Below are 105763 nucleotides of genomic sequence, written 5' to 3' on the forward strand. Positions count from 1 at the left end.
TTCTGCCTCTAGGACATGAACACTTGTTCCATTCCCCAGACTGAGGAAATTTTCATCCAGGATTTGTTCAATTATATCTTCTAGACTTCTCTCTTTCTCCACGCCCTCATGAATTCTAATAATTCTGTCACTGGAACATTTCATGGTGTCATTTATTTCCCTAATTCTGTTTTCATGGCTTCTAAGTTGTTCATCCCAGGACTCTTCCTGATCTTTTTTTTTTTTAATCAATTTGTACTCTAGATCACTAATTGTATCTTCTGCCTTGGTTACTGGCTGTTAGAGTATTTAGATTAGATTGTATCTCGGGGTGCCTGGGTGGCTCAGTGGGTTAAGCCGCTGCCTTCGGCTCGGGTCATGATCTCACGGTCCTGGGATCGAGTCCCGCATCGGGCTCTCTGCTCAGCGGGGAGCCTGCTTCCCTCTCTCTCTCTCTGCCTGCCTCTCCATCTACTTGTGATTTCTCTCTGTCAAATAAATAAATAAAATCTTTAAAAAAAAAAAAGATTAGATTGTATCTCATTGATAGCATTTTTAACTTCTGCCAGGTCCACTCTCACTTCTGCCCTTAAAGATTCTGTGTTGTCAATAATGGTCTTCTCCAACCTAGCCATTGCCTGGATAATTGTTTCCCTAAATTCCGTTTCTGACATACTGTTTATGTCCATATCCAATAGTTCTGATGGAGAGGGCACAGTCTCTGAATTTTTCCTCTATTGCATGTTCCTCTTCCTAGTCATTTTGGTGGGAGGTGGTTGGGGGGATGTTTAGATGAATATATCAACCACAATCCAGGTAAGGTGCACCCTGGAACTATTGGAGCAATCAGAAGTCACCACCAAAGAGAAAGAAAAAAGAAAAAAAGTGAGAGAGAAAAAGAGAGAGAATAAAAAGAGAAAACCTGCCAAAACAGCCTCAAAAGTAAGATTCATGAGGTATATAAATGAAAATGGTCAAAAAGACTGACAAAAGTAAGTGATAGTAAAAAAAGAACACAGCCAAAATGAACTCCAAGAATAAGATTTATATAATATCAGAAGAAAAACATATACACAGAAACATTGACAGAAGAAAAAGATGGGAGGGTGGTTATAAATCATTGATGTGGGATTGGTTCTTCCTGGGTGTATCTTGATATCTTTTTAAAAGTACTCAACTTTCCAGAGACAAAGGGAGATTAAAACTGGTTTATAGGGATGCCTGGGTAGCTCAGTTGGTTAAGCAGCTACCTTTGGCTCAGGTCATGATCCCAGCAGCCTGGGATCGAGTCCCACACTGGGCTCCTTGTTTGGCAGGGAGCCTGCTTCTCCCTCTGCCTCTGCCTGCTGCTCCATCTGCCTGTGCTCGCTTGCTCTCTCTCCCTCTCTCTCTCTGACAAATAAATAAATAAAATCTTGAAAAAAAAACTGGTTTATATATAGGGATAGTATTGAATAGGGAAAAATTATCACCTTGAAGCTTATATCTATATGCATATCAAAAAAAGAGAAAAAAGAAAAGAAAAAGAAAAACACAGGTATATATAGGACAAAAGTTCAAGTTAAAAGAGTACTATGGAATATGTTGTATAAAACCTCTAGTTGTAATGGTAAGTAGGTAAGTAGGTTGCAGGTAAGTAGGTTAAAAAAATTAAAAGAACATAATCGTGACAACAAATTTAAAAAAAAGTTTGTATCTATGAAATATACAGGTTTTAGGGCAATACTGGAAGCTTAATATATTGTTTTACCCTGATGTTGGGGTTTTACAGTTTTATGGGGACCCTGTGGTGGTTGTCTTCTTGTTCTTTTGGCTTTCCTTTTGTGGGCAGGGCTTGCTATATTGTTTTTCAGTCAGTCTTGCTTGGGTTTTGTTGTCCTGCCCCCTATGAAGGGGCTGGGCTCTGTGGAAACCGGTTTTTCAGGCTTTTGTTCTCTGGAGGTTTTTGTTCTTTGGGGGCTTTTTGCAGCTTTTCAGAGGTTTAGTAGAAAGCAAACTGCACCCAGACCTCCGCCTAAGAGAGAAGCCTCAGACTGCTCCCCTCTGGGTCATCCAGAACACACAGACTCCCTCTCTGCAAACTCCACTGAAGAGCACAACCTTCCACTATTGCTTGTGTGCTCTTCCAGCCACTGTCCCAGTGGTTGACCAAGGCGCTGGCTTGTCTCTGCACCCCTGTGCCACTAAAACCCCAAGTGATATTGGTCCAGGGAGTCTGCTTCCAGTGGCTGTCTTTGCCAGGACTGCTGTCTGGGGTGCAGGTCCACACAGGGTGTGCTCAGGGTATGCTGAGACCCCATGGTTGTGTGGGTCATGGAAGGTTGCCCCCTGAGGGATCCCACCAGAGATTGAGTGGGGTTCTCTCAGGTGTGGGCTGACCCTCAGCTGGTGGCAGAAGGCCTCAGTCCTAGAGAACGCTGGCTGACGCCCACACCAAGTTCTCTCAGGCAGAGGCAAGAGTGCGTTCAGACCCAAGGTCCACCCAGGGCTTGCAGAGTGAAGAACGCTGTGGACCTAGAGAGCTCTGATTGGTGTCTACACCTGACTCTCTTACATGCAGGTGGGAGTGCTCCCAGCCAAGCAGTGGTGCACGCAACGGAGAGCCAGAGCCTCTTGGACCATGGACTGGAGACTCCACTGCACTGTCTCTGGCATAGGTGATCTCTGGTGGTGGCCATCCCGGGTTCTTATGCTTAGGCCCATGCCCGTGACCACCCAATTCCACCAATTGCCCCTTAAGATCTTTTGATCTTTTTTGAGTGCTTTTAACCAGACTTCCAGTTAATGCTGGTCCCCAATGATAGGGAACTTTCGTATTGGTGTATTACTTTCCAAGGGTTACTTCTGGTGTCTCCCTCCCCCTTCTGTTTATCCTCCAATATCCGTCCGAGTATTCACACTCCACTTTTCCTCTTCACTGATGTCTTCTGTTCCCATAGAGATCCAGAAGTGTACAATCTTGCATCTCAGGCTGATTTCCTGGGTGTTCAGAGTATTCTGGTAGATATTTAGCTCACTTTAGGGGACCAGGTGAAACAGGGTCTCTTACTTTTCTGCCATCCTGTCCCAGAGAACTTTTTTTTAAAGATTTTATTTATTTGACAGAGAAAGGGGGAACACAAGCAGGGGGAGTGGGAGAGGAAGAAGCAGGCCTCCCCCTGCAAGGACACCCCACCCCCCTCCAATGCAGGGCTCGATCCTAGGACACTGGGATCATGACCGAGATGAAGGCAGCAGCTTAAAGACTGAGCTACCCAGGTGGCCCAAGTTTATGTTTTTGTTAAGAAACTGCCAAATTACTTCTTGAAAGTGGCTGTACCATTTTACACTCCCATCAGCAACATATAAGAGTTCCAGGTTGTCGACATCCCCTCCAACACTTATCTGTATTTTTAATAACATTTTTTAAATTGTGGTTAAAAAACCCAAAATTGTATAATCTTAATTTCTTTTAAAAATATTTTATTTAAATTCAATTTAGTTAATATATACTGTATTCGTTTCAGGGGTAGAATTTAGTGATTCAACAGTTGCATGTAACGCCCAGTGCTCATTACATCAAGTGCCCTCCTTAATGCCCCCCACCCAATTACACCACCCCTCAAATATCCTCCCCTCCAGCAACCCTCAGTTTGCTACCTAGAGATTAGAGTCTCTTATGGTTTGCCTCCCTCTCTCTTTCCACCTTATTTTATTTTTCCTTCCCTTCCCCTATGTTCATTTGTTTTGTTTCTTAAGTTCCACATAGGAGTGAGATCACATGGGATTTGTCTTCCTCTGACTGACTTATTTTGCTTAGCATAATACCCTCTAGTTCCATCCACATCATTGCAAATGGGAAAATTTCATTTCTTCTGATGACTGAGTAGTATTCCATCATATATATGCCACATCTTCTTTATCCTTTCATCTGTCGATGGATATCTGGGCTCCTTCCATAGTTTGGCTATCGTAGACATTGCTGCTATAGACATTGAGGTGCATGTGCCCCTTCAAATCACCATGTTTGTACTCTTTGGATAAATACCTACTAGTGCAACTGCTGAGTCCTAAGGTTGATCTATTTTCAACTTTTTGAGGAACCTGCACAGTTTTCCAGAGTGACTGCACCAGTTTGCATTCCCATCAACAGTGCAAGAGGGTTCCCCTTCTTCTGCATCCTCGCCAACATCTGTTGCTTCCTGAGGTATTAATTTCAGCCATTCTGACAGGTATGAGGTGGTATCTCATTGTGGTTTTGATTTGGTGGTGGTGAGCATTTTTCATGTGTCTGTTGGCCATTTGTATGTCTTCTTTGAAGAAATGTCTTTTCATGTCTTCTGCCCATTTCTTGACTGGATTATTTGTCATTTGGGTGTTGAGTTTGATAAGTTCTTTATGGAATGTGGATACTAGCTCTTTATCTGATAAGACATTTGCAGATATCTTCTCCCATTCTGTAGGTTGCCTTTTAGTTCTGTTGACTGTTTCCTTTGCTCTGCAGAAGCTTTTTATCTTGATGAAGTCCTGATAGTTCATTTTTGCTTTGTTTCTCTTGCCTCATATGTGTCTTGGAAGAAGTTGCTGTGGCCAAGGACAGAGTTTATAATTAAAAAAAAAACAACAAAATCTTCTCTTAAATAAAAGTTGTAATTGTAGTACAAAATACTTTTCTTGAACAACATCAGAGTAAGTTCTCAACATGATACTCTATCACTCATGAGTAGATTAGTTTGTAATTTCAATTATAAAGGGTATTTTCCTTCATAATCACAATACTAGAGCCAGGATCAACAAATTAATATTGACATATACTCCCAACTAATTCTTAGACCCCAGTCAAATTTTGCCAATTGTTTTAAGAATGCCCTTTATAGAAAAAGGATCCATATCAGAATCTTGTGTTGCCTTTAATTGTCTTTCAGCCTTCTAAGTTGAAATTGTTCTTTGGTCTTTCCTAACTTTATTGACTTTGATTCTTTTGAAGATTACAGGCCACTTTTTAGGATATCATTTAGTTTGATATCTTGTCATGATTAGATCCAAGTTATGCATGTTTGGCAGGAAGGAAGTGATGCTGTAATATGACTCAGTAAGTTTGAAATACAGTCTGATCCATTAATGATGATGTTCATTTTAATCATTTGATTTAAGGTGGTGTCCAGGGGCTTCTAAAAGAAAAGTTACCTTTTTAAAGTTCTGTTTAATAAGTATTTTATTAGGAAGTACTTTGAGACTAAGTAAACTCTTCCTCCTTAAACTGCTAATTTACTCATTTATGTATTTACATCACTATGGATTCATGACTTCCTTGTTTATTCAATGAGATATAGTCTATTACTATCATTAATTTTGATGCTTCAATTATCTTAGATTTGGTGAGTTGTAGCTCCTTCAAAATGATGTCTTTGTCTTTCTGTCTTTTATGTCTTCTCATTATTTGAAATTTTCTTTAACTTTTGACACAAAAGACTAGCTCCAGGCTCATCTCCTACTTTTTATCTCCCAGTTTAGGAGCCAGCCATTTCCCCCAAGGAATTTTATTTCCTTTTAATAGTAATATTATTTAGAAACCAAAATCTGGGCATTTGGTTTGTCATTGTTATTGGATGTAGTTATTCCCACACCCTCTCACTGGACAAACTTTGTAAATATATGCATGTGTGTATATGCATATATAGAGATATTTACATTTATAGCTAGTTCTTTTACTATCAAGGCAGAGTAAAAAACAGGAATATACATCAACACCTTTAATTCAATTCCAATTCTATAAAGTTCATTCCAATATTTTTCTTTTCATATTTTAAACTCACTTCTCTGACAATAAAAGTGTGTCTCTCACTATTTGTTTATTTAGTCAATTCCTTTGATATAATTAAGCTGTGACCAATGTCCCCCTCTCCCTAACAAATTTTCTCTTTATCTCACTTGGTCCTCCTACTTCCACTTGAATTCCAGCAGCCCAATTTTGGATTCCTTTTATGAGGATGCCCGCCTCACCCCCACTATAACTCGCAACAGACAGCCTTCCTTTGCAGATACCCTCTGTTTTAATTTTCTACCACTGAGTAACAAATTACCACATTTTTAGTCTTAAAACAACACCCATTTTAGTCTTAAAACAACATCTCATTGTTTCTGTAAGTCAGAAATCCAGGTATGGTGTAGATGGATTCTCTGCTCGGGGTCTCACAAGACTGTAAAATTACCAGGGGTAGAATCCTTGAGGGATGGCACAGGTTGAATAGTATTACCTCCCAAAATCATATCTACCCAGAACCTCAGGAGGTGGCCTTATTTGGAAATAGAGTCTTTGTAACTATAATTCACTAAGGATTTCAAGATGGTATCATCCTGGATTTAGGGTGGACCCTAACTTCAATAATTTGTGTCTTTATAAAAGGAAAAAGAGGGAGATTTGGGTACAGAGGAGACAGAAACAGAGAAGATGGCCACATGAAAACAGAGTCAAAGATTGGAGTTATGCTTCCACAAGCCAAGAAAAGTCAAGGACTGCTGGAAACCACCAGAAGCTTCAGAGGGAAGTAGGGAAGGGTTGTTCTCTCAGAGCTGGCAGAGGGAACCAAACCAGTCAATCTTGATTTTGGAATTCTGTGCTCCAGAACTATAAGAAAATTAGCTTCTGTCATTTTAAACCATGCTGCTTGTCATACTTTGCTACAGTTGTACTAGGAAAATAACACCAAGGCATATTAGAATTCTGCTGACCACACCCTCCTTATGTCATTCCCATATGGACATCCTCCTCAACCTAGCTGGGCTCTGATATAACCCTGGGCCACTATATTTCTCCCAGTTTTGGCATAGACACTTACCATGGTTGGCGCTACCTGCTGGCTTTAGTTCTGATTATTTAGGAAGGGAAAGAAAAAGATATGGAAGGGAGAAAGGAAGAAAATGAGAAAAATCTTCTATTAGAATTTTAGCTAGTCCTTTTTATGTTTCTCTCTATTTTTTACTCTAGGGATTAAAGTATGCATCCTAAATTTATCAGAGCCTATCCAGAGTTAGCATTGTATCACTTCATGTAAAATATAAGAGCTTAAAATGGCACACCTGCCTGCTCTTTGTGCTATTGCTGTCTTAATTTTATATCTACAAACACTATAAATCTAACAATACATGTTGTGATTTTGAATTAAATATACAGAAGAAGGACAGTTTTTATAAATGTCCACATATTTACAATTTACTTGTTCTTTATTCCTTCATGCAGATCTGAATTTTTTTAAAAAAGATTTTATTTATTTATTTGACAGAAAGAAACACAGCAAGAGCGAGAACACAGGCAGGAGGAGTGGGAAAGGGAGAAGCAGGTTCCCTGCTGAGCAGGGAGCCCAATGTGGGACTTGACCCCAGGACCATGGGATCATGACCTGAGCTGAAGTCAGATGCTTAACAACTGAGCCACCCAGGTGCCCCCACAAGGGGTATTATTAAGGACTGGAGAGGAGAGAAATCTTTGTAGAAATAACAAAACTTGAATGGAGTGAGGCATTTAGATTAGAGGAGGACTAATTGAAGAACTTTCTAACAAGGTGCCTGGGTGGCTCAATGGGTTAAGCCTCTGCCTTCAGCTCAGGTCATGATTCCAGGGTACAGGGATCGAGCTCCATATCAGACTCTCTGCTCAGCGGGGGGCCTGCTTCCCCCTCTCTCTCTGCCTGCCTCTCTGCCTACTGATGATCTCTCTCTCTATCAAACAAATAAATAAAATCTTTAAAAAAAAAAAAACCTTTCTAACAAAAGGAAATGCACATGGAAGTGAGCATGAAATGTCCTACATGGAGACTAGGATTCCTGTTGGGGACTAGCAAGGAAATACAGCTAGCTGTATCTGTGATAGGATCAGAGAGTGAAGGATGCTGACTGCTAGGTCTAGAAACATAAAGTTGAGCCTAACTATAACAAGGGGAGGTTTTTGATCATGGGATTGACAGTGTTACAGTGATATATTAATAATAAAATCAGTCAGTAGAAGGACAAAGGATGGAGTAGATGATGAGAAAATAAGGGAAAGAAAACAAGTTCAGTTGCTACTGCAGTATTTAGGGCCAAGATAATAAGAGACTATACAAAGATGACAGCACTAGAGACACAAAGGAAAAAACTTGAGACAAAAGAAGCCATAGAATTTAACTACTACTGGATAAAGAAATTGAAAAAAAAAAAAAGAAGAAGAAATTTGAACTCTGGTCATTCAGTGAGTGACTGAAATAAAAGGTGCTAACATTGATAATCATTTGGAAAGGGGATGGTAAATTGAATTTAGGACATAAACAATTTGAGGTTATCAAATGTATGAGGTATCCAAGGTGAATTGCCTCAGTGGTAAATTGAGGTATGGACTGAAAATACAGATCTGAGAGAAATCATGTGAGAAGATGGACTTGAAACTAGAAAATATAAATTGCTCCCTAAAAGAGTAGAGAGAACAGAAAAGAGTATCACACTAGAAATTGAACTCTGGGAAATAGCTATAGTAAAGGAGTAAGGGAGAAAAGAAGGAATGGTGGTAGAAAAGTAGATAGAAAATCAAGAAACTTCTGTGTAGTGGGAGCCAAGAGAAGCGAACAAAAGCCAGCTGACTATTCCAGAAATGTTCAGATAATGAAACTCCAGTTCTTGGAAGGAAAAGGTAAAGGTAAATAATTGTGAAAAGGGGACTGAAAGTTTGTATAGGGTCTGTGTAAGTAACAGTTAGAACCTTACTTTACATCATATACAAAAATGAACTCAAAATGATATAAAGATTAAATGTAAGACATGAAAGTATAACATTTCTGGAAGAAAAGAGGGGAAAACCTTCATGACACTGGATTTGGTGATGATTTCTTGAAAGGTGCAGGCAACAAAGGCAAACATAGACAAATGTATCTAATCAAACTTAAAAACTTCTGTGCAGGGGCACCTGGGTGGCTCAGTTGTTAAGCATTTGCCTTCAGCTGAGGTCATGACCCCACGTCAGGGTCCCTGCTCTGTGTGAAGCTGCTTCTCCCTCTCCCACTTCTCCTGCTTGTGTTCTCTTTCTCTGTCAAATAAATAAAGTCAACAAACAAACAAACAAACAAAAAACCCCCACAAAACTGTGCATAAAAGAAAACAATCAACAGAGTGAAAAGGCAACCTACAGAATTGCAGAAAATATTGCAACACATATATATGATCAGGGATTAATATCCAGAGTAAAGAATTATAAAGAATTCCTTTTTGCAAAAATTCCTATTTGCATCCACATATATAACTAAGGTTAATATTCAGAATATATAAAGAATTTCTATTTCAACCACAAAAACCTAATAACCCAATTATAAAATAGGCAAAGGACTTCTCCAAACAAGATATACAGATTCTCAACAAGCATATGAAAAGATGCTTAATATCACTAATCATCATTGAAATGCAAATCAAAACCAAGTGAGATATCATCTCATACCTATGAAGGCAGCCACTATGAAAAAAAAAATTGAAAATAACAAGTATTGGCAAGAATGTGGAGAAAAGTGAATCCTTGTGCACTGTTCATGGGAGTGTATATTGATGCAGCCACTTTGGAAAACAATACAGAGGTTCCTCAAAAAATTAAAAATATAACTACCATATGATCCAGCAATACAACTTCTGAATCTATATCCAAGGAAATGAAAATAAGATAACAAATAGATATCTGCAACTCCTATATTTATTGCAGCATTAGTCACAATAGTCAAGATATGGGAACAACTTAAGTGTCCATCAATGGATGAATGAATAAACAAGAATTGGGGCATACAATGGAATATTATGGAGCCACCAGAAACAAAGAAACTTTGCCTTTTGTGACAGGATGGACATTGAGGGCATTATGCTTAGTGAGATAAGCCAAACAGAGAAAGACAAATACTTCATGGTATCACTTATAAGTGACATCTAAAGGATATAATTTAGTGTTATCTAAGTGATATCTAAAGGATATCATTTAGTGTTATCTACAGTCAAACTAATACAGACAAATAGTAGGAAGGTGGTTGCCAGAGGCTAGGGAATAAGTGACATAAAGAGGTTAGTAATAAGATAGAAAATTTCTGCTGAGTTAAATAAGTTCTGAGGATCTAATGTACAACAGGGTGACTATAGTTGATAACACTGTATGTATAATTAAGTTTTGTTAAGAGAGTGGAAAATGTTCTTACCAAAAAAAGAAAAGAAAAAGATAAATATGTGAGCTGTTGGGTGTGTTAATTAACTAGACAGGAGAATCCTTTTACAGTGTGCATGTATATCAAATCACAACAATGTACACATTAAATATTTTAGAATTTTGTCAATTATATCTCAATACAGTTGGGTGGAAAATGAATGAATTTAATGGAGTTAACTGATTCTTACCACACTTTGAAGAAGTTTGCTGGTGAGTGAGAAAGGAGTATGAAATAAGAGCTAAAAAGGGGCCTGGTGTTTGTTTCCAAATAAGATCTTTTTATGCTTGAAGGTAGACATAAAAGAGTTAGTAGGTCTATTATTTATTGCTCCCAAACAAATTAACCTAACACAAAGCTGCTTAACTGAACAATCAACATATATTATTTCACAGTTTCTTTGGTCATGAATTTGGGAGCCTCTTAGCTGGATGGTTCTAGATTGAGAACATTCATAAGATTACAATTTAAAATATCAGCTGGAGTTGCAGTCACCTAATAGAAAATGGTTCATCCAAGGTGGATCATTCACATGGGTAGCACCAGTCTTTGTTTTCACCATCTGGACTTTTTCATAGAGCTGCTCAAGTGTCCTCATAACATGGCAGCCAGCTTCACTTTATTCCTTCTTCCAAGGAAAGAGCAAGGTAGAAGTCACAATGGCTTTTATAAACAAACCTCAGAAGTCACATGGTCAACCTTATTCAATGTAGAAAGGAACTACACAAAAGTATGGACACAAGAAGTGACAATCATTTGGAAGCATCTTGGAGGATGGCCACCTCAGGGGAAAAGAAAAAGTAAATAGAAAATGCATTAAGAGAGGGGTCTAAGCCATTTCTATTTGGGGCATGGTTCATAGAGTGTCATCATTTGAGAGACTGTCAGAAATATAGAATCTCAGGCCCTGTTGCAGGCCTACCAAATCAGAATTTGTTTTTTATAAGATCCTCAGGTGACTCATTTGTGTATTAAAATTTGGGAAACATTGATCCAAAATACAGAGATAGGGATTGACTTTAAAGAAGCAGATTTCATCCTCCACAGGAGAAAAGAAGTGTGGATGTAAGTTTTATGACAGAGGTGAAGGGGAGGGTTATTGAGAGTGCATATAATAAAGATAACCACCACATTGAGTTAGTTCACTGAAGGCCTACTGGCAACTAAATTAGGAGACTTAATGTAAATTAAGTCTGCTTTCTTCAGGAAGTAATATAATGCAGTGGAATGAACATAACCTTAGAATAAAAAACTTGAATTTATATCCTGATTCTAGTACTTATTAGTTGTTTATCTTTGGGTAAGTTTCTTAGCCTCTCCAGTTCTTTCTTTTTTTAAAGATTTTATTTACTTACTTGAGAGAGAGAACACAAGTGGGGAAGAGGGGCAGAAGGAAATGGAGAAGCAGACCCTCTGCTGAGCAAGGAGTCTGCTGAGGGGCTCCAGGCCACATCAGACACTTAACTGACTGAACCATTCAGGAGCCTTTAAGCTCTCCAGTTCTTAATTTTTTTTTTCAGATGTAATATCATGATAATGCTAATTTCATAGAATGAATGAAATTTTAGAAACTTATATAAAGGACCCAATTCAGAGTAAGTATCTGAAAAGATCATTTTCACTCCTTATTTCCCTCTCTTATTTCAACTCTTTAAAATCTCTCTTTAGTCCTATCTTTTGGCCTTTCAATTATAGTTGTTACTTGGGGGAAATTTCTCTTTGATTCTCCAGATTCTCCAAGTTCAATCTTTATAATTTTATCCGAGTGCATTGATTAAAGAGAACACATTACATTTATGAACACCTTATCCAGAAAAGCATATATATTCTGGAAAGGCCTTGATTTCTCTCTCATTTCATCAGAGTTGATGTAATAATAGGTGTTATATTGAGCATAAAATTTTGGCCAAACTGTACAGCCCAGTTGTACAGGTGAGAATTGTGACTGGTGTTATCACATGGGATTCTGCTCCCTGGACATCACTTTCTGGGATAATCCCTATCCCCACCTTATTGCCTAGCATTGGACATTCATCCTCCTTGTAGTTCCCGTGGGCCCTCTTGAAAGCCTAAAACAGGTTTCCTATTTCTTCCTCTTTTTCCCCCCTTATTTTTCCTTTCTATTTTTTCCCAAATACCTTACATTTGGGACTTTTCAGAAGACATTTTATTACTACTAACAATAAGCAAACTGATGAATCTAATAAATATATGAACAACCATGACATGACAGTTATAAGAATTCTTCAAAACAAATACAAGACAAAACTATTAAAGGTAGTTATTATCAACAGATTGAAAAGACAACTCACAAACTTGATGAAAATTTTTGCAAATTCTATATCTGATAAAAGACCTGTATCTAGAATATGTAAGGAAACTTTATAATGCTATCATATAGACAACTCAATTTAAAAGATAGGCAAAAGATTGGAATAGACTTTTTTCTTTAAAAAAAATACAAAAATGAATGATATCCCACATTGATAAACAAAAGGAAGGACAGTAATCATATAATCCTCCCAGCAGATGCAGAAAAAGCACTTGACAAAATACAGCATCTTTTCTGGATAAAAACTCTCTGTAGTGTAGGGATAGAAGGAACATACTTCAATATTGTAAAAGCTATATATGAAAAACCCACAGCAAATGTCATCCTCAAGGGGGGAAAGTGGAGAGCTTTTCCCTTAAGGTCAGGAACACAACAGGAATGTGCATTCTCACCACTCTTGTTCAGCAGAGCACTGAAAATCCTAACCTCAGAAATCAGACAACAAAAAGAAATTAAAAGATCGAAATCAGCAAAGAAGTCAACCTTTCACTCTTTGCATGATACTCTATGTAGAAAACCCAAAAGACTTAACAAAAAATTGCTAGAACTGAAACAGGAATTCAAATATAAACATAAATACATGCAGAATATAAAATTAATGCACAGAAGTCAGTTACATTTCTATGCATTAAAGATGAGGTAGAAGAAAGAGAAATAAAGGAATTGATCCTATTTACAATTGCACCGAAATCCATAAGAAATCAAAGAATAAACCTAGACAAAGAGGTAAAGGATCTGTGCTCTGAAAACTATAAAACACTTATGAAAGAAATTGAGGAAGACACACAAAAAAATGGAAAAATATTCTTTGCTCATGGTTTGGAAGAACAAATATTGTTGAAAAGTCTATGTTACCCAAAGCAATCTAGACATTCATTGCAATTCCTATCAAAATACCACCAGCAGTTTTAACAGAGCTGGAAAAAACAATCCTAAAATTTGTATGGAACAAGAAAAGACCCTGAATTGCCAAGGGAATGTTGAAAAATAAAACCAATCCCAGACTTCAAGCTATACTACAAAGCTGTAATCATCAAGACAATATGGTACTGACACACAAAAAAGGACACATAGATCAATGAAAAAGAATAGAGAACCCGGAAATGGACCCTCAACTCTATGGTCAACTAATCTTCAACAAAGTGGGGAAGAAACTCCAGTGGAAAAAGGACAATCTCTTCAATAAACGGTGCTGGAAAAATTGAATAGCCACATGCATAAGAATGAAACTGGACCATTTTCTTACACCATTCACAAAAATAAACTGAAAATGAATGAAAGACCTAAATGTAAGATAGGAATCCAGCAAAATCCTAGAGGAGAACACAAGCAGCAACCCCCTCAACCTTGGCCACAGCAACTTCTTCCAAGACACATATGAGGCAAGAGAAACAAAGCAAAAATGAACTATCAGGACTTCATCAAGATAAAAAGCTTCTGCAGAGCAAAGGAAACAGTCAACAGAACTAAAAGGCAACCTACAGAATGGGAGAAGATATCTGCAAATGTCTTATCAGATAAAGAGCTAGTATCCACATTCCATAAAGAACTTATCAAACTCAACACCCAAATGACAAATAATCCAGTCAAGAAATGGGCAGAAGACATGAAAAGACATTTCTTCAAAGAAGACATACAAATGGCCAACAGACACATGAAAAATGCTCACCACCACCAAATCAAAACCACAATGAGATACCACCTCATACCTGTCAGAATGGCTGAAATTAATACCTCAGGAAGCAACAGATGTTGGCGAGGATGCAGAAGAAGGGGAACCCTCTTGCACTGTTGATGGGAATGCAAACTGGTGCAGTCACTCTGGAAAACTGTGCAGGTTCCTCAAAAAGTTGAAAATAGATCAACCTTAGGACTCAGCAGTTGCACTAGTAGGTATTTATCCAAAGAGTACAAACATGGTGATTTGAAGGGGCACATGCACCTCAATGTCTATAGCAGCAATGTCTACGATAGCCAAACTATGGAAGGAGCCCAGATATCCATCGACAGATGAAAGGATAAAGAAGATGTGGCATATATATGATGGAATACTACTCAGTCATCAGAAGAAATGAAATTTTCCCATTTGCAATGATGTGGATGGAACTAGAGGGTATTATGCTAAGCAAAATAAGTCAGTCAGAGGAAGACAAATCCCATGTGATCTCACTCCTATGTGGAACTTAAGAAACAAAACAAATGAACATAGGGGAAGGGAAGGAAAATTAAAATAAGGTGGAAAGAGAGAGGGAGGCAAACCATAAGAGACTCTAATCTCTAGGTAACAAACTGAGGGTTGCTGGAGGGGAGGCCAATTGAGGGGTGGTGTAATTGGGTGGGGGGCATTAAGGAGGGCACTTGATGTAATGAGCACTGGGCATTACATGCAACTGTTGAATCACTAAATTCTCCCCTGAAACAAATACATTATATGTTAACTAACTTGAATATAAATAAAATCTAAAAATAGTAAAAAAAAATTAGAAACACTGTAGACTAGCTAGTCTGCCCATATTCTGATACCAGTTCAACAATTTATGAGCCATTAGACCTTGGGCAAATTACTCCTATGTATCTTATTTTCCTTATATGTGAGAGAGTGAAATGTGTACCTACCTCATAGGATTGTTAGAGGATTAAATGAGATAATACAAGTAAAACAGTGTGGAAAAAGAAAAGGAACTATTCAAGGAATTATAATAGGATACTGACAAATATTCAACTAATAAAAAGAAATTAGAGAAGAAAGAAAATAGAAACAAAAGAAAAGATAGCATAAATGGAACAGAAAGAGCAAAATGGTAGACCTAAATGAGGTGATATCAAATATAAATGAGTTAATATTCCAGTTAAAAAGCAGAGATTGTCAGACTGATTGGAAATAGAGTCCAACTGTATTCATCTAAAAGAAACTAACTTTATTTTTTTTAAGAGTTATTTACTTATTTGAGAGAAAGAGAGAGAGAGAGCACACAGGGGGAGGTACAGAGCAATGGAAGACAAGCAGATTCCATACTGAGTAGAGAGCCCACATGGGGCTCTGTCCCAGGACGCTGAAATAATGATCATTAGCTAAAATCACAAGTCAGTGGCTTAACCAACTGAGCCACCCAGGCATTCCCACCAAAAAAATTAACGTTAAATATAAAAACACAAATGAATTGAAAGTTAATGGACAGGAAAAAAATACCAAATAAATAAACATCACAGAGATGGTGTGACTGTCCTTTTTTCTCTCTATTATATATATAAAAAAAATATATATATATATATACACACACACATAATAATATGTAAAATATACAAAAATATATATATATATACTTAGTGAAATAAAGTAAAATATAAATATATATTTTTATATAAGAGCTTTGCTTTCCTTGTGATTTTGGGATGTAGTGTCCTCTAACACACAGACCAAAATTCAGTCAGAAACAAGATCACCCTGCTTTGTCCACCCTGTGAGATTATAGTCTCTCTCTCCCCCTTCCCTTTTTTTATTGTTTTGTTTTATTCTAGCTTTGTTTGCTTTTCTGTGGTGCCTTCCAACCACTTAAGATTTTTTTTTCCTATGGTGCATTTTGCTTGGGTCACAGTTGATAATTTCATTCAGTCAATCATCCTTCCTTGGGCAGAATGATAAGGAGGAACTAACAACAAAGGAAAGAACCAGAGGCAATGTTCTCTGCCACAGAGCTAATCGATTTGGATAAAAGCAAGATGGCAGAGATAGAATTCAGGATAACAATTATAAAGTTACTAGATAGGGTTAAGCAAGCATAAATGACAATGCAGAATCTCGAAGGGCGGAAATGAGATCTACTCAGGCTGAACTTAAAAACGCAATGAAATGAGATGCAGTCTAAATTGGATCCTCTAACACCTACGGTCAATGAGACAGAAGACAGAAAAGGTGATCTGTAAGACATGCTGATGAAAAAGAAGGAAACTGAAAAGAGAGAGAAAAACAACTAAAAGCCCATGGAGAAAGGATTCAAGAATGTAATGATGCATTGAAAAGAATCAATGTCAGAATCATTGGGGTCCAAGAGTGGGGTGGAAAGAGAGAAAGAGAGATAGAAGGTATATTTGAGCAAATCATGGATGAACTTCCCTAATCTGTAGAAGGAAACAAGCGTTCATGTCCAAAAGGCAAAGAGGACCTCTTTCAAAATCAACAAAAACACTCCAACATATAATAGTGAAGCTTGCAAATCTTAGAGCCAAAGAAGCTATTATGAGAGCAGCAGGGGAGAGGAGATTCTTTAAATATAGATGGAGGAACATCAGAATAACATCAGACTTATCCACAGAAACCTGACAAACCAGAAAGGACTGGCAAGATATATTCAGGGTACTAAGTGAGAAGAACATATAGCAAAGAATACTTCATTCAGCAAGGCTGTCATTCAAAATGGAAAGAAAAATAAAGAATTTCCAGAACAGACATAAACTGAAAGAACACATGACCACCAAGCCAGCCCTGCAGGAAATATTAAGGGGGATATTTTAAGTGAAGAGAGACTCCAAGAGCAACATGGACTAGAAAGTAACAGAGACAATCTGTAGAAACAGGGACTTTGCACACAATACAATGGCACTAAATTCATGTCTTTCAATAGCTACTCTGAGTGTAAAGGTATCAAAAGACACAGGTTATCAGACTGGATAAAAAAACAAGACCCATCCATATGCTGTCTAAAGAAACTCAACTTAAACCTAAAGTTACCACCAGATTGAAGATGAGGGGATGGAGAACCATTTATCATGCTAGTGGGCCTGAAAAGAAAGGTGGGGTAGCAATCCTCATATCAAACAAATTAGATTTTAACCCAAAGACTGTAGTAAGAGATGTAGAGGGACGCTATATCATACTTAAGGGGCCTATCTAATGAGAAAAATCTGACATTATAAATACCTGTGCCCCCAATGTGCAAACAGGCAATTATATAAACCAATTAATAACCAAAAAAAAAGGAAATATATGGAAAACAATACATTAATAGGGGACTTCAACACCCCACTCACAGCAATGGACATATCATCTAAGCAAAAGATCAACAAGAAACAAGGGCTTTGAATGATGCACTGGACCAGATGGACTTCACAGATATATACAGTATAACATTCCATCCTAAAACAACAGAATACTCATTCTTCTTGAGTGCACATGCAACTTTCTCCAGAATAGATCGCATACAGGGTCACAAATCAGGTCTCAACCGATACCAAAGGATTTAGATTATTCTCTGCATATTTTCAGACCATTATGATTTGAAACTGGAACTCATCACAAGAAGAAATTTGGAAGGAACCCAAACACTTGGAGATGAAAGAACATACTGCTAAAGAACAAATGGGTCAACCAGGGCATTAAAGAACTAAACAATTCATACAAGCCTATGACAATGAAAACACATCGATTTAAACTTATGGGATACTGCAAAAACGGTCCTAAGAGAGAAGTATATAGCAGTCCAAGCTGCTCTCAGAAAATTAGAACAATCCCAAATGCACAAGCTAACCTTACACCTAAGGGACCTGGAGAAAGAATGGCAAATAAAGCCTAAACCAAGCAGCAGAAGAGAAATAATAAGAGATTAGAGCAGAATTCAATGAAATAGAAACCGGAAGAACAGTACAATGGATCAATGTCATTAGAAGCTTGTTCTTTGAAAGAATTAATACAATTGATAAACCTTTGCCAGACTTATCTAAAAGAAAAGAGAAGGGATTCAAATTAATAAAATCATGATGAAAGGGGAGAAATCAGGACTAAAGCCAAGGAAATAGAGCAATTATTAGAACTTGTTTTTTTTTCCCCAATTTATTTATTTTCAGAAAAACAGTATTCATTATTTTTTCACCACACCCAGTCTCCATGCAAGCCGTGCCCTCTATAATACCCACCACCTGGTACCCCAACCTCCCACCCCCCCACCACTTCAAACCCCTCAGATTGTTTTTCAGAGTCCATAGTCTCTCATGGTTCACCACCCCTTCCAATTTATCCAAAAGCACATACTCTCCCCAGTGAATTATTAAAACTTGTTACCAGCAGCTATATGTCAACAAGCTAGACAATCTGGAAGAAATGGATGCATTCCTGGTTACTCATAAACTACCAAGACTGAAACAGGAAGAAATAGACAATCTGAACAGACCAATAACCAGCAAGGAAATTGAAACAGTCGTCAAAACCTGCCAAAGATCAAGAGTCCAGGGCCAGGAGGTTTCCCAGGGGAATTCTGCCAAACATTCAAAGAAGAAATCATACTTATTCTACTGAAGGTGATCCAATAAAGAAAATGGAAGGAAAACTTCCAAACTCATTCTATGAGGCCAGCATTACCCTGATCCCCAAGCCAGACAAAGACCCCATCAAAAAGGAAAATTACTGACCAATATCCCTAATGAACATGGACACCAAGATACTCAACAAGATCCTGGCCAATAGGACCCAACAGTACCTTAAAGGGATTATTCACCACGACCAGGTGGGATTTATTCCTGGGATCCAAGGTGGTTCAACATTCACAAATCAATCAACATGATAGAGCACATTAGCCAAAGAAGAGACAAGAACCCTCTGATCCTCTCAATTGATGCAAAAAAGCATTTGACAAAATACAGCATCTTTTCCTGATTAAAACTCTTTCAGAATACAGAGATAGAGAGACCATAACTCAAAACCATAAAAGGCATCTATGAACAGCCCACAACAAATGTTCTCAGTGGGAAAAAATGGAAAGCTTTTCCCTTCAGGTCAGGAACACAGCAGGGATTCCCACTCTTATCACTTTTGTTCAATGTAATACTAGAAATCCTAGCCTCAGCAATCAGACAACAAAAAGAAATAAAAGAAATTCAACTCCACAAAGAAGTCAAGTTCTCTCTCTTCACCAAGATGACACGATACTTTATGTGGAAACCCAAAAGACTTCAACCCAAAATTGCTAGAACTCATACAGCAATTCAGCAACATGACAAGGTACAAAACCAATGCACAGGAATCAGTTGCTTTTCTGTACACTAACAATGTGACTGAAGAGAAAGAAATGAAGGAATCAATCCCTTTTACAATATCACCCAAACCCATAAGACACCAAGGAATAAACCTAAACAAAAAGGTAAAAAAGATCTACACTTTAAATAAGTCAAGCGGAGAAAGACAACTATCATATGATCTCCCTGATATGAGGAAGTCGTGATGCAACATGGGGGCTTAAGGGGGTAGAAGAATAATAAATGAAACAAGATGGGATCGGGAGGGAAACAAACCATAAATGACTCTTAATCTCACAAAACAAAACTGAGGGTTTCTGGGGGGAGGGGGGTTGGGAGAAGGGGGGTGGGGTTATGGACATTGGGGAGGGTATGTGCTTTGGTGAGTGCTGTGAAGTGTGTAAACCTGGCGATTCACAGACCTGTACCCCTGGGGATAAAAATATATGTTTATAAAAAATTAAAAAATTAAAAAAAAGTATAAATAAATAAATAAATAAAATCTTAAAAAAAAAAAAGATCTACACTTTAGAAACCACAGAACACTTTTTATGAAAGAAATTGATGAAGACACAAAGAGATGGAAAAGCATCCCATGCTTATGGATTGGAAGAATAAACATTGTTATAATGTTTATGCTGTCCAGAGCAATCTACACATTCAGTACAATCCCTATCAAAATTCCATCGACATTTTCACAGAGCCAGAACAAACAATCCTAAAATTTATATGGGACCAAAAAAGATCCCGAATCCCCAGGGGAATATTGAGAAAGAAAACAAAAACTGAGGGCATCACAACAAAAGAAATGAAATCTTGCCATTTGCGATGACATGGATGGAACTAGAGGGTATTATGCTTAGTGTAATAAGTCAATCAGAGAAAGACAACTATCATATGTTCTCCCTGATATGAGGAAGTGGAGATGCAATGTGGGGGCTTGGGGGGTAGGAACAAAATAAATGAAACAAGATGGGATCGGGAGGCAGACAAACCATAAGACACTCTTACTGTCATGAAACAAACTGAAGGTGGCTGATGGGAGGGGGCAGGGAGAAGGTCGTGGGGTTATGGACATAGGGAAAGGTATGTACTATGGTGAGTGCTGTGAAGTGTGTAAATCTGGCAATTCACAGACCTGTACTCCTGGGACTAATAATACATTATATGTTTATAAAAAAAATTAAAAATTAAAAAAAAACTGAGGGTATCAGAATGCATGGCTTCAAGATATATTACAAAGCCATGATCATCAAGATAGCATTGTATTGGCACAAAAACAGACACAGAGATAGTGGGACAGAATAGGGAACCCAGAAATGGACCCTCAGCTCCATGGTCAACTCATCTTTGACAAAGCAGGAAAGAATATCCAGTGGAAGAAAGACAGTCTCTTCAATAAATGGTGCTGGAAAAATTGGACAGCCACATGCAGAAGAATAAAGCATGCACAAAGATAAGCCCAGAATGGATGAAAGACCTAAATGTGAGACAGGAATCCATCAAAATCCTGTAGGAGAACACAAGCAGTAACCTCTTTGACCTTGACAACAGCAACTTCTTCCCAGACACATCCCTAAGACAAGAGAAACATAAGCAAAAATGCTCTACTGGGACTTCATAAGAGAACAAGCTTCTGCACAGGAAGGGAAACAGTCAACAAAACTAAAAGACAAATTATGAAATGGGAGAAGATATTTGCAAATCATATAACAGATAAAGGGCTGGCACCCAAGATGTCTAAAGAACTTCTCTAACTCAACCCTCCACAAAAAAATAATCAGGTCAAGAAATGGCAGCTGACATGAATAGACTCTTCTCCAAAGAAGACATGCAAATGGTTAACAAACACATGAAAAAATGATCCATATCGCCATCAGGAGATGCAAATCAAAACCACAATGAAATACCACCTTAAAAAAGTTAGAATGGCCAAAATTAACAAGACGAGAATCAACAAATGTTGGCAAGGATGTGGAGAAAATGGAACCCTCTTACACTATTGATGGGAATGTAAGCTGCTACAGCCACTCTGGAAAATAGTATGGAGGTTCCTCAAGATGTTACAAATAGGGCTACCGTATGACCCAGCAGTTGCACTACTAGGTATTTACCCCAAAGATACAGATGTGGTGAAGAGAAGGGGCATGTGCACCCCAGTGTTCATATCAGCAATGTCCACAATAGCCAAACTGTGGAAGGAGCTGAAATGCCCTTCAACAGATGAATGGATAAAGACGATGAGGTACATATATCCAATGGCATATTACTCAGCTATGAGAAAGGATAAACACCCATCATTTGCATTGACATGGATGGAATCAGAGGGTATTATGTTCAGTGAAATAAGTCAATCAGAGAAAGACTGTTATCATATGGTTTCACTCCTATGTGGAATATAAGGAATAGTGCAGAGGTCCATGGGGGAAGGGAGGGAAAACTGAATGGAAAGAAATCAGAAAGGGAGACAAACCATGAGAGACTCTGGACTCCAAGAAGCAAATTGAGAGTTGCAGAAGGGAGGGGGCTGTGGTGATGGTGTAATTGGGTAATGGGCATTAAGGAGGGAATGTGATCCTGGTTTTTGATAGGGATTGAATTAAATGTATAGATTGCTTTGGGTAGTATAGGCATTTAAACAATATTTGTTTTTCCAAACGGAAGTAATTTTTATAGAGAACTTCTGACATGTTAGGTACTGTTTTTGGCGCTATGTATTTTCATACCAATTAATTTTGATATATCCAGGAATTATTATCTCTATTGACAGGTGAAGGAAGTGAGGCTTAAAGTGTCTTAGCCGTGGTCAAACAGTAGGAAGTGGTCAGACAGATCCAGTCTACAAGCCCATGCTCCTCCAATCACCCTGGGCAGTCTCCCAGTTTTGGGAAGCCAAGGGGTTTATCTTCTGGGAAGAAATCGATGATGAGATCAAGGCTTGGAATTCTGGGGTAGTCTATCTCTTGAGGAGAGGAGCTAGTGACAGAAAAAGAAAAGTCAGAGAAGTTTAAGACCGAGCTACCAGGAAAGTTACATGGAAGATAGTGTCCGTGAGTGCTTTGAAAAGCAAAAGGATGGCCAGTCATCAGATTATTCAAAAACATCAGGAGGAATGAGGAGTGAATTGGATTTGGTAATTAGAAGCTCAAGCCTGACCTTGGTGAAAACCGATTTTGTTTGTTATGAAAGTAGAAGCCAAATTTTAACGAGCACACAAGTTCATAAGAATTAAGGGGAGTAGATTTTAAGTTCATGAGAATTGTGGGGAGTAGATTGTAGGTACTGTGAAAGGAAGAGAAGAGCCAATAATGATGGCGAATCTCAGAATTTGGAGTTCCAAGGAGAAGGAGATATGGGAGATTAGCCGTGGATAGAGGTGCTTTTTGAAATAGGAATTAAGGTGGTAAGTAAGGAGTCATTACGGGCATGTTTGTGCATGTGTGAGAAATTTGGGCAATTTATATATATGTTTGAGAAGAGAGATCACTCTACAAAAGTAAAAATAACAGGATCTCTGTATTGGAAATTCCTGTAAGTGCTTTACGAGCTAATTTGCTATTCCTATTTTACAGACTGGGAACTTTAGGTTCATAAATTGATCAAAATCAAACTGCAGAGACCAACACAAGACTGCGCAGTTCTAAGTCCAGGCTTGGGTTGAAGTCAGCAGTGAGTAACCCGACGTTGCCCAGGGAAGACCGCGGAGGACAGGGCTGGAACTACACTTCCCAGTGTGCCAGGCGGGGCGGGGCGCGGGCGGGGAGGGCGCAGGCTCCTTCCCAGAAGCAAAAGCGGAAACAAAAGAGTCTTGCCGGCGTCCCCGCCCGCACACTCGCGCACACTCGCGCTCGGGCGCACACTGAGCAGGCACTGGCGCCCGGAGCGAGCCAGCGAGCAGCGAGCAGCGAGCCGGGGACCCCGGGCTGAACCAGCAGAGCAGCCAGCGAGTCGAGCCCGCGAGACCCTACGCCCCCGCGCCCCGTAGCTGCCGCCAGCCGGCCGGTGTCCCCGCCGCCCTCCCTGACCCATGGCGCTGAAGAGGATTCAGAAAGTGAGTGCCCGGGCCAGGCCTGGGGCGACGGGGCGCGCTTCGGCTCCCTGCCCACACTGACCCCGGCGATGGTCCCGAAAGACGCGCCGGGAGGGCACGGGATGGGAGGGTGCGCGGGGATCAGGGGGCCAGAGATGCCGGTGGGGCCAGCGGGCACTGGACAGGTGAGGTGGGAGCAGGGACAAGTCCCGGATAGCTTGGAAGCCGGGGCCCCGCTGCGCGATAGCGCCGGAGCTGCGCCGGGAGTCCCTGGGTGGAGATCCTTCTGTGGCTTCAGACCTTCCCAAAATCTGTGCTTTAAGGTCACCGCTGGATTTTGCCCTACACTGGTCTAGTTTTGGCCCCTGTCATGCTGTTTTCTCCACACCCGTTCTTTTCTGTTCTTGCTTCCCCGGGCTCCCTGCGAGGGCAAGGAAGGTGTGGTGGGCCTGCAGGCTGTCTCCTAGATGCTGTGGGTTTGTTCCGTTTCTCCTCTGCGGTTGGCTCCTGCTCAGATCCCTGAACGGGCTGGAAAAGCCCATTTGGGGCCCAGAAGCCAGGAGAAGCCTCTTGCCTCTTCTATTTTGGTACCTCTTCTGCTGCCACTTCAGGTCACATAGCTGTAGTGAAAACATAGTTGCTGATACACAACAAGATGACCTCCTGGCTGTGATTCATCGTGAGTCAAGCCAAACAGGTTCCCCCCCTCCCCCTATGATAAACTTACATGTAAAGTTCGAGACACAACAAAAACTGACACAATATAAGTTGTTTGATGCTTTGACACATGAGTATAGAATGAAGAAGAAATGTATATATTCATTCAACAAATATTTATCCATCCCAACTCTATAAGGAATTGCCTTCTCTTGCATAATACTGTATTTATTGCTACTGTTTCAGATGTGAATATCTTACAAAATTGGGGTTGGGCCTTTTTTTTTTTTTCTGTTCACTTTTATTTCTTATTGGGTTATGGGTCTGTTCACTGACAGGTTTTATAGTATATGGAGAACGTGGAGAATTATTTTTAAATGGGGAGTGTTTCAGTAAGTTAAGCCAACAGCATGCCATGTAAATAATTTTAGAAGAAATCAATGCTACAAAAAATTTTTGTTAACTTTTTAAGACATGAAGTGATGGAGATATATACATTGTATTCCAGTCACAACTGGTGGCATCTTCTGGTACAGAGGACAGCAACTTTCAGGTCCAGCCTTTTTTTTTTGTTCAGATGCTGAATGTGTAGGATACTGTTTTTGTGTGTGTGCCATTTGAGGGTCTTCTCTCTATAAAACATAAAGGTAACTGCATTTATAGATTCATGTTTTCTGACTTGAAGGTAATGCAGTTACACATTCAAAATTACCCTAATTTTGAAGCCCTAACCAGCATCTTTGTCATGACTGGTATGCTTATTAATAATATGTAATATTGGCTTACATTTTAATTAAACAATACACCTGTTCCAAGGAAGTTTTAAATTGCATTTCCTTCTTTCTTACTTGTGAGAATTCTTCACAAGACTTTGTATATACAATAGATTTTAAATAATGTAGAATTTGTCCACAGTAATTAGACAGTCAAAGAAAATGGACATTATTTGTAAATACTTTACTGGGCAATTGTCAGTCACCATGCTGAATATTTATAATACAGAATACACCCAAATCATATTTTTTTTTAGCTATTAGTTACTGTTGGTTTATAACTGAGTTGTTTGGTTTAAAAAAATCACATAAAATTGATGATAGGCCTGTAACAAATTGATATTTTGAGAATAAATTGGGGGGGGTCATATAACATCCCATCTCTGTGTGCCAGTCTTTGGCTTTCCTTTCCTGTTATCAGGAAAGTTGGCTTGCACAAATCTCCTTTCCAGTAATCACATGTTCATATCATTCCCTCATACTTTAAGGGGTGTTATTTTGTTTGATTCTACACTTTTCTTACTGTTTACACCTCCTTGATTAGAAGCCAGTTCCAAGTAAGGTGTGTGTGCTATTTACCTTATGAACAGTTACAGAGCCATCTTTGATATCATCCTTATGTAAATCCTTACTTGAATCTTGCATGTTCTAACAAAAGAAGATACATATTAACTCTAGGCCTTTCTTTTTAGCTGTATTCAGGTAGCAGGGTCAGATACCTTCCAGGTCATTGGGTTGTACTTTTTGTGTACCCAAATTGGCAGACCTTAAAGCTGTGTAAAATCTCAGAAAACTTCAGTTTGGAGTTGAGTGGAGGGCAGAGGCTAGAGCCAGCATCGAGGGTAGTGTATCAGAAATTTTTGTGGGACATTTTCAGACTGTCCCCACTGCTGTAAATGGAAAGATATGGAATCCCTGAGATGGGCTGGGGTGGAAAGAAGGTTGAGAACCACTGATATTCTTGTCTGTTATTATTCAAAGAAGGAACCTGAGACCAGGAGTGAAGGAGTGCTTTGTCCAAGTTAATCTCTGAAGAAGTGACTTGGCATATTTGAGAATGTTAAAAAAAGTTCATGACTTCACATTTTTTCACTTCATATGAAAAGATTAAAGATGGTTGAATTAAAATTGTATGTATATGCAAAGCGTGTAGATATCAATGCTTAAAATATATTTTTATATTAGAGTATGCTGAATGATTTCATACTCTTATTTAGACATCCAGTGCCAGTTTTGCATTTCAGCTCATAAATTTACACACCCATGCCCTATTTTTAGATATAGTGGAAGATGTTATCAGTCACCTAAATCACTAAAGGGAAAAATTTAGAACAAAATCTGAGGAAAGACACCTAAAATATGTTTGAAAAAAGAGGATAGTTTTTCAGCTGGGCATCTATTATTTTCTAGAATTATTTCTAAGTGTTTCTTCTGTCAATGCTACTTTTAATCCTTGATAAATCTTTTTTGGAAATCACTTTTAAGATTATGAATGTTATATCATAATACTGAATGTTTTAAAAACCAAGAGGGGAAAAAGGAGATCCTAATATAGTCATTATTATCATCTTAGTTTGTTTCCTTCTAGACTTTTTAAATGTGATAAATTGAAGTTATGATCACCAAAGTAACATAGGCTTTATTGCCTTTTTGGTCTTTGGAAAAGTGAAGCAAAAGAGTTTTGATTTACAAATATAGCAACACAGGTAACTACTCCTTAGTGTACAGTTCTGTCCTCAAAATGGAATATTTTCCTTTTTAAAAAGCCCTTTAACTTAAAATGTATATATAAATGGATTATAGTACAACTTTATAAATGTTTTGAACTGCTGAGTTTTTTGATTTGTACAATTCCACATTAAACACTTTATATCAGTCTAGAAAACCTTTAGGATACTTAAAAAAAACATCCCAGCCCTCTGTGAATAGAGCATCAAATAGAGGAAGATCTGGTTTTTATTTCTGGCCCTGTTACTTAATTAGCTTATTTCCCTATCCATACAATGATACAGTATTAAGTACAACCAGCATACATAATATATAAAGGTTACTCTGTGATAGATTCAGTTCTGAGGGTTTGACATATATTGATTGATTTAGTCTTTAGTGGGCCCAAGAAGTAGATATGATTGTTATCCCTATCTTACAGATGATGAAACTGAGTCACAGAAGTGTTGAGTAATGTACCTGAATCTCGTATCTAGTAAGTGGTAGTGCTAGAATTTGAAACTAGACAGAGGTCTTCAGATTCATGCTCTTAACCATTTTAGTATATGGATTTTCTTAACCAAATGGACTCATATCTATTATATTTAAATTGATAGACACATAGAATTAAATGAGTGTATGGATGTAAGTTCTTTGCAAACTGGACTGTTCTATACACATGTAAAGTGGTATTATCATTAAGACTTTGGCATATTTAATCATGCATCATTCTGTGTGTTGATTGTGCATTATAAATCTCCGCTCTGAAGTAATGTACACTGGATCATTAAACATGGTAAATGAATAATATAACTTTATTTTTGTTCCATCACTTAAAATTTTTCTTCTCCAAAAGACTTTAGAAAAATTGTAATTTATAAATGTTCGAAAAATTGTAATTTATAAATATTCTGTCGAAAGTATCATTTCACTTGAGAAAGCTATTTATGCACTGATACAGCAATTTAGTTCCTCAAGTGGCTGTGAATAGCAGTCGACTGTTCAGATTGCACAAATACGTTAGGAAGACTTGGAGATTACAAGATTTAATCTAAGATTCCAGATTCTTTCAGTAAAAAAGGATGTAAGTTCAACAAAAATTTTTAAAAGAAGAAGACAGTATTTATGCTCCATGATAAAGTGGTTTGCCTTGAGATTAAAGGAAGACAGTGTTCTTTTTCTAAAAAGCCACCATGTGAATTTTTCTTTTAAATCTTTGTAATTAAGCTCAATCTTCTTTTGCCCCCGGTATCATGTATTTTTCCTTCATCATCACAACAGAGGTATAAAAAAAGAAGATAACCTATTAAAAAGTTCTGAGGTTCCTTCTCTGTGGAAGTAAATAGCATAGATCTAAATAAAGGCTGTTTATGCCTATTTTGGAAGCCAAACACATATTATAAAAACCAGCTTAGCAGGATGTGGGATTGCCCCTAGTAAAGCGGAGTAGCATCCTCACTTGCTTTAGTTCCCTGAAATACATATCGAAAACATATTTAATGAGTGACACTAATCAAAATAATAAGCCTCATACTCTCCACTAAGCTGAATTAATGGTTGTCTGTAATGTGTTGGCTCTCTTCCCTTCTTCACTTCTTTTTAACAGTAGAGGAACTGATACTATGTTAATTAAAAACAGATACTGAGATATTTGTCCTCTCTCCTCTTAACCCTAAAATGCTAGACTAAATGATGATCTAGTATATAATCCAGATTTTTAGGCATTTGGAAGGATCCTCAGATCACCTCAGAACATCTCTCTGAAGGCAAAACTTGTTCTGTTTCTAGCTTGTTGTGTTGGTCAGATGGCCTGAGGTTTTTCTGCTTTTAATTGGTTCTGGGATGAATCTGTGAAGGTTTAATTACCACATTGGGCAGTATGTTCCAGGAGTTGTCCTTAGTATGGGGAGGAAACTACCATCCTGAAGTTTACAGTTTAGCGCTACCCATCCTCTTTCTGGATGTTGCCTCCACTTCTCTCTATTCATATTATTCTGGTTTTTTTGGTGGCTCTTCTCCTTCAGTGATACCACATTGAAAATCCTTTCAGATTTATGAAAACCTTTCGAGACCTGATGGCCTGGGCTCAATGTTCTTCTGTAAACCAGTAAAACTCTGGCCTGTGTTTTTGCTTCCCCCAAATTTTGATGTGTTGTATTTTCAGTGAGTTAAAAATATTTCCTAATTTCCCTTTTGATTCTTCAACCCTTGAATTATTTAGCAAGTTTTATTTATTCTCCCAATATTTGGGATTTACAGATAGCTTTTTATTATTGATTTCTAAGTTAATTCCATTGTGAACAAAGAACTTGTTATTTGACTCCTTTTAAATTTTTGGGACTTGTTTTATGGCCCCAAATATGGTCTGTATTTTTTACTTACATAATAATGCCATTCTAGTGCTCAACATAGCTTTTGAATGAAGATGTTTAATAATCTCTAGCCTTAAGTTTTGCCAGTTTCTGGTTGATGTTCATAAAGCCTAGGTTATTTCTAAGGAATGAATGCCAGACTAAGTCTTACACCTTCCCAGTGTCTTCTTGCACTTTTATGAATTTCCAGAACAGGGGTGATGAAACCAGTTTAGTGGGTCACAAACAGCATTTAAAAAAAAATGTAATACAAAATATTAATGCTTTAGGTGAAGCAGGGTGATAATTGTTTCGTGAAACTTTTAATTATGTATTTGTGTCCCTGTGCTTGTGTATATGTGTACTAGGTTGTGATGTATGTATTATGTTTGTCTTGTTATGGATTGCTGTAAGGAAAGTTTGGAAATCATAGTATGAAATCCTTAGATAAAATCAATATTATTGAAAATACATGCCACACATTTATATGTATACACATATGTATATGTATGTATAGAGAAAGCAGATGAGTATATTTACACAAAAATACAGACACATACACACACATACACAATGTCAAATGTTGTAGTCTTAGAAACAATTCTCTTTGATATAAACTTCAGTGCTTGTTGTTTTTTACTAAAAGTTGTAGCATTTTATAGTCACTGATGTACAACCACAATTTTGAAGAATAGTGCTGGGCAATACAAAGATTAATTGATTTATTATGCAGATACTTATTAAGTACCTGCTATATAGCTGTCATTTGGGATAGAAGTATAAGAAGTGATGTTTAATAACAAATATTTGGTAAATATTGAAAGGTATTTAAGTAGGTTTTAAGAAATTGGCTGCTAGCTTTTATCATTTCATTTTGTCTTTATTTTTTCCTGAAGCATCATCTTTCTTGATGACTCTGAAGTAAATGTACTTTATGATTACTTGTACCTTACGTATAAGTAATGTACTTTATAATGTACTTGATTACTCTGAAGTAAAAAAAATTATGAAGTAACTTTTCTTAATGTAGCATTGAAAATGCTCTGTGTTGTATGTTCTGGTATGTGTCAAATTCTATTATGTATTTTGAAAAGTCGTATGTAACTTCTTATCATGTTTTTCTTGCTTCTCAGTGTCTTTGAACACAAACACTCCTCCTCAAAGCTTATGGAGTGGTATTTATTTCTAACCTTTTATAAAATAGAAGCCCCTGGGAAAAGATAAAAAGAACCCTTTTCATTCCCTCACTCGTCACACTTTTGTTTCTTTTGAGCATGGCTGAAACTGTGCAAATGGCCTTAATTCAAGTACTGGAGCATTGTTAGCTCCAATGTTGATTGAGAATAATGGGCTGTAGTTACTACAGTCTTGAGGTGAACATTGTTTTGAGTGGGAAGAGTGCTGGAGTGGAAGTCAGATGGTCAGAGCCCTTGTTATAGCTTTGGCCAAGAAACCTCATAGTCTTTATTATTTATTTTTATTTTTTAAAAAGATTTTATTTATTTATTTGACAGAGAGAGATCACAAGTAGGCAGAGAGGCAGGCAGAGAGAGAGAGGAGGAAGCAGGCTCCCTGCCGAGCAGAGAGCCCAATGCGGGACTCGATCCCAGGACCCTGAGATCATGACCCAAGCTGAGGGTTGAGCCGAGGCTTCAACCCACTGAGCCACCCCGGCGCCCTAGTCTTTATTTTCTTTATCTAGAAATGTTATGCATTGAACTAGATAATTTCTGTTGTCCTTTCTGATTTAAAACTTTAGGCACATCTAAAGAATGTTTTTTGCTGTTTTGTTCAACCAACAGTAGAAATCACAAAAACAAATAATTAAGCATGGCACGGTACTCTGCTGCTGTATGAAACTTGAATTAAAATTCTATTTACTTTGAGATGTCAGAATTGAAATAAATGTTGACATCTTAATGTATAAGATAAATGAGTTTTAATATGTCTTATTCTTTGATTAAAAAGCGGTTATTTGTGATACAAATAAGATAACATTTCTGTTTTTGTATCAGTATCATTATAAGCTTTTCTAATTCCATTTAGCTTCCATCTGTTTCACAGGCATCTTTATACTTTAATATTTAGAAAATTGCCATACTGCTACCTTATATGTAGTAGATTTTTTGGATTCTAGTGAATGCATTTATGGACAACATAAATGCATTTATGGAGCACCTTCTGTATGTAAGGCATATACAAAGTGAGATCAGGAGAAATATGGAAAAGTGACATATACCCAGCATTATCTAGGAAATTTAAAACTATTAAGGGTAAGAAAAGTGCCATTAAAGATTAGGTAGACTTAGGAAAGTACCATAAGGAAAATATAACATAACTGAAAAGAGAGTTGAAGTAGGAGAGGTGAAATTTATTTAGGGAAGATCAGGAAAAATTCTATGGAGGAGATGGAATTGGATGTAAGTTTGGAAGAATGGGTAGCATTTTCAAAGACAGGGTTCATAAAAGAAGCTACAGAAATGAAAGCACCAGAAAGTACTTATCCTGTTCTGGGAGGAACAGATAATTCTGCTTTTGTGAAGCATTTGGGGGAATAGTAGGCGTTAAAGTTCATACTGTGGAGGGTCTTGAAGACCCATGCTGAGAAACATGTCCTTAATGCAGAAGTTTGGGGAAGCCATTGAAGTTTTTTGAGTAAGGAAGTACATTCTTAATCATATTCTTAGGTATGCATTCTTGCCCTCATAGAATATAAGATTGTTTACCATTTGTAATTACAAATCTGTTGAATGTCCTGAGAAGGGGAGTATAGGGTACTATGAGAATATAGCAGGAACCCTTTGAAGGGTTCAAGGAAAATCTTACGGAAATGTTTAAGATGAGATAAAGCAAATCAGTGTGTGTTGGGGGGAGCTAAAGGGTGGAGGGTAGGGGAGGTGCTTAGGAGTCTTCTATCTAAAAGAAAACTATGGACAAGATAGCATTTGGGGGACTTTAAAGTTATGACTGGTACAGAGAACATTGGTTTAGAGTTTGAATTACTGGAAAAAGTTTATTTTTATCATAACACTTCATAAAGTCAATTGAAATACAATTTTTACTGGGATGTCTTGGATTTGTCTAAGATACATTTTTACTTATGTACTTATACTTACTATGATGGAAATATATATAAAGGAAGTGACTGGGAATCTTCTCTTTAAGAGGAAGCCATGTTTTAAACTAGAGGCAAGATAGTATTTTGGGAAATTGAAAGTCATTATGGCTGCTGTTGAAACCACTGGGGAAAAGTAGTTGCAGATCTGAGGCATTGGGTAGATAATGCACCTAATCTTTACCTTAAATGTTTATTCTTAATTGTGCTATTTATAGCTCTGATGCATTAAAAATGCGCTCTGATGCAGCAAAACCAGTAGTGTTTATTCATCGACCAGTTGCTTTATTCATCTTCTTCCTTTTGTGTAGAATTTGGCATTATTATTATTATTATTATTATTTTAATAGCCTTTACCAGAGATACCAGATCCAAAGAGTGAAGCAGCTAGGGCCAGTTTGTCAAAGTGAGTTTGGTTCCTATAACTTAATTAATTGGATATCATTAGCATTTTGAAGTGTTCCAGGAAGAATCTACATGGTTAAAAATAAAGCTGTTTTTTAATTTAAGGGCTTAAAGAGGTTCTGTATTTGGAGACCTTTCTGACAATTGTTTGATATCTCTCTATTGAAATAGCTCTAGTCAACTGGATAAGGAGATCAGAGTCTGAACTGTAAGTCCATGAAATATTTATTTACAGACAAACCAAATATAGCTCATATATCCCTTTAGAGACAACATCAGAAATGCAATCTGGTAAGAATCACTGTCTTGTTTTTAGGAGTTTTTAGGTAAAGATGGTTGTGTCACATGAGTAAACAGCCTTTTGAGCCAGGAGTTTTGAAATGCTTTCATATGTTCTGGATTCAGTAATTTAGATTTTTGACTGTATATTAGTCCCTGTGCGCAGGCTATTTAATGTTCTTTACACACATCCAGTGGGATATGTATTCTATCTATTACAGAGATTTAGACCTTCTGAATGTTGAAGCTAGAGAACAACAATGCTTTTCAGTCTGGTCGGCATAATTTTTTAGAGAATATTTAGTGCATAGTGTCATATTAGTTTTCATGGTAAAGAAGGCAGCTCTGACTGTTCATTCTTTACTGTTTAGATTGGACTGTTACCCTTCTGGGAGCTGAGAGATTAATTTGGGCTTCTCTTCTACATTCCCTTCTTTGTTTCCTTTTATTTGTTTACTTTCTTTGAATTGGGCTGCCTCATCTACTTTTAGATTTTAAGTTCCCTAGAGGCAGGGACTTGTGTCTAGGTTGGTTTTATGGAGAACAGTCAGCATATTGTGGGGGTGTTATAAATGTACCATCTGTGCCAATTTAAAATTCTGTTTCAGACCTCTTAGTACTTTCCTTTGTGTCTATTTGGTTATAGAAGTCTGAACTAGAATAGAGCTGCTTAGCCATGTAAGGCTATGTAAATCCATTAAGTACACATTTTTGTGGACTTATAATGCTTCTATGGTTTTAGTCATAACATAGGGACAGAATCTTGTAATCTGTCTTTCATTACTATATCTTATACTTTTATTTTAAAATTTAGATATCCTCATCAGTTTTCTTTCTTTGAGTGTTAATTACACTGCAATAGAAAATTGTTTCACTGACACAGAATGCTTTTGTCTGGGGCATACTTTAAACCAGTTTGATGATATTTATTGCCTGATCTGTGTTTAAGTATAGGGTTGGTTTGTTTTAGGCTTACTTTGTCTCAAAGGAGGAAAAGGGTATTGGATCAACTATGTATTTCAATTTTAGCTTTTAAAAGTTACTGGAAATGAAATATACATTTACACATAAACACAGTGTGTTTACTATAATGAGTTATTTTTGTATATGGATTTATAACTAGTCTCATTGTTTGATAGGCATCTGTTACATTATAGGATTTCTACATATTTCTCTTGGGTATATTCCTGGCAGTAAACTTGCTGGGTCATTGAGTATTCCAGTGTTCAGCTTTGGTAGTGAATGTCAAACTTTTCTTCATCCACCGGCAGCATGAGAGTTCTAGTTGCCTCACATCTTTGCCAACCCTTATACTTTTTTCTGGCTTTTTCATTTTAACCATTCTTTTGGGTTTGTAGTGGCATTGCATTTCCTTGATGCCTAATGAAGGCAAGAGCCCCTCTCATATGTATATTGGCCATTTGGATAGTCTTTCTTTCTTACAGCTTCTTTTGCCTTATCCAAGTCTGTCTTTTAAAAATTGATCTGTAGGTAAAGTTTTTACATATTCTGGATGTGGGTCTTTTGCCAGATATATGTACTGTAAGTATTTTCTCCTATTAGTTGCCTTTTAACACTTTTAGTGTATCTTTAATGAACAAATGTTCTTGATTTTAGTCGTCCAAATTTTTTCATTTTTTTTCTCTTACGGGTAGTGCTCTTTGCATCCTGTTTAAGAAATTTCTGCCTCCTCCAAGGTCATTAAGACATTTTTATGTCTTCTTTAAAAACACTGAGACACCTGGCTCAGTAAGTGAAGCATGGACTCTTGGTCTCAGGGTTTGAGTTTGAATTCCATGTTGGGCGTAGAGATTACTTAAAAATAAAATATTTTAAAAATACATAGAAGTGTTATTTTATCTTTCATATTTAAAACTAAGATCTATTTAGAATTGATTTTTGAATAAAGTTTGAGGTAGGAGAGGTCAGGGTTTATTCTTTTTCCCATATAGTACCCAGATGACCATCTACTGAGAAAAATTTTCTTTCCCTCCATTAGAATGCCACTGACTTCACTTTTTTTTTTCAATTTATTTATTTTCAGAAAAACAGTATTCATTATTTTTTTCACCACACCCAGTGCTCCATGCATGCCGTGCCCTCTATAATACCCACCACCTGGTACCCCAACCTCCCACCCCCCGCCACTTCAAACCCCTCAGATTGTTTTTCAGAGTCCATAGTCTCTCATGGTTCACCTCCCCTTCCAATTTACCCAAATTCCCTTCTCCTCTCTAACGCCCCTTGTCCTCCATGCTATTTGTTATGCTCCACAAATAAGTGAAACCATATGATAATTGACTCTCTCTGCTTGACTTATTTCACTCAGCATAATCTCTTCCAGTCCCGTCCATGTTGCTACAAAAGTTGGGTATTCAACCTTTCTGATGGAGGCATAATACTCCATAGTGTATATGGACCACATCTTATCCATTCATCCGTTGAAGGGCATCTTGGTTCTTTCCATAGTTTGGCGACCGTGGCCATTGCTGCTATAAACATTGGGGTACAGATGGCCCTTCTTTTCACGACATCTAACTTCACTTTTAATTTTTGAGTACTAAGTTTGCCATTGTTTTCTTTCCATTTGCAACTCTATTTGATAAAGTTAGTGCTCATGATCCCACTCAGATGTTAAATACCATCACTTTTACTTCTACATCAAAAGGCTATTTGTTTATCAAAAACAGTGATAATATCCTAAGTTGGGTTTGAAGGATATGTTATCCATTTCTTTCAAGTATAACTGTCTGCAGTGAAGCTTTGTAGAGCCCTAGTGAGGCACCATCCCATTGAAGTATGTGAAAGACACCCCTTGGTTTTTGCTCACTTCCTGTGTGGCAAAATGCAGCAGCCCCAACTGCTACTTGTAATAACTAGTACATACAAAAGAAAAAGAAACAACAACAACAACAACAAAAATTAATAACTTTTCTGTGCTCCAGCAATCCACTCTTTTTGCAAATAAGGGTTATATATATTTTAAGTACAGTATTGTTGGGTGACACAGGTTTAAAGGGGTGGAGTAGGAAGTAATTTCTGAAGCAATATATGTGGCTTTTCAGAATTTACCAGATCTTACAACCTTATTTATTAATGTTTCATATCTGTGTTTATTTTTGATTTAGAACATAGTTTGTGTCTGTCAAGGTATTTTATAACAGTTCCTTAGTAGATCACACTTCTGTCTTAGGGGAAACTTTCTAGAACTTCTTAGAGTGTTCTGAACTTGAATAAACACATTCAGAAGGTGACCTTTGTAGTGAAAAGCTATGCTAACATATATTTTTTGGAGATACTATTACTTTTAAGTTTCTAAGAATCCAGGGGCCTGCTTTCCTATACTTTTTAAATTGTATCTTATGAAGTTCTTTTTCTCCACAAACCAGTTCTCCTTGAATTTCATGGGTCAGTATAATCATCAACAAATATGTCCAATGATTTAGGAGGATTATGAGCATCATAATCTGATACCATTAATTCTTTAAAACATTGGGAGGGTAGATTTGGGATGAGAGTATAAAAACTGAGTCATGGGGCACCTGAGGGGCTCAGTTGGTTAAGTGTCTGCCTTCAGCTCAGTTATACTTGAAAGAAATGGATAACATATCCTTCAAACCCAACTTAGGATATTATCACTGTTTTTGATAAACAAATAGCCTTTTGATGTAGAAGTAAAAGTGATGGTATTTAACATCTGAGTGGGATCATGAGCACTAACTTTATCAAATAGAGTTGCAAATGGAAAGAAAACAATGGCAAACTTAGTACTCAAAGATTAAAAGTGAAGTCATCATTCTAATGGAGGGAAAGAAAATTTTTCTCAGTAGATGGTCATCTGGGTACTATATGGGAAAAAGAATAAACCCTAGGAACTCCTGGTCCTAGGATCTAGCACCACATTGGGCTTCCTGCTCAGTGGGGAGTCTGTTTCTCCCTCTGCTTCCCCCACCGCAACTCATGCTCTTTCTCTCTCAAATAAACCAATAAAATCTTTAAAAAAAAAAAAAAAAAAAAAAAAACAGAGTTGTGATCCCTATTAGATAGGATATGGAGACGTTTAATAAACTTCTGCTATGATTAGTCCACTGGTTAAATTGATCATGGGACAAAAAACAAAAATAAAAAATTATCCATGTCCCCCAACTGCAGCCCTGTTTCTGGGCAGCTCTGTCACCAAGGACTGCCAGTGGTTGGAAGACAGCTTTACTTTGAGACTGGTCAACTCAGCACAAACTCCTAACTCCTCTTGGAAAAGCAACCAAAAACTCTATATCCTGACAGTATGTCAGCAGTATCCTAAGTAAGGTATAAGGGTGGAATATTTAGAGTTTTGAGGTCTTCTAAACCAGAAAAACCAAAGCCAAAATTTGTAACGAGAATTTTGTGTGGCTTGGGCTACTTTGTTAGAATATCATAGATTCTGTAAGTTGAAAATAGTTATGGCAGTAGCATGAGTTTTTAATATTTTAATGATTAATATTATCTTGAGATTCATTGTTAGGTAAGATTATATATTACTTAAAAGGCTAGCCCTGTGTTTTTAAGTAAACTGCATTATTCATTCAACAGCTGTTGTTATATTTTATTAAATGCAGTCTACATATATGCATAAGGGAGTAATTGATTTTGATTCTGTTGTCAAATCTAATGATTTGTTTTCCTAAAAAGATTGAAATTTGAGATGTCTATTCCCTGCTGATTATGTTATTCCTTAAATTTTATTGGTTAACTCAGATGATATCACACGCCTTATACAAAAGGTATTGTGCTGAGTATTGTGGAGGAATCCATGAATAAAATGCATAAAGTCCTGGATTTTTAAAAAACATTCTGGTAGAAGAGGAAAGTGAGGGAAGATTAGCACATCCTGAAATTTAACCTTTCTTTCTTTCTTTCTTTCAAGATTTTATTTATTTATTTGACAGAGAGAGACATGATGAGAGAGGGAACACAGCACAGTGAGAGGGGGAGTATCTTTTATACATGTTAGGTATTAAGCTAGGTACTTCTGTGTTTTTTTTTTAAGACTTTATTTATTTTTTAGAGATAATGAACGAGCAAGTGGGGGGAGGGGCAAAGGGAGAGGATCTCAAGCAGACTCTGCACTGAGTGTGGATCCCATGGCAGGGCTCCATCTCAGACCCTGAGATCACCTGAGTCCAGCACTTAACGGACTGAGCCACCCACATACCCCCGTACTTTTGTGTTTTTGTTCAGTGGTCTGCATAGTTCTTCAGGATTACCAGTGATGTCCCCATATGAGGTACCTGAGACTCAAAGAGGTTAAGTTGCCCAAAGTCCCGCAGATAGTAAGGGTTAGTGCAAGGCCAGGTCTGATCCAAGTCTGACTCTAAAACTTATGTTTTTAAAGTGGCTGTCGAGAAGACCACTGTTAAGGAGAATGGGTATAATTTGGGCATAGGGAACTAGAAAAAAAGGTTATTTTAGAAGAAAGAAAGTTATGAAGGCCAGGAGACTTAGCCATGTAACATCCAGGTAATCAGTTGAAACCTGACTATATGGTTCTCAAATTTTGGGTCTTAGGACCTCTTTGTATTAAAAGTATTGAGGCGGGGGTGCCTAGGTGGCTCAACCCATTAGGATTCTGACTCTTGATTTTGGCTTAGATTGTGGTCTTGGGTTTATGGGGTGGAGCCCTGTGTTGGGCATGGAGCCTGCCTGGGATTCTGTCTCTTTCCCTCTGCCCTTCCCTCTGCTTGTGTGTTCTCTTTTTCAAAAAAAAAGAAAAAATTATTGAGGGCTTCAAAGAGCTTTTTTGTTTGTATGGTCATGTCTAATAATATTTGCCATATGATAATCTAAAACAAATTTAGATATAGTAATTTAGAAATAATAAAGCTATTAAACAACAAAAAAGTGGCATTGCTTTTTTAAAAAATTAATTAATTAATTGATTAATTATACAGAAATCACAAGTAGGCAAAGAGACAGGCAGAGAGAGAGAAGGGGAAGCAGGCTCCCCGCCAATCAGAGAGCCCAATGCAGGGCTCAATGCCAGGACCCTGAGATCATGACCTGAGCTGAAGGCAAAGGCTTAACCCACTCAGCCATCCAGGTGCCCTGACATTGCTTTATAAATGTTCAGATCTCATTAGTCAGGCTTATAGATAATAGTTGAATTTTCACATCTGCTGAGGAATTCAGTCTGTTACAATATCACATGTCATATAAGTGGAAAACTCCACTGTAATTAGATACTGAGATTGAAAAAGACAAATAACATCATAGTTTTATTGCAAAATTAATGTTGATGACCATAGACCTCTTGAAGGTGTTCTGGAAATGCAAGGGAGTTCTTTGGAATATTACTGGGTAGGCTTGGACCAGATAATGGAAAGCCTTCATTGGGTGAGTTTGATTTTAATAAGCAGTAGGGAGCCACTGAAATTTTCTAACGGAAGATTGAAATAGAGCTGTGCTTCTAAGAAGATTATACTACAAACAGTGCATAGAGTTTTGGGAAACAATTCAAGTTGTACTATAACTGGTTTTTGAGATAACCGTAGGAAGCAGTATAACAGGTATTGAGAGTATGTTGTATTTTCATCTGACTATAAATGAAGGAAAAGAGAAAGAAAGGAGTCAAAATGATGCTGCGATTTTGAACCTGGTGGCTGGTAGACTAATATTCTATTAATAGATGTAGGAAACACAGGAAAAGAAGCAAGCTTGAAAAAGAAAGTAGATTAGATTTTGGAATATATAAAAAAAGTTTATAGTATTATGTTGAAATACATTTAGTCTTACAGAAATGTTATAAAAAATAATAAAATTCACATGTATTCTTCACATAATTTTCCTTAATATTTACAACTTACATAACCAAAACGAAGAAAGTAGCATAAAGTACAATACTATGAACTAAACTAAAGACCTTATTTGGGTTTTACCAGTTTTTCTACTGTCCTTTTCTTGTTTGAAGATCCAGTCTGGGATCCTACATTGAATTTACTTGGTATGTCTCCTTAGTATATGTATTCTTAATCTGTGACATTTCCTCCATCTTTCCTTGTCTTATAAAAATTATTTAATGAAAAGAGAAGACACTTATTATAGGTGTAGTGGAAAATACCAATGTCCTTTAATTTTTAAAAAATGCCTAAGAACCTGAGTATAAAAAAAAATCACTAATTTTTATATAAAAAGTTACAGAAGTATTATTAAAAAGTTGAAACAAGAGACATCTGGGTGGCTCAGTCAGTTAAGCAGCTACCTTTGGCTCAGATCAAGATCCCAGGGTCCTGGGATTGAGTCCTGCATCAGCCTTCTTGCTCAGTGGGGAGCCTACTTCTCCCTCTCCCTCTGCTGCTCCCTCTGTTGTGCGCTCTCTCTCTCTCTTTCTCTCTCTCCCCCTCTCAAATAAACAAAATCTTAAAAAAAAAAAAAAAGTTGAAACAATATAGAAGACATAAAGGAAAAATGACAACCCATTCCCAGAAATAGTAGCTAATAGTTTGGTGTGTATTCTTTTATTTATTTTTTATGCATGTATGTATATATGTTATGGGATCTAATGGGCTTATCCGTCTGTAACTTGTATTTTTCACTCAAAAACTGTATTATAGGCACACAACATTTTTAAATGTAGTATATACAGATCTAGCTCATTCTTTTTAACTGCTGCACAGTGGTTCATAATGTGGCTGTATCATGAAGCCATTCTCATATTGATAGAATTTTAGGTTATTCTTGGTTTTTCATAGTCACACAAAATGCCTCACTAAACATCCTAATATATGTATCTTTGGGATTTGGACAATTATTACTATGGGGTGGAATTACCAGTTCAGAGGCTATATGAATTTTCCACTTTCACAGTTGTTACCAAATGGCCCTTTAAAAGGATGTGTCTTTTTTTTTTTTTTTTTTAAGATTTTATTTATTTGACAGAGACACAGAGAGGGAACACAGCAGGGGGAGTGGGAGAGGGAGGGCTTCTTGCTGAGCAGGGAGCCTGATGTAGGGCTTGCATGACCTGAGCCAAAGGCAGATACTTAACAACTGAGCCACCCTAGTGCTCCCAAAAGGATGTGTCTTAACTTAAAAGTCCCTCCAGTAGTAAATGACATGTTTATTTTCCACTAAAGCTATGGATGAAGTATTCTAAAGGTCAACAGTGGTTTGGTAATTGTCTTATGGGTGTTTACACGTTGCTCTCTGTTTTTGTTTTTGTTTTTTTTTCTTTACAAAGCATTGCTTTGCTTTGTTTTGCTTTTGTAACACAAACACACACTCATATATACCTCTTAATTAAAAATAAATGGTTTCAAATGCTTTGTCTTTGGATTTTTTTTTTTTTTTTTACACTTTTAATCAGTGTGAGGTAAAAAAGCATGGCCATGAAGAAGCCTATGTGGGGAGCTAATGAAACAGTTATTGGGAAGCTACATAGAGAGTGCATCCTAGATTTCAGGGGAGTTGGTGGAGTAGGACAAAGTGTTCAAGGAGTGAGGGCCAGGGTCATGTCATAAACTGTACTTTAGAGGGGCTTTCATGAGCAGCAAGAATTGTGGAGTTAAGTTTTGGCTCTTATGTGAGTATCTTACAGACTTGAGCAATTTGTATAATTCAGTGTTAATTCTTATAAAGACAGTGGAGAGAAGAGCAAAGGAAGGGATTACTAATCCTTGAAATAACATAGGAATCACTAAATTATTTTTAATACTCCATTTGTGGCTATGGAAATTTCCATTTGGAAATATGGAAATAAGAATGCCAGTTAAAACAGAAACCGTGAATCAGATTATAAGACTGTTTCTGAGAAACTTGGAGTAAACTAAGTTGAATTTAAAGATTTATAAGTAGTTCTTGGTTTCTTGTGTCTCATCTAAAAGTATACTAGCTGGGGTGGAGGTGGGCAAGGTGGTGACAGAGTGGGGGACCTCGTTTCATTTGGTCCCTCGAATTTAGCTGGATATCTCTCAAACCATTCTGAATACACATGAATTTAACCTGAGGTGTAAGAAGATTTATCTGGATCTCTACAAGCAGAAAAACAACTACTTTTTGCAAGGTAGGAGGTACGGAACCTTGAATCTTCAGGGAAAATATCAGAAGATAAATGAAGGGGGTAGGGAGCCTCCATAAGCCAGTCACCAGAAAGTCATATAACACCAGAGCAAAAAATCAGGACCCTTGGAAATCTGCTGTAGTAAGAGACACCCCTTTTAGAAAAGGGCACAGGGGGTGAACAGGGCAGAATTTTAGGTGGATCATTGTGGTATCAGGATTCCAGGAGACTAAGAAAGAATGGGGGAGCCTAAACCAATAGAATGCCCAAGCAGTTGAGTGGGTAGACTGGTTTTGGTCAGTGAGCCCAGAAGGGACTCTCAGCTCTGGTCACATAAACCGTGAGCCAAGCTTGTAGGGAGATCTCTGGACCACCCTGAAAAGGACTAGAAGGTATGGGCTGTTTAATATTCTAAGGGAGATATAAAAACAGCTTGCATCCAGGACACAGCAGTAGATTTCAGGGCAGTGTGGCTCATGAAAGAACACTGGGGTAGCACCCACCATGACCTGGGAGCTGCAGAAGAGGGTGCATACACGGGACCAAGGCTACTGCAATTACAAAATCACATTGTGCAGAGACACTCACGGGTATCCATAACTCCTCTGGGAAAGGGGAAACAGGCAGGAGCTGTGGGATTCGGCAGTTTGGCTCATAAAGAGGCCGCATCCATGATTGGACATCAGCTTTTGGGGTAGTGTGACTGCTGAAGGGACACGGGACACCTCCCAGAATGACCTGGGAGCTGCAGAAGAGGGTACACGTGTGAGTCCATGGCTGCTATTGCAAAGTCACAAAGCACAGAGAGGCTCAGGGGTCCCTGTATCTCCCCCTGGAAAGATGAAACAGACACAAATAGTATGAGTCTGTGGAGCTTGGTAGACAAAGAAGTGGAGATGGTTTGACCTGAGGATTTATTGAAGAAAAGGGACCACAAACCTGTGGCTCTGGACCAGCGATTTCTGCATGGCCATATTTGCTCTGACCCTCTAAAGAGAAGTGGAAAGCCACCATGGAACAAAAGCCACACAACCAACCAGCTCACATTAAGGCCATCCCACTGACAAGGGGTGGGGCAACTCCACCCAAGCAAAGACACCTGAGAAGCTAAGCAGCAGGTGCCTCCTCCAGAAGACAGGAAGAACAGGTGAATCATAGCTCATTTTCCACAGGACTGTAAAACTCCAGCTCTAGGAGAAAATAATAAAGGGAGCTCCAGGTGTTCTCTCATGACTTATTAATACTTCAGGCTAAAATTTTACATTTCTCTGTTTGTTTCTTTTCTTTTTCTTCCTTTTCTTGTCTTTTTCTCCTTTTTTTAAAATCCTGTTCCCATTTCAAATAGATTCTTACTTGCCAACTTGTTTTTAAGTCAATTTTTAACTTTTTCACATCTACATTTTATAGATTTATGCCCCATACAAGCCCATTTTCACTTTATTCATTTTATCTTGATATATGAGTTCTGATTTCTTTGCAGTTTTGGGATATAGTGTCTTCTAACACAGAATCCAAAAATCCATCAGGAACAGGGAGACCACCCTGCTTTGTCCTTCCTGAGAAATTATAATCTTTCACCCTTCCTGCCCCCCCTTTTTATTATTTTGGATCATCTTGGCTTTGGTTGCATATCTGTGGTAGCTTTCCACCACTTAGGATTTTTTGCATAGGTTGTGGTTGATATTGTAGACTCTATTCATTCACTCAACCATCCCTAAATAGAATGACTAGGAGGAGGAACTCTAAGCAAAGAAAAGAACAAGAGACAATGTCCTCTGCCATAGAACTAATAGATATGGATATAAGCAAGATGTAAGAGATAGAATTCAGGATAGCAATCATGAAGTCAATAGCTAGGGTTGAAAAAAGCATTAGTGACCATATAGAATCTCTAAGAGCAGAAATGGGATCTAATCAGGCTGAATTAAAAAAATGCTGTGAATGAGATGCAGTCTAAACTGGATAATCTAATAGCCAAGTGTAAATGAGACAGAAGAGTGAATCAGTTACCTAGAATATAAGGTGATAGAAAGGAGGAAAGCTGAGGAAGATAGGAATAGGCAGTTAGGGCCCATGAAAATAGACTTAGATCAATGATGCCATGAAATGTTCCAATGTCAGAATTATTGGGATACCCAAGGGAGTGGAGAGAGAGAGAGGACTAGAACATATTTGAGCAAATTATAGCTAAGAACTTCCCTAATCTGGGGAAGGAAACAAACATTCCTGACCAAGATGCAGAGAGGACCCCTAAAAATAAAAATAGATAAACACCCTGACATATTAGTGAAGCTTGCAAATCTTAGAGCCAATGAAGCTACTTTAAGAGCAGCAAAGGGGGCGAGATCTCTTTTGTACAGAGGGAGGAACGCCATAATAACATCAGACCTATCCACAGAGACCTGGCAAGCCAGAAAGGGCTGGCAAGACATATTCAGGATACTAAATGAGAAGAACATACAGCCAAGAATACTTTATCCAGCAAGGCTGTCATTCAGAATGGATGGAGAGATAAGGAGCTTCCAGGACAGGCAGGAACTGAAAGAATATGTGATCACCAAGCCAGCCCTGCAGGAAATATTAAGGGGGAATACTGTAAACAAAGGAAGACCCCAAGAGTAAGATAGACCAGAAGTTAACAGAGAAAACCTATAGAAATAGTACTTTATAGGCAATACAATGGCACTAAATTAATATCTTTCAATAGCCTCTCTCAATGTAAACAGGCTGAATGCTCCTATCAAAAGATAAAAGGGTTTCACATTTGATAAGAAGCAGGGCCCACTCATATGCTGTCTACAAGAAATTCAATTTGAATCTAAAGACACCCCCAGATTGAAGGTGAGGGGATGGAGAACCATTTATCATGCTAGTGGACCTGAAAAGAAAGTGGGGGTAGCAATCCTCATATCAAACAAATTAGATTTTAACCCAAAGACTGTAGTAAGAGATGTAGAGGGACACTATATCATACTTAAGGGGCCTATCTAATGAGAAAAATCTGATATTATAAATACCTGTGCCCCCAATGTGCAAACAGGCAATTTATAAACCAATTAATAACCAAAAAAAAAAAGGAAATATATGGAAAACAATACATTAATAGGGGACTTCAACACCCCACTCACAGCAATGGACATATCATCTAAGCAAAAGATCAACAAGAAACAAGGGCTTTGAATGATGCACTGGACCAGATGGACTTCACAGATACATACAGTATAACATTCCATCCTAAAACAACAGAATACTCATTCTTCTTGAGTGCACATGCAACTTTCTCCAGAATAGATTGCACACAGGGTCACAAATCAGGTCGCAACTGATACCAAAGGATTTGGATCATTCTCTGCATATTTTCAGACTATTATGATTTGAAACTGGAACTCGTCACAAGAAGAAATTTGGAAGGAAGCCAAACACTTGGAGATGAAAGAACATCCTGCTAAAGAATGAATGGGTCAACCAGGGCATTAAAGAACTAAACAATTCATACAAGCCTATGACAATGAAAACACATCGATTTAAACTTCTGGGATACTGCAAAGGCGATCCTAAGAGAGAAGTATATATAGCAGTCCAAGCTGCTCTCAGATAATTAGAACAATCCCAAATGCACAAGCTAAACTTACACCTAAAGGACCTGGAGAAAGAACAGCAAATAAAGCCTAAACCAAGCAGCAGAAGAGAAAGAGATTAGAGCAGAAATCAACAAAATAGAAACCAGAAGAACAGTACAATGGATCAATGACACTAGAAGCTCTTCTTTGAAAGAATTAATACGATCAATAAACCTATGCCAGACTTATCGAAAAGAAAAGAGAAGGGATTAAAATTAATAAAATCATGATGAAAGGGGAGAAATCAGGACTAAAGCCAAGGAAATAGAGACAATTATTAGAACTTGTTAGCAGCAGCTGTATGTCAACAAGCTAGACAATCTGGAAGAAATGGATGCATTCCTGGTTACTCATAAACTACCAAGACTGAAACAGGAAGAAATAGACAATCTGAACAGACCAATAACCAGCAAGGAAATTGAAACAGTCGTCAAAACCTGCCAAAGATCAAGAGTCCAGGGCCAGGAGGTTTCCCAGGGGAATTCTGCCAAACATTCAAAGAAGAAATCATACTTATTCTACTGAAGGTGATCCAATAAAGAAAATGGAAGGAAAACTTCCAAACTCGTTCTATGAGGCCAGCATTACCCTGATCCCCAAGCCAGACAAAGACCCCATCAAAAAGGAAAATTACTGACCAATATCCCTAATGAACATGGACACCAAGATACTCAACAAGATCCTGGCCAATAGGACCCAACAGTACCTTAAAGGGATTATTCACCACGACCAGGTGGGATTTATTCCTGGGATCCAAGGTGGTTCAACATTCACAAATCAATCAACATGATAGAGCACATTAGCCAAAGAAGAGACAAGAACCCTCTGATCCTCTCAATTGATGCAAAAAAGCATTTGACAAAATACAGCATCTTTTCCTGATTAAAACTCTTTCAGAATACAGAGATAGAGAGACCATAACTCAAAACCATAAAAGGCATCTATGAACAGCCCACAACAAATGTTCTCAGTGGGAAAAAATGGAAAGCTTTTCCCTTCAGGTCAGGAACACAGCAGGGATTCCCACTCTTACCACTTTTGTACAATGTAACGTAATTCAACAACGTAATCCTAGCCTCAGCAATCAGACAACATAAAAGACATTCAAATCAGCAAAGAAGAAGTCAAGTTGAAAAGAAACTGAGGAAGACACAAAGAGATGGAAAAGCATCCCATGCTTATGGATTGGAAGAATGAACATCGTTATAATGTTTATGCTGTCCAGAGCAATCTACACATTCAGTGCAATCCCTATCAAAATTCCATGGACAGGGGTGCCTGGGTGGCTCAGTGGGTTGAAGCCTCTGCCTTTGGCTCGGGTCATGATTCCAGTGTCCTGGGATTGAGCCCCGCATTGGGCTCTCTGCGTGGTGTGGAGCCTGCTTCCCCTTTTCTCTCTGCCTGCCTCTCTGCCTACTTGTGATCTCTGTCTGTGAAATAAATAAAATCTTAAAAAAAAAAAAAATCCATTCGACATTTTCACAGAGCCAGAGCAAACAGTCCTAAAATTTATATGGAACCAGAAAAGATCCCGAATCCCCAGGGGAATGTTGAAAAAGAAAACAAAAACTGAGAGCACCAGAATGCATGGCTTCAAGGTATATTACAAAGCTGTGGTCATCAGGATAGCACTGTATTGGCACAAAAACAGACACAGAGATCTGAGGGACAGAGTAGGGAACCCAGAAATGGACCCTCAACTGTATGGTCAACTCATCTTTGACAAAGCAGGAAAGAATATCCAGTGAAGAAAGACTGGTGCTGGAAAAATTGGACAGCCAATAAATAGTGCTGGAAAAATTGGACAGCCACATGCAGAAGAATGAAACTGAACCATTCTCTTACACCATACAGAAAGATAAGCCCAGAATGCATGAAAGATCTAAATGTGAGACACGAATTCATTAAAATCCCAGAGGAAAACACAAGCAGTAACCTCTTTGACCTTGGCCACAGTGACTTCTGTCCTTTTTTTTTAGGCCTTTTTAAAATTTATTTTTTAGAGAGAACATTTAAGTAGGGAGGGCATCATGCAGAGCAGGTAGAGGGAGAAGCAGGTCCCAGGCTGAGGAAGGAGCCCTGTGCAAGACTCTATCCCAGGACTTGGGATCATGACCTGAGCTGAAGGCAGACATTTAACCAACTAAGCCACCTATCCCTACAGTGACTTCTTTCAAGACACATCTCTAAAGGCAAGGGAAGCAAAAGCAAAAATGAACATTCGAGACTTCATCAAGATAAAAAGCTTTTTCATAGCAAAGGCAATAGTCAACAAACTAAAGAGGAACTCACAGAATGGTAGAAGATATTTGCAAATGACATTACAGATAAAGGGCTGGTGTCTAAGATCTGTAAAGAACTTCTCAAACTCAAGACCCAGAAAACAAATAATTCAGTCAAGAAATGGGCAGAAGACATGGACAGACACTTATCCAGAGAAGACATCCAAATGGCCAATAGACACATGAAAAATGCTCTACATCACTTGCCATCAGGGAAATACAAATCAAAACCACAATGAGATGCCACCTTTGACCAGTAAGAATGGCCAAAATTAACAAGACGGAGGAACAAATGTTGGCAAGGATGTGGAGAAAAAAAAATCTTCTTACAGTGTTGGTGGGAATGCAAATTGGTGCAGCCACTTTCAAAAACAGTAGGGTGGTTCCTCAGATGTTAAAAATAGAACTGCTCTATAACCCAGCAATTGCACTACTGGGTATTTACTCCAAAGATACAGATGGCGTGAAAAGAAGGGGCATCTGCATCCCAGTGTTTGTAGCCACAGTGTCCACAAGAGCCAAACAGTGGAAGGAGCCATGATGTTCTTCAATGGATGGCATGGATAAATAAGATGTAGTTCATATATACAATGGAGTATTGCTCAACCATCATCAGAAAGGTTGAATACCCATCATTTGCATCAACATGGGTAGAATTGAACAGTATTATTCTATGTGAAATATGTCAAGTAGAGACATATCATTTGGTTTCAGTCTTTTGTGGAACATAAGGAATAGTATGGAGGACCACAGAGAAAGGGAGGGAAAACTGAATGGGAAGAAATCAGGGAGGGAGACAAACTATGAGAAACTCTGGACTCCGGGAGACACACTGAGGGTTGCAGAAGGGAGGGGAGTTGTGGGATGGGGTAACCTGATGATGGGCATTAAGGAGGGCACGTGTGATAATGAGCACTGGATGTTACATGCAACTGATGAATTGTTGAACACTACATCAAAAACCAATGATGTACTATATGTTGGCTAAGTGAACATAATTTTTTTTTATCATGTTATGTTAGTCATCATAAAATACATCATTAGTTTTTGATGCAGTGTTCCAAGATCATTTAAATGGATATAATTTAAATAAAATAAGATAAAATAAAATTAAAAGGTTCAAATAAAAAGAAAACTATATTGGCTATAGGCTAAGAAGAAAAGAGTGGGGATTTGGTTTGTTTGGTTGTACTTTTGTTGTTACATATTTTCACACTCTTAGCACATCTCAGAAGTCCTCATTTTTCTTTTTTTCAGATTTTAGGTCTGTATTTTTGTGGGTGAGGGAGGGTATATTTTGAGCCTTTTGTTTTCTGTTGGTCATTCTGTCTGTACTGAGTACCATAGTTTCAGTCACATATTTCCAAATATAACAGGGTCTGAGAAGGGGAAAGAACAGTAGCCATTTAGACTCCTAAAGAGTCTAGGATGTTTAAGTCTCTTCACCTGAGCATTAGTATCATTATTAGTAAGCAATGACCAGTCTCACTCTGAAGAATGTTTGAGGTACTGTCAGCTGCCACTTTCCTATAATAAGTGAGCTTTAAATAGACAACTTAAGAACCTGACCTTTGCAGTTCGGTTGTGAGGTTTTTGTTTCTCATCCTGAGCTCTAACTGCCCCTAACAGAGGAGGAAGAATCAGGGCACAAAAACATACGAACAAGAAAACCTTGACTTTTCTGTATTATTTTAAGAGATTTGAAAACAGTCTAACATTTGAAATTTGAACATGATTTAAGGCCATTACAAATTACAATTTGGGATTTTTTGTTAGTATACAAAATAAATGTGCATTTATGCATAGGTATGACTTATTCACATATATAGTAGCTCTGTAAAATATATACATGCAAATAAATTCCAGTTTTTTAACTATAGAAATTGATTTTCAAAATAACTAGTTTTCTAGTTAAAATAAGGGCAAAGTAGTCCCATTTACCCATTTATACTAATTTTTGGAAAACTCAACATGATTAATATTTTCAGAAGCAACCTCCTAAAAGTCTAGTTTAGAAAACTATTAAATAAAGCACAGTCACTTCAGATGGGTATGTGACTTGGGAACTCCTCCCCCAGTCATTTAAACTGGTTAAATAATTTCATTCTACTACTAGAGAATTGGATGGTTGTTATCCATTCCATATTAACATTTACTTGAATGCTTATATATGTCAGAGATTGCTGTACATTTCACATGTATCATTTCTCTTGTTATAGAAACTATGGATAAAAGTAGTAATGCCACTTTACATTAAATGAAGGGTTGGAGACTTAAAACAAACAAACAAAGTTTTGCCCAAGATCATGTGGCAGTGAAGTAATGGTACCATTATCACATTAACTATTATCACTAAGTCAAGGACTGAAATATTCCTCTTTATTTTTTAATTATACTTGGACCAAAGAAGCTGCTCTGTTAGTTAATTATTATCAGGAAGAAGAGTACAGCACTAGCTGTAAAGATAATAGCAACGAAAACAAATGAACGGACCAAGATATATACTGGAGAAGACTTAGAAGAAGGAGACCAGAGTTGGTACTTGGCTCCGTTTTTAGCTTATATATCACTTTATTAGGAAAGCTTTCCCTGCCACATCCTATTCCTTATGTCTGTTAGAACACTGAACTCATTGTTGTAATTACCATATTGCAATGATTCTAAGGTGCACATATTTTTCATTTAACATTTCTAAAATCTGGATGCATCTTATAATTGATGTTGTCTTTTTTTTTAAGGTTTTATTTCTTTATTTGACAGGCAGAGATCACAAGTAGGTGGAGAGGCAGGCAGAGAGAGAGGAGGAAGCAGGCTCCCTGCTGAGCAGAGAGCCCGATGTGGGGCTCGATCCCAGGATTCTGGGATCATGACCTGAGCCGAAGGCAGAGGCTTTAAACCACTGAGCCACCCAGTTGCCCCTAATTGATGTTGTCTTAAAATTAGTTGTCAACATTTCTCCTTAATAATTGGTTCAAAAAATAAGGATGTGATTTATGGTCGATGGCATCTTAGATTTGATGATACACAATATTTACGTGTGTTCCCATGAAAAGGTTTATATCATCCCAACAGTTTTAAAGATTTTATTTATTTATTTGACAGAGAGAAATCACAAGTAGATGGAGAGGCAGGCAGAGAGAGAAGGAAGCAGGCTCCCTGCTGAGCAGAGAGCCCGATGCGGGACTTGATCCCAGGACCCTGAGATCATGACCTGAGCTGAAGGCAGCGGCTTAACCCACTGAGCCACCCAGGTCCCCCCCAACAGTTTTAAATACCAGGTATATACGGTGATTTTCCAGTTTCTAGTCTAGTCCTCTTTTAAGCTCCAGACCTGTATGTTGAACTACATTTTCCTTCAAAACCACAGGCATCACCAATTCAATATGTCTACTTTCTGAACAAACTTGTCTTTCAGTATTCCCCCAAGTCAGTAAATGGAATCTCCGTTTGTACATTTGTGAAGCTGAAAAGCTATCAGTTTGACTGCCAGGGTGTGAATCCCACTTCCACCTTATACTAGTTATGTGAGGACACCGAGATATGTGTCTGTCTTCATCTGTAAAATGGGGAGCATAATAACACCTATCTCTGAGAGTTGTTGGGACATTAAAACAAGGGGTAAATGTTAGCTGCCACTGATCTTTATGATACATACATATCTGTGACCTCTCTCCTTAACTCTGGACATGTAACTCATCCTCAAATCCTGTGAGAGGCAGGCCCTTTAAAATACTTCTGTCCACTTTTATCTCATCACTGCTTCTCCACTCCAAGCCCTTATTTTTCTCACCTATAGTAACTAATAGCTTCTACTCTTTCTCATCTCTAGTCTATTCAGTACAAAGATCAGTCAACAATCTTTTAAATCAGATCACACAACTTCCTAAAAACCCACAGTTCTTAGTATGGTATGTATTGTTCTCAGTTGTCTGCCTAGCCTCTGCCCACTTTTTCAGCTTCATCTTATGCTGCTCTACCTTGTAGTGTCACTCATTTCTCCCAAAATGAACTCCCACTCATCCTTTACTTTTCTTCTTAGCTGCCACTGCCTCAAAGACATGTTCTGATCTTCCAAACTAAAGTTGTTACTTCAGTCCTAGTGTATGATCTTTTATATTGAATTTATACCTTTCATATTTGGGGTGAAGATAAGGAAGTCGAGTGATTTCCCCAAGGATTGTAATGCTGATTATGGTAGAACTAGAATGCCAGAGGAGGACCGGCCACTCTAACCTCTCATTTCCATGGTCCTTCCTTTGCTTCCTTGAGAACAGAAGAAAGCATATGAATCAATGTGCGAGGCTTCCAAATATGGCCTGACTTCTCTCCTTTCTTTCCATTTAACCTTCAGGTAGGTTGTTCTCTCAATATCCATTTGTTTGGAAGCCGTCCCTCCCAAATTAGATTGTAAACCTTTGAAGATGTTCGTCTATTCATATGGTACTAATATAACATTCTTCTAGTAGTTCTTATATATACCTAGCAGTTATATAAATCACCTCGTGTACAGTAGATAATGATTAAATATTTTTGTCTTCAGGATGTTAGAGAAAAACAGTATTTTAATCCATTTAATTTATTCAGGGTTTGGTGGTATTTCATGAAAGAATATAGTATTTGCCATACTTTTCTACCAATCAGTTACTACATTTTCTGTTTTCAGATTTTGAATAGAACTGCCTCAAATTTAATTTTAAAGTAAATAGTTGGTGTCTTCATAGATTATTATGCTTGTTTCACTAGAAAAACAATTAACCTTAAGTATTTTTGCTTTGCTTCAGGAATTAAGTGATCTACAACGAGACCCACCTGCTCATTGTTCTGCTGGACCCGTGGGGGATGACTGTAAGCTTTGCTGTCTTGCTAGAATTTTGCTACCATTAATAATATAGGTTTGAATGTTTGTTAATGACTCCAAAACTCCTTTGTTTGTTTCAGTGTTCCACTGGCAAGCAACTATTATGGGACCTGTAAGTATGATTCATATATATGAAATTAATTCCCTCAGCCATACCTTATTCTTACCATTTCACCTTTGATGAGACGTTTGTGGCTAAGGTTGAGTTTTCATGTACTCTGAAAACTCAGGAAGCAAAATACAATGAAAGGATTTTTGATGATTTTCTGGAGCACTGGTGGCAAATCACTTGTTTGGATCACTCTGATGTTTCCCTTTGACAAATCCTTGGTCATTACACATAGTCATGGATCATCCACCATTTGCACCCAGGCTATATGTTACACATTTGCTTTATCTGTTTTTAAGCACAAAAGTCAGTTGTTCAGAACCCAGTATAATGATCCTCACATCAACAATTTTAGTAAAAGAAAAAAATAATATTTTAGTAGGTTAGAAATGACTCTAATTAACTCAGCAATGGAATACCTGCAAGCAACAAGCACCAGTTTGCAATAACTCTTCACTGTTCCTGTGTGTGAGAGGGAACTGGTAAGATAATTGCAACAGATCTGTCTTTGCCAACTCCTGAATTTGTTGTTTTTAGTTTTGTTGTACTAAACTCAGAATTACCTATTTTTAGTTTTGTTGTACTGAATTACCTATTTTATGACTGGCTTTACTTAACACTTACTACCCTTGTTAAGATTATTTCTTTCTGTACCTAGAGGCAGAAATGACCTGTACCTATGTCCTGAAACAGTCTTTTCTTTTTGTGCACAAAAATCTGATTGCATAGGAATGGCCATTGACTACTTTCTGGGTGAGAATATACATACTAGTAACCTGTTTACATGAACATCATTCTCTCCCTCCCCTGAAAGAATTTTATCTAGTAAGGCATAGAGGTTTTAATCATATTACTTGTGTTTCACTTTTAAAAACAAATACTGAATTTTCAGAGCAGGAGTCCTGGGCAAATGTATCAAATTCCTAAACTGTTATGTTAAGTTAGTTTTTTCTAAGGGTAAAATGCAATATATTTAAAGAACAACTTGAAGAATCTAATTATTTGTTTTTCATTGCTTACTAAGAACCTTCAAAATACTATTATTTATTTATTTATTTATTAAAGATTTATTTATTTGACAGAACAAGATCACAAGTAGGCAGAGAGGCAGGCAGAGAGAGAGAGGATGAAGCAGGCTCCCTGCTGAGCAGAGAGCCTGATGCGGGGCTTGATCCCAGGACCCTGGGAACATGACCTGAGCAGAAGGCAGAGGCTTTAACCCACTGAGCCACCCAGGCACCCCCAAATACTATTATTTAAAGGCCCACCCTTACCATTTGAATTATAGCCCTTCACAGATATTCCTCAGATGAATCACATGTAGCAAATGGTTACAATTATGTTACTCATACCCCCTTTATTTTAGTAAAGCAAACATGCCACTCTCTAATATCATTTGAATTCATTTACATTTTCTACATTCCCTTTAACTTTTGAAGAACTAGAATTAAACTATATATAGTTAGAATAATTATACAGTATATTCCTCTAATGTATATGCAGAAACTTGAAGAAGTAATGAGAGTTTTGCTGTTATTACCGAAGTGGTAATATAACATGATAACATGAAAAATTTCATTAAATATTAAGGAGGGGCACCTGGGTGGCTCAGTTGGTTAAGCATTTGACTTTGGCTTAGGTCATGATCTCAGGGTCCTGGGATTTAGCCCTATGTTATACTTGTCCCTCTGCTCCTCCCCCTGCTCATGCCCTCTTTCTCAAATAAATAAATTATATATATGTAAGTAGATATGTGAATATACGTGTGTGTGTGTATACACATATATATATAGAAATATGTGTGTGTGTGTGTGTGTGTATATATATATGAAGGAATATATATAAAGGAATTAAAATAGATTTTACCTTTATTCTTTATCATTTTTTTCTTGCTTGTAACATTGAATGTATTTTCTAACTGCCATAAAGAAACATGGCCAAATTTAAATTCTTTCTATATAGTTGGTTCCTAATTTTTTTTTTTTTAAAGATTTTATTTATTTATTTCACAGACAGAAATAGGCAGAGAGGCAGGCAGAGAGAGAGGAGGAAGCAGGCTCCCTGCTGAGCGGAGAGCCCGATGCGGGACTCGATCCCAGGACCCTGAGATCATGACCTGAGCCGAAGGCAGCGGCTTAACCCACTGAGCCACCCAGGTGCCCCAGTTGGTTCCTAATTTGATTCAATGACTATTGAATTTATCTAGTTTTATTTTGAGCTTTTTTGTGTTTTTCACATTCTATTGTAAACTGTTACTAAGTGAAGATTGGAGGTCTGAATTGTGTGTCTTGTAGCCTTTCCTTTTTATAACTTGGTCTTTTTATTTCATTTCTATTCTTGCCCCTTAAAGGACGACCATTGGTGCCCCTCCGAAGCTCAGTCAGTTAAGTGTGCTGACTATTGATTTCAGTTCAGGTCTGATCTCAGGATCATGGGATCAATTCCCATGTCAGTTTCCCTCCTCAGCGAGGAGTCTGTTCAGGATTGTCTTTCCCCCTCTGCCCCTCCCCCTGCTTGCACTCTCTCTAAAATAAATAAATCTTTAAAAAAAAAAAAAAAAGACCATCAGATCTTAAGTTTTATAAATAAGAAGGTAAATAAATACTAGCCCAAACCCTGTTTCCCATACTGATTACTGCTGCGGAAAATTCTTCTTTTCTTAAAGTAATCTTGTGTATATACTAATCTATAAAACTCTAGACTCATAAAAAGATCTGTTTAGGTAAGTCACATCACTGTGTGTGTCCTGTTTTTGTGTTTAACTTTGATGTCACCATGATTATTGAAGATTCCTCCTTCATACCTGCAAAAGGAAATCTGTTTTCAAGGTAAATGATTTGAACTTAGGACAGAGTGATGGCTTTTTTGTTTTTCCCCAATTCAGTTTTGGGGGAAATCATCTTAGGTTACTAAATAAATATAGTAATCACTAAATAAATTTAGTAATCACTAATGCAAATATTTGTAATTTCAGCCTGATAGCGCCTATCAAGGTGGAGTCTTCTTTCTCACTGTACATTTTCCGACAGACTATCCTTTTAAACCACCAAAGGTATTTTCATTTTTATGATTGATTTGACTCCTTGTCAGAGATTTTACTCTCCACCCCAAGATATGTACATGATGTCAAAGACTGTGGGTAGCTTAGCATGTTCAAACTATTCTGTAAAATCACTGAATTTAAAATATGCTTACTCAAATATTGGACTATATCTGTAAAACAAAAGGCGGTATCTGTTATATGATAAATTAGCTTCCTTACCTTTTTTTCCCCTCCTCATTAGGTATATGTAGTTTGGGAAATTTTTTATGGTCAAGAATCACACTTTTGTATTCAGGGGATTATTTTTGAAAGTTGACCCTATTTCTCAGTTCTTAAGTTGTTATTCAACAAAAATTTATTGAGTACCTCCAGTGTTCTGTTAACATTGGGGAATATAGAAATAAATGTGACACAGTCCCTTTATTAAGTATGGTAAGAAAAATAAAAACATTTCCTTATTACATTAAATTCAGACTGGATCTGAAGAGGAAATAAATGATGGTGACATCAAGGAGGGAGAAGTTTATTAACAAATACTTCCACTCAGAATAATTATTTTAGATTTTTAAAAACAACCTGATTAACATTATATATATGAAACAATGTAACAACAACTCTTGTGGAAAATTAGAATTCTTAGCAGATCCCTTAGGATAGGTAACAGGCTGAGGCTCCTCAACTTTCTTCTGGAACAGGGTCAACACGCTATTTTTAAATTCATTGTCATTTGTAGGTATCAATGATAATCAAATTAAGAAATGGATTACTTTGAGGGATGATGAAACCCATGGTTAATTACTCCAGGTACTACTCAGGCAGTCATACCAACTAATATAGATTTATTTATTATATTCCAAAATACTTCTCAGTTCCAGGGGGCCAAGGGGAAACTGACTATTTGCTTTCACACTCCCATTAGCTAAAACTATGTGCACAAAGTAGATGCTCAATTTGTTGCTGAATTTCTCCTCTAAGGTCATGTAAAGTTGAGGACATTTTACAGATTGGTTCTGTTTTGTTCATAGTTTGTGGGTTGTCACATTTTTGTTTTGTTTTATTTATAGATTGCTTTCACAACAAAAATTTACCATCCAAACATAAACAGTAATGGAAGTATTTGTCTCGATATCCTGAGGTCTCAATGGTCACCAGCTCTGACTGTATCAAAAGGTAATTTTATTTATCAGATTTATAACTATTGACAACAGTGAGACAAGAAAAATATAGCAGAACTATCTAAGGACTAAAGTTTTAAAAAAAATACAATTTACTCTTTTCTCCTGCTTTGATTTTGCTTTGCTTTCATAGCTCTTCTACTACTCTTTTGCTTTTGTCAGTGTGATGTGGTTAATGGTCAAATCTTAATAATAAAATGAGACAAATTTAAATATGTTAGAACTAGAAATTTGGTTGAGCCTACTGACATTTTACCCCTTTACTTTGGGCTTTAAAGAGAGAGACAGAGTGAAAATCAGATTTTAAGATCAGTGGTGCCATTTATTAAATAGTATTGTTAATGTAATGAGTAAAGCTTTACATCTCTTACTTCATCTAAGAAGACATATTTCACACTTTAGAATAATGCAGTATATTTATTAGGATGTTAGTCTAAACTTTTAATAACCAATAGCATTATTTATGACTGATAACATAATCCATGTGGATTTTCAGCTTTAACAGATACATACTTTTTTCTTGCTCAATTTTCAGGTGTGTATGTAGACCTTCTAGTACCTAGCCAATAGTTTCTGCTGTGCTAGCGCTCTTAATTCATGTCTTGTTTCTCCAGCAGAAGAGAACCCAACCATCAGAAAATACTGTTTTGAGTTAGAAGCTTCTGTCCCTGAAGTAATTTGGTAGTTTTCCCTTTTTATAAAATTTAAGAAAATTATTTCTCTTGAAGGATTCAGGGGAGGAATGAATCTGTGCTCTTTTAAAAAAATCTTTTTAATAAATGCTACCTGCATGTTTAACTTGTTTTTAAAAGTGATTAGGTTTATAGTAAGCAGGGTCCACAGCAATAATATTTCAGATATTAGGTAAGTAGTAGCCCTTCACGTCAGCTAGTTATTATGAATGGCAGTTCATAATGGCAGACCTAAAATGTTTGTATAAAATGTTCATGTTGATTCTAGTGTCTCTTTAAAAATCACATAGTATAACTGTTATGTACTAGATGCAAGAAAGTTTTTGTGTCACAGGATTATTCGAATTAATATACTCTTTCCTGGAATGGAAATGGAAATATAATTGATTTGGTGTAAGTGGTGAAGTGCTTACACATACAAAAGAAATGGCCGACTGCCAGATATTGAGCACTAATTTTCTAACATCGGTAGCTTTTTATAAATATTAATTAGTTTTCTTGGCTTCTGGAAACTGCCCTTGAAGAAGAATTTCAAGTAGCCTCACTGTCCTCATATGTCAAATGAGGATTATAAGAGTATTACCATGTAAGGTCACTATGCATCTGGCACATAGAAGACATTCGACTGAATGTTAACTATTATTACCTTTTTCTTTATCTTAAAACATTTGATTTGTGTACATTGTAGTGAAATCAGGGCACATTGCTCTTGGCAGCAGGAGTGGGAAATGAGGAACTTCCCTCTTGCCTTATTTTATAAGGTAGCTTATACTTTGCTTATTTGTACATTTTCTACTTTTTTTTATATTTTAAATGTCTTATTTTGCTTATTTTGCTTTCTATTGTGAGTTTAGTATGGAAACTCTGGAGATGTGAGCCTAGATAATCTACCCTACTAGTTTAATATAAAAGGCTTAAAATTTCAGTAGGCAGATGGAAGATAAAGAAGATGAATAAAATACTAATTTTTTTCATTAGCCCTTAGCAGCTCCCTTTCTGTATTATTTAAGAAATTAACACTGCTTTATAAATTTGCTTGTGGATTTGTAAGAGTAGGAAAAGATAAAGGAACGTAGTAGAACATCTTGAAATGTTCTTCCAAAGATTCCTCGTACACCCTCAGAAGTTCTGGCATGCAATCATAACAGACAAATCAGGAACCAGAGTCCTTGTTCCTTCCTTTTTCAGATACTTACATTGTTTTAAAGAATGTAGCTATTTGAATTAGTATTTTGATGTGGGAAGAAACAACTGCTTTTATAATTTTCACTTTTATTTTAAAACATACAAGTTATGTATTGATAATTGTTCACATTATTTTTAAATGAGTGTGATACAAATAATGTACATGGAATAAAAGATTCATTGAAAAAAACCTGACAAATATTTCTTCTTTGTAGGCAAACTAGCACTAAGCCAAAGTAAAAAAAAGTGCATAAACATGAGTCCAAAATGGTTTGGACTGTTAACTGCAATTTGTTTGCTGTACTTTGAATTGATTAAAACATAGATTTTCTGCATTAAAATAAAATAAAAAATGGATGGTTTCCTTATTAAAGTACAAAAGTATCTTTAAAAAATAGCTAGGGATGCCTGGGTGGCTCAGTTGGTTAAGTATCTGCCTTCGGTTCAGATCATGATCCTAGGCAGGGTCCCAAGTTTGAGTCCCTCATTGGGCTCCTTGCTCAGCAGGGAGCCTGCCTCTCCCTCGGCCTGCTGCTCCCCTGCTTGTGTGCTGTTTTCCTCATATCAATAAATAAGATCTTTAAAAAAAATACCTAAAGTTAGGATGCTGTTCTAAAAATGTTTTGATTAGGTACCATATTTGGTATATGTATGTGTTACCTAAAATTATTTTTATAGAGAACTCTTCAGATTAAATGTTTAGTTACTTTATAAATGCACATTTTTTTAAATAAGTAGAAATTCAAATAAAATTTAAAACTTCAAAAGTTATAGTGATTTTGTATTATATACATTGTATGCTAATTTTATACTTTCTAATTAAAAATTAGAAATATTTGCTTCTAAGCAAAGTTAGTCTAAAAAGTAATTTAACATGCTCATTTGATTTTGTTTTCTTTATAAGTTCATTGTCTATATTCAGTAAAAGCGTTTTCATATGTGTAATTATTATAAAGCAGAAAGATCATTATCTGATGTGATGTTCTTTTTTCAATCTAGTTTTATTGTCCATATGTTCTCTACTTTGTGATCCTAATCCAGATGACCCCTTAGTACCAGATATTGCACAAATCTATAAATCAGACAAAGAAAAGTAAGTGTTTACTTATATTAGTTTCTGCCTGAGTGTATTTCTATGTGGTCTGCCAAAACACAAGTATTATCAATATATTTAAGTACATTTAATTGTGTTAATTGTACTGTTTGCCTATCTTTATTAGTCTTTTTACAAACTTGTACTAAGTTTGCCTATCTTTATTAGTCTTTTTACAAGAGATATTATTCCTTCCCATACAGTGTTTAGTCCTTTACTATTTAATAGTAACATGTTCTGCATTTGTGTAATATGTCTGTTTTTTGACAAGAGAGAACCATATGTATAGTTCTGGGTAGTAAATTTAAAATTAAAGAATTTGATAGTTGGAAGGGCTTGAATATTTTTCTCCCAGGAAGAGAAGTTATCCCTAAACCCCCTCCAAACTGACCCAATTTTCAATCTGTTTCATCTTGCTGGAACCATTGATTCATTTGCATTTTATAGGTGATGCCCATTCAGGGTTGGCTTTTATAGACTTTGTTAGAAATTGATTTCTTATTTTGTTGTTTATAATTTAGGCATGTTTCTGTATTGGTTGTAGAGAAATCCATCAGTTAAAAAATCACTTGTTGTTTTCTATTTTATTTAATATATGAGCCTAAGTCACATTGACTCAATAATTGACGTATGAATTATTACTGCAATTAAGTGTAAAAAGGTAGAGTGTACAGTTTTATATAAATAGTTCTTCTAAAAGATTCATTTTATCTGTTTTTATGATATCCCTTTTGTATACCTACAGATACAACAGACATGCAAGAGAATGGACTCAGAAATATGCAATGTAAAGTCAAAAAAATTTTCATATATACCAGAGTACTGTAAAATCTAGGTTTTTTTCAACATTAGCAGTAAATTGAGCACTGTTTACTGTTTCATTGTATCATGAAATCCTTTGATTTTTACCCATTTTACATGTATTTCTGAAGCAAGACAAAACAAACTTCCAAAAATACCCTTCAGACTGTGATGAGAGCATTTGTCATTTTGTATGCATTGAGAAAGACATTTATTATGGTTTTTAAGATACTTGGACATCTGCATCTTCAGCTTACAAGATCTGCAACGCATCTGAAAAGCAACCAAATTATTTTTTGCTGAAACTAAATGTTTTTACATGAGAAATGCTGTATGTGTTGTCTAAGATGTCATCAGTTTTATAAATCTGTATTCAGATTCATTCTTTGTTAGCTCACTTTATAATTTGTATTTTTTTACTGTATAGACTAAATATATTCTATTTACATGTATGTCAACTCATTACCTTTTTCCTGTGAACAGTATTGAAAAAACCCAACAGCTGGTAATTAAATGAATTAACTGTCTGTCTCCCTTGTCTTAGGGTAATCGGTAGATTGATTACAGATTTCTTAAACCTGAAAGGATCTTTACACTGTAATTCTCAGTATTCTGATTATGGAGAAACACTTGTTTTGATTTTGTTATACTTGACTTAACTTTATTGCAATGTGAATTAATTGCACTGCTAAGTAGGAAGATGTGTAACTTTTATTTGTTGCTACTCACATTTGAGTTTTTCTTCTGTATAGGCAATGTTATATTGACACCTTTTACAGATATTAATGTAGCTTTTTCCATATAAATAAAATGCTTTTTCTACTATTTGTCTTGATTACTTAAAGAAATAAATTATCTATAAGTAAGGATCAAAACTATAAAATTTTGCATGCAAATTAATTCCAAATTGTGCAAATGAGGTCTATTGTATTTGAAATTTTATTGCTTTAGGTTTGTATTTGTTTACCATATTATTAGTCTAGAGGATGGAACACGTTGGACCCTTGTTATAGAAGACAATTTAGAATAAGTTGGGGTTTGTCTTGGATCACATTTTAAGTGAATCATTTACTAAGGTACTGTGATGACTATAAGGCAGTGTCACCCACACTGGAGAAAGTATTGACCTGAAAAATAGTTTAATTATTAAAATGCCCCCTAGGTAGAATGGACATTGTAATTTCTTAACATTTTAAAATCTAGAATTTTTAAAATAGTAGTTTAGTGCCATCACAGTTTGAAAGAAGACATCCATTTTTTACTATAGATGTTATAAAGAAAATTCTAAAATGATGCTTTCTTCTGTTTTTATAAATTTCCAGTTAAAAGTGGCTTAAATAAGCAGGTTATCTTTGCAGACTTTAAAGAAAGCTAGAAAGTTCTAATGTTCTGACTTGGAAAAAAATACATTTCTAATTATTTAGCATGCTTACCAAACTTTGAGTGAGTGTTATTTTTAAGAAGAGTTGTAGCTCTTTGGATTATTGCAGTAGCTGTCTAAGTGTGTAAAAATCTGTGATGGATGTAGTCATTAGTAAAGCATTTAAATCACTTAAGTATTTTACCATGGATCATTATTATTAAAGCACAAAATAATAATCCATTGTTAGAATATGTGTTTTTATAAATGAGTGTAAAAATATTTAAGTGAATTGTGAAATGGATGTTTAAGAAAATATAGGTTTAAAAAGTAACTATATTAAGTAATGTCTTGAAACAAACATATCATGAAAAACACTGCTTTACTAGGTATATGATTATAAGCTACATTCACCCAGAATTTGAACACTCAAGTTCATTAGATTTAAATATTTAGTATATTTTGATAGTAAAGGATTTTGTTTCTTGAATATCTTTCACTTTTTTTAAAACTTTGATTTGTGTGACATTTATTTTTGGAAGTGTCTTTTTTTTCCTTTATTAAAAGTTTTGAAACTCACCTAATTCTTGTTTGCCTTTGCTTACACCTGAATTGTGTGACCAGACTCCAGAGGAGTGAGCACAAGTTCTCATATTAAATAAAAACCTTAAGAATTCTGTGGTGACATAATGATGGGCCAAGTCACCATTTTAGCTCTGTCATTTTTGCTTAATTCTGAGAAGGATATGTCACTTACCTTTTACAACTGCAAGTCCGAAGTCAAGGGCCTTCCTCTATAAAGTAACCATTGATTTAGGGATCCTTAGAATGAGAAAAACAGGTAGTCCTTTGGAGTTTTGGATAGTATCTCTTGAAGTCTTGGGTATTTCAAGACAGTTAAAAACGATATTCAAGTTGAATTCTGGGCACTTGTAAATGTCACATACAGTAAGTCAGAGATACAAGTTGTAAGGGCAGCCTTACCCTCATCTCCCATATTTGTGTATGATTCCTGAAGTACAGACTTTCTACTTGCCTATGTAAAGCATTTATAATTATTCATTTTTGATTTAAGTTGTCCCTCTCATCCCCTTATCCTTAAACTGTTTAGGGAAAATTTAAAATTTACTTTGTGTATCAACTACCTATCAGTTGCAAAGGATCATAAGGTATCACATGAGAAATACAGAGCACAAGGGCAAACTAGGACTTAATATTCAAAAGCGTAACTTTTCAAAAAAATTTTGATAAAAATACCACATGTAGTTTTTCATTTCTTTTATTTATTCCATAATCAGTTTGTACACAATTCAGCCATTGATGTTTTGCAGGATCTTGCTTTCACAGTTCTATATTTTGGGGGAATTAATTTTCCTCTCAGATTAAAAGAGATTCTTGGTTATGAAACTATTAATATCATGTTTGTTTGTTGGTAGTCAATTTGAACTGGACTCAAAGTTTTGAGTTCTGCTGTAGAATCATCAGTCCTGTTACGAGGACCAGCCATGGAAAATGTGATCAAAACTTGAGCCAAGGCCATATAAATAGAGCTTCAGTGTATTCAAATTGTTGGATTTGGTCTGTGAAAATACTACATTACTGTTTATCTTTTTAGTTTAAATCTTTTAAGTGATTGTATTCAATAAAATAATAACAAACCTGAACTTCAGAAGTTCAGTTTTATTACTCTTCAACTGTAAACTAGGACTTTTCAATTTTATTCCCTTTAAACAGGGGCTTAAATGCAATTCATTAGCCCTAAGGTATAATGCACATCATTTGTGGAGGTTCTCATTTTTTAAATATGCTTCTCTTACTGTTCTACAGATAAGAAAAGATTCATCTAATTTCACTTGTAAAAATTGCTATGTGTGGATAGTTAGTCATTCCTACTTTTTTTTTTTTTTTCCTATACTGAATGATGTCGGTAAACTCTTCTTAAACAATTGGCATGCTTTCACCAGTAGTTTTTTCAGTAATAGTGCCAATTAAAAATTTGTAGACAGCTGGTATTTTTTGGTTGTAGAAATAATCTGTAATGTAAAAGTATGTTCATGACAACTTAATAGCATTACATCTCTTATTTGTATTATATTGCATTGTCCTGTTATATACAAGAAGGTGGTTTTAAATTGTTCATAAATTGAATGAATAGAAGGAGTGAATATTCATCTAAAATATTAGCATTTGGAAGGATTTTTGTATAATAAGATATAGTTCTTTAAAAGCTTACTTTAGCACTCTTTTGCTTTCTACTGTAGAAGAAGGGATGCATCTTTCTTACCTCAGGAGGACATAAGTTGCTTTTATTATGTTGACAAATATGTAAGATCTGAGCTATGCTTTCCCCATATAATTTGTTTCTGTGAAGATCTCTTTACTTCCAAAGATCACTCTGAAATAGAGTATTGTAAACTCTTAATGGGGTACGGTTGTGACACCACTTGTGTTGACTCTTAACCTACTAATTTTTTTATTTTTTTTATTTTTTGTTGTGTTATGTTAGTCGCCATTGAGGACATCATTAGTTTTGATGTAGTGTTCCAAGATTCATTGTTTACGTATAACACCCAGTGCTCCATGCAATCCATGCCCTCCTTAATACCCATCACTGGGCTCACCTATCCCCTCCTCCCCGTCCCCTCTAAAACCCTCAGTTTATTTCTCGAATCCACAGTCTCTCATGGTTCATCTTCCTCTCTGATTCTCCTCTTCCCTTTTCCCTTCCTTCTCCTAATGTCCTCCATGCTATTCCTTATGTTCCATAAGTAAGTGAAACCATATGATAATTGACTCTCTGCTTGACTTTTTCACTCAGCGTGATCTTGAGTCTCGTCCACGATGATGCAGAAGTTGGGTATTCATCCTTTCTGATGACTGAGTAATATTCTATTGTATACATGGACCACATCTTTCTCCATTTGTCTGTTAAAGGGCATCTCTTCTCTTTCCACAGTTTGGCTATTGTAGACATTGCTGCTACCAACTTTGGGACTCATATGGCCCTTCTTTTCACTACATCTGTATCTTTGGGTTAAATACCCAGTAGTGCAATTGCCAGGTCATAACATAGCTCTAGTTTTTGAGGAACCTCAACACTCTTCTAAAGTGGCTGCACCAACTTGCATCCTATCAACACTGTAAGAGCATTTCCCTTTCCTCACATACTCTCTGACATTTGTTTCTTGCCTTGTTTTTTGCCATTGTAACTGGTATAAGGTGCTATCTCATTGTGATTTTGATTTGAATTTCCCTCATGGCTAATGATGATAAACATTTTTTCATGTGTCTGTTAGTCATTTGTATGTCTTCATTGGAGAAGTGTCTGTTCATGTCTTCTGCTCATGTTTTGACTTAATTATTTGTTTTTTGGGTGTTGAGTTTGAGAAGTTCTTTATAGATCTTGGCTATCAGCCCTTTTTCTGTAGTGTCATTTGCGAATATCTTCTCCCATTCCGTGGGTTGCCTCTTTGTTTTGTTGACTGTTTCCTTTGCTGTGCAGAAGCTTTTGATCTTGATGAAGTCCCAAAAGTTCGTTTTCGCTTTTGTTTCCATTACCTTTGGAGATGTGTCTTGAAAAAAGTTGCTGTGGCTGAGGTTACTGCCTATGTTCTCCTCAAGGATTTTGATGGATTCATGTCTCACATTGAGGTCTTTCATCCATTTAGAGTTTATCTTTGTGTACTGTATAAGAGAATGGTTGAGTTTCATTCTTCTGTATGTAGCTGTCCAGTTTTCATAGCACAATTTATTGAAGAGAATTTTGTCCCTTGGATAATTTTCCCTGCTTTGTTGAAGATTATTTGACCATAGCATTGAGGGTCCATATATGGGTTCTCTGCTCTGTTCCACTGGTCTATGGTGTCTGTTTCTGTGTCAATAACATGCTGTTGTGGTGATCACAGCTCTGTAATAAACCTTGAAATCAGGCAACCTGATGCCCCCAGTTTTGTTGTTCTTTTTCAACATTTCCTTGGTGATTCAGGGTCTTTTCTGATTCCATGCAAATTTTAGGATTGTTTGTTCCAGCACTTTGAAAAATGCCAATGGCATTTTGATTGGTATGGTGTTGAAAGTATAGATTGCTCTGGGCAGCATAGACATTTTAACAATATTTATTCTTCTGACCCATGAGCATGGAATGTTTTTTCTATTTTTTTGTGTCTTCTTCAATTTCCTTCATAAGTGTTCTGTAGTTCCTAGAGTATAGATCCTTTACCTCTTTGGTTAGGTTTATTTCAAGGTATCTTATAGTTTTTCGTGCTATTGTAAAGGGAATTGATTCTCTAATTTCTCATTCTGCAGTTTCATTGTTAGTGTATAAGAAAGCCGCTAATTTCTGTGCATTGATTTTTGTCTCCTTCCACATTACTGAATTGTCATATGAGTTCTAGTTATTTGGGGCTAGAATCTTTTGGGTTTTCCACATTAAGTATCATGTCATCTGCAAAGAGAGAATTGGAAAAAATTCTTTTTTGCCAATTCGAATACCTTTTATTTTGTTGTTGTTGTTGTTGTCTGATTTGCTGTTGCTAGGACTTCTAGTACTATGTTGAACAATAGTGGTGAGAGTGGGCATCCTTGTCATGTTCCTGATCTTAAAGGAAAGGCTGTCAGCTTTTCCCCATTGAGAATGATATTCATTATGAGTTTTCATGGATGGATATTATGGAATTGAGGATTGTTCCCTCTATCCCTATAATCTGAAGTTTTAATCAAGAAAGGATCTTGTATTTTATCAAAGGCTTTTTCTGCTTCAATTGAGAGGACCATGTGGTTCTCTCTTCTCTTACTAAAAGAACAATCACATTGATTGATTTGCAGATGTTGAACCACCCTGCATCCCAGGGATAAATGCCACCTTGTCAAGGTGGTAATCTTTTTAATGTACTGTTGGATCCTGTTGGCTAGGATCTTGTTGAGAGTCATGGCATTCATATTCATCAGAGATATTGGTCTGAAATTCTCCTTTTTGATGTTGTCTTTGCCTGGTTTGGGGATCAGGGTAATTCTGGTCTCATAGAAAGAGTCTGGAAGTTTTCCTTCTGTTTCTATTTTTTGAAACTGTTTCAGAAGAGTAGATATTATTTCTTTGAATGTTTGGTTGAATTCCCCAGAGAATCCATCAGGTCCTGGACTCTTGTTTTTTGGGAGATTTTTGATCACTGCTTCAATCTCATTAGTTACTGGTCTATTCAGGTTGTCAATTTCTTCCTATTTCAGTCTTGGAAGTTTATAGGTTTCTAGGAATGCATCCATTTCTTCTAAGCTCCTTAAGTTATTGGCATATAACTTGATAATAATTTCTTTTTTTTTAAGATTTTTTATTTATTTATTTGACAGACAGAGATCACAAGTAGGCAGAGAGGCAGGCAGAGAGAGAGGAGGAAGCAGGCTCCCTACTGAGCAGAGAGCCCGATGCGGGACTCGATCCCGGGACCCCGAGATCATGACCTGAGCCGAAGGCAGCGGCTTAACCCACTGAGCCACCCAGGCGCCCAATATAACTTGATAATAATTTCTGATTATTGTTTCTATTTCCTTGGTGTTAGTTGTGACCTCTCCCCTTCATAATTTTATTCATTTGGGTCCTCTCTCTTTTCTTTTGGATTAGTTTGGCCAGTGGTTTATCAATCTTATTGATTCTTTCAGAAAACCACCTTCTAGTTTCATTGATGTGATCTACTGTATCTCTAGTTTCTATCTCATTGATCTCTGCTCTAATCTTGATTATTTCCCTTCTTGTGCATGGAGTTGGCTTAATTTGTTGTTGATTCTCCAGTTCTTTAAGGTAAAAAGAGAGTTTGTGTATTCAGAATTTTCTTTCTTTCTTTTTTTTTTTTTCAGTAAGGTTTGGATGGCTATGTATTTCCCCTTAGGACTGCCTTTGCTGTATCCCATAGATTTTGGACTGATGTGTTTTCATTCTCATTGTTTTCCATGAATTGCTTAAGTTCTTCTTTGATTTCCTGGTTGAGCCATACATTCTTGAGCAGGATGGTCTTTAGCTTCCAAGTGTTTGAATTTCATTTTTTTTAAATTTTATTTTATGTTTTTTCTGTGTTTTGAGACTCATTGTTTATGCACCACAACCACCGCTCCATGCAATACATGCAATCTTTAATACCCATCATCAGGATCACCCATCCTCCCAACCCCCGCCCCTCCAAAACCTTCAGTTTGCTTCTCAGTGTCCACAGTCTCTCATGCTTCATCTCCCCCTCTGATTTACCCCAATTCATGTTTCCTTTCCTTCTCCTAATGTCCTCTGTGTTATTCCTTATGTTCCACAAGTAAGTGTAACCATATGATAATTGACTTTCTCTGCTTGACTTATTTCACTCAGCATAATCTCCTCCAGTCCCATCCATGCTGATACAAAAGTTGGGTATTCATCCTCTCTGTTGGAGGCATAAATATTACATTGTATATATGTATCATATTTTCTTTATCCATTCATCTGTTGAAGGGCATCTTGCCTCTTTCCACAGTTTGGCAATTGTAGACATTGCCACTAAGAACATTGGGGCACAGATGGCCCTTCTTTTCACTACATCTATACCTTTGGGGTAAATACCCAGTAGTGCAATTATAGGGTCATAGGGTAGCTCAAAAATATGTTCTTATTGGCATCATGTTGCCTTGAGGTCTTTGTTTCTATAGATTGTCTCTGTAAATTTCTGTTCTATATCTCTCTTGGGGTCTTTCTTTTTTTTATAGAACCCCCCCTTAGTATTTCTTGCAGGCGTGAGCTTAGTGGTCACATATTCTTTCAGTTTTTGCCTATCTTGGAAGCTCTTTATCTCTACATCTATTCTAAATGACAGCCTTACTGGATAAAGTATTCTTGGCTGCATGTTCTTTTGTCTTGCTAGTTTCCTGTGGACAAGTCTGACGTTTTTTGATGTTCCTCTCTCTGTACATAAGGAATCTCTTCCCCCTAGCTACCCTTAAGATGTTTTCCCTGGTTTTAAGATTTCTGAGTTTCACTATCACATGCCCTGTGGTCGTTCTTCCCTCCTTGATCTTGGGGTTGTACTCTCTGCATCTAGGACATGAGCACTTGTTTCATTCCCCAGATTAGGGAAATTCTCAACTAGGATTTGTTCAACTATATCTTCTAGTCCTATCTCTTGGCACCCCCCCCAACCAAGGATCCCAATAATTCTGACATTGGAATGTTTCATGGTGTCATTTATTTCACTAATTCTGTTTTCATGGATTCTGAGCTGTTGCTCCAGGCCTTCTCCTGATCCTTCTTTTCTATCATTTTGTCTTCTAGATCACTAATTCAATCTTCAGCCTCATTTACCCTAGCTGTTAGAGTATATAGATTAGATTGGATCTCACTGACAGCATTTTTAAGTTCTGCCAGATCAACTCTCACTTCTACCTTTAGAGAATCTATGTTGACATTAATGGTTTTCTCCATCCTAGCTATTGTCTGCATGTGTTACCCTGAAGTCTTTCTGACATCTTGCTTATATCCATATCCATTAGTTCTTTGGCACAGGTCACAGTCTCTGAATTTTTCCTGTGTTGGGAGTTTCTCCTCCTGATCATTCCGCTGAGAGGTGGTTGAAGGAATGCACAAAGTCTAAACTATTGATCACAACCCGAGCAAGATGCACCTGTTTTATAGGGACCTTAGGGTTGTTGGCCTCTTGTTCTTTCAGCCTATCTTCTGGGGGAATGTCCTGCTGTGCTTTTACTCAGGCAACACTGTTTGGACAGAATTGTCCTTCCACCTATCGGGGGGCAGCATGGGCCCAGTGAAAACTGGTTTGGGGGGGGGGCTTTTGTTCTCTGGTGGCTTTCCCTGGTGGCTTTCTATGTCTCTTTCGAGAGTCAGAGCAGAAGTGATGGTATCCAATCCTGTCTTAGAACAGAGAGATTGCAGTCTGTTTTCCAGAAAGCCCTCCATGCCAGACTGACTTTGTTTTTGTCTGTGCTGCTAAGAACCACAGTTGTGCACCCCACAGAAGCACTCCCAACTCTTGCTTCCAGATTCAGGCACATCTCTGCCTTTCGTGCTTCTAAAACTACCAGCTGCTCCCAGTTCACATGCATGCCCCTGCAGCTCCAGGTTTCAGTCCAGGGGCTGCCTTAAAGCCCTTTCCCCATGGCTACAGTTCTGCAAGTCTGTGCCTGGTCCCCAGAGGGGGACACTTTTGCACTCCTGTGTTTATTTCACCTTCCTGGGGCCAGTGCTTATGGTGGCTTCCTCCCCCTTCTGTTTATCTTCTGATATCTGCTCCAGCATAATTGCTCCCCACTTCATACCTTGAAACAAGCCACTGGAGATATTCTGTTGGTATAGATCCTGATATATCTTCTTACATTTCAGACTGATTTCGTGGATGTTCAGAGTGGTCTGGCAGATATCCAGCTCAATTCAGGGGACCAGTTGAAATAGGGTCCTCTACTCCTCTGCCATCTTTGCCCCCCTCCCTTATTTTTTGTAAGATTTTATTTTCTTTTAGAAAGACAGAGTGTGAACGGGGAGGGGGAGAGGGACAAGGAGAGAACCTCAAGAAGACTGTGCTGAGCATGGAGCCCAATGTGGGGCTTGATCCCATGACCCTGAGATCATGACCTGAGCAGAAACCAAGAGTTGAATGTTCAACTCACTGAGATACCCAGGTGCCCCTGACCCACTCGTTTTAACAGCCCACAACCATCCACATATTCAGTGTATGAAGATGATTTATAAGACTATGGTCATACGCATAGGTAAGACTTATTATAGTGACACAGCAAAGATACATAGCTGGATCAGAAAGAGGAAAAAACTACAGGAATTAGGCTAGAGCCTAGAGGAACGCATATGCAAGCTTCCTGTGCTGTCCTTGAAGGGGCTACACAGAGCGTACTCCCTCCAACAGTGAAATACATTTACATGGGCATAGTATTTCTGCCTAGGGAAGCCTGTTTTAAAAACCCAGGGTTTTTATTGGGTGCTAAATCATATAGGCTCACTTTGCCCACCAAAATTCCAATTTCCCAGAAGAAAAGCAAGTGTTCACCATAAATTACATGGTCTTTAAAACAGTCTGGTCAAGCTAGCACAGCCAATACAACCATATCAAATAGAGAAAATTTCAAAAGCCAAGTTTTTAGATGCCAGCTGAGGACCAACCCTGTAAGCAAGCCCTTCTAAAGATTAGGCCACATCACTTGTTGAAAAGACCTTTTTCCCCCTTGGAATGGTCATGGTATCCTTGAAAATCAGCTGAACATAGAGGCTTATTTCTGGACTTTATATCCTATTGATCTACATGTCTTATGTTAATACCATACTATATTGATCACTGTAGCCTTGTAGTAACTTCTGAAATCAGGAAGTATGGGTCTTCCAGATTCATTAGTTGTGATCTTGTTTTGATCTTCATGTCCCTTGTGATTCCAAATGCATCTCAGGACCAGCTTTTCCATTTTTTTTCTGCACTTATTAAAAATCTATATGACTTGAGCTTCTCACAATATGGTAGATCAGTTCTAAGAGAGAGCATCTGGGGACAAGTGTTCAAAGAGAAAATGGAGAAAGCTCCATGACCTTTTATGATCTCACCTTAAGTTACAAAGTGTCACTTCTTGTAGTTTACTGGTTGAAGCAGTCATAAGCCGTTTCAAAGGGAAGGGAACATAGACTCCTACCTTTCCATGAGAAAATTTGGGGTCACCACCAAATTCATCTTATGAATTCATTCATGATTTCCTCCATTTCATAGATAGATGATAGATAGATAGATATAGATAGATAGATCAGTAGATATATACTGTTTCATAACATTCTGTGTAGAGGTCTTGCATATTTTGCATTGGATTTATTCCTAAGTATCTAATTTTTTAAATGTATTAAAACGTTTTTTCTTCCCATTTTCTGTTCTTACTGTATAGAAATCAATTTATAATATTTGCCTTGTATCCTGCAGCTTTGCTGAATTGACTTTTTAATGGCTTGTAGAATTTTAAGGTTTTCTATAATCATAATCATGTAACCTGTGAATAATGATAACTTCCTCATTTCCAGTAAATATATACCTATTATTTCCTTTTCTTTCCTTGTTGCATTAGCTATAACCTCCAGTACCATGCTGAATAAAAATAGTGATAGCAACCGTGCTTTCTTGATTTCTGAGGGAATGCTTTCATTATTTCAATCTTAAGTATGGTGTTTGTTTATTGTCACATTTCCTTCTATTCTTAATTGAGCATTTTTATCACTGTTGCATTACATGTTAAATTTCATTGAATACTTTTTCTACATCAGTCAAGATTATTATTGTCTTTTAATCCTTTTTTTCCCATTAATGGAGTATGAATTACATTAACTGATATTCAAGTCTTAAATTGTCTACATTTCTGAACTAAACCCCCTTTGAGATGCACTATCCTCTTTCACAATCACTAACTTCTCAGGGAGAGCTAAGATTGTGGCATAGGAGAAGGATGCTAGGCTTGACTCATCCTCAAACAACTAGATAAGTATCAAATCATTCTGAATACCCAAGAAATTGACCTGACGACTGACAGAACAAACTGCACAACTAGAGAAAAAGAAGAGGCCACATGGAGGAAGGTAAGAAGTGCACAGACAGGATCTGGAGTAGAAATGGACTGAGGGTTCTGCAGAGGTGAAGGAGCCCTGGTCAAGGAGAAAGGCGAGAGAGAAAGTGGAGTGCACAGGGATGTGCACACAGAGAACACTTCCCCAAAGTTATTGGCTGGGAAAATGGCTGATTTTCATGAGTTTTTGCTACCAGTGGGACTCAAAAGACTGGAGTTTCAGAGGTCAGCAGGCTTAGCTGAGATAGAGCCCTGAGGGTGCGGCCCTGTTTCTGAAGAGAAGGTGTGCACACAACCCCAGGGCAGATGGCATGATCTCAGGATACCCTACGGTGCAGAGGGAATGTTCACTCTTCTTGGAGTGGATCTGTGAAGTGGTAGTCACAGAAATGCTTCTCCTGGGATGCCTGGGTGGCTCAGTAAGTTAAGTGTCTGCCTTCAGCTCAGATCATGATCCCAGCGTCCTGGGATTGAGTCCCACATTGAGCTCCTTCCTCAACAGGGAGCCTGCTTCTCCTTCTGCCTGTCGCTCCCTCTGCTTGTGCTCTCTCTCTGACAAATAAATAAATAAAATCTTTAAGTGAAAAAAGGAAGGAAGGAGAAAGAAAAAAAAAGAAAGAAAGAGAGAAAGAAATGTTTCTCGTGGGACAAAAGAGCCAGCAGGCACCATTTCTCTCCCCTGCCCCCTCAGCATAGGTGTAGAGACAACTGCTGAGGGTTGCTAACCCAGATGCTGGCTGTTCAGCCTGCTTTGCTTCAAATGCCATGATCCTGCACTCTGATGCCACTGCCTTCAATTGGTCAAACCTGCATCAGTCCAAGTGCAGTGAGACCCTCCCCCAAAAGACTAGCACAGGTTCCTCTGCCACACCAGGTCCCTAAAGCCTGGAGTTTTCAAAGAAGTCTTGGCTGAGATAGAGCCCACTGTGCTAATCCAGGCAAACAAACAACCAAGAGACAATGTAAAAATAGTGACTGAAAATACTTAGGACATGCCCAAGGGGAAATTACTTGCTCTTCCCTGAGACAGCAAGCCTGAGGTCCTTCCTCTGGAACAAAGGAGCTAGCTGGTGCCGTTCCCCTCCCCTGACCATCAGTATAAATCAGCTTCAATAAACAGTATAGCATCAACAATGGTTGCCTAACCTGCTTACACCAACTCCTGCCCCCTGTGCTCTCCTGATACTGCTTTTCTCAGGCAAGTGTATCTAAGGACCAGTGCACTGGACCTCTTCTCCAGAAAACCAGCACAAACCCTTCTATGGACTTCATCTACTAACCAAAGACCTCTGCAAAACTTCAGTTCTAGTGGAAATAGCATCAGGTCTTACTTAATAAGCAGCCAGAGCACACCTAGTTAAAACTCACCACACTCTAGCTAAGAACCCAACACTGCCCACTGCAGGCAAGGAGAGTTTCTGCAGATGACTGACCTGATGGGTAGTGCACAACTGAGTGCACAAAGCACACACCAGAGACACTCCCTGATGCACCAGAGTCTGGACACTATATGACCTTTTCTTCATAAAGCCATTACATTCAGAAGCAGGAAACATAACAGGATTTTCTAACAGACAGAAGAAGACAGAGACCTATACAAAATGCCAAAATGGAGGAATTAATTCCAAAAGAAAGAACAAGAAAAGGTCTTGGCCAGAGATCTAATCAAAACAGATATAAGTAATATGTCTGATGGAGAATTTAAAGAAGGATACTTGCTGGGCTTGAGAAAAGCACAGAAGACATCAGGAGACCCTTACCACAAAGATAAAAGAGTTAAAAAACAACAAGGAGAAACAAAAAATGCAAAAACTGAGATTTGAAATAGACTGGATGTAATGACCACAAACATGGAAGAAGCATAGAGGAGCAAATAAGTGACATAGAAGATAGAATTATGGAAAATAACAAAGCTGAACAAGAGAGAAAGGAGAATGATGGATCATGAGAATAGACAAAGGGGACTCTGACTCCATCAAATGTAATAACCTTAGTATCATAGGAGTCCCAGAAGGAGAAAAGAAAGAAAAGGAAGCAGAAGGTTTATTTGAGGAAATAATAGTTGAAAACTTCACTAACCTGGGGAAGAAAACATATTCAAATCCAGGAGGCACAAAGAATCCAACAAAAGCAATAAAAGCAGGCTGACACCAAGACATATTGTAGTTAAATTTGCAAAATATAGTAATAAAGAAAAAATCCTAAAAGTAGCAAGACAAAGGGAGTCCCTTACTTGCAAGGGAAGACCATAAGGCTAATTGCAGTTCTATTCACAGAAACTAGGCAAGCCAGAGGAGAAGGGGTTATATATATATATATATATATATATATATTATATGTATTGAATACATACTGAATATATAAACATATTCAACATGCTGAATGGGCAAAATCTGCAGTCATGAATATCCTATACAGAAAGGCTGTCATGCACAATACAAATAGAGATAAAGAGTTTCCCAGACATGAAGTGTCTGGGTGGCTCAGTTGGTTTAAGCATCTCCCTTCACCTCAGGTCATGATCCCAGGGTCCTCGGATTGAGCCCCGTGTCAGGATCCCTGCTCAGTAGGGTCTGCTTTTTCCTCTCTGCCCACACCCCCATCTCATGCTCTCTCTTTCACTCTCTCTTAAATAAATAAGTAAAATCTTTAAAACAAAACAAAACAAAACTGAAGGCGTTCATGACCAATACCAGTCCTGCAAGAGATAGTAAAGAGGACTCATTGGATGGGAAGGAAAGACCAAAAGTGACAAACACTATTTTTCTGGAGAAAATCTCCAGAAACAATGACAAAACAAGCAATAAAATGGCAATAAATACATCTATCCATCTATCCATAATTACCTTGAATGTAAATGGACCAACTGCTCAAATCAAAACACACAGGATTGGATTAAAAACAAGATGCATCTACATGCTGCCTACAAGAGACTCGTTTTAGACCTAAAGACATCTGCAGATTGAAAATAAGGGTATGGAAAACCATCTATGATGCTAATGGACATCAAAAGAAGGTCAAAGTAGCAGTACTTGTATCAGACAAACTAAATTTTAAACCAAAGACTGTAATGAGAGATGAAGAAAGACACGATATTATCATAAAGAGGACTATGGAACAAGAAGATTTAACAATTGTAAATATTGAGGCTCCTAACTAGGGAACACCCAAACATATAAAAGAATCAACAATCATAAAGGATCTCGTTGATAATAACACAATAATAGTAGGGGACTTTAACACTCCACTTTAAACAATGGACAGATCATCTAAGCAGAAAATCAATAAGGAAGCAATGGTTTTGAATGACATATTGGAACAGATGGATTTAACAGACAAATTAAAAACATTTCATCATAAAGCAACAGAATACACATTCTTTTCAGGTGCATATGGGACATTCTCCAGAATAGATCATGTACCAGATCACAAATAAGGCCTCAACAAGTACCAACAGATTGAGATCATACCAAGCATATTTTCTGACCACAATGATAGAAACTTGAATTAAACCATAAGAAAAAATTTGGAAAGACCACCAATACATGGAGGTTAAATAACATGCTACTAAAGATTGGCTAGCCAGGAAGTCAAAGAAGAAATTAATAAAATACATGTGCACCAAAGAAAAACATGATGGTCCAAAACCTTTGGGATGCAGCAAAAGTGGTCATAAGAAGGAAGTATATAGCAATACAGGCCTAACTCATGAAGCAAGAAAAAAATCTTAAGTAAAAAAACTTAACCTTGTGCCTACAGGAGCTAGAAAAGAACAATAAGTGAAGCCAAAAGCCAGCAGAAGAAGGGAAATAATAGAGTAGAGCAGAAATAAATGATATAGAGACTTAAAAAATTTTTAGAACAGATCAATGAAACCAGGAGATGATTCTTTGAAAAAATTAATAAAATTGATCGACCTTTAGCCACACTTACCAAAAAGAAAAGAGAAAAGACCTAAATAGATAAAATCACAAATTAGAGGGGGAAAATAATAGCCCAAACTGCAAGAAATACAATGATAAGAGAATACTATGAAAAATTGTATGCCAACAAATTGGACAATCTGGGAGAAATGGATAAATTTCTAGAAACATATAAACTACCAAACTGAAACAGGAAGAAATAGAGAACTTTTACAGCAAAGAAATAACCAGCAAAGAAACTGAATCAATAATTAAAAGTGTCCCAAAAGCCCCCGTGTGGCTCAGTTGGTTAAGTGTCTGACTCTTGATTTTGGCTCAGGTCATAATCTTGGGGTCATGGGATTGAGCCCTGTCTTGGGCTCTGTGCTCAGCAGGGAATCTGCTTCTCTCCCTCTTCCTCTCTCTCTCTTACCCTCTACTCTCTTTCTATCTAATAAAGAATAAAAAAAGATAATTTTTTTCTCCCAACAATCAAAAATCCAGGTTCAGAGGACTTCACAGGGGAATTCTATCAAACATATAAAGAAGAATTAATACCTAATCTTCTCAAACTATTTCAAAAAATAGAAATTGAAAGAAAACTTTCAAACTCTTTCTATGAGACCAGCATCCCTCTGATTCCAAAATGAGACAAAGACTCCACTAAAAAAAAAACTATCCCTGAGGAACATGGATACAAAAATTCTCAACAAAACACTAGCAAATCATTAAAAGAATCATTCACCACAACCAACTGGGTTGCATTCCCGGGCTGCAAGGTGATTCAATATTTGCAAATTAATCAGTGTGATATATCACATTAATAAAAGAAAGGATAAGAATCATATGATCCTTTCAATGGATGCTGGAAAAGCATTTGACAAAGTACAACATCCATTTATGATAAAAAAAAAACCCTCAACAAAGAAGATTTAGGGGGAACATACCTCAACACAATAAAAGCCATATGCAAAAAACCCACAGCTAATATCATCCTCAATAGGGAAATACTGAGAGCTTTCTTCTATGGTCAGGAACAGGACAGGGATATCTACTCTCACCACTGTTATTTAACATAGTACTGGAAGTCCTAGTCTCAGCAAGCAGACAACAAAAATAAATAAAAACATCCAAACAGGCAAGGAAGAAAGAAAACTTTCAGTTTTGCAGATGACATGATACTCTATGTAGAAAAATCCAAAAGAGTCCGTGAAAACATTGCTAGAACTAATACACAAATTCAATAATGTTGCAGGATACAAAATCAGTGTCCAGACATCTGTTGCATTTCTATACACCAATAATGAAGCAGTAGAAAGAGAAATCAATCGATCCCATTTTCAACTGCTCCAAAAACTGTAAGATCCCTAGGAATAAGCCTAACCAAAGAAGTCAAAGATCTGTACTCTAAAAACTATAAAACACTGATAAAAGAAATCGAAGAGGACAAAAAAAATGGAAAAACATTCCATGCTCATGGATTAGAAAAACAAATATTGGTAAAATGTCTATACCACCTAAAGCAATCTCCACATTCAGTTCAATCCCTGCCCAAATACCAATAGTGTTTTTCACAGAGGTAGAACAAAAAATCCTAAAATTTGTATGGAGCCACAAAAGTCCCTGGATAGCCAAAGCAATCTTGAAAAACAAAGCCGGAGGCATCACATTTCTGGACTTCAAGTTACATTACAAAGCCAAAGCAATTAAGACAGTCTGATACTGGCACATAAACAAAGATATAGGTCAGTGGAACAGAAGAGAAAACCCAGAAATGAATCCATAACTAAATGTTCAACTAATCTTTGACAAAGCAGGAAAGAATATCTAACTGAGAAAAGACAGTCTCTTCAGCAAATGGTGCTAGGAAAACTGGAGAGAAATATGCAGAACAATGAAACTGGACCACTTTCTCACACCATACACTGAAAATAAATTAAAAATGGATGAAAGACCTAAATGTGAGGCAGGAAACCATCAAAATCCTGGAGGAAAACACAGCCAATAAGCTTTTTGACATTGGCGATAGTAACTTCTTACTAGATGTGTCTCCTGAGGCAAGGGAAACAACAACAACAAAAAAAAATAAATGATTGGGACTTCATCAAGATGAAAAGTTTCTGCACAGTGAAGGAAACAATCAAAACTAAAAGGCAACCTTCAGAATGGGAAAAGATATGTGCAAATGACTTATCTGATTAAAGGTTAGTATCCAAAATCTATAAGGAACTTATCAAACTCAACACTCAAGAAACCTCTAATCCATTTAGGAAATGGGCAGAAGCTATGAATAGACATTTTTCCAAAGAAGACATACAAATTGTCAACTGGTATACGAAAAGATGCTCAACGTCACTCACCATAAGGGAAATACAAATCAAAACCACAATGAGCTATCACCTCATACTAGTCAGAATGACTAAAACTTACAACACTTATAACACAGAAAAAACAGGTGTTGTCAAGGATATGGAGAAGGGGAACCCTTTTACAGTGTTGATGGGAATACAAACTGGTGCAGCCACTTTGGGAAACTGTGGAGATTCCTCAAAAAGTTAAAAACAGAACTACCTACAATCCAGCAATTGTACCACTGGGTATTTATCCAAAGGATTCGATTAGATACATGCACCATGATATTTATAGTAACATTATTTTTTTTTTAAAGATTTTATTTATTTATTTGTCAGGGATAGAGGGAGAGAGCGAGCACAGGCAGACAGAGAGGCAGCAGAGGCAGAGGGAGAAGCAGGCTCCCTGCCGAGCAAGGAGCCCGAAGTGGGACTCGATCCCAGAACTCTGGGATCATGACCTGAGCCGAAGGCAGCCGCTTAACCAACTGAGCCACTCAGGCGTCCCCATATAGTAACATTATTAATAATAGTCAAATTATGGAGAGGCCAAATGTCCATTGACCAATGAATGAATAAAAAAAACAGGTGAGATACACACACACACACACACACACACCCCAGAATGTTAGTCAGCCATTAAAAAGAGGCGATATATATATATATATATATATATATATACACACAACAGAATTTTAGTCAGCCATAAAAAAAAAAAAAAGATGAAATCTTGCCATTTGCAATGACATAGTGGATGTAAAATGTATAATGCTGAGTGAAATAAGTCAGTTAGAGAAAGGCAAAATACCATACAATTTAACTCATACATAATATTTAACAAAAGAAATGAACATATGGAGTTAAAAACAGAGATTGGTAAACCAGGAAACAGACTTTCAACTAGGGAAAGCCTGAGGGTCCTGGAGGAGAGGTGGGCAGTGGGGATGGGTTAAATGGGTAACAGTTTAAAGAGGGCACTTGTAGTGATGAGCACTGATTGTTGTATGTAAGTGATGAATCACTAAATTATATACTTGAAACTAATATTATAGTGTATGTTAACTAACTGGAATTTAAATAAATCTTGAAGAAAAAAAAATCACTGACTTCTATTTACTAATATTTTGTTGAGGATTTTGCATCTATATTTATGGCCATAATTTACTCTTTGAATATATTTGTCAAATTTGCTATTGTAAATTTTGCTAGCCTCCAAAAAAGATTTGGGCAGTATTCCCTCTTTATTCCTCTTGAAGAATTCATGTAAGATTTGTGCTACTTCTTCCTCAAATATTTTGGAGAATATTTAGAAGCCATCTGTGCATAGACTTTCATTTGTGGGAAGATTTTAATAACAAATACATTATCTTTACTATTTAATAGACACATTCTATCTGTTACTCTCAGTTTTATTAAGTTGTGGTTTTCAAGGAATTTCTGCATTTTATCTAAATTTTCAATCTAGTTGGCAGGGAGTTGTTCACGGTATCCTCTATTTTTTAAAGATTTTTATTTATTTAAGAGTGAGAGAGAGAGAGAGAGAGAGAGAGAGGAGTATGAGTGCGGGAGGGGCAAAGGGAGAGGAACAAGCAGACTTCCTGCTGAGCAGGAAGCCTAACTCAGAGCTCAATCCCAGTATCTTGGGATCAAGACCCAAGTCAAAGGTAACGGCTTAACCAACTGAGCCAACTAGTTGCTCCCATGGTATTCTTTTTCATAGTCATATTTCTTACATTTTATAATTTTTCTTTTCCTAATGATTATTGCGAGAGGACTACCAGTTTTTTAATCTTCCAAGGAATTCACATTTGATTTTAAAATGTTTCTCTTATACATTTGTTCTTCGTTTCATTTATGTTTACTATTTTCTTTTTCTTCCTTTAGTTTGATTTTTAAATTATTTTAGGTTCTTGAGAAGGAATCAGGTTTTAACCTTTCTTCTTTTGTAATATATGCATTTAAGACTCTCTCTCTATATATATATAAAATCTCCTTCTAAGTCCCACTTAAGCTGCATCCTACCAATTTTGAAATATTGTATCTTCATTTATCATTAAATTAAAAATATTTTCAAAGTCCTGTTTTGATTTTCCATTTACTCTTGAGTTATAGAAATGTATTATTTAATTTCTCAGCAGTTGGATTTTGTTTTTTTAGTTATGCTTTTGCAATTGATTTCTATTTAATTTCTCCATGGTCAGAAAACATAGTCTGAATGATTTTAATTTTCAGAAGTGTTTGAAGCTTGCTTTATGACCCAGCATACGGTAAATTTTGATAAAGATTCCATTTACATTTGAAAAGAACATGCATTTATTGTTATTAGATACAGTGTTTATGTGGTAATTACATCAAGTTTATTAATTGTATTCAGTGTGTATTTGCTTGTTCTCATAGACATTAAGGGTAATATGTTAAAGTTTCCCCTTTATGATTATGGGATGTCTATTTATTGATTTAAATTATTGGCTATATACACACAACATACACACACATAAAATTGTGATTTCTTACTAGCAGAGTAATGCTTTTGACTTCAAGTCTACTTTATCTAATATTAAGATAGCTTTCCTTTTCATTAATATTTACAGTGTATATCTTTTTCTGTTTTTTCACTTTGGACCTTTCTGTATCTTTTTTCAAATGTATGTCTCCTGTACTTAATATATATTGAGTTTCATTTGATTTGGTTTTTATCCAATATGACAGTTTCAGCTTTTAACTTTACACTTAATGGAATTACTGATGTAGTTGGATTTCTATGTTCCTGAGGCTTTTCTTTTTTTTTTTTTTAAAGATTTTATTTATTTATTTGACAGAGAAAGATCACAAGTAGGCAGAGAGGCAGGCAGAGAGAGAGAGAGAGGAGGAAGCAGGCTCCCTGCTGAGGAGAGAGCCCGATGCGGGACTCGATCCCAGGACCCTGAGATCATGACCTGAGCCGAAGGCAGCGGCTTAACCCACTGAGCCACCCAGGCACACCTCCTGAGCCTTTTCTTAAACATGTTTTCTTTTCTTCATCTTCTCTTGCCTTCTTTGGATTAATCAATTTTTGTAGTAGTCCTGTTTTTCCCTCTGATAACTTTGTAGATTTTTTTTATTCTTTCAAGTTTGAGATTATCCTAAATTAAGAGATCAATCTTTGTCTTACTAGAGTTGAATATATATTATTATTTTTACCATTTTCCTAGTAATGTAAAAACCTTACATTACTTGAACTGTGTTTACCCATTTCCCTTCTTTTGCATTATTATTCTCATGTATTTCAATTCTTTATATAAGTAAAATTCCACAAGACATTAATATTCTTATTTTTATGTCATTGCCAGTATACTTACCTCCATAGTTACTTTTTCCAGTGCTCTTCATTGCTTCTTACATTTTCATGTTTCCATCTAAGATCATTTACCTTCTGACTAAAGAACTCCTTTTGATATTGCTCATTTTAAAAAGATATTTATTTGAGAGAGAGGGAGAGAGAGAGTGCAAACGGGGGGGGGCAGAAGGAGAAGGAGAGAATCTCAAGCAGACTCTTCACTAAGCACAGAACCTCATGAAGGTTTTCATCCCACCACCCAGAAATCATGACCTGAGCCCAAATCAAGATTCAGACACTCAACCAACTGAGCCACCCAGGCATCCCTAGTATTTCTTTAAATGCAAATATGCTTGTGACAAATACAACTTTTTTCCTGAAAGTTTTTATTTTGCTATCATTTTTATAGGATATTTTCACTGGGAACAGAATTCTATCATTATTTTCTTTCAGCTCTTAAAGACATTCCATTGTCTTTTGATTCCACAGTTCTATTGATAAATGAACTGTTAGTTTTACTGTTGCTTTTTGAAAAATAAGATGTCTTTTTTCTATGACAGCTTTTAAGATTCTTTTTTTTTTTTTTTAATTCTTTAACAGGTTTGCTACAACGTTACAAAGAGTAGCTTTGTCTTATCTTGCTTGAGGTTCACAGAACTTCTTGAATTGTAGGTTGATACATTTCTTCAGTTTTGGAAAAATCTCAAATATTCATCAAATATTGCCTCTGCCTCTTTTTATTTCTCCCCTATAAGACTCCAGTATAAAATATATTAGAATTTTTTACTATAACCCCCATGTTCCCCAGCATGTCTTCTGTGTTTTCTTTTCTTTTTTCCTTTGTGCTTTAGTTTGGAAATTTTGTATTCATCTTTTTTTTCCAGTTCACTAATCCTATGTTCTAAGTGTGTAATCTGTTCTTAAACCCACCTACTCAATTTCAAATATTGTAGCTAATTTCAGATTTTATTTTTCAGTTCTAGAACTATCTCTTTTTTTTTACATATTTCAGTTTTCTATTGAGTCCCTAAATTATTTTCTCCATGTTTTCCCCTATTTTTTAAGTCCTTAATCACAGTTATTTTAAAATCTGTCTGCTAATTTCAATTAACTGAATCACCTGTAGCTGTGCTTTTATCAAAAGCCAGAAATTGTGTATAAAAACTGTTAGAGACTCTAGATGATGTTATCTTACCTGAAAAAGGGCTCACCCATTCCTCTGCCAGACAAATAGCATGCGAAGATGCTCATCTTGAGGCAATCAAGGTCTGTACTTAGCTGAGGCTGGTTTGCAGTTTTATCTAATTCAATCTATGTCTAACTTACTTTTGTTTGGAGTGCACAGTGTTCTAGGACAGTCTTTGTTTCCTCAGAGCAGAGACTGCAGGAAATTCCACTCTGCTTTTCAATATTTTTGATTCCCAGTTTCAGCATTTTGCTTCTTAGAGCTGCAGAATTTGGCAGATATTTTGAGAGGGGAAATAATCATATTTTTGAAGACTTCCAGATCTGCTGGAAATCACCAAATGTACAATTGGTTTTTCTGTTGTAAGCAGTTGCCCTTTGCCAGAGATCCAACCTGAATTCTCAGCCTTTCACACACCAAATTAACACGTACTCCACGGAGAAAAAGAACGGCAGATCCACTTTTTTAAAGCTCCCCCTTTCCTCTGTCTCTCCACAGTACAAGACTGCAAAAAATTGCAGTATGGTTTCAAAAGTTTAGTTCTTTAGCTCCCCAACCAGCACAGTTTAAGACCCTGGTATTTATCTTGAGGAGAAAGCTAGCTGCATGTGGATGTCCCTTAAGTCTCCAGTTCTGTCCCTACAGCACTGTTGAACCACAGCAAGTTCTGTTAGTTTCTCTGCCTTTCAGTGCTCACCTACTACCCGTGTGAAACCCAAATTCTCACCCTCTAGTCTGTACTACAGAAGAACGGTTGCAAAAACTCAAGAGCTTATCTTTGAGAGTTTCATGGTTGCTGCAGCAATCTTGTATTTTTCAATTATATTTTTAAAAGACTTTATTTATTTTTTTAAGATTTTATTTATTTATTTGACAGACAGAGATCACAAGTAGGCAGAGAAGCAGGCAGAGAGAGAAGAGGAATCAGGTTCCCTGCCTAGCAGAAAGCCCAATGTGGGGCTTGATCCCAGGACCCTGGGATCATGACCTGAGCGGAAGGCAGAGGCTTTAACCCACTGAGCCGCCCAGGCGCCCCTAAAAGACTTTATTTTTAAGTAATCTCTGCACCCACTGTTATAATTTTTGTATTTCAACCAGTTCTTCTGATTCTCAGTAGATCAGCCTATCTGGAAATAAAAATCCCTATCACTCTTTTTCTTTAATGTTCTACTTCTATAACGCCCTATCTCTCTCTGTCCTCAGACTGCCTTCGAATTCATCATCCACAGAGATGTCAAAGTAGTCTATCGAACCCGAATATGTTCTTGTGGGTTATTAGCTTTAAAATGTTTCAATAGCTCCCATAGCCTCAGTAGTGGTTTTGAAGAGGAGACTGGGAAAAAAAGAAAGAAGAGGTTAATGGGTTAGCCTTTGGATCCTGCACTGCAACTTCAAAGAGTGAAGCTGATTTATATATCAGAGTCCTGTAGGTTCTCACATTTGTTTCTTTTTTTTTTTTTAATTTATTTGACAGACAGAGATCACAAGTAGGCAGAGAAGCAGGCAGAGAGAGAGAGAGGAGGAAGCAGGCTCCCTGCCGAGCAGAGAGCCCGATGTGGGGCTCGATCCCAGGACCCTGGGATCATGACCTGAGCTGAAGGCAGAGGCTTTAACCCACTGAGCCACCCAGGCACCCCTCACATTTGTTCCTTTTGTTTAAATCATCAACCAGCAGAATAAAGTACTATGATCTGACCTGTGCTGCACTTCCAGACTCATCTCCCACTGCCTGCCTCCCACCAAACTTCCTGTGGTACCAATGGCTCCCAGCCTTTCCCAATTCCAGTATAGAGCAGTGCTTTTCATTCTCAAAAGTTGGTCATATTGTTCATTCTGCTGAAAATGCCCTCTTCTCCAATCCTTTAAATCTCCAATTCTTTGTTATTTCTTCTTTCCTTATCTGTTGAGTAAGTGAGTTATCCTCACTGGTGCTTCATGACACTTAGTGTGCATCATTTCCACACACACCCCCGCTTTATTGAGATACAATTAACCTATGACACTGTATAAGTTTAGGGTGTACAACATGTAGATTTGATATACTTATATATCATAAAATGATTACCACAGTAGGGTTAGTCAACACCTCCATAAGCTTACATAATCACCACCATTTTTAGTATTGAGAACATTCAAGATTTGCTCTCTTAGCAACTCACCACTATATAGTACAATATTATTAACTATAATAACCATGCTGTACACTAGATCCCCAGAACTTATTCATTTTATAAATGGAAGTTTATACCCTTTGGCCAACCTTACCCCATTTCCCAACGCCATTGCACCTCCACTACACACACACACACACACACACACACACACACACACACACATATCCCTTCTGGTACCATCATTTTATTCTGCTCTATGAGTCTGGCTTTCTTAGATTCCACATATAAGTGATATACAGTGTTTGTCTCTCTGATTTTTCTCACTTAGCATAATGTCTTCAAGGTTCATCCATTTTGTTGCAAATTGCACGATTTCCTTCTTTCTCATGGCTGAATAATATTCTACTGTGTATATATACACCACATCTTCTTTACCTATTCATCCACTGATAGACCCTTAGGCTGTTTCCATATCTTTGCTATTATGAGCAATGCTGCAATGAATATTGGAGTGCACATATTTCTTGGATATCTTGTTTTCACTTCCTTTTGATGGATACCAAAAGTGGAATTGCTGGATCATAATAGTTCTATTTTTAATTTTAGGAGGAAACTCCATATTGTTTTCCATACTGGCTGCACCAGTTTACATTCCCGTGGACAATAGATAAGAATTCATGCTTGTCAACATTTTTTAAATCTTTGCTTTCTTTCTCTCTCTCAATCTTTCTTTCTTTCTTTCTTTCTTTTACTATAAACAACTTAAACAAACAAACAAACAAACCTATAATGTATTATTTGCTCCAGGGGTACAGGTCTGTGAATCATCAGACTTACACATTTCACAGCACTCACCATAGTACATACCCTCCCCAGTGTCCATAACCCAACCATCCTACCCCTCTTTCCCTGCCCCCCAGCAACCCTCAATTTGTTTTGTGAGATTAGGAGTCTTACAGTTTGTCTCCCTTCCGATCCGATCTTGCTTCATTTTTTTCCTCCCAACCTCCATGACCTCCCATCCTGCCTCCCAAATTCCCCATATCAGAGAGATCATATAATAATTGTCTTTCTCTGATTGACTTATTTTGCCATCCACGTCATTGCAAAGATTTTGGGGGTTTTTTTGTTTTGTTTTGTTTTCTGATGACAGCTATTCTAATAGGTGTGAGGTTAAATCTCTATGATTTTTTTAAAAATTTTACTTATTTATTTGAGAGAGAGAGATCATGAGAGGGGAGGTCAGAGGGAGAAGCAGACTCCCTGCTGAGCAGGGAGACTAATGCGGGACTCAATCCCAAGACTCCAGGATCATGACCTGAGCTGAAGGCAGTCACCCAACCAACCGAGCCGCCCAGGTACCCCAAAATCTCTTTATGACTTTGATTTACATTTCTCTGATGATTAATGATGTTGAGCATCTTTTCATATACTAATTGACCATTTGTATGTCTTCTTTGGGAAAAAAAAAATCTCTTCAGTTCCTCTGCCCATTTTTTTTTTAAAGATTTTATTTATTTATTTGACAGAGATAGATCACAAGTAGGCAGAGAGGCAGACAAAGAGAGAGAGAGACAGGGAAGCAGGCTCCCTGCTGAGCAGAGAACCTGATGTAGGACTTGATCCCAGGACCCTGAGATCATGACCTGAGCCGAAGGCAGTGGCTTAACCCACTGAGCCACCCAGGTGCCCCCGTCCGCCCATTTTTAAAGTGGGTTGTTTGTTTTTTGCTATTGATTTGCATGGTTTCCTTATATATTTAAATATTAACTCCTTATCCAACTTATTATTTGCAAATACTTTTTTCTATTCCATATGTTTCCTTTCTATTTTGTTAATTGTTTCTTTTGATGAGCAGAAGCCTTTTAGTTTAACGTGATCCCACTTACTTATTTTTGTCTTCATTGCTTGTGTTTTTAATGTCATATCCAAAAAACTATTGCCAATGTCAAGGGATTTTTTCTTTTTCTTTAGGTGTTTTATGGTTTTAGGTTTTACACTCAATTCCTTAATCCATGTTGAGTTAATTTTTGTGAGTGGTGTAAGATAGGGGCCCAATTTCATTCATCTGTATATGATTATCCAGTTTTCCCAGTACCATTTTTTGAAGAGACTATCACTTCCTCATTGAATATTCTTGACTCCCTTGTCAAATATTAATTGACTGTATATGCAAGAGTTCACTTATTGATTCTTGATGCTATTCCATTGGTCCATGTTTATATTTTTATGCCAGTACCATACTGTTTTGATTAATGAAGCTTTGTAGTATAGTTTTTTTTTAAAGATTTTATTTATTTATTTGACAGAGAGAGATCACAAGTAGGCAGAGAGGCAGGCAGAGAGAGAGAGGAGGAAGCAGGCTCCCTGCTGAGCAGAGAGCCCGATGCGGGACTCGATCCCAGGACCCTGAGATCATGACCTGAGCCGAAGGCAGCGGCTTAACCCACTGAGCCACCCAGGCGCCCTGTAGTATAGTTTTTTTTTAAAGATGTTATTTATTTATTTGACAGAGAGAGACACAGTGAGAGAGGGAACACAAGCAGGGGTAAGTGGGAGAGGGAGAAGCACGTTTCCTGCTGAGCAAGGAGCCCAACGTGGGACTCAATCCCAGGACCCCGGGATCATGACCAAAGTCAAAGGCAGATGCTTAACAACTGAGCCACCCAGGTGCCTTGTAGTATAGGTTGAAATCAGGAATTATAATGCCTCCAGCTTTGTTCTTTCTCAGATTTGCTTTGACTATTCAGGGTCCTTTGTGATTCCATCAGAATCTTAGGATTTTTTTTTTTTTTTTAAGTTTCTGTGAAAATTCTTTGGAATTTTGATGGGGGTTGCATTCAATATATAGATGGTTTGGGGTAGTATGAACAATTTAACAATATTAATTCTTCCAACCCATGAACACGGTTATATCTTTCCATTTATTTATTTATTTATTTATTTATTTATTTATTTATTATTTAATTTCTTTTCAGTGTAACAAAATTCATTGTTTATGCACCACACCCAGTGCTCTATGCAATATGTGCCCTCCATAATACCCACCACCAGGCTCCCCCAAACTCCCACCCCCACCTCTTCAAAACCCTCAGATTGTTTTTCAGAGTCCATAGTCTCTCATGGTTCATCTCCCTCTCCAATTTCCCTCAACTCCCTTCTCCTTTCCATCTCCCAATATCATGTGTTACTTCTTATGCTCCACAAATAAGTGAAGCCATATGATAATTGACCCTCTCTGCTTGATTTATTTCACTCAGCATAATCTCTTCCAGTCCCATCCATTTTGATACAAAAGTTGGGTACTCATCCTTTCTGGTGGAGGCATAATACTCCATAGTGTATGTGAACCACATCTTCCTTATCCATTCATCCGTTGAAGGGCATCTTGGTTCTTTCCACAGTTTGGCGACTGTGGCCATTGCTGCTATGAGCATTGGGGTACAGATGGACCTTCTTTTCACTACATCTGTATCGTTGGGGTAACTACCCAGTAGTGTAACTTCAGGGTCATAGGGAAGCTCTATTTTTAATTTTTTAAGGAATCTCCACACTGTTCTCCAAACTGGCTGCACCAACTTGCATTCCCACCAACAGTGTAAGAGGGTTCCCCTTTCTCTATATCATCTCCAACCCACGTTGTTTCCTGTCTTGCTAATTTTGGCCATTCTGACTGGTGTAAGGTGGTATCTCAATGTGGTTTTAATTTGAATCTCCCTGATGGCTAGTGATGATGAACATTTTTTCTGATAGCCATTTGTATGTCTTCATTGGAGAAGTGTCTGTTCATGTCTTCTGCCCATTTTTTGAATGATTATCTGTTTTGTGTGTGCTGAGTTTGAGATGTTCTTTATAGATGCTGGATATCAGCCTTTTGTCTGTACTGTCATTTGCAAATATCTTTTCCCATTCCGTGGGTTGCCTCTTTGTTTTGTTGACGGTTTCCTTTGCTGTGCAGAAGCTTTTGATCTTGATGAAGTCCCAAAAGTTCATTTTTACTTTTTTTTCCTTTGCCTTTGGGGACATATCTTGAAAGAAGTTGTTGTGGATGATATCAAAGAGGTTACTGCCTATGTTCTCCTCCAGGATTCTGATGGATTCCTATCTCACGTTGAGGTCTTTTATCCATTTCCAGTTTATCTTTGTGTACGGTGTAAGAGAATGGTTGAGTTTCATTCTTCTTCATATAGCTGTCCAATTTCCCAGCACCATTTATTGAAGAGACTGTCTTTTTTCCACTGTATATTTTTTCCTGCTTTGTCGAAGATTAGTTGACCATAGAGTTGAGGGTCCATATCTGGGCTCTCTACTCTGTTCCACTGGTCTATGGGTCTGTTTTAATGCCAGTACCATGCTGTCTTGGTGATCACAGCTTTGTAGTAAAGCTTGAAATCAGACAATGTGATCCCCCCAGTTTTGTTTTTGTTTTTCAACATTTCCTTAGCGATTCGGGGTCTCTCTGATTCCATACAAATTTTAGGATTATTTGCTCTGGCTCTTTGAAAAATACTGGTGGAATTTTGATTGGAATGGCATTAGAAGTATCAATTGCTCTAGGCAATATAGACATTTTAACAATGTTCTTTCTTCCTATCCAAGCTCCTGGAATAGTCTTCCATCTTTTTGTGTCTTCTTCATTTCTTTCATGAGTGTTCTGTAGTTCCTTGAGTACAGATCCTTTACCTCTTTGGTTAGGTTTATTCCCAGGTATCTTATGGTTCTTGGTGCTATAGTAAATGGAATCGATTCTCTCATTTCCATTTCTGTGTTTTCATTTTTAGTGTATGGGAAAGCAGCTGATTTCTGTACATTGACTTTGTATCCTGCCACATTACTGAATTGCTGTATGAGTTCTAGTAGTTGGGGGTGGAGTCTTTTGGATTTTCCATACAAAATATCACGTCATCTGCAAAGAGAGAGTTTGACTTCTTCATTGCCAATTTGGATACCTTTTATTTCTCTTTGTTGTCTGATTGCTGTTGTTAGGACTTCTAATACTATGTTGAACAAGTGTAGAGAGAGTGGGTTTCCATTTATTTTTGTATTTTCTTCACCTAGGTTCTATAGTTTTCAGCTTATAGATTTTCACTGTCTTGGTTAAATGAGTGTTTTAGTGGTTTTGATGCTATCACAAATGAAATATTTTGTTTTTCAGATATTTTATTGTTAGCATATAGAAATGCAACGATTTTTGTATGTTGATTTTGCAGCCTGCAACTTTAATTTGTTGACTACTCTAATAGTTTTTGATTGGTCTTTAGGATTTTCTATATATAAGATCATATCATCTGCAAAGATAATTTTACTTCTTCCTTTGCAATTTGGATGCCTTTTATTTCTTTTTCTTGCCTAATTATTCTGGCTAGGACTCCAGTATGGTGTTGGATAGGAGTGGTGATTGTGGACACACTTGTCTTGTTCCTGATATTAGAGGAAACGCTTTCAACCTTTCACCACTATGATGTTAGCTGAAGTTTTGTCATATATGGCATTTATGTTAATGCACATTCTTTCTTTGATCAATTTGTTGATAGCTTTTATTCTGAAAGGATGTTGTATTTCACCAAAAGCTTTTTCTGCATCAATTGGGATGAACATATGATTTTAATCTTTTACTCTACGAATATGTTGTAAGACATGTGTTGACTTGGGTAGTTGAACTATCCTTTTATCCCAGGAATATATTCCACTTGATTGTGGTATATGATCCTTTTAACGTGCTGTTGAATTCAGTTTGCTAATATTTTCTTTAGGATCTTTGCGTCTATATTCATCAGGTATATTAGCCTGTAGTTTTCTTTTGTTGTAGTTTCCTTGTTTGGTGTTGGTACACGATAATGCTGGCCTCATTAAATGGGCTTTCAAATGTTCCCTCTTCTTCAACTTCTGGAAGAGTTTCAGAAGGACTAGAAGAATTTGAGATGGACTGCTATCAATTCTTCAAATGTTTGGAAGAATTCACCAAGGAAACTCTTTGGACTTTTCTTTGGTGGGGGATTTTGATTATTGATTCATCTCCTTATTATTGGTACATTTCAATTTTCTGTTTCTTCATGATTCAGTCTTGGCAGGTTGTACCTACTAAATTTCTTCTAGGTTATCCAATTTATTGTTGTATAATTGTTCATAGTAGTCTCATGGTCCTTTGTAATTCTGTAGTTGCAGTTACAAAGTCTCCTCTCTCATATCTGATTTTATTTATATGAGTCGTTTTCTCTTAGTCTAGCTAAAAGTTTGTCGATTTTGTTGTATTTTTAAAAAAATCAGCTCTGGGTTATATTGATATTTTCTATTTCTATTTCTTTTCTAGTCTCTATAATTTCTGGTCTGATCTTTGTTATTTCTTTCCTTCTTTAGTTTGTTCCTCTTTTTGTAGTTCCCTGAGGTGTAAAGTTAGTTTGATTATTTAACATCTTTCTGTTTTCTTTGTGTAGGTGTTTATCCCTATCAACTTCCTTCCTAGAGCTGCTCTTGCTGTTTCCAACAGGTTCCAGTGTGTTGTGTTTCCATTTTTATTTGCTTCAAGATTTTTAAAATTTCCTTTTTGTTTTCTTCTTGATCCATTGTTTGTTCGGGACTGGGTTAATTTCTACAAATTTGTGAATCTTGCAGCCTTCCTCCTGCTATTAATCTCTAGAGCCCTAACATTGTGACCTGAAAACACATGGTGTGATTTCAATTTCCCTAAATTTGCTAAGATTTGTTTTTTGATGTACCATATAGGCTGTCCTGGAGAATGTTCTGAGTGCTTTTAAGAAGATTGTGTATTCTGGGGCTGCCTGGGTGGCTCAGTGGGTTAAGCCTCTGCCTTCAGTTCAGGTCATGATCTCAGGGTCCTGGGATCGAGTCCCGCATCAGGCTATCTGCTGGCCAGGGAGCCTGTTTCCTCCTCCCTCTCTCTCTCTTTCTCTCTCTGCTTGCCTCTCTGCCTACTTGTGGTCTCTCTCTGTCAAATAAATAAAGATCTTTAAAAAGAAAAAAAGAAGATTGTGTATTCTAACAAACGGAGGGTTTTGGGGGGTGTGGGGATGGGTGAGCCTGGTAGTGGTATTAAGGAGGGCACATATTGGATGGAGCACTGCTGTAATGTGTGAATGATGAATCTTGGAACACTACATCAAAAGCTAATGATGCATGGTGACTAACATAACACAATAAAAATTTATTTTTATTTATTTTTAAAAAGATTTAATTTATTTATTTGATAGAGACCACAAATAGGCAGAGAGGCAAAGGGAAGGGAGGAAAGCAGCCCCCCCACCTCCAAGCAGAAAGCCTGATGTGGGGCTTGATCCCAGGATTCTGAGATCATGACCTGAGCTGAAGGCAGAGGCTTAACCACTGAGCCATGCAGGCACTTCCACAATAGAAATTAAAAGAAGAAGAGGAAGAAGAAGAAGAAGAAGAAGAAGAAGAAGAAGAAGAAGAAGAAATTGTATTCTAGTGTGGTTGGATGGAATGTTCTATATATGTCTTTTAGATCTATTTGGTCATAAAATATAGTTCAAATCCAAGTTTCCTTATGGATTTTCTGCCTGGCAATCTATTTTTGAAAGAGGTGTATTGAAGTTCCCTACTATTACTGTATTATTGTCTGTTTTCCCTTCAGATCTATATTTGCTTAATATATTTAGGTGTTCAATGTAGAATGTATATATATTTAAGATTATCATGCCTTCTTGATGAATTGACTTATCATTATATAATGACTTTGTCTCTTATAGTTTTGGGTTTAAAATTTATTCTGTCTGATATAGGTATGGTTACCACTGCTCCCTGGACTTCTACTTGCATGCACTATCTTACTCCATTCCTTTGCTTTAAGCTTATGCATCCTTAAGCTAAAGCAAGTGTTTTGTAGGCAGCATATAGGTGAGTCTTCTTCCTCTCCTCCTCCTCCCCCCCCTCCTCCTCCTCCTCCTCCTTCTTCTTCTTCTTCTTCTTCTTCTTCTTCTTCTTCTTTTTAATCTATCCAGCCACTCTATGCCTTTCTTTTGGAGAATTCAATCCATTTATATTTAGAGTAGTTATTTATAGGTAGGTACATTTTCATGCCATCTTATTAATTTCTAGCCATTTTGTATTTCCTTCTTTCCTTTCTCTTGTTGCCTTCTGTGACCTGATGATTTTCTGTAGCAGTATGCTTTGATTTCCTTCTCTTTATTTTTTGTAATCAAATGTAAGTTTTTGCTTATGGTTACCATGAGGCTTACGTGAACCATCTTATAGATATAACAGTCTATTTTATGCTGGTAACAACTTAAACGGCATACAAATATTCTGCCCTTTTACTGTCCTACCCTTAATGTTTTTTATATCATTACCTCTTTTATATTGACATTCATTTAAAAATTATTATAGCTATAGTTATTTTTAATATTCTTATCTTTTAACCTTTGCTGTAGTTTAGTGGTTAACATATCTCCATATTATGGTACTAGGTATTCTGAATTTGCCATATATTTACCTTTACCAGTATATTGTATATTTTCAGGTTAATTGGTGTCTTATTATTTCTGCTTGAAGAACTCATTTAAGTATTTTTAATAAGACAGTTCTATTGGAATGCTAAGTGAAATAGGTGTCAGAGAAAGGCAAATACCATAAAATTTCACTCATATGTGGAATTTCAGAAACAAAACAAATGAGCAAAGGGGAAAACAGAAAAGCAAACCAAGAAATAGATTACTATCTATAGGGAACAAACTGATAATCACAAGAGGGGAGTTGGATTGGGGGATGGGTAAAATAGGTGATGGGGATTAAGGAGTGCACTTGTTGTGATGAGCACTGAGTGTTGTACACAAGTGTTGAATCACTATATTGTACACCTGAAACTAATATTACACTGTATGCTAACTAACTGCAATTTAAATAAAAACTTAAAAAAAACCCAAAACTGTTCTACTGGTGATAAACTCCCTCAGCTTGTTTGTTTGGGAAAGTCCATTTCTCCATTTCTGAAGGACAGCTTTTCCAGTTAGAGTATTGTTGGTTGGCACTTTTTTTCTTTCAGCACTTTGAAAATATCACCTCTTTCTCCTGACTGGCAAGATTTCTTCCAGATACATGTTAATAGCTTTATGGGGGGGGGTGGTCCCTTGTAAGTTATATACTTCTTTTATTTTTGTGTTTTTAAGATTCTCTATTTGCCTTTTTATCTTTGATGGTTTTATTTAATGTGCCTGGGAGACAATCTTTTTTAAGCTGAGTTTGGTGATTTATGAACTTCATGAACTTGGATATGAACTTCATATCACTCCCCAGATTTAGAGAACTCTCAGCAATTAATTCTTTAAGCTATCTTCCCCCTTCCCTTCTCCTTTTTATCTCCTTTTGGAACTTCAATAATTTTCAAATTGTTTCTTAGTATGTAATTCTATAGCTTATGTAGGTTTTCTTCATTCTTTTTTATTCTTCTCATTGTTGTTCTCTGACTAAATAACATCAAAGTTCCTGTCTTCTGATTCATAAGTTCTTTCTTCTGCTTGTTGCATCATGATGATGATGTTCTCTAAGGCATTTTGCACTTCGTTCTTTGAATTCTTCAGCTCCAGAATTTGTTTTATTAATTTATGACTTGTATCTCTTTGTTAAGCTTCGGCACCCCCACCAATATATTATTTCCCTGATTTTGTTGAATTATCTTCCTCTGCATGTATGCTTTGGTTTTGTTTTGGTTTGGGGGGTCTTTTTGTAGCTCATTCAGTTTCCTTAAAACGGCTCTTTTGAACTCTTTACCAGGTCCATTGCAGATCTCTGTTTTGGGCATAAGTTTCTGGAAGATTACTGTGATCCTTTGGTCGTGTCATTTTTCTTGCCTTTTTATGTTCCTCGAAGTCTTGCATTGTGGTTTTTACATCTGACAGAGCCACCTCCTTCAATCTTTACTAGCTGCCTTCAGTAGAGAAAAAACTTCCATCATTACTGCTAGGGATTCTGAGGCTTTCTCAGCTCCTTTGTACAGCTGTTCCGTGCTTCTTGCTCCCTCTTGTGGCAGAACTTTTAAGCTTAAATGCCTTCTCTTGATCCTTTAATGTGCTAGGTTGAATGCTGACAGCTTCCTTTTTGTTTTCCCAAAGGTGGCATTAAAGTTCAAATTTGTGGTCTCTTTCTGGCCTCTGTGAATTCCAGATTCCAGCTGGCTCTCTGTGAATGTTCACTAGCCATATGTCAAAGATTGATTTCATTGCTGTCATCAGAAAATGCACACAGCAAGTTGGATACAGGGTATGAATGTGTGTATGTGTGTGTGTGTGTGTGTGTGTGTATGTGTGAGTGTTGCATCGAGGACTGGGGGAGGCTATGGGCCAGGTGGGAAGATCTGTGGGTGAGGAGTCCCCTGCAGTTAGTGGTCTGGTTTCCTGATGCAGTCCACAACAGTGTTAGTAAGATCCACATCTTTTTAATACCCTCTGAGAATCCTATCTGTGCTCTCTCAGCCTCTTCCCGTTCTCTTATCCTTATGTTCTCTAGTCCTTATGTTTATGATTCAGTACTCTCTGGATAGCTGAGAGAAAAATGAGCTCCTTTCTCAGTGTTCTACACTTTTTTCTCACTTTCCCTTGTTAACAGGAGAAATCATGGGCTCAGATTTCTCTTGGTCTTAAGCTGTGCTCTCTTAGGGGAAAGGTGATGACTCTGTTCCTCTTCCTTTTCCAATGTGTCACAACTCCTTTTTTCTTTTTTCTTTTCTTTTCTTTTATTAAATTTTTATTTATTTTTATTTTTTATTATTTTTAAAATTAACATATAATGTATATATTAGCTCCAGGGGTACAGGTCTGTGAATTGCCAGATTTACACACTTCACAGCACTCACCATAGCACATACCCTCCCCAATGTCTATAACCCAACCACCCTCTCTCTACCCTTCTCCCCCCGGCAACCCTCAGTTTGTTTTGTGACATTAAGAGTCTCTTATGGTTGGTCTCCCTCTCCATCCCATCTTGTTTCATTTATTCTTTTCCTACCCTCCCAAACCCCCCATGTTGCTTCTTGACTTCCTCATATCAGGGAGATCATATGATAGTTGTCTTTCTCCGATTGACTTACTTCGCTAAGCATAATACCCTCTAATTCCTTCCACGTCGTCGCAAATGGCAAGATTTCATTTCTTTTGATGGCTGCATAGTATTCATCCCATTGTATATATACATCACCACATCTTCTTTATCCATTTATCTGTTTTCTCTTTTCTTTCTTTTTTTTTTCCTTCAATATTGTCCTGGAAATTTTCTGGGAACCTGGACTTCTACAATCCTCTTTTGGCCTTGATTGTCTAAGACAGTGTTTTGCAGGCACTCCTAGACTATGGTTGAGGGGGCTGGAGTGGCTCACAGGTCACTACAGTGTACATAGTTGAGACTGAGGCCTGTAAGCCCATTACTACCCATTATACAAGTGGTAGAACTCCTCCCAGATTCCTTGAAAAATAGTGCTAGATCCCACAGCTCCCACCAAGGCACTTTTGTTCATGGATGGATGTCAAATTATTGTTGGTGGGGAGGCACAGATGAGGGATGTCTTATTTAGTCATAATGCTGACATCACTCCACTCCCATTGTGTATCTTTATAATTGCCCTTACCATGCTTTATTATCAGTATAATTAACCATGGGATCCTTAACTTGGGATCATTTTTTACTTCCTGGCACTTAGCACAGTATCTGGCACACAAGAACTCAAATATTTATTGAATAAGTAAATGAATTAGTCATCAGAAGATACTTGGAATTTTAAATGGCATGTTTAATTGGGGAAGGGATTAATTAAGATAAATGAAACCCAACAAAGATAATAAATAGAAGTAAGTAGAAACAAGAAATAAATAACATTGGTAGGTCTGTGTGCAGTTAATTAGAGAAAAGGTTACATGGAGAAGGCAGATTTGATAGCCTGTATCAGGCTAAGTTAGGATAGAAGTCAGGATAAGAAGTCAGGATAAGTTTTTCACTGGCAAACTGATGTAATAAAAACATTTGTTTAGGGATATTTATTTAATGCAGAATAGAATTTGAATAGGAGTAGTCTGTCATACTAGAATCCTCAAAGGCATTCTTGGCTTTCATAGGCTAAACTGGTCAATGAAATCCTGCTGGTGGTACTGATAAATGTCTTTGGAATGTGAGCTGTAGCACTATGCTGCTAGTTTGATCACAGTCTCTTTCCTGGATTTTAGCAATAGCCTCTTCACTCATCTCCTTCCTTACAGTTTCCTCACTCCCATCACTTTCTATGCTCCTACCAAAGAGATTTTTCTAAAAACAAGTTTAACCTCCCTAAAAAAATCATCCATCTTTTGCTAGCAAACTCTTTAGCATATTACACATAGCCCTTCACAACCTAATGCTGCCCAACATTTTGGATTTGTGTCAAATCACTCATTCCATATATATATTTAAAATACACCATGTTCTCATGTTTATCTGTCACTTGCACATACTGTTTCCTTTTTCTGAAATGTACCTCCACCCTTCTCCTCTTGAAAAAAACAGTTCAAATATCACCTGCTTTATGAAGCCAACCCCTCCTCCCCCAGGCAGATTTAAACAGATGGATCATTCCTTAGTCATGTTTGTATTTTTAGAAGTTGTTGCAGCATCTAGCATAGTACTGGTTTCTACTAGGAACTTAATTTAAAAAAAATATTATGAAAGATGAATATCACCGTTATATTTTGGGAAAAATGTAAAAGAAACAGATTTTTACAAAGTAAAAAGTGAGTACCATATACACATTCCTGCAATACTCAGATATAATCCCCATTAAACTCAATTTTGTGTATATTATTTTACACACTTTTTATGCATTCACACATTGTATAAAACTACACATGTGTAGTTTTGAAAAATTCAAGCCTAATGTTTTTGAATGACTGAATGAGTGAATAAAAGAACTTAAGATGTTATTTTAACAATATTCATTAAAGAAGTTAAGAAAGAGTCTTTATAAGCATAGAAAAGAAACAATAGAATGTGAGTATTGAAAAAAAAAACACTGCAATTTCATGACTCATTTGCCTATGTTGTCCTTACATACAATCAAATATAATTTCAAAGCTGCAAACTGGATTCATAGGTGGGAATTTATAACAAGATGAAACAATAAAGATAATCCCTCCTATATATATCTCTCTGAATACCAGTTTTCATACCAGTACAATACAAAGAATTCCACCTTGTAGGATTTTGAAACAATTAGAGATAATATATTAAAATGTTTGGCACATGTCAGAGGGGAGAGGGGTAGGGCATGGGCTAAATAAGTGATGGGGATTAAGGAGTGCCCTTGTGATGAGAAATGGGTGTTGTATGGAAGTGTTGGATCACTATATTGTACTCCTAAAACTAATATAACACTATATATTAACTAACTGGAAATAAAATAAAAATTAAAAAATATATAAATAGCCAAGAAATTAAATGTTTGGCACATAGTTGAGCAATAAATTATAATTTTAATTGACCAGTTATTTTACAATAATGCAAGGGCAAATACTATAAAGTTATCCTGTTTATTAACATTATTCTAACAACTTAACCATTCTGGATTTCTTCGACCCTTAAGTCAGCTTTCAGGAATATCCAGCAGTATGAATTTGAGTTTTATAATTTGCATAAAATTACAGCTATCCTTTTGCTTGTCCTACCTCCTGCTGACTCATAGAATTAACTTTAAAATAGAAAGGTTATATTTATATTGCATAATGTTGCTACAGCAATAGCTAAAAATAACTTTGGTGTGCTCTTAATAATTAAGGTTGCATCTCGACTTTGTTCTAATTGGGAAATAATTCATAAACCAATTTGGATAACTGGAATTGTTAGCATGCAATAGATCTTACTTTCTAATTTTTTTCTCCCTTCCATTCTTCTGTATAGTATGTTAAGGCAAACTCAAGTGTATTCATAATAGAACCTTAGTAAATGAAAATGTTTTGGAGGAAAAAAATTACATACATAGTTTTCTATGTGTATAATTTATTGAAATATTTATAGGAAAGATACACTAGGAGAAATTCAGACAATAATTCCTTCCCCCACTTGCTGCAAAAAATTGTTATACTTTTGTAATTTTTATGTGTTGTTACTTTGTTTTCCTAATCAGAGTGTAACCTATTTGGGACAGAAACAATGTCTCAATTCTTTTTGTGCTACTTAATACCTATTAGAGTGCTATTTCGTTTTTAATGAGTAAATTGTCTTTAAATGTGGTGTTGAAATATAATCTTATTTCTAGAAATACATTTTACTTATGACTTTAGAATGCATCTATTCCTCATGCTAAACCTATTAGGTGATTGCTCTTACTTTAGTGAATTATTTGTCCATTATAATTACAAAAGCAAGACTACTTTCTTGAATATTTTTTTCTTTGGGTGATATCAATGTATGTAACTCTGTTATTTAGTAGTGAATTATCTTGGTCTCTGGCTGCTGCTGCTACTTATTGGTGCTACATTCAATTTTACCAGTGTGCAAGTATCAATAAACCATTATCATTATTTTCATGTGTTTCCCAAAATTTTACATAGTTCCCATCTCCACATATTAACTTTTTATTGGTGAATAATACTTCTAACAGGTGTCACTATTTTCTATGGGGCCAAATTTGTATGTAAATGATTTGTGCAGATGTGAACCTTTTCACATTTTCTGTGTCTCTCTTCCTCCCTCCCTCTACCTATCTGTCATACTGAATATAGTATGCTAGGTACTAAAGGAGATAGAAAGAAGCTGAAGACTTGGTCCTGTCTTCAAGAGCTTGCCATCTATTGAGGAAAAAAAATATGCGCACATAACAAAAGATTAAACACCAGAGCAGTCTATGATATGTCACAAGTAAATAATACAAGCTCACACACTAAAGAAAAATTCAAGAATATATTTTGGGCTGGAATGATACGGCGTGTTGAATGAGTCTGAGGGATAGTCTGATATAATGGAGAAAGCATTACAACATTTAATTGGAAGACCAGGTTTTCACCTCCACAACCTACTAATTAGTGTAACCTTTTGTGTCTTGTGCTTTCTGAACTTAATTTTTCTCATCTATAAATAATGATACCGTCTCTGCCTGCTATTTTAATTTCTGAATAACATAATCAAATAGTTATATAAAAATGTTCTAAAATATAAAAGTATGACTCCAACCTAAAGGTGTGTTATTTTTTTATCACCTACCATAGTTTTATGCTCAAACATCACTAATTTAAGAAATGCTAAAAGTTCAATAGGAATAGAAGAGCAATGCCGATATATAACATATGTGTATGCATGTATTGATGTGGGAAACAAAAGCAGTAGAAAAATTATTTTTTTAAAGATTCATTTTATTTATTTATTTGACAGAGATCACAAGTCGACGAGAGGCAGGCAGAGAGAGAGGAGGAAGCAGGCTTCCCGCAGAGCAGAGCGCCCGATGCGGGGCTCGATGTGGGGCTCGATCCCAGGACCCTGGGACCATGACCCGAGCCGAAGGCAGTGGCTCAATCCACTAGCCACCCAGGTGCCCCAGTAGAAAAATTATTAAATTTCCTTACTACCTACAGCCCACTGACAAGTCCTTGAAACAGGCAGAATGACATTCCTCTAGGGACTCAACTGCCTTGATTACTTTGCTGAGGGCAAAAGGCAATCCTAGCCTGAACCACCACCTCCAGGATCCCGTAAATCTACTTTAACATATAAAAATTCCTTTGGAAATTTCATCTCTAAACCCCCAAGATACTTGTTGGTAATCATCCCCCAAGCCTATGCCCCACCAATATACATCTGTTGGGTCTCGTGACTAAGTTTTCATTAGATGTTAATAAATGACCTTATCCCAACAATAGCTAGCCCCCTCAAGGTCTGAAAATCTTGCTTCCAAAATTCTTTAGAGACTTATGTTACCCCTAACCACTCCCAACTTGTATATAATGGGCCACGCCTCATGACCCACTGCAGCTCTTTCTAACCACAGGTCCTGTCCCTGTACTTAAATAAAATGACCTTTTTGCACCAAAGATGTCTCAAGAATTATTTCTTGACTGTCAGCTTTGAACCCCAACATCTTCCCTACATCATGCGTGTAATTTAAAAGGGGCAGGAAATGACAGAGTAATGGCAGGTCTGTGATGCAAATCTCACGTTGGGGAAAATTCATATTACACCTGTAATTATTTAAAAGCTAATAATAATTGTTACAAATAATATAAAGATAGTTATAGCCATTATCTGTTGAGTCTTTATGATGTGACAGGGACTCTGTTAGAAACTTCTTGTACATTTCCTAATTTAATCCTTACAACAATCTTAAGAATCAGCCATTATTATTCCCATTTTCACAGAAGGGAAAACTCTGGGTCAGAGAAATTATCATTTGGCAGGGTCACACAGCTAGTAAGTAACAAGAACAGGATTCAAATCCAGATGTGTCTAACTTCTGAGTCTATATTCTTATCCGGTAATTTCCGTAACTTCGGTGTATCACACAAAATGCAACCCAGAGCCAAGTGAAGTGGTTTGATGTTTTTATTAAACCAGAAAAAGAACCAGGTATTTAAATAATAAATTATTTTTAAGCAAAGGTGAAGTGAGAAACTATAGGGGAATCAGAAAAGCCAGTTCGTGGAGGATTTCTATGCCATGTATGAGAATTTAAACTTGATTCTGTAGGTAATCAGGAACCGCTGAAGGTTTCAAATATAGATATGTGAAAATCGCCTACCTGGCATTGTTGCAGGATTTACCTTTATTGGCCGTGGTTCTTGGTCACACTGCTTTGAAGAATGAAGAGGTAGACCAGAGGAACAGTGTTAGGCAGCAAAGCAAAGTTTATTGAGTGATAGCAAAGCAGTTTATTAAACAATAGTACAAAGCTCCCAAAGTAGGGAGCCTGAGAGGGCTGCTACCATGAGTTTCTAAGACTAGAGGTTTTGGGGGGCTTGATGGCAGCTGTTTAATCTGATTAACCCTCAATGTGCCCGTCACCCAATCAAGTTTTTGTCATCTACCTATCACAGGGGAAAGGGCAGAGGGCTCCTTCCAGGGTGGTGTAAAATCCTTTTAAGGGTTGAGTCCTCTTAGGGTAGGTTAGGAGTGGGGGGAGGGGGTGATCCCTGTCTGCCTTTCTTCTACTATCCTTCATTAGCATAGAATCTGTCTCAATAAGCAGGTGAAGGGATGAGATTTGTCATTTAGAAAGAATGAGTTGGTGACTGGGCACAATATGGTTAGGAGGGAAATAAGATGAAAGTAGGAAAACTCCTGTAAGAGTTTGGGAAAAGATGTCAGAGCCTGAACCAGTGACATACAGGAGTGAGCTGGTATTCGTCTGGAGAGCCAGTTGTGTGTGTGTGTGTGTGTGAGTGTTTATATATATCCAAATGTATATATATAGCTCTTCCCAACTCTAGGTGTGGTGACATCACAGTAGTTGGAAATGAGCCGCTGCAGAATTTATACCACAGATCTCAGCAAACCCTACAAACTGGGCTTTCTCTTTGGAGAGCTGATTTGCCAACATATTACTGGCCAAACAAAAGCAACAGCAATTTGACTGGAGAAGGAATACTTACCAGAGAAGTTAATGAGGTAAAAGCAGGAATACTTACCATTAGCTGATTGATGGGGTAGAAGTGTTGTTACCAGCTAGACCCCAAGACCCGACCTTTACTGCTTGCCTGCCTGTACCTATAAGCCTTTTCCCACCTTTTTCCTTTCAGCTTATCCCATAACTCAGGCAAAAGACCCTAGGGGCATAGCATCCTCAGAAGGATAATAAAACTACCCCTTAAGCGATAACATCTGCCTGGGTAGCGATCCACTGATCCAGACTACCCAGACCAATCTGAGATTAACCCCAACTCACACCTACAGAGATGGACCATGGAGTGACCTGTGGAATGACTGACCTCATTATAATAGTAAAATCTCCACCCAAGAAGGAACACAAGCCTCATTTGAGCCTCATTTATATTACAATGTTAAGGCATGTTTTATTAAGCTGCATGTGTGACCTTATGCCCAGTCCTACCTACAATGACAAGGCTTCCCTATCTAAATATTCATCCTAACGCAAATAAAAGGAACCCATTCAGCCTTGCTCAGAGAGTCAGGTCTTTGAAGTTTATTCCCCATGATCTCTTTATTTGCTGCGAATAAAGTTTACTTTGTGTGACAACTCCACCTTTATAGTAGTCTCTGTGACTTACCAAAAAGCAAACTCGCAGTAGCTCAATTACAGTGTCAGTGGGAAATATTATAAAATGATTTATCAAATTATTAGTTTGGATAATTCAAATGGGATACTGGTGCCTCTTACCAGGACAAGGAGTTCAAAATGGGAAAGATAGTGAATTCTCTTCAGGGAAAATTGAAGTATCTGTGAGACATGATGGTAAAGATGTCCACAAGACAGTGGTTATATAGATTTGGAACTAAAATGAGGTCTGGATTCAAAATAAAATATGGGAATCATGAGGATATAACTGATAGTTGAAGTCACGGGGGTAGATAAAACATTTAAAACAAAACAAAGTAACAGAGCCCTGGGAAAGGCTGTGGCAAGTCTTCACATTTCATAAAGTAAATATAAATGAAATCATATGCCTTTTTGTTTAAAGCAATTTCAGTAAGCAGGTAGGATTATTTTTATAAATGCTGCATTCAGAATAAAATTACACTGCATGTAAATGAATGTAAAGGAATATTGGTATCTGATGAAAACAAATATAGATCAGATTTGTAAGAACTGTATAGGAAGATTTATCAAAATGACACTTTAATATTTAAGATTTTATTTATTCATTTTAGAGAGAGACAGCATGAATGGGAGAGGCAGAGAGAGAGAGAGGATCTCAAGCAGATTCCATGCTGAGCATGGAGCCCATTACACAACTCAGTAGATCCCTGGAATCTGAGAACATGACCCGAGCTGAAAACAAGAGTCAGAGGCTTAACCACCCAGGCACCCCTCAAATGACACGTTAAAACAACAAAAAGATTTTTTAAATATCCAAAAGAAGTTTAACTTTTATCAAACATCTGAAAGAACAAAAACATTCTAGAAAGTACAGAGAAAAATTGAGAATTCAGCTAAAATGTAATTATAAGGAAATGTATTCTATACTTACTCTATCTTGGCAATGTATTTTAATTGTTTATTTCTTTGCTTCTCTCATTAGACTTTACTGAGAGTGAAGGAATGTCGTGTCTTTTACCCACATTTGGGGCCTTGTACATAGTTATATAATCAGAAAAAAACCGGTTTCATTCATGACAAGATGGGAAGTTCGAACAGATGACCTGGGAAGTTCTCTTCAACCCTGACAGTCTATGAATAGATGATATAAAAAGATAGATGATAGATAGATAGATAGATAGATAGAAAAATATAGATAGAAAAAGTAATATTTGCTTACTTACCACTTAAAAGAAGTGGGCTTAGTCCTTTGTAACACTAAAGGGCCAATGTTTCAAAGCTACAGAAAGGCAGTTGACTCCAAGCTTAATTACAGTGGTATGAGTTTTTCAATTATTCAATTAAGAATTAACAATTATAGCTACCCAACAGAGGTTTCAGGATGGGGCTATCTTGGAAATAATTCGAAATGTAAAAGCTGATCCTTAAGATACTTTGTTTAGGTCTTCCCAATCTTTTTCATGCCATTGTCTGCACAGAAAATGGTTGTACAGCATATCAACCAATATCTCAAAGAATATTTGCCACATGCTCTCAGGACTTGGGGAAAACTAATCTAGTCCGACATCGTCATCTGCAGTGGGGGAAACTGAATCTTAGGGGATGCAACATTTCCGGATCCAGACTTTAACATGAACGCTGGGACTAGGTAGTGCCTCTGCACAACTAATTAGCCAAAGTCCCCTTCCTAGAAATTAAGCAGGATTGGATGTCAGGCTCGAAGACCAGGTCTGGGATAGCTGCAGTGGATGGGAGGACCGTCTAGATCAGTAATGCTTTCAATGTGGTCCCATGATCACTGGCATGAGAACTTTTTAAACCGTGAGGAACTTGTTGAAAACAGAGATTCACCGGCCTCACACAGACATACTTAATTAGGCAATGCGGCAAGGCCAGGACCTCTGCATTTTTAGGTTTGAAAACACTCCCTACCTTCCACTCCCCCACCCCCGCCCCCGCAGTATTTTTGGGCTCTAGAGCTCCAGCTCCGGCTAGAACTGAGCGGCTCCGCTCCTCGCCAGGCACCCGCCAGCTTCACCTCGGAGCAGCGGGTGCCGCACAGTTATTCC

General features: G+C 37.1%; 1 protein-coding gene across 1 annotated transcript; it reads left to right on the forward strand.

Annotated features, from left to right (window-relative positions):
- The first annotated feature begins 23322 nt into the window (after positions 1-23322).
- UBE2D1 (ubiquitin conjugating enzyme E2 D1) lies at positions 23323-61531 on the forward strand. The gene is made up of 7 exons (XM_044239533.1): positions 23323-23548; positions 52532-52595; positions 52689-52720; positions 55692-55769; positions 56825-56930; positions 59812-59905; positions 60651-61531. The coding sequence occupies exons 1-7, from the start codon at positions 23525-23527 to the stop codon at positions 60694-60696; spliced, it is 444 nt and encodes a 147-aa protein (XP_044095468.1). The 5' UTR covers positions 23323-23524; the 3' UTR covers positions 60697-61531.
- Positions 61532-105763: the final 44232 nt, after the last annotated feature.

Source organism: Neovison vison, chromosome 2 (assembly GCF_020171115.1).
Source record: "Neovison vison isolate M4711 chromosome 2, ASM_NN_V1, whole genome shotgun sequence".
Lineage (NCBI taxonomy): Eukaryota > Metazoa > Chordata > Mammalia > Carnivora > Mustelidae > Neogale > Neogale vison.

Coding starts and splice junctions, on each gene's coding strand:
- UBE2D1 (XM_044239533.1), top strand. CDS start 23,525: ATGGCGCTGAAGAGGATTCAGAAA. Junction 52,596..52,688: donor TGGACCCGTGGGGGATGACT/GTAAGCTTTGCT, acceptor TGTTTGTTTCAG/TGTTCCACTGGCAAGCAACT. Junction 56,931..59,811: donor AGCTCTGACTGTATCAAAAG/GTAATTTTATTT, acceptor TTTTCAATCTAG/TTTTATTGTCCATATGTTCT.